This window comes from Rattus norvegicus, chromosome 6 (genome assembly GCF_036323735.1).
Source record: "Rattus norvegicus strain BN/NHsdMcwi chromosome 6, GRCr8, whole genome shotgun sequence".
Lineage (NCBI taxonomy): Eukaryota > Metazoa > Chordata > Mammalia > Rodentia > Muridae > Rattus > Rattus norvegicus.
Window position 1 is genome coordinate 70,753,719 of NC_086024.1, and position 144,179 is coordinate 70,897,897.

Sequence of the window (144,179 nt, forward strand, 5' to 3'; positions counted from 1 at the left end):
AGCTCAGCGGTAGAGCGCTTGCCTAGCGAGCGCAAGGCCCTGGGTTCGGTCCCCAGCTCCGGAAAAAAAAAATAAATAAAAAAAATAAAAAAATTCTGTTAAAAATGGGGTACAGAACCTTACAAATACAGAGGCAGATGCTCGCAGTCAACCATTGAACTGAGAAAAGGGCCTCCAGTGGAGGAATTAAAGTAAGAACTGAAGTAGTTGAAGGGGTTTGCAGCCACATTAGAAGAACACAATATCAACCAAACAGAACCCCCCAGTTCTCCCAGAGATTAAACCATCATCACAATAGAATACAGGGATGGACCTATGGCTCCATCCACAAATGTAGCAGAGGATGACCATGTAGGACATCAGTGGGAGGAGAGGCCCTTGGTGCTGTCAAGGGAAGATGCTCCAGTGTAGAAGAATGTCAGGGTGAGAGGTGTAAGGAAGTTGGTGGGAAGTGTGAAGGAGCACACTCATAAGAGCAGGGCAGGAGTGAAATAGCGGATTTCTAGAGGGCAAACCTGGAAGTGGGATAACATTTAAAATGTAAATAAAATGCAATTAAAAATAGAAAAAAAAAAAAGAAATGCTAAACAATTACATGGAGTTTGCTTGAAAAATGTAAAAACAAACAAACAAATAGTGTTATATAAGTCTGGAACATTAGAACATTTAGAACATTGTTTTTGTTTTTTGCCTCAAGAGCTATACTTCAATTGAATATGATGAGAAAGGAAAACATACCGGAAGACTCCATTGTATACGTAGGTGAAAGAAATCCAGTAAAAATAGTATGTTGCTAAAAAAGGGGGTGGGATACAGACCAAACAAGGAATTCTCAACTGAGGAATATCAAATGGATGAGAAGAACTTAAAGAAATGTTCAACATCCTTAGTCATCAAGGAATGGCAAGTCAAAACAACCTTGAGATTCCTCCTCACACCAGTCAAGTGTATAAGATTGAAAATTCAAGTGACAGCAGATGCTGGCAAGGATGTAGAGAAAGAGAAAGATTCCTCCACTGTTGGTGGGATTGCAAGCTGGTACAACCACTCTGGAAATCACTCTGGCAGTTCCGAAGAAAATTGTAAATAGTTCTACATGACGACCCAATTATATAGACTGGGTATATACCCAAAAGATGCTCCAAAATATAACAAGGACATGTGGTCCACTATGTTAATAAGTCTTATTTATAATAGTCAGAAGCTTGAAACAACCCAAATGTCCCTCAACAGAGAAATGGATACAGAAAATGTGGTGCATTTATACTATGCACTAATACTTTGCTATTAAAAACAATGACTTCATGAAATTTTCAGGCAAATGACTGGATATTGAAAATATCATTTTGAGTGATGTAATCCAGTCATAAAGGAACACACATAGCGTGTACACACTGATAAGTGGATACTAGCTAAAAAATGAGATTGTAATATTCACAATACAACTCACAGACCATATGAAATCCAAGAAGAAAGGATATCACACCAAAGTGTGGATGCTACAGTCCTGTTCCGAAGGGTGAAGGAATTAATCTCCTGGAAGAAGAATCTGGGAAGGAGAGAGGAGGCAGAAGGTAAAAAGGGAGCCAGTTCAGATATGGAAGGAGATGGGGAGAAGGAAAAAGGAACATGAATTGAGAAGTAGGTGTGTAGCAGTAAGGGAAAGGGAAACAGGGATAGCCATTAGAAAGTCCCAGATGCCAGGGACCCAAAATGTTCCCAGGACCCAACATGGAGGACATTAGCTGAAGTACCCAACAAAGGGGAGTGAGACCCTAAAGAGATCATATCCAGTAGAAAGGCATTCCCTCTGGTTGAGATATGGGGTCATCTACCCACCTTTAAAATATGAATCCATAATTCTTTCTGTCAAAACTAATGTAGCGACAAAGAATAGAGAGAATAGAGCAGAAACTGAAGGAAAGGCCATCCAGAGACTGACTCACCTAGGAATCCAGATCCATCCTGTCTGCAGGCACTAATCCCAGACACTAATGTTAAGAAATGCTTACTGACAGGAGTCCCACATAGCTGTCCCCTTAGAGGCTCTGCCAGAGCGGGACCAATACATGTGGCTGTACACAGCTCAACATTGGACCGAATACAGTGACTCCAATACAAAAGTTAGGGCAAGGACTACAGGAGCTGAAAAGACTTGCAACCCATAGGAATAACAAAAATATCAACCAATCAGACACCCACAGCTGGCAAGGACTAACCCAACAACCAAAGAGTACTCAACTCAAGGGGTTAGTGGATCCACGGCTCCACCTGGATGTGTAGCAGAGGAAGGCCTTATCTGGCATCATTGGGAGGATAGCCCCTTGTTTCTGTGGAGGCTTGTTGACATAGGGTAGGGGAATGCTAAGGCCCTGAGGCAGGAGTGGTTAGATTGGTGGGGGAACACCCTCATAGAGGCCAGGGAAAATGGTAGGGGAGAGGGTGAATGTGCAGGGGAAAATGAGAATGTAAATAATTAAAATCACCAATAAAAAGTGAAAAATTACAGAATGATAGTTGTTATATAAATTTTATAGTATGTTTGTTATAGTATGACTAAGAAGTAAAATTAGGAAAATATGCATTAATTCCATTTTCTTTGTATAATGATATATTGGATCCACCATCACTCAAAGAGTCTGAAATAAATGTCTAGATGATACATTTTAAAATGCTGATTTATTAGAGGAATTTTCAAATCAAGGCTGGGCCCTAAGAGTCCATTTCTATTCTATCATGGGGAAGATAATACATAACATACATTTGTTAAAACAATATCCTTTTATGATAAATCTGGATGAATAGCACAGCAAGCATTTGCATATAGTTGAATGGAAAAAACAGTACCAATGTAGCCTTTATAATAAAGATTTTAGGACTACACGATAATTAGGAAATAATTTAAAGTATTTAAATGTAATAATTGTAGTTTCAACTATAAATTGATTAATGAAATAATGATACAAATGAAAATACTGGAAAAATAGTAAGTATGTGGCATTTAAACACACTATTCATTTTCTTATAAAATTGGAAGCCTATTTCAAAAGAAATGTACTGGTAGCAATTATCTTTTGCTTCTTAGTGTGCATTAGGTGTGTGGATTATTTAGTAAAACTTCCTTAAAATATTTCTAGATATTTTTCTACATTCAAATTGTGGTAATGAAAAAGTAGTAAAAGGTTTTCCTCTCAAAGATTGTTATATCTGTGGGAAGATAATTAACTTTCCAGATGAAGGCATGAGACACATTTAGAGGACAATTCGTGCTAATACTTAAGAAGGAGAATGTTAAAGGACGTGGGATCCTCACAAAGAATCCATTTCTATGGGATCATTCCCTGCATGGAAGCTGCTTTCTACTAAATGAGAGATGGAGGTAGAAAAAGAGGAAGACCATCATAAACCTTCCTGTTTTCTTCAACCATCTCAATAATAAAGCGTAAATCTCCCTCAGTATAGCTCTTCTATATTGTTTACAGGCCCAGAACTGCTACATAGTATAGGAAATTATATAAAAATCTGATTGCCATCTGGTTGAGATCACTAGCAATATCTTAGGAACTACAAATAATTCAGCAATGGGATAAGAAAAATACAAAGAAAACAGCTATAGCTTTCTGATGATTTAACTTCTGAAATGTATGGCTGGGAAGATACAAAATAAATGGTATAGAAAGTATGTGATCAGATATTTTAAAAATCTACAGACCTAGTAAATACTGCAGAAAGCAATGGCAAATGCAGGCAGTAACTTAAGTATAAAACAAGAAACACAAAAACCCGTAAGAATGTCTAGAACCAAAACTACCATAGGGGAAGCTAAGAGTTAGACTTATGTATGGAAGGATAAGAATTCGGAGAATGGGGAAAACACTAAGGCATGGATATGTCTTAAAGCAAACTTTAAAGGAAGCAAGTTTTGTTCATTGTCACAGTTTTGGGTAACAACCATCAACATTAAGCTTTGAGAGTAAAGAAGATGAGGTGAAAACTCAGACATTCCAAAGAACTGAGGCAAACACTATCAAGCATCCATAGTGTCAAATAACTCCTGGAAATGGAGAGAGAGAGAGAGAGAGAGAGAGAGAGAGAGAGAGAGAGAGAGAGAGAGAGAGAGAGAGAGAGAGAGTGTTTCTATTCTTTTCTTTTGTCTTTGCCCTAGAGAGAAGTCCTGGTTTTCAAAGTTTCCATATCTTTTTGAATCTCCAAGTCTTGTCTTTATTGATAATCTTATAATTCTTTGTCTTTTTCACTCTACCACTGAGCTAAATCCCCAACCCTTGCTGTCTCAATAATATGTGTGGTTTTTTTGCTCACAATATTGTCTGGCCATTATTATGATTTGTGTTTTACTGAGTTCATTATGACTCACATTTAATAACATAGATAAGCATACTTGATGACTATATTTTAACCATATTTTATCTCTTTTCATACTTTAAGATACAAAAAAATTGATTTTTTCTAGTCATGTTGAATTCACCTATATCATTTCCCATAGTTCCTTTTTCTGTTCGTTATTTCCTACATGTACAAATTACAGAGCTCTCTGACTTTTATACTTTGATTACCTTGTGATCTGACATTGTTACTTGACAAAATTCAAGTAGAATATTATTACCTTTGATAATTTTGTTTATAAATTCAAAGCTCAGGGCTCTCAATGACATTTCTGAGAGTTAATACAAATATTTTTATGCAAATACAATCTCTAATTAGATTTAATTTCAACTGAGACTATTATATTGGATTCATGACTTACTCTCTCAAGACATTATTATAGTGAATGTGAACTTTCTTATCAAAAATTCCATGAACATTTATTACCACCAACTTGCTTTGTTCTCACCATAATTCAACTTTATAAACATTTGCATAGCTGTTTTACCAAGGCTACAAAATGCACATGTGAATAAAAATTTTCTTCCCTATTCCACTCTCATTGTTAAGGAATCATATCACCAGCTAGTACTTATTTGGAATACTCCAAGATTTTTATCTATTTATAACATCACTCCACCTGTTTTTCTCGGGTATTATTTTCTTATTGCAAACTAAGGGCTTGTATATATCGGTCAAGATTCTTTAGGAGAACAGAGACTTTAAATTTCTCCTCTCTCTCTCTCTCTCTCTCTCTCTCTCTCTCTCTCTTTCTCTCTCTCTCTTTCTGCATGTGTGTAGTATTTTGTATAGAATAGAATAAAATAATAATTATACATTCTACTAGATATTTCCAAAATTATATATTCAATATATGTATTAAAATAACTTCATTAGAGCAGCTTAACTTGGCAGTTACTTGATTCTTGAAGCTTATGATTGAGCAGTCAGAATAGTAGCAGAGTTTTTAGCTTACATTGGAGAGGCTATGTAACTTAGTATCCATGATCTAGTGTTTAAAACTTGAAGGCTTTCAAAGCAATACTGTTCTTAGCTCACAATTGAAACCTCAAAGCACTGGTTATTACATGAGCAAAGGAATCACCAGCAGCAACAGGTAAATCAAGCCCAGACTAAGGCAGAAGTTCCAATAAGCAAAAGTAGAATGATTTTCCTTTTGCTATGCTATGTTTAATAAATCTAGTGCTGTTGATATATGCCACCAACTTTTTGGGTGGGTTGTCATTCTACAATTTGGACAATCAGGAAAATTCCTTACTTGAGTCTCCACACATAAAAGATTCTATCTTTTTTTTTTTTCCGGAGCTGGGGACTGAACCCAGGGCCTTGCGCTTCCTAGGCAAGCGCTCTACCACTGAGCTAAATCCCCAACCCCGTAAAAGATTCTAATCTGTGGCTGGTTGGCATTAAAACCAATCAAATACTTTACTTGTCCTAACTCATCTCATGAGGTCTTGAAACTAATAATTCTAAACATTTCTGTCCTGTACATATAGGTCCACTCTTTATCCTGTAGGTATGAAAATGGAATCTTGAGCAGACTTATTTCTCTATCATCAGTGATTGGGGTCTGCTTTGGGTTTGGGATACAAGACAGGAGCTCACTATATAGTCACTCTGTCCTGGAATACAATGGATTGCCAGAAAAGTCTAGAACTTTCAAGCTTCCTGACTCAGCCTCCTGGGTGCTAGGGTTACTGAGTGGAATAACACAACTGGCTAGTTTTCTTTTCTGTTTTAATTCTGAATTAGAAGACAAGGTCATTTGCTCCCCTTATTCTTTCAAGTTCTCTATTCTATTACATACAGCATGTAACATATTTTACATATGTAAATTTTGCAGCAGAAAATAAGCAAGGCCTATATTTTCAATATTGTCTTTAGTTATATCTTATCTAAAGTAATATATATATATACATATATATACACATACATACATATATACATATACATATACAGATACAGATACAGATACAGATACAGATACAGATACAGATATAGATATAGATATAGATATAGATATAGATATAGATATAGATATAGATATAGATATAGATAGAGAGAAAGAGATTTCTTTCACAATGTTAGGTACATAAATACATTTCCTCCGATTACCTTAAATTTTGCCTACAATTTCCTTAGAAAACAACTTTAGGGAAATAACTACTCCTAGAATTTGCCAATTCTGTGGTTTATTATAATAAGGAAAACACATCACAAAATCTAGAAATGGACAGATGAATAAGGAAGAAATTGTTATCGTATCAAAGATGGGCAACTCACAAATTAATGAGCTATGGTTTTAAATAATCCTATATAAAGTCTATGCTAGCTCATAAAATAAGATAAAAGAAGCAAATAATATTTAGAAAGCCAAAAGTAAAATAAAATGCACAGTAATAAATAAGTTTTACTTCCAGAGAAAGAGAACCAACATTTAAATTATAAAAGTGAACTGAATTAGAGCAGTAAATATTAAAATGCAAACAACTGGAAACTGAGTTAAGGAAAAAAAGTTGCATATTGAAACTGTCTCATTTGCAACAGATGAAACTGAGGAGATAAACAGATATAAGGCAAGCAAAGCAATAACAAATAAAGGCAACTGTCTGTAGCATGTCCAGAATTGTCATGCCTGAGCATCACTAAACACTATAAAAGTGACATGATTATTATACAGAAACAGACTCCAGAACAAATGCTCTCCTTGTTTGAAAGCAGTGTTAGCTTTATCTCTTCAACATTTTTGAATATTTATTTAATGATTGAATAAATATAATCTGTTTCAGAGTATTTTCTTCTCTATCAATAGAGAAAAAAGTTTCCTGTGAATATTTCAGCAAGGACAATATTTAAACTAAGAAGAAATGTAGTTTCATCTCTATACCACAGTATTAACCTATTATAAATAAATATCTCATGTATCTTAGGGGAAATAATCATAAATAGGGTCATTTTCCTCCAGATAAGTTCTTATTTATATTAAAGCCAAAATGAAAGATAAACACATAAAGCACTTGGAGATGGCGGGAATCTTCCATTTTCCCACAATAAAAGGCTGAAATGACTATCTTACTGTTAAAATATAAATTAGAACAGAAGATAAAATCATGTGTAAAATATTTTTGTAAAATTTTTCAAATAAGCAATATGCTGAAAGAAGATATTGTATCAATGAGAAAAGAGCAAATTAAAGTTGGGCAAAGTACTACGTATTCCTTAAAATAGTAAAGTGGCTTTTTAAAGGAAAGAAACCTTTCTAGGATATGTTAAACAGATTCACACTTGTTTATCACTTAGAGTTCTATTGTCTTAGTGTGCTAAGACTGATGTGATAAAAAATAACATGACAACAGGGTAAAAGAGGTAGTTAGTTTATATTTCAAGGTACAGTCGTCCATTCTATTGCAAAATTCATATTAGCTGGATCTTGAAGCTGCTGGTTATATCCAAAGTCTGTAGACAGAAAGACAAATTTATGAATTCCACTGTTCAGTTTGTGTCTGTGTTTTCTACATTTCAGTATACTGTACCAAGGGAACAGAACTTCAATGATTAAAGTGTGCTTTCTTTAACTATTGACATAATCAGATGATCTCTGTCTTGTTTCATTTATGTGACTGTTACAGATACCATCACTAAGAACTTAGGAATGAGTTTACTTGGCTTACAATTGCAGGTGAACTTTAATTATGACAGAGAAATCATGGTAGTAAACCAAGTATCCTATCTGCAGTCAAGAACAAAAATAGAATAAATGCAGGGATCTTTCTAGCTTTCTACCAGATAGCTCTCCTTTACATAGTTCAGAGGCCACCCCATGAAATAATGACTGAGACAGGTTGGGTCTTCACAGTTCAATCAATGGTCATGACAGACTTGCTTAAACAGGCTAGTCTAGTTAATACCTTATTATACTATGTTGTGAGTTGATCCTAGATTGTGTTAGGCTGTCAGCTAAATCTAACTAGCATACTACTCCATAGCTATTCCATGGGCTCCTGCTTCTGAGGTGATTCTATTCAAGTTAACAGTTAAAGGCAAGAATCACATGATGTTCATCAATTCACAATTTGCTCTAATATAAGTCTCTTACATTTGGAGGAACACCATGTGGCCAAGGCTGCAGGTCTTTGATCATAGCTTTCCAAAACTCTATGTGTCCATTGAAGAGAAGTAGGCCTTCTTTACCTAAATACTTGGGAACCCAGACTGACTTTCTGTTTTGTCAGTAAGGTGTTTCAAAGATCAATACCCACTTTTGGTGAACTTACAAAAAAGGAAAGAGCAAAAAACATAGCAATTGGTTTTATGATCTTTGCCTATGGTACATAGCAATTCTTTACTCATTTATTTCAAAACCACATGTCCTCTACAACTTCTAACAAATTCCATCAAAGGATATAAGCTTGCTGTCTCAAGAGTTCATTTTTAGCTCATTAAAACCAACAAGACTAAATAAAAATGATTTAACTTATCCACATTTGTATTGATATTCAAATGATAAAATATAAATTATTTTGTGTTTTATCTTTTTGATAATTTCACATATGAGTACTTTATTTACTATCATTCCTCCCTTTAACTTTTGCCATGTTCTCAAACTCCCTTTCAAAATCCTGGCCTCTTTCATTTTTTATTGTTACACATGGATTAGTTGGATTGCCTGATGCTCCCTCCCTCACTGGCCACTGGTTGTATCTCTTTATCTATGGATAGGACCTTGTGAGACTACCCCCAGCTTTGTTCCCATGTCAACTGGTATATCATTGTACACTCTATTTAAGGAAACATTTTGTTATTCACTGGATGCAGCTTCCCTGTCATGTCTGTAACTCTATATAGCAGTAGCCAATCTGTTTTATGGTTCCTGAAACCTCTCTCCCCAGATCTGTTTATTCCTCGAGCCACAGGTATTGTAGTCACATCTACAGTCTCTTCAAATCAAAGGCACATATGCTCTGCATCTGGATAAGTTGTAGATCAATGAAATATTTTTTATCTGTTAAAAATGATGTTTCTTTGAGGGAAGGCAAGTACAACATCTATCTTTATATATAAAATAAGTATATAGAATATAATTAAGTTGGTTTAGAAAAATGGAAATCTGTGCGTTCTCCTCCAGAGTTTATGCCTTCCTCAGACACAGTTAGTAGGCTAGGTTTGCTGTATGAATACCCTCCCAATCAGCCCGCCTTAAGTTCATTAAGCAGCTTTTCGTTATTCCCAAGATAAAGGTGTCCCTATTGCACCATTTGGGATAACATTTAGGGATAATCACTGTTTTGTTCATAGGTTTTGCAGGTGTGTAAGAACGTTGATCACTTCTCCCTTGGCCGTTTGCATAACACCTTTGGATACATGTTATGAGAACTAGTCCCTAGAGAGGATTCTTCCAATTCAGTTCTAGTTTAATTCTTTCAAGTTTTTCCCCAAAATTTGTTTTGAGTTCAGCAACACAGTTTTATGTCTTCAAGGTATGGACAGTAAGGAGGCCAAAAGTAACAGTTTCTATTGTTTTGAAAGTCTATTAGATTCCCCTAACAACTCTGAAGTTTTCTACGCAGTACATATACCCTGTTGTTAGTATATGTATCTTGGGGGAGGGCACTAAAAATATATAATTTCACAATTGGTGAACTTATTTTTTACTTAGAGTTTTAAGATGTAGTGCTAAATACTAGGTTTCATTCCTCACTAAAATGATAACTTATTTTACAGTTTTATTGTCTTTATACTCCTCTGGGAGGTATATTTTAATTTTTGGAAGAATATTTTAATGCCTAAAACCGATTTAATTTATTCTTTTCCATTTATTTTACATACTCATGAAAGTACAGTTATTAAATAAAATAGTTTTAAGCCATATCTACTTAATGTAAGAAACATTTTCTGAAAGACATGGTTTAACATACAAGTACCACCCTGAGATTAAACAGAAGCATTTTATAGGTTTTTTTCATGTTTTATGACTGCCTAGCATCTTATTTACAATAAAAAAAATAATGAGTTGTAGAGATATCTATTAAGGGATTTCATGAGAAATGACTTTAATTCTCAGTATGAGAATAAACATAGGTGGCATTACCGTAGCCTTACTGGAGGTAAATGAATGGATGATGATCCCAGGAGGAGGAGTAAGCTTCTTCGTTGTGAATAAAAATTGTCAGGTTCCATTCCAGACAAATGCAATTCAGTACTATCCCAGAGAGACCTTTCCTGTTGTTGGATCAGGGACTCTTTTTCTTCACAACATCCTTAGGCCAGTACTAAACTTTCTCCGGTAACCAAATTCCTTTAAAGAGTCCCTTGTGGGAGAAATGACATTAAATATTTTCCAGAAATAAAAGATGAAGGATCAGAAGCACTTTAAAAAAATAAGTACATGTGGCAAATGCATGTGGAAATAGAAATGCAAGTGTGAAATCTCCAGTGTTCCTTCTCAACTAAACCTATAAAGAATTAAAAAACTATTCTAGGTGAAATTGGGCTATGGAGTTTAAAATCAAATTATATTCTCTGTGCTAAGCATCAACCCAACCCTCTCATTTGGGAAAATTTTGTGCATATGACATAGCTTTTAAGAAAGTATTGTCAACTAACATTCTGTTTTTTCTTTATCTTACTTAATGGAACATTGATGGATAGGACTGAGAGCAGAAAAAATACTCACAGACAGAAGGTTTAGGAGCTATAAACTCTTAGGGGTTGCTCATTATTTGAAAATACTGCTTTTTTATTTCATCTTTACCTTTGGGAACACAAGTTATGCAGGATTTTTTCCAGTTATGTCTAGAGTGTTTGAGGGTTGTAGAGGATCAAGTAGAATGTGGGAATGAGATTACTGAATAGAGGTGTTTTGAAAGCACATAAACCCTGGAGACAAGGATCTAGACAAGTGAAGTTGCGAGCTATGTTATGAAAGCATGAATTTTTAAGAACAAGAAAAACCTGATTTTAAATCATCACACGTGTGTTATTTGTATAAAATATTTTAATTATTATTTTAATAATTGGATGCATCCATCTCTCCGTCTTTTCTCTGTCTGTCTCTGTCTCTGTCTTTCTGTCTCTTGCTTACTGTGTGTATGTGTGTGTGTGTGTGTGTGTGTGTACTGAAGAACCTTATAATCACCTAGACTTTTCAAGTAAATACAGTTATCCATTCCATTTGACAGGAATGTAATTTTTAAACATATTTCATTAAATCTGTGCTTTTATAAATGTTAGAACTATTAGAGATTAGACATTATATATTGTATTTTTGCTTTTATCCTGAAAACTTAATGAATAACTACCACAAAATACAAGAGTGTATTTTATAATATAAATACTTTTACACATATCTATAACAGTTTATAAGTATACAGTAGACTGGTACAGGTATAAAACCTATTTTCAGACTTTTGGTGGTCTTCTCCTTTCCATCTCTTTCTTCTCCTTCTCTTGAACTAATGGTAATGTGTACAATACCTTTCACTCAGTCTTAATCCCACATATTATTTTTGTTTGAAAGCTTTCATAAAAATCAAAATTCTGAAGATTCCATTAGTCATTAAAACATATGTTAAGAATCATAAAGTCAGTTAAAAAGAAGCAGTAGAGAACAGAATCATTCTCATAAGAATGCCATTCAGAAAAACGCAAGTCTGCCTTTTAGTAATATCCTGGTATATTGTACATTTTCATCTGTCATTTACAGGATGTCATTTATCTTGTTAGAGAGCTACAAGTGATAAACCATAATAGGAGTTAGTTATAAATGTCGATTCCATCTCAGAAAAAAATTTCGTAGGATACATGTTGTCTATTACTCTGTTTTATACATTCTTTGTAGTTTCCTGTAATTGATGTGTTGAAAATTTAACACCCTATGAAACAGTTCTGCATGTCTCAAAATCATTCCAATTTGAAAGTAAAGTTTAGAACCAGGTGAACCAGTTTTGTGTGTCTTGCTAGGGCCTTCAGTGTGACATGTTGCCCATGAAATATTGTGTAGACATGCTTTTCCTTGAATATTGATTGGGCCCTACAAACTCAACTCAAAGTTTAAAAAGTTTGAAACTTCATCATAGCAGACTAGCTTAACAGATGTATTTCTCCCAGTTGAAGTGATATATAATATTTTAGTCTTATTGCTTTTTGATCAGTGAGTCAGATTGATCGCTACTAAACCATCCTGCATCCATATACTTCTTACTTTTTTAAAATCTGGACTCACCTTCAACCACAGCTTGGTCTCCTTCCACTTAAAAATTTTCTGAGTCCATGCAAGTGTTCTTCTATTTCATTCTCCATCTCAAGTCCTCGAATGCTATTGTAACACTCAATGTAGTGGGTTCAACGCAAAGAGTCACACCATTCATACCATTAGGTTGTGCTAACTCCCTTTGCACTTGAGGCCACGTTTGGTGGACACTGCTTCTGGGTAGTTTATTGATGTCTGCATATGAGAGTACTGCAAAATGTATTGAATATAATGAAAGGTAGAAGCCCTTAATTGCACCTTTAATGTCAAATGTTCTGCTCCTATTTTCTTATAACCCTGCTTTGTGATCTATAGACTGACACAGTTCATGATGCGTTATTTTAATTCTTAATCATCTTTTGGAATTTTAAGTTCTTTTTTATGTAAGTGATTATAGAAATAATACGACAGAGTAAACCAGTCAAACCCCTAGTAACTTCCACTTTTCCTGTCTGACCCTATTTTTACTCTTGTCATACATCTTGCTTTCAGTATATTCATCGTGGGCCTTACTGGTCTCTGCCATTGTCTATTCTCAAATATAATTTAGATGTATACACATTATAAAACACCATTACATTTACACTTTTTAAATCCCACAGCAACAAAATTGATTGCAACACACTTTTGTTTGCAATTTAATAAAATGCTACTTAATTGTCGTTAGAATGAGATATTTTTATTTTATCACAGAAATGGAAATCATTAGAATACAAATGATGCATGCTAAGGAGAAAAGTACAAATATAATCAAGGATGTAAGTTAAAGAAGTATATACTAAAATGGGTGCACACTACTCTTAATATACATTACCAAATTGCCTTAGCATAGAAGAATAATTTGGTTTGTAATCCAAGGTAGAACCATGCTTTATGCTCTATATTTCACTCTCTTAAGAACTGAATCAGTTGAGTTATAAAATCAAATGTACTTGACTAGACCACTAACTACCATGTGCACTCTGAACTAGACTCCATGACGGTATTACATGACTGACAGTGTTGGAACATGACACTGGAGGAATGGTACTGGAGCATATGTCTGTTGCTAGGAACAAATAGCATAAAAGGAAGGGAATAAGAGCTCTTTAAGTGTTTTCTCACAATTTTAAGACATGCAATATGTTTCTAATGGCAAATGCCTAGGGGTGTGACACCTTCTTTTTAAATTACTGCTATCTGTGTTTAAGAGATTGTATCGGCATTTTCAAAGAGCTATTTCTCTATATAGATGTTTTGTTTTAAGTGCAGCAAAAGGCCAAACTCAAATTCATTCCTAATGAGCCATGTGTGAATGTCAAAGTCTCTGCTGTCCACTCAAATGCCAAAGAACACATCTGACTTTATAATGAGCCAAACAGTTGTCTCTTCATAATCTCAGTTAGCCTTCTGTTAGGTATCTGCATCCAAAATTTATAACAGTGGTGCGTATGGTTTTTGTGATGGATTAAATCCAATCAAAGGTGGAAACATTTTTTTTAAAGATAACAATATTGCCAAGATTTGTCTACATCTCCACATAAAACTAAATGGACTGTTATCTGAGTTCCCTCTAATCTGTTCACATATGATAGAAAGATCAAAACCAGACAAAAGACTACAAAATAATGTCAATAGCTAGACGGTTTGGTGTGATCAAAGCCGAAATGGCATTGACAAAACATTTTTTCCCCAAAGAACACTGGTCAATTTAACCATTTAACGAGTTCTGGAAATTTAATAATTCAGGAACTTTAAGTTTATATTTAATGCACTTGACATGATATTTGGTAATGTTCAAATGAGTAATATTTGTTATTTTCTATCCTCTAGGCAACTTCTAACCTGGTTAACACAAAAGATTTTTATGCATTTATCAGTGATAAAATGGTGTATAGCATTAAAGCCATTTGGGACAATTCTCAATGATAACATTCATGTTCATTGTAACAGTGTTCTGAGATTAAGTAAATCAGGTAAGCCCATAAAATCAAGGAATTTTATATTCACTAGGGTTTCTAGAGAGTTGTTTCAAATCTTTATTTGAGCTGTTTAGTTTGAAGTATAATGAGAAAAAAATGAGTATTCATATGTTAAACTGGAAAAACTGTTAAGACAGTGATCAAAACACATCAAAGGCCAATCGCAACTAGCTAATTTAAAAGCAAATATTAGACAAAATAGTTTAATATTATTTTCTGTTATGAGATATAAAAATTTTTCTCTATTTTTATTTTTATCAATCTTTTTTATTGTGTCGTACATATGGCAGTCATTAAATGTGTGTGTGAATTATGCTGATTGAAAGAAAAGAGAGGCAATGATTGCAGCGACTTCTGATTACCTTTACTTACCTAAATGCTAGTTTTTTGAACAAATGATGCAGGTCAAATTGCCTAGCTATGTATGGAAGAATGAAACTAGCTTTATATCCCTTACCCTGAAAAAAACGAATTACATATTATCAAGGACGTTAGCAAATCAGATATACTGAACCTGATAAGGGCAAAATAGATAATGTGTGTAAACTTACAAGTACAGGTAAGGGCTTTCTGAACAGTACAATAGTGTATGTATTAAGGACAATAATTGATGAATTAAACTACATAAAACTAAAAAACATTCTGTACAACAAAGGAATACATTATTCAAGTAAAGAGGTAGCCTGCAACAGGGTAAAGAAAATTAAAACTGCACTAGCTGAAAACGTGAACAGAGCTTAATGATTTACAATATATAAAGGAGTGAAAAATATACACGCCAAGAACACATCCAATTAAAAATGGTGCTTAGAACCAAACAGAGAATTCTATAAAAATAAAAGACAATGGCTGGGAAAAATGTATTTCAAACCTTCGATATTCTTAAACATCAGGGAAATATAAATTATAACTATTTTGAGACTTTGTCTTCTTCAAGGGAGAATGGTCATGACACTGAAAACAAATGCCTACAGTTGCTGGCATACATTTGTGGAAAGAGTAGCACCTGTTTACTCCCATGGCATACAAACTGGTACAACCACTAAGATATCAGAGTAGTTTTCTCAAGAAGCCAGGATTAGATATGTCACACACACAAAAAAACTTGATTACATTAACAATATTCAGAAAATAGAAAAAAATAGAAATAGCCTAGATGTTATCAACAAATGAACAGATAATAAAACGTTATATCTATACCATAACATATTAAGCTTATAAAAATGGATGGAGCAAAAGAAAAACATTCTGAGTGAACTAATTCAGACTCCAAAAGACCAGCATCACATTCATTTTCTCTTTTGTTGATATTAGGATTGAGTCATTAGAAATTTGGAATTTATTTGGAGTATTTACAGAGGTCAGCAAATAAGTACTTGGTTATGTAGAGTATCTTTTCAAGGAGAAAAGAAAGAAGACAGTGATAAAATGGTAGAAAAAGTGGTAATGGAAAATAAAGAGCAAAATATATGCTGGGATTTGCTTGGGAATGGGAGGGCAGGCCAGAAGGGGGAATGTAGGAAGGGAGAATTAATAATGTATTAATTCTGAAATGTCATAGTAAAACTACTACTTCAAAATCTCCCAAAAATATACACACCATATCCTTATATAAAACAGTTTCTATGTGGTTGCTCTATAAATGGGAAATGATGTCCTTTTTGAACAACAAAGCACACAAATGAAAAGGCCCAAGTGGATAGTTGGTTACTTTCTTTGGAGGTGCTGGACAAAATTCCACAGACCTTAAAACATTGTAGGTTTCTACCATTGCTATTGATTACCTTTAAAACTGGATGATTTTACTGAAGACATGACATATTTGAGTAACAAAGTACGAAGAATTCTAGATGATATCAATCTGGAATCTTCATCTCTACTTCATCTACTGAATGAAGCCTTCATTCTTCTGGAAAATGCTAAGCGCGGAGGAGAAATGTAACTATCGATCTTTAACAACCAAGAGGAATTTCAAATACAATAATATACAGCATTTTACAACATACACAGCAATGAAACAGTAACACATATGCTATTGGGTTAATGAACCAAATTCCCATTGTACCAAAAAAATGCTCCACAAAATGATACCCTTAATTTGGCACAATTAACACTGTCAGCATCTGTAGCTCTCTGTAGTTCAGATGTTCTAGAAAACAATCTACTACTTACTGAATTTCTCAAATCTCCTCAGAGTAGTTTCTTTTGCCATAGGTAATATTAACCCAGAAATCCAGACTTGGTTAAAGTGTGCAGAATTGGATGCTGTGAAGTACTAAGCATATATATTGGATCTCTCACTTAGGTACCATATTCCTGAGCAGCTACTGGCACCAAGAAGAACTCATGATCACTCTAACTCCAAAAATCTCAGAAGAAAATAACATTATAAATGATTGTCTAAATGATAAGCAAATACATTAGTAAAATATTGAGAAATCTGTATCTTTCTTTCTAGTCTCTGAGATCAGTGCAGGAGAATATAGTAAGGGACATAAGTAGTTGATGACCTCAGGAAAAAAGAATGTAGTCACATGCACAAAATCTGTACAAGTTCAAGCTAGATGAAGTTCTACCACAGAGCAGTGTGCTGGTCACATTTTCTCGGCCTAGATCAAGAGCTATTTTCCACAAAAAAGATAGATTTTTTTGTATATTCAGGGAATGGATATTAGTATTAGTTTATTCTCTCCTATGTTATACCATATAGAAACCATAGTTTCTCCCCCCACCACCACCTATTCCCTCCCTATCCACTTCTACTCCATTTTCCTTCAGAAAGGGCAGCCTTCCTAGGCATATGAACAAAATATGGCATATCAAACTGAATTAAGATTAGTTACCTCCCTATTATTTTAAGAGTGTGGTCCTAGTAACTGAAGCACACCAGTGGATGGCCACAGAGTAAACATAAAAATAAAACTAACGACTGCATGTCATTTAAAAAAATAAATACCCAGAGCTGGTTGGGTATGGAATGTATATGTGTGGGTGTTAAGGATAAGTATGTGCATGATCAAAATATGAATATATGCAATTCTTTAAGAAATAAAATATCTCTAACTTTTTAATCATCTTTGTGTATCAGACGCAGCTACAGAAATAACAGCTTAAGCATATATAGTATGTTGAGAAAATAAAGAAATTTTAATAATGAAAAGCTTTAATGTTTCTATTATAAGATTTTAAGCTAATAATAAACATTATGGTGATAAGTTGAAACTGGTAAGTATAATAAGATCAGTAAATAATTTATTTCAATGCTAAAAGTAAAATTCTTTATAAAAGAATTTTATGTGGAGAAGAGAAACAAAGAGAAAGAGGGAAGAAGATAATGAGGAGCAAGTGAAGGAGAGGTCATGGTTAAATTTGTATAAAGTTCTTTACCCACATTTTACATTTATTTTTAACTTAAAAGATTTTATATGGCTCATTAATCTTGTGCATGTTCTATTGGAAGCATGTAATTAACCACATATATCAGGATAAAATATACATTTTAGTCAAATCCATATACTTCCCTTAAACTTTTCCCTAGAATGCTACACAAAACTATCGTCTAATATTTTCTTGAATTTCATGTTCTACAGAGAAAACTTTGTTTCTTGTAACTTTTTCCAAAATGTATTATTTTCTCAGTATTCATTAAATGTATATAAGCATACATTTTTATTTCATCTGTGATCTTAACTCCAGGACATGGGTTTCTCTCTCACTTATACCCAAAACATTACCTAGCGGGAATCAAAATGGTAGCATAGTAAATGACATCCTTATTCACTTTTGACTTGTGCTTCATAATGCAGTTCTGCAATGCACAGAGAAAGCTGAGTATGTGAGAGATTGCAATGAAAAAGGCAATATTCAAAGCTGAAGGGTCCAAGTGAGGATGCAGTCACACTTGGGAGGGAGAAGAAAGCAACCACAAGGGAGGAGGGAGGGAAAAGGGAGGTATATGGGATGGAGTGGGAGGAGAGGGAAACATGATCTGGTGTTGGGTGGGGGGAAAGAACTGAAGCCCTGAGGGCCAGCAGAAAGAATGGAAACAGGTGGACTCAGGAGGAAGGAGGTTGGGAGGACCCTGTAGAATGTACTAGAGACCTGGAAAGTGAGAGATTCTCATGACTCAAAGTGGGGGACCCTAGATGAAAATCCCAACAGTCAAGAGAGGGAATTTACTGAATACACCTCCAGCAGAAAGACAGGGCATGAAGTAAGGGATGGGGTTGCTATCCCACAGGCAAAGCTCTGACTCATAATTCTTTCTGTCTGAAAGAATTGTAGGGATGAAAATGGAGAAGAGCCTGAGGAAAAGAAGGTTCAGTGTCAGGTCAAAAGTGGATTCTAGCTAAAGGGGAAGCCCCAAGACCTGACACCATTACTGAGTCTATGGGATGTTCAGAAAAAGAGATCTATCATGACTGCCCTATAAAAGACCCAAGCACCTGGAAGAGTCAACTACAGATGTGTGCACTCAACCAATGAGTAGAAACTGCTGACCCCTCTGGTTGAATTATGGAAATGCAGGAGGAAACTGAGGAGGAGCGCAACCATATAGGAGGATCAGCAGTCTCAATTAGCCTGGACCACTGAGATCTCTCAGACACTGATTCACCAACTAGACAGCATACACCAGCTGTTATGAAGCTTCCAACACATATACAGCAGGGAACTCCTTAGTCTGTGTTCAGTCAAAGAAGATGCACCTAACCTTCAAGAGACTGGAGGCCTCAGGAAGTTTAAAGGTCTGGTGGGATGGGAGGGCCTGGAACATCCTAATGAAGACAGGGTCTGTGGGTGGGATGTGGAACTACTGGGGAATTAACTTGGAGGGGAATAAAATCTGGATGCAGTTTTCTGGTTTCTGCCTGCTCCTGGAGCTGACACTGCCCACAGCTCTCTGTGCACAAATCCCATGGGGGAGAGAACTGGACACTCAGAAGTGCAGACAATACTGAGAGCTCAGAGGAGACAACCACTTCTGCTCACATACCTGGCCCAAGAGGAACTGTCTAGATCCCTCTAACACAGGAATCTAGGGGCAGTCAGGGAGAGTGCTCATCCATTGTCTGCTTGCACCCAGAGCAGAAACCAGATGTCAGGAGTGCTCATACACATGAGAGCAGAGGTAGGACCACCACTTCTGCTTTGCGGGAACTGCCAGGTTTCTGTCTGCACGCAGAGCTGGAAAGGTCTCACAGCTATCTGACCCCAGGTCCTGCTAGGAGAAAACAGGTCTACAGGAGTGCTGACACACAGGCTTACAAGAGGGTCAAGTCACGGTCAGAGACAGCAAGACCAGCTAACACCAAAGACAACCACACGGTGAGAGGCAAGCAAAGGAACCTAAGCAACAGAAACCAGTACTACATGTCAACATCAGAGCCTAGTTCTCCCAAGAAAGCAAATACGAGATATCCCAACACACCAGAAAACCAAGATTTGGATTTAAAATCACATTGCATAATGATGATAGAGGACTTTAAGAATGACATAAATAATTCCCTTAAAGAAATACAGGACCACACAGGTAAACAAGTAGTGGTCCTTAAAGAAGAAACACAAAAATACCTTAAAGAATTACAGGGACACAACCAAACAGGTAAAGGAATTGAACAAAACCATCCAGGATTTAAAAATGGAAATAGAAATAGTAAAGAAATTACAAAGGGTGAAAACCCTGAAGATAGAAAATCTAGGAAAGGGATCAGGAGTCATAGATGCAAGAATCACCAACAGAATACATGAGATAGAAGAATCTCAGGGATAGAAGATACCATAGAAAATATTGACACAACCATCAAAGAAAATGTAAAACACAAAAAGCTCCTAAACCAAAACATCAAGAAAATCAAGAATACATTGAAAAGCTCGAATCTAAGAATAATAGAAGAGAGTGAAAATTTCCAACTTAAAGGGTCATTAATATCTTCAACAAAATTATAGAAGGAAACTTCCCTAACCTAAAGAAAGGGATGCCCATAAACATGCCAGAAGCCTACAGGACTCCAAATAAATTGGACCAGAAAAGAAGTTTCTCTTGCCACCTAATAGTCAAAACACTAAATGCACAAAACAAAGAAAGAATATTAAAAGCAGTAATGGAAATAGGTCAAGCAACAAATAAAGGCAAACCTATAAGAATTACACCAGACTTCTCACCAGAGACTATAAAATCCACATCTTGTGCAGATGTCATACAGACCCTAAGAGAACACAAATGCCAGTCCAGGCTAGTATGTCCAGCAAAACTCTCAAATAACTTAGAAAGTGAAACCAAGATTCATGGCATAACCAAATTTACACAATATCTTTCCACAAATCCAGCTCGACAAAGGATAATAGATGGAAAACTTCAACACAATGAGGGAAACTCTACCCTAGAAAAAGCAAGAAAGTAATCTTGAAAAACAAACTCAAAAGAATAGAACCATAAACAGAATTTCACCTCTAACAACAAAAATAACAGGAAGCAGCAATCACTCTTCCTTGATAGTCCTTAACATCCATGGACTCAATTCCTCAGTAGAAAGACAAAGACAAACAGACTGCATATGTAAAGAGGACCCAGCATTTTGCTGCATACAGGAACCATACCTCAGAGACAAAGACAGACATCACCATAGAATAAAAGACTGGAAAACAATTTCCAAAGCAAATGGTCCCAAGAAACAAGCTGGAGTAGCAATTCTAATACCAAATAAAATCAAACTTTCAACCAAATGTTATCAAAAAAAGATAAAGAAGGACACTTCATATTCATCAAAGGAAAAATTCACCAAGATGAACCCTCAATCCTAAATACCTATGATCCAAATGCAAGGACATCTACATTCGTAAAAGAAACCTTACTAAAGCTCAAGTCACAAATTGAAACTCATGCAATAATAGTAGGAGACTTCTACATCCCACTCTCATCAATGCACAGATCATGGAAAAAGAAATTATACAGAGACATACAGAAAATAACAGAAGTTATGAACCAAATGGATTTAACAGATATCTTTAGAACATTTCATACTAAAACAAAAGAATGTTCCTTCTCAGCACCTCATGGTATCTTCTCCAAAATTGACCATACAATCAGTCATAAAACAGACCTCAAATTATATAAAAAGACTGAAATAATCCCACACATCCTGTCAGATCACCACAGATTAAGGCTGCTCTTCAATAACAATACATACAACAGAAAGCCCACATACACATACAAGTAAAACAACACTCTACTTAATGATAACTTGATCAAGGAAGAAATAAAGAAATTAAAGATGTTTTGAATTTAATGAAACGGCAAGGCATACCCAAACTTATGGGACACAATGAAAACAGTGTTAAGAGGAAAACTCATAGCTCTGAATGCCTCCAAAAACAAAACAAAAACAAAAAACCAAAAAGAAAAACCAAAAAAAACAAACAAACAAACAAACAAAAAACAGGAAAGAGATACATTAGCAGCTTGACAACTCATCTGAAAGCTCTAGAACAAAAAGAAGCAAATACACCCAGGAGGAGTAAACAGCGGGAAATAATCAAACTCAAGGCTAAAATCAACCAAGTACTAACAAAAGAACTATCCAAAGAAAGAATAAAACCAGGAGATGGTTCTTTGAGAAAGTCAACATGATAGATAAACCTTTAGACAGACTAACCAGAAGGCACAGAGTATCCAAATTAACAAAATCAAAAATGAAAAGGGAGACATTATAACAGAATCCAAGGTAATTCAAAAAAAATCATCAGATCCTACTACAAAAGCCTATATTCAACAAAACTGGAAAATCTGGAGGAAAGGGATAATGTTCTAGACAGATACTAGGTAGCAAAGTTAACTCAGGATAAGACAAACCTAAACAGTCCCGTATAGCTGTTCCCTGAGAGGCTCTGCCAGAGCATTACAAATACAGAAACAAATGCTAGCAGCCAATCACTGAACTGAGGAGTTACAGAAAGTTTTGAAGCAGCTGAATGGACTTACATCCCCATAAGTACAACAATTTCAACCCACCAGAGCTCCCCGGGACTAAATAACCACTCAAAGGGTAGGCACGGACAGACCCATGGCTTCAGCTGCATATGCAGCCAAGGATAGATAGGTTTGTTAGGCACAAATGGGAGGAGAAGCCCAAGGTCCTGCAAAGACTAGATTCCCCTGTCTCCTACCCCACTATGTAAAGGAATGTCAGGGCAAGGAGGCTGGAAGGGGTAGGTGGTTGGGGGAGAATACCTTCATAGAATAAGAGGGAGAGGGGATGGGATAGGGGTTTATGGATGGGAAACCAGGAAAGGGGAAAACATTTGAAATTTGAATAAAAAAATCCAATTAAAAAACTCTGAGTGTAAAAATAAATAAATAAATAAATAAATAAATAAATAAATACACTTAAAAATAAAGAAAAGAAAAGGCACCATTTGATCATAGAAATGAGGAGTTTGGAACTTCAGTCTTAAAATAGCTATAAAAAAATGAAGTATCCAATACAAGACCAGACATTAGAATAAATATCTGGAAAGAAGAGTATTAACCACCACAGACAGAACAGAGATGCAAAACATCCTCCTTTCTTCTATAAAAGAAGACTGACTTTTGCTCTTCAGCACTAGTACAGAAAAGATGTAGAACATGGATAGTGTTTCACTGTGATGTGAACACTGTAGGTAAGCCTTGAAGGTAAATTTATAACAACATTTTAGGGTCTTTAATTCTAGAACATAATTGCAAATAAACTCACTATCATATTAGATGATTGGGTGAAATCTCCACCTGAGCAAATGTATTAATACTAGAATTGCAAGAACCCTTCATTTCTAATGGTAAAATTTAAAATGGACTCAGTCAGAAGGAAGCCATGATAATCCCATATGTTGAGTAGTAGATACAACTGTCTCAAATGTTAATTATGCACAAAATTGTTAAAGAACGTGCCTGTTGAGAAACCCAGTTGAATCAGCTGTTTTATACAAGCATATATGGAGCTAGGTTTCAGTAGTTTGCTCAAGTCAGTTTGGTCCTGCACAGAATTCACAGGGAGGTTTGGCTTATTTTTAAGTTTTCCTTCCCTAAGACAGATGTGGAGACAACCATTTGTATTCATTTTCTCCTAGAATATTGGGGTTATAGTGAAGTGATTATGGGTCTGTTATTCATTCCTGTGGCTACATAGGAATATGGTACCTGAAGGAGTTTTGATAACCGTAACAATTATTTCACTTGTTTGAGGACACTGAACTATCTTTTCAGGTCTTTTCACTTCTAAGTATAGTAAGTGCTTGTTGTTCATTTTAACTGAAACTCAAATAGAATTTCTTGTGTTAATTGAATCTCTTTTGCAATTCTGGTGATGAAAAATAGTATATTTAAATTAACATCACTTATCCTTTCACTGTATGAAAATCATACCCTGCTCTAGCAATACAGTCCCATTTTATAACTCTCTATTTGCCAGTATTTAATTGATTCTAAGAACTGCTGATAAACAGATATTAAGCCATTAGAAAAATAAATGTTTTAGGATAAGCATCACTTTAACTATAATTCAAAATTATTAGTCAATGTTTATGAACTAAAATTTTCTCTCTAGGAAAATCATTGTGTTGTAATATAACTATGTCATGCAAAAGATATTAAAATGTGGTTCAAATTAATGTGCTAATTAATATCATCTGATAGAATACAATTAGAGGTTTCAGAAAATACTAAGCTTCAGTTAGAAAAGTAGAAGAAAAGCATAAGACTTCTCAAGTGTATCTGAATATGTGGACTATTTTACCTAGGATTACCTCTGAGGATATGATCATATCATTACAGTGTAGAAGAGGTAGTGTCAAATATTTTCTTCAGTTCATTTCTTTACCAGAAAACTCTATTTATCTCATTTGACTGTGTTCTTTGACAAGGATAATGCAATATCAATTTCTTTTTTATCTTTGATAGAAATTGTTTTTATGCATAAAAATATCCTGATTATGGTTTCCTTTGCTTCTATTCCTCCAAATTCCACACAATCTGTGCCCTGGAATCTGGTTCCAATTCTTTTTTATTTTGTTTTGTTTTGTTTTTCCTTAGCAAACTTCTAAGGTATGATAGGAGAAAAAGGAGAAAATAAATAAAAGAAAATATAATAAAATAAAAAAGAACAAAAACTACCACATTGAAATTGGATAAGAGACGCCAACAGAAAGTCAGAGTGTAAGAGAAAGCACAAGAATGAGAAAATTACTCATTCATACACTCAATACTCCTATAAAAAGCACTAAACTAGAAGATAATAAAAAAGCAGATTAACTGGTCTAAGCATGCTGGAACTTGGTTTCATTTTGGCACATCTTAAACACTTCCTTCCACCTTCAGACATTTATCATTTATTCCCTAGCCCTGTATACCTGGCTTTCTGTACATATGATCTCCCATTGCCTCCCTATTCTTTCTCACATGCAGTTTCCTCCATCCATCAATGTCCAATGACAATTTTATTTCCTCTTCTAAATGAGATTCAAGCAACCTCCCTTGAACCCTCCTTGTCCCTTAGTTTCTTTGGGCTTATGAATTGTAGCATGGGTATCCTATACTTTATTGGTAAAATCCATTGAAAAGTGAATATACCATGTATGTCCTTTGTGTCTTTATTTCCTCACTTTGGATGTTATTTTCTAGTTCCACCCATTTGCCTGCAAAATTTCATGATATTCTTGTTTTTAATAGGCAAGTAGTTTTCGATTTTTTAAATGAACAATATTTCCTTTCTACATTCTTTGGTTGAAGGGCATCTATCTGGGTTTTTCACAGTTTCTATCTATTATGAATAAAGCTACCATGAATATAGTTGAACAAGTGTCATTGTGGCATGGTTTCATTGGGATATCTGTCTAGGAAATAGCTGGGTCTTGGGGTAGAACAATTCCCAATATCAGGAGAAACCATGGTTATACAAGCTCATATTCTCACCAACAATATAGGTGTGCTCCCCTTGCTCCATATAACTGCCAGCATGTTCTGTCACTCGAGTTTTTGATCTCAGCCATTCTGATGGGTGTGAGATGGAATCTCAAAATCATTTTTATTTGGATATTACTAATAACTAAGGACTCTGAACATTTCTTTAGTGTTTATTGGGCATTAGAGATCCCATTGTTGAGAATACTATTTAATTCTGTACCCCATATTTTTTCTTTTATATTTTATTTATGTACATTTCAAATGTTTTCCCTTTCCCAGTTTCCCCTCTACAAACCCCCTACCCTCCCCATGTATCTATGAGAGTGCTCACACACCCACCCACCCACTCATATGTCACCTCCCTGGCAATCCCTTACACTAGAGCATTAAGCCTTCACAGAACCAAGGGCCTCTCATCCCACTGATGCCAGATAAGGCCATCCTCTGCTACATATGTAGCTGCAGCCATGCATCCCTACCTGTGTACTCTTTGATTGGTGGCTTAGTCCCTGTGAGCTCTGGGGATTCTGGTTGGTTGATATTGTTGTTCATTCTATGGGGTTGCAAAACCCTTCAGCTCCTTCAGTTTTTTCCCTATATCCTCCATTGCAGTCCCAGTGCTCAATCCAACAGTTGGCTGCATGATCCACATTTATATTTGTCAGGGTTTGGCAGAGCCTCTCAGGAAATAACTATATAATGCTCCTGTCAGCAAGCACTTCTTGGCATCAGCAATAGTGTCTGGGTTCGGTGTCGGTATAAGGGAATATGCCCAGGTGGGGCAGCCTCTGGATGGGCTTTCCTTCAGATTCTGCTCTGCACTTTGTCCCCATATTACTTTTAGGTAGGAGAAATTCTGAGTTAAAAGTTGGGAAATCGGGGCTGGGGATTTAGCTCAGTGGTAGAGCGCTTACCTAGGAAGCGCAAAGCCCTGGGTTCGGTCCCCAGCTCAAAAAAAAAAAAAAAGTTGGGAAATGAATGGGTGGTCCCAACGCTTAACCACATGCTGGGTCTAAACTCTCCATATGGTTCCTACCAGTTCTACCTCCACTGTTGGACATTTCAGCTAATCTCATCTCCTTTTGGTCCTGGAAGCCTCTTGCTTTTCTGGTATCAGGGACTTTCAGGTGACTACCCCAAGCCCCCCATCACCCATTACTACATACCTCTACTTAATTTTCTGACTATTGTATATTATCCAGTCTCCTCCCATACCTGAATTTTCCCTGCCTTTTCCCCTCTCCCTCCTTTCTTCAGTCGCATGTCCCTCCTACCCACTACCTCTACTGAGTATATTATTACCCCCTTTTAAAAATGACTGAAGCTTCCGCACTTTAGTCTTCCTTCTTCTTGAGCTTCATATGGTCTATGAGTTGTGTCATGGGTATTCTGATATATTTGTCTAATATCCACTTATTCAGTGAGTATATACCATGTTTGTTCTTTTGTGACTGGGTTACCTAAGGATGATATATTCTAGTTCCATGAATTTGTCTAAGAAATTCATGAAGTCATTGTTTTTAATAGACGAGTAATACTCCATTTTGTATATTTAAAACGTTTTCTGTATCCATTCCTTTGTTGAGTGATATCTGGGTTGTTTCCAGTTTCTGGCTTTTTAAATGAGATTGTTATAAACATAATGGAGCATGTATCCTTGTTATATGTAGGTGCATCTTTTGGTTATTTGCCCAGGAGAGAAATTGCTGGGTCATTAGGTAGAACTATTTCCAATTTTCTGAGGAACTGCAAGATTGGTTTTCAGAGTGGTTGTACCAGCTTGCAATTCCAACAAAAATGGAGGAGGAGCATTGCTCTTTCTCCACATCCTCACCAGCATCTTCTGTCACCTGAGACTTTTTTATTGGATTTTTTAAATTTACATTTCATATGTTATTCCATTTCCCAGTTTCTTGGACATTAGACCCCTATCACAAAACCCACAGCTTCTTCTTTCTATAAGGGTCTTCCCCTCTCAATCACCCCCCTACCCCAGCCATTTTCCTACACTGGGGGTCCAACCTTGGCAGGACTAAGGGCTTCTCCTTCCATTGGTGCCCAGCAAGGCCATCCTCTCCTACACATGCAGTTGGAGCCATGGGTCAGTCCATGTATGGTCTTTGGGTAGTGGTTTAGTCCCTGGAAGCTGTGGTTGGTTGGCATTGTTGTTCTTATGAGGTTGCAAGCCCCTTCAACTCTTTCAATCCTTTTTCTAATTCATCCAATGGGGGGTCTCAACTCAGTTCAAAGGTTTGCTACTAGCATTTGCCTCTGTATTTGACATGCTCTGGCTATGTCTCTCAGGAGACATCTATATATGGTTCCTGTCAGCATGCACTTCTCAGCTTCATCAGTCTTATCTAGTTTTAGTGACTGTATGTGTGTGTGTGTGTGTGTGTGTGTGTGTGTGTGTGTGTATGAGAGAGAGAGAGAGAGAGAGAGGTGTGAGGCAAGCTATGAATGGCCGTTCCTTCAGTCTGTGCTCCAAACTTTGCCACCTTATCACCTCCTATGAATATTTTTGTTCGCCCTTTTAAGAAGGAGTGAAGCATCTACATTTTGGTCATTTTTCTTCTTAAGTTTCATGTGGTCTGTGGATTGTATTTTGGGCAATTTGAGCTTTGGCTTAATATCTACATATCAGTGAGTGCATATACTATGTGTGTTTTTCTGTGATTGGATTACCTCAACAGTATGATATATTCTAGTTCAATCAATTTGAATATGAATTTCATGAAGCCATTGTTTTTGATAGCTGAGGAGTACTCCATTGTGTAGATGTACTACATTTCCTATATCCATTCCTCTGTTGAAGGGTATCTGGGTTCTTTCCAACTTCTGGCTATTATAAATAAGGCTGCTATGAACACAGTGGAACATGTGTCTTTTTTTTATGTTGGAGCATCTTTTGGGTATATGCCTAGGAGAGGTATATCTGGGTCCTCAGGTAGTGGGTAAAATTTTCTGAGGAATTTTCAGACAGATTTCTAAAGTGGTTTGTTCTATCTAGGGAGGGAATTGTGATCCTCTAAGTCTCAGGAAGAAGAACAGAGGGAAGCCTGTCTCTGCCCTTAGTTCTCATCACTTGTACAACTTTCAGAATGTGAGACGGTATGGTAAAACGTTCACTAAGAGTTTGCACATAAATTAAGGCCATAAATTGAATATGAGTCTTAGAAACTGTCTACATGCATATCCACTAGGAGTGATTATCTGGCTAAATATTCATCATTTGTTTCTAGGTTATAGGTTCATGGAAAGTTAAGAATCATAACTAAGTTCTCTTTGAAGTTTTATACAGATAAACTTAGTCTATATTTTATCTCCTGTCTTTCCACCTGTGGTGTATATCTTCTTTATAATGTCTGGTTAAAGGTTTTTACAACCTCTTAGAACATGCTCTAGTATTTGAAGTCTATCTCAGAAGCAATTAAGCAGTTCTGTTATAAATGGGGCTCAAATATCTTTGTCTGTGTTGCCATTCTGAAATGATGATGACACTAGCATACTAGTTGTTTCTGCAAAATAGCTTTGTTTTTGCATGCAATCTGAGTCTGGGATCTTACTTCAAATTTTTGGGACCATTACAGTATCCTGATAGGTATTTCATTTATGTTAGAAATTTTTTTCTATAATTTTGCTGAATTCATTTTCTATACCTTTTATCTATTGTTCTTCTCCTTCCCCTACTCCAATTTTTTTTTACTTTGTATTTCTAAGATATCCTAGATTTTCTAGATGTTTTATTCCTGGAGATATTTAGATATAACTGTTTTGAGCAAGTTATTTATTTCTTCTACTATACCTTGAATGCTTCTGAGTTTCTTTTCTATCTCGGCTATTCTACCATTGAATCTTGCTTCTGAGTCCCACATAATTCATTTCCAGGTTTTATTCAATTTTGGTGTTCTTTGTGATTCCATTTCAATTTTCATGCCTTGTACTGTGTTATTAAATTCATTGAACTCATTGAGATTTTATGGATTTCTATTAAAAGATCCTTTTTATGCTTTATATATCTTATAAAAATCAGAACCTAATGTGGTAGGGTGACTGGTTTCATGTGGAGACATATTTTTCAGGCTATTAATGGTTAGGGGTCTGTTGTTGTTGTTGTTGTTGTTGTACTTACATTTCAAATATTAAACCCTTTCCCATTTTCCCTCCTCCTTCCTCCCTGTCTTTATGAGTATGCTCCACCATCTGTCCACTTAATTCTGCCTCAGCAGGTGAGAGTTCCCCTACCCTGGGCAATTGAGCCTCCACAGGACCAAGGGGCTACCCTCCCAGTGATACCAGATAAGGCAACCCTCTCATACATATACAACTGAAGCCATAGACACCCACTGTGTACCCTTGGGTTGATGGTTTTGTCCCAGGGAGAATTGGTGGTTCTGGTTGATCGATATTGTTGTTCCTATGAGGTTGCAAACACATTCAGCTTCTGCAGTCCTTGCCATAATTTTCCCATTGGGGTTCACATGCTCAGTCCATTGTTTTGCTCTATATACATCCACATCTGCGGAGCCTCTCAGAAGACAGTTATACATGTCAGTAATGGCTGTCTAAGACCTTCTTAGCATCAGCAATTGTGTCTGGATTTTGTGTAAGGAGATGGATCCTAGGAGGGTAGACTCTGGATGTCTGATTCTTCAATTTCTGCTACAGTCTTTGTCCCTGCATTTCCTTTTGTCAGGAAAATTTCTGGATTTACAGTTTTGAGATTGATCGATGATCCAATCCCTCAACTGGGGTCTGTGCCTATCAACTGAATATAGTCTCTGCATGCTCTATCTACCCTTTGTTGGGTATTTTGGCTAAAGTCCTCACTGTTGGGTCCTTGGAAACTCTTGGGTTCCTGGCATCTTGGACTTTCTATTAGCTACCCTGATTCCCCATTTTTCTATCCCTAAACCTACTTTTAAATTCCTGACCTTCGCACTTTCCCCAAACCACAACCTATATCTATTAAATTGGGTATTTCTTATTTACATTTCAAATGTTATTCCCTTTTCCAGTTTCCAGGCCAACATCCCCATAACCCCTCCCCCTCCCTTCAATATGGGTGTTCCCCTCCCTATCCTTCCTCTATAACTGCCCTCTCCCCAAGAATCTCATTCACAGGGGGTTCAGCATTGGCCGAACCAAGGGCTTCCCTCTGACTGGTGCCATTACTATACTATTCATTGCTACCTATGCAGTTGGAGCCCAGGGTCAGTCCATATATAGTTTATGGGTAGTGGCTTAGTCCCTTGATGCTCTGGTTGATTGGCATTGTTGTTCATATGGAGTCTCGAGCCCCTTCAGCTCTTTCAGTCCTTTCTCCAGTTCCTTCAATGGGGGTCCCTTTCTCAGTTCAGAGGTTTGTTGCTGGCATTTGCCTATGTATTTGTGGTATTCTGACTGTGTCTCTCAGGAGAGATAAACATCTGGTTCCTGTCAGCCTGCACCTCATTGCTTCATCCATCTTATGTAGTTTGGTGGCTGTATATGTACGGGCCACATGTGGGGCAGGCTCTGAATGGGTGTTCCTTCTGTCTCTGTTTTAATCTTTGCCTCTCTATTCTCTGCCAAGGGTATTCTTGTTCCCCTTTTAAAGAAGGGGAAGCCCTTGGTCCAGCCAGGGTTGGACTCCCAGTGCAGGGGAATATGGGTGGGGGGAATAAGGGCAATGTATAGGGGGAATACCATATGGGCGAGGGGTATGGGAGGGAATGGGGGCTTATGAACAGGAAACTGGGAAGGGGAATAACGTTTGAAATGTAAGTAAAGAAATATATCTAATAAAAAAAAAGAAGGGGTGAAGCATTCACATTTTGATCATCCATCTTGAGTTTCATGTGTTCTGTGCATCTAGGGTAATTCGAGCATTTGGGCTGATATACACTTATCAATGAGTGCATACCATGTGTATTTTTCTGTGATTGGGTTACCTCACTCAGGATGATATTTTCTATTTCCAACCATTTGCCTATGAATTTCATAAAGTCATTGTTTGTGATAACTGGGTAGTATTCCATGGTGTAGATGTACCACATTTTCTGTATCCATTCCTCTGTTGAAGGGAATCTGGGTTATTTCCAGCTTCTGACTATTATAAATAAGACTACTATGAACATAGTGGAACATGTGTCCTTGTTATATGTTGGAGCATCTTTTGGGTATATGCCCCAGAGAGGAATAGCAGCAGGGTCCTCAGGTACTGCAATGTACAATTTTCTGAGGAACCTCCAGAATGCTTTCCAGAATGGCTGTACCAGTCTGCAATCCTACCAACAATAGAGGAGTGTTCCTCTTTCTCCACATCCTCGCCAGCATCTGCTGTTACCGGAGTTGTTGATCTTAGCCATTCTGACCGGTGTGCGGTGGAATCTCAGGGTTGTTTTGATTTTCATTTCCCTGTTGAACATTTCTTTAGGTGTTTCTCACCCATTCAATAATCCTCAGTTGTGGGTTTTTGTTTAGCTCCGAACCCCAATTTTTAATACAGTTATTGGTCTCCCTGCAGTCTAACTTCATGAGTTCTTTGTATATTTTGGATGTAAGCCCTCTATCAGTTGTGTAGGATTGGTAAAGATCTTTTCCCAATCAGTTGGTTGCCATTTTGTCCTAACAACAGTGTCCTTTGCCATACAGAAGTTTTTAGTTCTATGGGATCCCATTTGTCAATTCTTGATCTTAGACCATAAGCCATTATTGTTTTGTTCAGGAAGTTTTCTCCAGTGCGCATGGGTTCTAGATTCTTTTCCACTTTTACTTCTATTAGTTTGAGTGCATCTGGTTTGGTGTGGAGGTCCTCGATCCACTTGGACTTAACTTTGTATAGGGTGATAAGAATGGATCAATCTACCTTCTTCTACATGCTGACCTCCAGTTGAACCAGCATCATTTGCTGAAAATTCTATCTTTTTTTTCCATTGAATGGTTTTGGGTCCTTTATCAAAAATCAAGTGACCATAGGTATGTGGGTTCATTTCTGCATCTTCAATTCTATCCTAATGGTCTATCTGCCTGTATCTGTACCAATACCATACAGGTTGTTGTTGTTGTTGTTGTTGTTGTTGTTGTTGTTGTTGTTGTTTTTATCAGTATTGCTTTGTAAATACTGCTTGAGTTCAGGGATAGTGAATCTCCTGGAAGTCATTTTATTGTTGAAGATAGTTTTAGCTATCCTGGGTTTTGTGTTATTCCAGGTGAATTTGCAAATCGTTCTGTCTAACTCTCTGAAGAATTGGATTGGAATTTTGATGGGGATTGCAGTGAATCTGTAGATTGCTTTTGGTAAAATGGGCATTTTTACTATATTAATCCTTCCAATCCGTGAACATGGGAGCTCTTTCCATATTCTGAGATCTTCTTTAAATTCTTTCTTCAGAGACTTTACATTTTCATCATACAGATCTTTCACTTGCTTAGTTAAAGTCACATCGAGGTATTTTTATATTATTTGGGACTATTATGAAGGGTTTCATTTCTCTAATTTCTTTTTCAGCTGGTTCTATTTTGTGTAGAGGAAGGTTACTGATTTATTTGAGCTTATTTTATACCCAGCCACTTTGCTGAAGTTGTTTATCAGGTTTAGTAGATCTCTGGTGAAACTTCTGGGGTCACTAATTATACAATCATACCATCTGCAAATGGTGATATTTTGATTTCTTCCTTTCCGATCTGTATCCCATTGACCTCCTTTCTTTGTCTGATTGCTCTGGCTAGGACTTCAAGAATTACATTGAATAAGCAGGCAACCTTGTCTAGTCCCTGATTTTAGTGGAATTTCTTCACTTTTCTCTCCATTTTGTTTAATGTTAGCTACTGGTCTGCTATATATGGACTTTTTTAAAAATTTTTTTCCTCCATCTTTATTAAATGGGGTATTTCTTATTTACATTTCAATTGTTATTCCCTTTCCCAGTCTCCAGGCCAACATCCCCATAACCCCTTCCCCTCCCCTTCTATATGTGTGTTTCTCTCCTCATCCTCTTCCCATTACCGCCCTCCCCCCAACAATCACATTCACTGGGGGTTCAGTCTTGGCAGGAACAAGGGCTTCCCCATCCACTGGTGCTCTTACTAGGCTATTCATTGCTACATATTCAGTTGGATCCCAGGGTCAGTCCACGTATAGTTTTTGGTTAGTGCCTTAATCCCTGGAAGCTCTGGTTGGTTGGCATTGTTGTCCATATGGCGTCTCAAGCCCTTTCAAGCTCTTACAGTCCTTTCTCTGAATCCTTCAACTGGGGTCTCAGTTCAGTGCTTTGCTGCTGGCATTTGCCTATGTATTTGCTATATTCTGGCTATGTCTCTTATGTTTAGGTATGGGCCTTGAATTACTGTTCTTTCCAGGACTTTTATGATGAAGGGGAGTTGAATTTTGTCAATGCTTTCTCAGCATTAAATGAAATGTTCATGTGGTTTTTATCTTTCAGTTGGTTTATATAGTAGATTATGTTGATGGTTTTCTGTATATTAAACCATCCCTGTATACCCAGCATGAAGCCTATTTCATCATGATGGATGATTGTTTTGACGTGTTCTTGGATTCAGTTTGCAAGAATTTTATTGAGTATGCTGTATGTCAATATTCTTAAGGGAAATTGGTCTGAAGTTCTCTATCTTTGTTGGGTCTTTGTGTGATTTTGGTATAAGAGTAATTGTGGCTTCATAGAAGGAATTCGGTAGTGCTCCATCTCTTTCAATTTTGTGGAATAGTTTGGATAGTATTGGTATGAGGTCTTCTATGAAGGTCTGATAGAATTCTGCACTGAACCCATCTGGATGTGGTCTCTTTTTGGTTGGGAAATTTTTAATGACTGCTTCTATTTCTTTATGAGTTATGGGGTTGTTTAAATGGTTTGTCTGCTCGTGATTTAACTTTGGTACTTGGTATTTGTCTATGAAATTGTCCATTTCCTCCAGATTTTCAAGTTTTGTTGAATATAGGCTTTTGTAGTAGTATCTGGTGATTTTTTTTGAATTTCCTCTGAATCTGTAGTTATGTCTCCCTTTTCATTTCTGATTTTGTTAATTTGGACACACTCTCTGTGTCCACTGGTTAGTCTGGCTAAGGATTTATATATCTTGTTGATTTTTCTCAAAGAACCAGCTTTTGGTTTTGTTGATTCTTTGTATAGTCCTTTTTGTTTCTACTTGGCTGATTTCAGCTCTGAGTTTGATTATTTCCTGCCTTCTACTCCTCCTGGGTGTATTTGCTTCTTAGTGTTCTATAGCTTTTAGGTGTGGTGTCATGCTCCTGATATATGCTCTCTCCTGTTTCTTTCTGCAGGCACTCAGCGCTATGAGTTTTCCTCTTAGCAAAGCTTCCATTGTGTCTCATAAGTTTGGGTATGTTGTACCTTCATTTTCATTAAATTCTAAGAAGTCTTTAATTTCTTTCTTTACTTCTTCCTTGACCAGGTTATCCTTGAGTACAGCATTGTTCAACTTCCATGTATATGTGGGCATTCTTTCCTTAGTGTTATTGAAGACCAGCTTTAGCCCCTGGTCTGATAGGACACATGGGATTATTTTTTTGTTTCTGTATCTGTTGAGGCCTGTTTTGTGCCCAACTACATGGTCAATTTTGGAGAAAGTATTATGAGGTGGTGAGAAGAAGCTATATCCTTTTATTTGAGGATAGAATGTTCTATAAAAATGTCCAATTTTCTGAGGAACCTCCAGACTGATTTCGAGAATGGTTGTACCAGTCTGCAATCCCACCAACAATGGAGGAGTGTTCCTCTTTCTCCACATCCTCTCCAGCATTTGTTGTCACCTGAGTTTTTGATCTTAGGCATTATCACTGGTGTGAGGTGAAATCTCAGGGTTGTTTTGATTTGCATTTCCCTTATGACAAAAGATGTTGAACATTTCTTTAGGTGATTCTCAGCCATTCGGCATTCCTCAGCTGTGAATTCTTTGTTTAGTTCTGAACCCCATTTTTTAATAGGGTTATTTGTCTCCCTGCGGTCTAACTTCTTGAGCTCTTTGTATATATTGTATATAAGCCCTCTATCTGTTGTAGGATTGGTAAAGATCTTTTCCCAATCTGTTCGTTGTCGTTTTGTCCTAATCACAGTGTCCTTTGCCTTACAGAAGCTTTGCAGTTTTATGAGATCCCATTTGTCGATTCTTGATCTTAAGCATAAGCCATTTGTGTTTTGTTCAGGAAATTTTTTCCAGTGCCCATGTGTTTGAGATGCTGCCCTAGTTTTTCTTCTATTAGTTTGAGTATATCTGTTTTGATGTGGAGGTCCTTGATCCACTTGAACTTAAGCTTTGTACAGGGTGATAAGCATGGATCGATTTGCATTCTTCTACATGTTGACCTCCAGTTGAACCAGCACCATTTCCTGAAAATGCTATCTTTTTTCCATTGGATAGTTTTGGCTCCTTTGTCCAAAATCAAGTGCCCATAGGTGTGTGGGTTCATTTCTGGGTCTTCAATTCTGTTCCATTGGTCTATCTGTCTGTCTCTGTACCAATACCATGGAGTTTTTATCACTATTGCTCTGTGATACTGCTTGAGTTCAGGGATAGTGATTCCCCCTGAAGTCCTTTATTGTTGAGAATAGTTTTAGCTATCCTGAGTTTTGTGTCCTGGATTTCTTGTACATTTTGGACTAGCAGCTTTTGCTGTTTTACATTATCTTTGACAGTTGTGTCGATAATTTTTATTGAATCTTCTACTCCTGGGATTCTCTCTTCTATCTCTTGTATTCTGTTGGTTATGCTTGCCTCTGTGACTCCTGATCTCTTCCCTAGGTTTTCTATCACTGAGGTTGTCTCCCTTTGTGCTTTCTTTATTGTTTCTATTTCCTTTTTTAACTCTTGTATGTTTTTGTTCATTTCCTTCTCCTGTTGCTTTTTCCAGTAGTTCTTTAAGGGGTTTCTGTGTTTCCTCTTTAAAGGCTTCTAGTTGTTTACTCATGTTGTCCTGTATTTCCTTAAGGGCATTATTTTTGACCTTCTTAAACTCCTCCATCATCATAATAAAATGTGATTTTGAATCTAGATCTTGCTTTTCTGGTGTGTTTGGCTATTAAGTGTTTGCTTTGGTGGGAGAATTGGGTTCTCATGTTGCCATGTAGTCTTGGTTCTGTTGCTTGGGTTCCTGCACTTGCCTCTTGACATCAGGTTGTCTCTGGTGTTACCTTCTTTTGCTATTTCTTAAAATGGCTAAACTGTCTTATAGGCCTGTGTGTCAGGAGTGCTGTAGACCTGTTTTCTTTCAGCCAGTTATGGGAACAGAGTGTTCTGCTCTCAGGCATGTATTTGTTCCTGTCCATGGGGTTTCAGCTGTCCCTGTGGGCAGGTACCAGAAGGGCCTGCTCCTCTTCCTAGGTCCCTGTGTGCAGGGGGTCCAGATGGCACTAGACATTTTCATCTAGAGTCAGAAATGTGGGCAGAGAGTAGTCTCCTCTGGTTTCCGAGGTATGTCTGCCCCTCTGAAGGTCTAGTTCAGCCTCCCACAGGATTTGGGTGCAGGGAGCTGTTTGACCAGGTCCGTTCAGATCCAGGTGCAGTGTGGACTTCAGGGCTCATGCAGCTTGACTGCTCCTATCTTCCTGTGCACAGATGCACTATACAACCAGTTTCCTCTTGGGCCAGGGATGTGGGCAAAGGTGGGCAGAAGTGGCGGTTTCTCCTGTAGTCTCAGGATTGCCCACACTTCAGGACGATCAGCTCTCTCTCCCATGGGGTTTGAGAGTAGGGAGCCATGGGCCACGTTCAATGAGGTTCAGGTGCCAACTAGAAGCCAGAAGTGTCCGTTCCCAGAGGAATTTTTCTTTGTGTGTCCTTAGACCACCAGGCAGGACACTTGGAACAGAAAAGTTGATCTTACCTCTGGTCTTGTCCTGAAGTCACTCCTTGGTGCTTGGTTTCAGCTCTCCATGAAGGACAGCAACCAGAAGGGTTTGCCCCTACTTTTCCTGGGTCCCTGTGCACAGGGTTCCCAGATGGTGCTAGGTGCTTTCCTCTAGAGTCAGAAATGTGGGCAGAATAGTCTCCTCTAATTTCCCAGGTGTGCTTGCCAATCGGAAGATCTAACTCTCTCTTCCACAGGATTTGAGTGCGGGGATCTGTTTGCCTGGGTCCATCTCAGGATTGACCACACCTCTGGGTGATCATCTCTCTTCCATGGGGTTTGGGAGCAGGGAGCCTTGGGCCAGGATCAGTGCGGTTTCTCTACCTATATCTTAATTGGCCCCATTTTCCCTTCTCTATCCACACTCCCTCCCAGATCTCTCTCTCCTTCTTCATCCCAGAGATGATTCTCATCCTCCTACTGAGTAGTACTGTAGGATTCACATTTTAGTGTGTTCTTATTTCTTCTTGAGTTTCACATGGTCTGTGGTAAGTTGTATCATGGGTATTCACTCCGGATGATATATTCAAGTTCCATCAATTTGCCTAATTTCATGAAGTCATTGTTTTTAACAGCTGTGTAGTACTCCATTGTGTAAATGTACCAAGTTTCTACATACATTCCTCTATTGAAGAATATCCGAGTTAGTTCCAGGTTCTGAATATTATACATAAGGGTGCTATGAACATAGTGCAGCACCTGTCTTTTTTATATATTGGTAAAATTTTTGGTATATGCCCAGGAGATGTATAGACAGGACCTCAGTTAGAACTATTTCCAGTTTTCTGAGGAACTGCCAGACAGTTTTGCAGAATGGTGGTACCAGCTTTCAATCCCACCAATAATGGAGAAATGGTCCTTTTTCTCCACATCCACCCCTGCATCTGCTGTTACCAGAGATTTTGATCTTAGACATTCTGACTGGTATAAGGTGGAACCTCAGGTTAGTTTTGATTTAGATAGCCTTAATGACTAAGGATGTTGAACATCTTTTAGGTGCTTCTGGGCCATTCAATATTCCTCAGTTGTTTAGGTTTGTACCCTGTTTTTAATAATGTTATACAGTCCTCTGGATTCTATCCTCTTGAGTTCTTGGTGCATTTTGGATATTAGCCCTCTATCAGGTGTAGGGTGCATAAAGATCATTTGTCAGTCTGTGGACTGCCATTTGTCCTCTTGACAGTCTCCTTCACCTTAAAGACACTTTTTAATTTTCTGAAGTTCCAATTGTCAATTTTTGATCTTAGAGCATAAGCCACTGGTATTCTGTTTAGTGAATTTTCCCTTCTGCCAATGTGTTCAAGGTTCTATCCCTTTTTCTCTCTTGAGCCACTTGGACTTTTGAGTTTCATAAGGAGATAGGAATGGTGTGAATTGGCATTCTTCTATATGGTGACTGCCAGTTGAACTAGACCATTTGTTGAAAATGCTTTCTTTTTCCACTGGATGGTTTTAGCTCCTTTGTCAAAGACCAAGTGACCAGTACTGTGTGGGTTCATTTCTGTGTCTTCACTTATTTTCCATTGATTTGCTCTTTTTATTGTTTCCTGGATTTATTGAATGTTCTGAATTAGGAGATTTTTTGCCTTTTGTATTTTCCAGTGCAGATATCTCTGTGATCCTACGATTCTGGGTTGCTGTAATTCTGAGTTCCCAGGTGTATCAAAGCTCCTAGGAATCAAGCTGCTTCTTGGATCCTGAAATCTTGGTTTGACCAAGTTCCTGAGATCGTATTGTATCAGAGCTTCTGGAAGTCATGCCTTCTCTGGGTTTTGCAGGAGTGGGTTGGAAGCCAGAGCCCTGCATCTGCACTGGAGACAATGCAACCCAGAAGGAACCCATGTCACTGGCTGGGCAGGGATTCATGTTTCCTTGGTTCCTGTGTGGGTCCCAGTTATACCAGGTTTTGGGAAAGATATTTTAGCCTCAACTGTGATCTCAAGTCTGTCTCAGCTCCAGTGATCTTGGGTGTGTCCAATCTCCCAGGAGTCCAGCTTCCTCTCTGATCCTGTGATCTTGTGATCCTGTGATCCTGGGCATGTCAGAGCACCTGGGAGTCAGGCTCCCTCTAGGTTGTAGGAGTGGGTGCAGAGTCAATGCCCCAGGCCTGCTCTGGGTGCAGGTTCAAACTGGAAGGAATCTATGCCGCTGGGTTTGCAGGGGTTCCTTAGTTGTTGGATTCCAGATTTCCCAGTTACTCTGGGTGTGATTCTAGGTGTTTCATTTATTTGTTGTTGGCATGTAAGTATATTGCTTTAGGAAAACATTATTACTGAGTACTGATATGTGGTCCCGTCCATTAGGTGCTTGTTTTGTTCCATTTTGTTGTTGTCATCACTGTCCTCTCTGAATTTTAGGAGTGAGTAGTGGGGTTGTGTGTTCTCATGAGGAATTTGTCTGTGATACTGGTAGTTGTGGCCACTAGGAGCTGAAGATAAAATGTCTTTTTGGGTATTGTAAATTAACTTGAAATTTGGGAATGGCATCGGGATAGGAGTGGGGAATAAAAAGGTATACATGAGGGAAGAAAGCAGTGCGTTCCTTAAAGATCTGCTTATTCTATTAGGAGTAAGGGTATGGAGTGTGGACAGGCCACAGCAGAAGATCGGCAGATTAGATTTGGAGGAATAAATCAAGATGTGAATATATATATATATATATATATATATATATATATATATATATATATATAGAGAGAGAGAGAGAGAGAGAGAGAGAGAGAGATTATTTGCTTTCCTGTCTGGAGTTGACTGTGGGTTTACAGGGAGTGCATTCTGATATTGTGGTTTAAGATAAAACAGTGAGAAGGGGGAGAGAAGTCAGAAGGGAAAAATGTGAGGAATACTTTGCAGATGGGAGGAGAAGAGAACTGAGGCCATAGCAGATGTTCTACAGTGCTGGGAATGAGACTTGGGAATTAGTTTTGGTGGATGACAGGGAGAGGTAATGATTGGTAGTCATCCTCCCTGTCTTTCTTAGATGATCACCTTCATCTTGAATTAAACAGAAATACATACTTGAAAGTAGATTATAATTTTGTAATTTCTGTTAAAATAATTATAAAGCCTGTACAATATGGACTAAATTAACCACAATATTCATGTGTTTACAAATACCTTTAAACATGTTATTTTTAAAAACAATCAACATTATTTTATGGTTACTTTCTCTTTAAATTAAGAGCACTTCAGGATGTATATTATTCTCAACACTATTACATTGCAATAATTACTTATAAGCTAAGATTATCTGATCAATATAAATGATATTTAGTGTTTTCTCTTTATGACTTCTCTTTACTTGTTATATAACACTCAGAACTTTCAATGAATAGTTTAGAGTCCTAAGTAGTTTAGATATACTTCATACATTGAAGGCATACAAGACAAAGTTCAATGTCATTAAGTATTTAAAACATAAATCATTTGTACAATTTGATACAGAGTATAACTCAAATACTCTGATTCCTTAAAATCAAAGTTAAGATTGTACAATTCACTTAAAGGCTTTTATTTATTGGATATTCTTTACCTAATTTCAAGTATTATTCCCTCTTCCAGTTTCCCTATCCCTAAGTCCCCTAACCCCTCCTCCTCCCCCTTCTTCTGTAAGGGTGTTCTCCCTCCACCACCAACCTCCCTCCCAGCCCTAAAATTCTCCTACACTGGTGGGGGCTGTCCAGTCTTGACAGACACAAGGCATTCTCTTTTCATTTCTGCCCAGCAAGGTTATCCTTTGCTACATATACAGCTGGAACCATTGGTCTGTCCATGTGTAGTCTTTGGGTAGTGGTTTAGTCCCTGGGAGCTCTGGTTGGTTGGCATTGTTGTTCTTATGGGGTTGCAAGCCTCTTCAGTTGTTTCAATTCCTTCAATGTGGACCCCATTTTCAATTCAATGGTTTGCTTATAGCATTCGCCTCTGTATTTGTTATGCTGTGGCTGAGCCTCTCAGGAGACTGCTATATCAGGCTCCTGTCAGCATGCACTTCTAGACTTCATCAATATTTTCTAGTTTTGGTGGATAATATATATGTATATATGCTGGATCTCCAGGTGGGGCAGGCTCTGAATAAAGCCTTTACTCTGAGGTAAAGGTGGCATTCAAATGTGATCCATCTCAGTAAAAAAAAAATACATCTTCAGTCTGTCTCTGCTCTAAAATTTGTCTCCATATCTCCTCCTATGAATATTTTTATTCCCCCTTTTGAGAAGGACTGAAGGATCTGCACTTTGGTCATCCTTATTGAGCTTCATGTGACCTGTGGATTGTATATTGGGTAATTCGAGCTTGGGCTAATATCCACTTATCATTGAATGCATACCATGTGTGTTTTGTGTGTGTATATGTGTGTGTGTGTGTGCATATGTGTGTGTGTGTGTTTATGAAGAAAGTGCATATGATAACAGAAGAAAGAAAAGCCCCCTGCAAAAACATGGTTTTTTTCTTCTTCTTCTTTATTTGATGCTTCAGCACAATGTTCAATACATGTCCTGGCTAAAAGCTGATACTCCAGATGAGGTTCCTTGATCCACATTTCTAGTATCCAAGGTATTTGACTTTTAATATATTTGCGTCGTTTATCTGCATCTTAGTTTCTTTTTTTGCAAAGGAAAATAGAAGTGGCATATAAATAAAAGGTTGCTTATGAAGAATATATATGTATATGTAATTAGTACTTAGCACCAAGCCCAACAAATTACTGAACATTCCTCATTCCATTGAAATGCCTTTTTTTCATTCTGTTGATAAGCCTCACCATTGATCAGTATCTTGGCATGTGTACTTACAGTTCTGTGATTATGAATCTGTGAATTTCTTTTTTTGAACACTCCTTCAGTAACTCTATATTAATCAACCTTCTCATTACATAATAAATGAAAAAAAGATTTTATTTTCATTCTCTCTTGTAACTTTTAGACTTTTTCAAAAGTAACATATAAATAATATACCTTTATTATGATTGAAATTATTGTAATTGTTAGTAGTAACCAATTTAATAGTGTAGAAGTTTATCTCCAGGCCAATATTTTTGTACTTTCTAAGAGATAGAAATGTGTAGATTGTAGGTTTTGATTTAATGTTCATGGATATATATAGCTCACCTTTTGACATGGGGAAAAGCAAAAATGGCCAGCTCAATAAGAAGCCTTTACATAGTCAGTGAATAAACCTTATTTTCAAAGCATTGTTTTTTAGTAAAATAATCTAGACATGTTAAAAATTAAAGCATCATGATATTAGGAACAGATAAATTTCTAGAATACTGTTTCTTAAGTTGGAAAGACTTTTAAAGACTAATATTTTAGAAAGAACACAGTAAGTGAATTTAAATATTGGAACATTTTGCAAACGTATTGATATTACTGAACAACCTACCACTATAAGCTGAGGGTTTAGGAGAGACAGCTCTGAGATTAATACTCCTGCTGCTCCTGAAGTGGACAATAGTTTGATTCATTGCACTCTGTTAATCACCACCTCCTGAATGCAGTGCCCTCTTCTGGTCTCCATGGTCACCTTTATACAAGGCATATGTACACATGAACAAAACTAAATATCTAAATACAATAGAATATTTATAATTTCTTCAGACTGTGTCAAACTATAAACAAATGGGTGAAAGAATATGTTTTTGTTTGGTAGAATTTTAATAAATAAATTTATGTCAAAAGAGGAAAATCAGCAAATGTGACAAATAATTATTGCAAACAAGAGCTACTGACGGGTGCTAAATTTATTATGAACATGTTGTCAATTAAGAAGAAGTATAGAATACATTAGACCCCCCACCATAAAAATAATTACTGGCTACAAAGGGAAAACAACTTTTCAGTGAAGAAAGTTGTCAGTTATTCTCTCCACCGACAGATTAAAGTCAAAACACCACAAGAATAAGAAGCATCAGCATCAAGCTTTGTAATAAGACTTCATGGCAAGGACCTGATGTCATTTCTCTTATTCTTGCAAGAAATTTATAACCTTGGTCCAATCATTAAAAATTACAAAATGAATCCATATTAATCCATATTCTATACAATGACTCAAAATCAGTGCCCAACAGAGTAAAGTTATGGTGAAAGCAAGACAGAATTATTGAAGCCTGTATGATAGTAGGGACAAATAAAAGACAAATGAAATATAAAATCATGTGTAAACATTTCTTCTTTCAGAACAGATGGCCGCTAGAACTGATTTCTTTACCTTTGTCTGTTAAAGACATTTTACCTGATTTCCTGGTGTTACCTGAGCATTATATGCGAGATTTGTATTATGTATGTGTTCACTATGGCTGGGCATGCTCTGATTGTTCATTTTTGTGAATTTTAACCATTTCTGGCTTTCAGTAATACTCTCTTATTGCACAAGAAAACTTACTTGATGTCAGATAAATGGTATACATATCTGTGGATATAAATATAAATAGTTAGAATGTAGTTGGGAATGATATTGGTTTAGTAAAGTGCTGTTTGCAGATTTGTCTCTAAGCACCATGACTTCACAATTCAAGCATAGTTGTCTAGACTTACTGTACCAGGCATGATTTCCCTCCTTTTAATCTGCCATTTTGCCCAATTAGAGAGTTGTTGCTTATTGTAAAATATGTTTGTTATGACATACTTTGGGTTACTGTACAGTATTGGCTGTTGTTTAGAGGTTTTAGTGGTGTGTTGTTTTTCTCCTTTGGAAGTATGAATATTAGCGTATCCTGTTCCATTGAAACCTAGTCCTCAAAGATGCTTTCAGATCAGATACAATTTAGATTCACTTGGTTTCTGTTCAACTTGCTTGATATTTTCCACAATACGTACTTATTCTTCAGTCTTTAGGAGACTGCCAATGGCAATAACAATAGTTTGTTTAACTGTTGATATCATCTTGCCTTACTTTTGGAAGGTAGGAGCTATCTATAAACAGATATTTCCTTTAGATTTCAAAGGTCTACAGAATTTTCAAGTATTCTCTTAAAGTTTCCCCAATTTTTTTAACGGCTTTTGCTTACTTTTCTCCTTTTTGTTCTATTAGTTATTGAGAGCAAGAATCTGTTTATATTGCTTACCTTCTCAAAGAAACATCTTTGGTTATAGAATCATATATATTTAGCATATTTTGTATACACAATAAATTAATTCAAATAAAAAGTTAATAGCAATATATTCTTGGTACTGACTTGAGCATTGTTAATTATACAATAGTTGGAGAGTTGTTAAATCCATACAATTTTTAATATTTACTATTATATTCTATAGGCAAGGTTATGTACTTCTTAAATTATGTAATGCTCCATGGCATGATGCTTCTTCACTGTAACCATACAGCTCACCAGTTTTTTCTATAAAATCTTCATAGATAATACAAACATGTATATTTGTGCTAATTCTGTTACATTGGGAAATATATATATATATATATATATATATATATATATATATATATATATATATGCAGTGTAACCTAGGAAATGTGAATTTAATTGAAATATAAATTTTGAAAGTGGATTTTTTTTTTACTATGGTGACATATATAACACATGATTGGTTACTGAGAAATTACTAATATAAAAAGGACTCATAAAATTCTACTCCTGAATCAGAAATAAAAGTTTTATGAAAGAATTTTCCTTTTATTGAAAATAGTTTATCTTTTTACACAATATATCCTGATAACAATTTCTGCTTCCTCTAGTACTCCCATCTTCCATCCAGTCTTGATCTATTCCATATATGTTTTCCGTTAGAAAAGTACAGGATTTTAAGAGATAACAATAAAATATAAGTAAATAAAATATAATAAGACAAAACAACAACCATAAATTCAAAGTTGGGCAAGCTAAACCAACAGAAGAAAAATCGCCCAAAACAGGAATAAAATGGGAGACCTATATTTAGGAATCCAAAGAAACAAAACAAAACAATAACGAAAATAAAAACAAAAAACTATACAGAAAGGCATGATAGATACACAAAGGACCTGATGTGTACTTGCGAAAGCTTTGGAATTGCTGCTTCAGTTGCAATGCTTTCATATAAGCTTTGCTAAATTGATTTAGAGAGCCTTATTCTCCTTGTGTCTTCCATCATCTCTAGATCTCACACTGTGTTGTTGGTTTTCGGTTTTGTGGGATTCCCTGAACTCTAAATGGATGTGATGGAGAAATCTCATTAAGAGGTAAGTATTCTAATATTGCTCTGCTTCTGCATTATGTCTGAATGTGGGCCTCCATATTTGGTCCCATCTGTGGTAAGAAGCCTCTTTGATGATAGCTAAATAAAGCACGAATTTATGAGTATGACAGGATATCATTTGGTGTCATTTTATCATTACATTTTTTTTCTCTTCCTTTAAGATCAGTAGCATTTTGTTTTACCCTTTACCTCTGAGTCTTCTAGTCTCTGACCCTCAGTCAACCAAATAATTTCAGGTATGGTTTCCATCTCCTGGAGTGGAACTTAAGTCTAAATAAACATTTGTTGGTAACTTGAACAAGTTTTGTGCCATCATTGTCTTTGCATAATTTAAAGGCTGCACAGCATTGCTGAACAAAGGTTTTAGGGGTTGGGAATTTAGCTCAGTGGTAGAGCGCTTGCCTAGCAACCGCAAGGCCCTAGGTTTGGTCCCCAGCTCCCAAAGAAAAAGAAAAAAAAAGTTTTTATAGCTGGGTTTGTGAATATGCTTCTCTTTTAGTAGCCTGTAGAGTACATTCCCATACTAAAGACACTAATACATAGTAGGGGTGGGAGTGTTATATAGGCACCAGCTTGACCTCTCAATTGTCATTGAACTTTATAAACTTTATTTTATTGGATATTTTGTGTATTTACACTTCAAATATCATCCCCTTATCCCCCTCTCCCATCCCTCCTTCCTTTTCCCTCTGCTTCTATGAAGATCCTCCAACTCCTACTGACCCACTCCCACCTCAACGTCCTGGCTTCCCTGTACACTGGGGAAATGAACCTTCACAGGACCAAGAGCTTCTCCTCCTATTGATGCCAACCAATGCCATCCTGTGCTACATATGTGGCTATGAGCAATAGTTCCCTCCATTTGTACTCATTTGCTTCAGTCCTTCTTAGAAGGGAGAACAAACTACTCAAGGGAGGAAATATGGAGAGATAAAAACAGAGACTGAAGGAAAGGCAATCGAGAGACTGAGCCAACAAACCCAGACAGTATTGCTAATGCCAAGAAGTATTGCTGACAGGACCCTGAAATAGATATCTCCTGAGAGGCTCTGCCAGAGCCTTACTGATACAGATGAGGATGCTTGCAGCGAACCACCAGAGTGAGCACAGGGACCCCAATGGAGGAGTTAGGAAAGAACTAAAGGTGCTGAAGGGGTTTGCAAACCTGTAAGAAGAACAAAAAACACCAACCAACCATACCCACCAGAGCTCCCAGGGTCTAAACCACAAGCAGAAATTTTTATTGAAAACTTTGGAGTTTCTGTTTGGTTTTTACTGGGGTTGCATAGTAATAATATTGTGATACTTGAGGCCAGGATGTTCATGTGACAGCATGAGAGAACAATCAGCTGAATAAAGGACTGAACCACGGAGCCACAGTCCCCACCTGATTCTCCATGTGTTTCCAAAGGAACACTGCAGGAGAAGGGTATATTGTATGTGTGCTATACAGAGGCCGAGAAGAGCACCTGCATATAGCAGGAAGGACTCTCTTTTCCTTTCTAAAAGTTTTTCAATGAAGAGTCTGGCAGAAGCATTTTTAAAATGGCAGGATTTGTGAAGTGCCTGTCAATTCTGGTTCATACTGATTTCCTGGGTAAATATCAAGCTTAAGAGTCTCACAGGTAGATCTACTACCAATAGACTCATCCCCTGAATTACTGTTCAGGAATCTCCTTTCATGACCCTGAACTCCAAATTATGTAAAGCAAGAGTTTGGAACCCTTATAATTAGCAAACCCATTTGCTGACTCCGTAATGGGATTAAAAAAAAACTGATGTAGAAGAGAAAATTGGTTTGTTCCCTTCAATGTTTTGAATAGTTCATGCAATGTCTTATTTTGGTTAGAGCTTCTTGTGATAGAATGCTACTGGATTAGCAAAGGGGAAAAGAATTAATATTTATTTAAGTCATCTCTTCTTCAAGATGTCCTTTTCTTTCAGCCATGTTCCATTCCTACACATTATATGCAGGAAGCATAAATGTTCCTCATTGGGAATCACAGCTGGAAAAATCAAGCTCTCATATATACAAATACATATTGTTTTCTTTCTGGTTTGTTTCCATGTTTACTTTTGTGACTCAGTTTTCTTGGAAGAAAACTCTGATATCAGACAGCCTAAATTCATCATCATTTACATGAATTTTGAGCCAGTAATAAACTCTCAAGTTTTCTGCAAGAATGATTGCTACTTCAGTAGATTGCTGTATTTCTTATGTGTGTATATATATATATATATATATATATATATATATATATTTCTTAAGACTTGCCTCTTTAATCAGGAAGATTAGACATGAAGATATTAAAACTGATTTAAAGGAGGCAATAAGACACTTGGAAAGCAGAACAAAATGTTGGAATAAAATTGTAACATTTGATATGAAATTATTAATGACGTACACATGTATAAACCATGATATTTGAGCTTCTCTTTCCCAAAAGACAACTTTATTTTCCCCTACCCAATATCTGATCATGTTTCCCTCTCTCCTCACTCCCATTCCATTTTCCTCCTCTGTCTCCCACCCCACCCCCGTGGTTGCTTTCTTCTCCTTCCAAATGGAACTGAGGCATCCTCACTTGGGCCTTTAGCTTGTTGAACTTTTTGAGATCTGTGGAATGTATCTTGGGTATTCTCTCCTTTTTTTGCTAATATCCATTTATTAGTGAGAACATACCTCACATGTCATTTTAGATCTGAGTTACCTCATTCAATATGACATTTTCTACTTCCATCCATTTACTTGCAAAATACAGGTATCTTTGTTCTTAAAAGGTGAGTAGTATTCCATTGAGTAAATGAACCACATTTTCTGTACCCATCTTCTGTTGTGGGACATCTGGGTTGCTCCCAACTTCTGGCTATCACCAGTAAGGCCACTATTAACATAATGGAACTTGTGCCCCTCTGGCATTCTAGAGTGTCATTTCGGTATATTCCCAAGAGTGGTAGTTCTGGGTCTTTAGATAGGTCTATTTCCAATTTTCTGAGGAATCTTCAAATTGATTTCCAAAGCAGCTGTACAAGTGTGCAATCTCTCCAGCAATGGAGGAGTGTTCCTCTTTCTCTACATCCTCACTAACATATGTGCTTTCCTGAGGTTTTGATCTTAGCCATATTGACTAGTATAAGGTGAAATCTCAGGGTCGTTTGGATTTGCATTTCTCAAATCACTAAGGACTTTGAACATTTCTTTAGGTGCTTCTCAGCCATTCAAGATTCTTCTGCTGTGAATTCTCAGTTTAATTCTATACCAAGCTCTAGAACAAAAAGAAGCAAAATCACCCAAGAGGAATAGGCAGTAGGAAATAATTGAACTCAGAGCTGAAATCAACCAAGTATAAACAAAATGAACTATACAAAGAATCAACAAAACCAGCAGTGGTTCTTTGAGACAATCAAAAAGATAGATAACCCCTGACCCAGAGTAACCAGTGGGCAGTGAGAATCAGAAATGAAAAAAGAGGCAAAACAAGAGAAAGGAAGGAAATGCAAAAAAAATTCAGATCCTAATACAAAAGCATGTACAAAAAAAAAAACCAAAAACCAAAAACCAAAAAACAAAAAACAAAACAAAACAAAACAAAAAAACAAAACAAAACCCTGGAAATATCATCCTGAGTGAGGTAACCCAGACTGAAAAGGACATGCATGTTTTGTATTCAATGATAAGTGGATATTAGACAAAAATTTCAGACTACTCATGATATAACTCATAGACCATAGCAAGCTTAACAAGAAGAAAGGCCTAAGCATTGATACCTAATCCCATTTAGAAAGGAGAACAAAATGCTAATAGGAGGCAGAGAGAAGGAACCTGGGTGAGAGTGGGTAGGGGGAGGGGAAAAGGGGGGTGAGGATCAGGTATGGAGGGAGAAAGGCAAGACTTGCAGAGGACATGGAGAATGAATCAAAATGTTCAGCAGTGTGGATGTGGGGCTGGAGATGCTCTAGAAAGACCCAGAGACCTGAAATATGAGAGGTTACCAGGACTCAATAGTGATCACATTAATCAAAATGCCCAACAGTAGGGAGATGGGACCTGATAAAACCACCTCCAGTAGATAGACATGGCCCCCAGTTGAGGCGGGGGGGGGGGTCAGCCATGCATATTCAAATATTTAAACCTAGTATTGTTCAGATGTAAACTAAATTCAGGGACAAAAATTGAGCAGAGATTGAAGGAAAGGCTACCAACTTGGCTTCCAGTCCCATCCACACCAAACCCTGACACTATTACTGATGCCATATTGTCCGTGCAGACAGGAACCTAGCATGGCTGTCCTTTGAGAGGGTTTACGAGTAGCTGACTAGACAAATGCAGATATTTACATCCAACCATTGGATTGAAATTAGGGACCCATACTGAAGTTATGGGAAGGTCTGTAAAAGTTGAGGGAACTGCAACCCCATAGGAAGAGCAACAGTGTCAAATAACCCAGACCACCTCAGAGCTCCCAGAGGCAAAGGCAAAAGCAAAGGGGCATATATGGCCGGGTCTATGTCCTCTGGCACATGTGTAGCAGAAAATTGCCTTGTCTGGCTTTAGTGGGAGAGGTGTATCTAATCTGTTAAAATGTGTTGCCCCAGAAAAGAGGGATGCTTGTGGGGTTGGTGTGTGTGTGTGTGTGTGTGTGTGTGTGTGTGTGTGTGTTTAGGCAGGTGGAATAGCATCATACATCCTCTCAGAGACAGTGGACCATGTGGGGTGAAGAACTCACGAAGGGAGGACCAGGAAGGGGTCAGGTTTTATAATGTAAATTAATGAAACAATTTTAAAAGAACCCTCATTAAAAATAAAGATTTTTTTAAATTATAAAGTAAAATATTAGGAGACAGATATAGAAAAGAATGTGGAAATGAGGCTCAGATAGCCGTAATGATTTTGTATGGTGTCTCAATTCAATTCTAAATCATCCTGCTTACCACGTGAGGTTGTGGGTTTTATGTGTTTTCTTTTTGAAAACTTCAGAGATATCTTCCTTGGCAAACACTAAAGTGAAGAAAGTTCATGTTCAAAGAACGAAACAAAGCAGCACTCACTTTCCCAGAAATATTGCACAATATGTTTATCAATAGGAACATGTTTGAAATTGCCATTTTTCTCTATTGTTTATATTCAGGATCTTTCTTCTCTGGGCAAATGGTACTGTCACATTACATTTAACTTATTTTTAATAAGATATGAGAGATGACATATGCTGCCTTTCCCATGGGCCTCTCCATTTTAACAATAAAAACTTAATGGTAACAGAATCTGTCCAACAGCTTAGCTTTTGGAATAATTGATACTATTCATTTCTTAGTGCTGAAACTTCTATAAGTTTTTATTTAATTGCCTCTCTCAAGCAAATTTTAGATGACCTCAACTAAATCATTCCAACCTGAGATACTTAAATGGTGCACAAATAAATTCCCAAGCTCTATTCTAAGCTGTAATTTATTAAGATACAATATTGTAATCTGATAGCCAGAGACAGCTTGACTCCCAGGAGATCCTTCATAAACAGGCTCACAGGTGAGATACCCCTGACCCAATGCTTGGCCTAACTGGAAACCAACCCCACAGGACCCAGAAGACACCGGACCTATGTGCCCTGCCAGACACACATCTTCTTTATAGGCTGCACCTCTTTCACCGACAGATCTGTACTCTACAACATATCTGACACCCAGTTCTTACCACAGCAAGCCCTAGATACCCTAGCATGCCTGAAAAGAAAGATTCTGACCTAAAATTCCATGTTTTGAAGATGATAGATGACTTTAAGAAGGACATAAATAACTCCCTTAAAGATATAACATGAGAACACAATCAAACTGGTGAGAGACTTGAACAAAACTGTCCAGAATCTAAAAGTGTAAATAGAAACAATAAAAGAATCTCAAAGGGAGACAACCCTCGAGATAGAAAAAATAGGAAAGAGATAAGGAGTCATAAATCCAACAGAATACAAGAGATAAAAGAATTTCAGGGCAAGAAGACACCATAGAAGTTGTTGAAACTATAGTCAAAGAAAGATAGATAAACCCTTTTCTAAACTAAATAGAGGGGACAGAGACAGTATTCAAATTAACAAAATCAAAAGAGAAACAAAACAACAAAATTTGAATTTTTTTTAAAAAAGTAAATACTATTACAAAAGCATATACTCAACGAAACTGGAAAATCTAGAAGAAATAAAAAAAATTTATAGACAGATACAAGGCATTGAAGTTAAATCAGGACCAGGTAAACATTTGAAAAAAATCTCATACCCCCTAAGAAAAGAGATATAGTCATTAAAATTCTCCAATTCGCCCAAATAAAAACAGAGCCAGATGCTTTTTTTTCTCTTTTCTTTTTTTCTTTTATTTTTTATCTTTATTAACTTGAGTATTTCTTATTTACATTTCAATTGTTATTCCCTTTCCTGGTTTCTGGGCCAACATCCCCTGATGCTTTTAATATAGAATTCTATGAGACCTTCAAAGAAGACATAAAACCAATACTTCTCAAAAATTGCACAAAATAGAAGCAGGAGGAATAATTTGTTCTATGAAGCCACAGTAACACTGATACCTCAACCACACTAAGACCCAGCAAAGAAAGTGAATTTCAGACCAATTTCACTTATGAATATTGATCCAAATATATTTAATGAAATCTTTGCAAACCAAAACCAAAACACACCAAAATAGTCTTTCAGTATGATCAAGTAGGCTGCATCCTAGAGAGGCAGAAATGGTACAATATATGGAATTCCATCAATGGACTCCACTACGTAAACAAATTCAAAGAAGAAAAACACATGATCATCTAATTAGAGGCTGAAAAAGAATTTGACAAAATACAACAACCCTTCATGTTCAAAGTCTAGGAAAGATCAGGAATTCAAGGCCTATACCTAAACATAATGGAAGCAATGTACAGCATAACAACAGCCAAATCAAATTAAATGGAAAGAAACCTGGAGCAATCCCACAAAAAGCAGGGAAAAGATAAGGATGACTACTCTCTCCCTATTTTCTCAATATAGTACTCAAATTTTGATCCAGAGCAATTAAACAACAAAAGGAGGTCAAAGGAATATATATTGGAAAGGAAGAAGTCAAGATATCACTATTTGAGGATGAAGTTATAGTATACATAAGCAACTCCAAAAACTCTACCAGAGAACTACACCTGATTAAAAAAGATCAGCAAAGTATGATGAGATTAGCTGAAATACACAACAGTGAGGGCATAGAATCTGAAGAGACCACCTTCAGTAGATAGACATGACTCCCGGTGGAGGGATGTGGCCACTCAACCATCTCAAATATTTTAACCTCAAATTGTCCCTATCTAAAGGAAATATAGGGACAAAAATTGAGCTGAGGCTGAATGAAGCACAGGCCTTACTGAGACCGCCCTGTGGTACATTTCATTCCATCTGCAGATATCAAACCCTGACAGTATTACTGATGCCAAGATATGCTTGCAGACATGAGCCTGATATTATTATCCTCTGGGTTGTTTAGCCAGCACATGACTCAGACATGTATAAATACTGACAACCAACCACTGGACTGAGCCCAGGGACTCCAGTAGAAGATTTAGGGGAAGGACTGAAGGTGATAACAAAGACCAGTGACAATAAGAACAGCAACAAAATCAACCAACTGGACCACCAAGGGTTCCCTGGGACTAGACCACCAACCATGAGCATACAAGGAGGGATCCATGGCTCCAGATACATATGTAGGAGAGGATGTCCTTGTCTGATATTAATGGGAGGCTCTTGGTCTTGTGGAGGTTTGATGCGCTGGCATAGGGAAATGCTAAAGAGGTGAGGCAAGAGTAGGTGGGTAGGTGAGGGGGTACCTCCTTAGAGGCAAAGTTGCAGCATGTGGAGACTGACAGAATGGAGAATGGGAAGGGAGGAAATATTTGGAATGTAAATAAATAAAATGATGAATAATAAAAATAAAATGAAAAATATTACAATCCAGTAACTGTGTTAATTACAGTAAATTATACCTTGTTATCTTAGAACAGTCTCTGTAGACCAGGCTGACCTCAAACTGATAGGTTTCCTTTTTACCATATGGCCAATACATGTAATGTAAGAAAATTGCCTTGCAAGGCTATCTTCAATGGTCCCTATTTTTCAGGTAGGCATATCATGAGGCTTTTAGGTCAGTTGATCCAACTGCCCTCTTACATCTCATAAAGATGCTCATGCAAAGCAAAATAGATTAGTACATTGATGAACATTTTTAACACGTTGACAGGTTGTTTAGTTTTCTAAACTATGGCATTTGGTGTGCTAACAAATGACTAATGTGAAATTTCAGAAAACATTTGGTTTAATTCCAGGAAGAGCTCTGCATCATTGTCCAGGGGAGAAAGGAGCAAAAGTCCCAGAACTGAACAACCATAGCAACTGATAATAGAGCTCATAATACTTTGAAAATAAGGTGTCTTAGATAACTTGAAATAGGCTTGCAAAAATATAGACACTAAATAAACAGTAAGAGTCCTATGAGAATTTGTGTATTTATTAACCAGACTTCTAGAACTTTGTAATATAGAGTTTAATTCAATGAGAAGATTGCTGTGAGTGAATTCTTCTTGCAGACAAAAGACTTAGAAACAAGGATCAAAAAATAAAGCAAAAATTATATAATGTCTTATCACAAGTATTTCAAGACAAATAATCTGCCTCATTGCCTATGCAGTCAAGAATTCTAGCATGAATCATAGGAAGAAAATTGGAGCATTCTCATTTTATTTTCTGACATTTCATATGTAGATATGTAAATATTGTTAAATAAAATTATTTCATAATTGTGATCCATGAAAACTTTATATGAATTAGTCGTTCTTGTTCTGACTTAAGCTATTCAGTGGGCACACATTTTTAACTATATATAAATGTTGGCTATCTCTTTCAAGGTTTCTTCAATATGGATCAATTCTTTAATTACTAGGTAAAAATAACAAACACTAGAGTTGTAGTGGTGAGTGAGGCTAAAAGTAGGTATCCTCTAAATTTTGCAGTCCAGGACAATCACTTTGAAAAACGTACTTAGAAGTCATTTTGACAAATAGAATTTTTGAAGGATGGGCAGGGGCTATGACCTGCCACATGCAAAATTTTTGTAATGTATTTCACTAGAATCAAGGAATGTATTTATAAAATCACAGTGATAAGCCTCAAAAATATTTTTAAAATAAGAAAGTAAAAGTAAAAAATCTAAGTGAGTTGTTTTTAGTAGAACTGAAACTGTGGCATAATTATTTATATGAATGAAAGCATGTCTAGATTTACTTCCATGTTTGTAGTTTATAAGACAGGAGGAATAATGGCCTTAATCAACATAAAGAGGATAAGGGCTTGCCTTTCAAAGATAATGCATTTAAGTTAATGAGCTTTTGAGACTGATTAGGAATGCTGAATGCATAATTGAATGCATAAGACTGAAAGAACTTTCATAATTGTTATTATTATGTAACAATAGTTGAAATCAAATATCTAAGTAGAATTTATAAACTGAAAGTAAACCAGATTAGAACAATACTGATGAGTCAGCAGAGAAGAGGGGGCCTTGGGGAACTGGGATGAAGCTTTGAGAAAGAAAGCCAAGTGATGGTATGATACAAGGAACAAACATTTTTTATTGGATATTTTATGTATTTACATTTCAAATGTTATCCTCTTTCAGTTTCCTCTCTGGAAACTCCCTATCCAATCATCCCTTCCCCTGCTTCTATGAGAGTGCTCCCCCTTCCACCCATCTACTCCCACCTCACCATCTTGGCATTACCTTATCCTGGGAAATTGAGCTTTCACAGGAACAACAACTTCTCCTCCTATTGATGCCAGACAGTGCCACCCTCTGCTACACATGCAGCTGGAGCCATGGGTTCTCTCCATGTGTACTCTTTGGTTGGTGTTTAAGTTCTGTGAGCTCTGGGGGTTCTAGTTAGTTGATATTGGTATTCTTCCTATCGGGTTGCAAGCCCCTTCAGTTCCTTTAGTCCATCCCCTAATTCTTCCTTTGGGGTCCCCATGGTCAGGCTGATGGTTGGCTGTGAGTATCTGCATCTATATTGGTCAGGTGTTTACAGAGCCGCTCAGGGGTCAGTTAAACCAGACTCCTGTCTGCAATTTTTTTTGTTTTTTGTTTGTTTGTTTGCATTAGCAATAGTATCTGGGTTTGGTGTCTGCAGATATATCCCTATGTGAGGCGGTCTCTGTATGGCCTTTTAGACAGTCACCTGTGCAGAACAGAATACCTGCACTACTCCTGTCTCAGCCTAATTGGTTCTGTTTTATAGCTATGTACTACGAGGCATGTCATTTCTTCTTTTAAATTATAAAATATATAGTTTCATATTTTGAGTTTGTTGTTCATTGCAAGTGCACAGTTCTATAGACAATGCTGAAATGTGGTGTACCTACCATAATTTCTACCCACCTCATATTTTGAAATTGTTCTCAACTTTAACATTAAAATGAATAAATGATTGCATCATAGTGGTGTAATTACGTTATGGTGATATATTCCAAATGTTTTCCTGTGTGTTAGGGTATGTCATTTGCCCAAAGTTAAGCCTTCTCATTGTGATATTAAGTATATTGATTAGACTCACCTACTTTACTCAATTTTCTGACACAAAATAATGACCAACATATGGTAGCTATAAATAATTATACTACATATTATAGACTATATTAATTTCTAGAATGGATAATATTATTTCAAAAGAGTAAACTAATATGCTGAAAACCAGCAATTATCTGTATTGGGATACAAAAATTTGTCATTTTATTCTAGAAACAAATATTTCTCTGAATCATGAGAAAAGAAAGTAATTAAAAAATATTACAATTATTGTAATTTAGTAGGTGTTATGAAAAAGAATGATGGTAGAAAACTATAGAGTTACTCAACTTTTTGAACTTCTGTTAAACCTGACTGACTCTAACATGAATACAATAAACAGACAGATGCAAAAACATAAGACACAGTACATATTCTCATCAAGGTCTCATTATATTTTATACTTATTTCTCAGTATGTAAAATGTTTTTTAAAATATTTTATTTGACTACTATTTTAAAGTAAAATTAGAAATTGTAGATAGTACAGCAAACTCATGGTCTCTTATTTATGTGAGAATTTCAAAGAGTTTCCACCTTCCATCATCATATCATTCCTTATAGCTATTCCGCTGCACTACTCCCATTTTGCCCTCTCAACTGTGTGCTCTTTTATACACATGCTGATTCAGCTACCAGATTGTCATGACTTTTGCTTCAGTTTTGAAGTACAGTGTCTACTGTACTACAGATTTCAAGGACAGACATAGGGGATAAAATCTATCCCTGAGTTACTTTCAGTTTTCCCCAGTGTTTCTAATGGCCTACTTTCTTTGAATAATATGAGGCTGTGTTCTATAAGTTTTTGCTGCAGAATCTTGCCTAGTTGCTGGAGGGAAACATAAATAAGCATGTAAATAATTTAGAAGCAAGACTTGAATATCATTATTCCAAAAGTAATTAATCATTGGTAGAAGAAGTGAAGTGATAAGCAACCAGGCAACTATATTTTAAATGTAAGCCTTATACGAAAAGAAGAAAATGAATTCATTCTCAAAAGTGTCTTGCCAGTTTCAAACAGCTATGAGATTGAGATCTATAAGAAAAAATAATTTTTGGTATTTAGTTGTGATCTAACAGCCATTATCGATTGTGCTAGTAAGGATTTGTCTGAGCTGGTTATCCCAGTAACATTCTATAGATAGTGTATATTTACATACACACACACACACACACACACACATACATGTACAAACAGACATGCATTTATGTGTACAAGGATGCACACAGGCATAATTTATCTATTAGACTTCGTATGGGAAAGTAAAAAATGTATTACTAATTTGTTTTTATTTTTTAACATGTTGCTGACTCTCTCTTTTTTTACTACTTTTATTTTTTACAGTCCAGTCATTGCAGCCCTCCTGGTCTGCCCTCCCACATTTCCTCATCCCATTCTTCCTCTTCCCTGTTTCCTCTTACCCAGACCTCCCCACAACTTGGAGCCTCATGTCTCTTGAGAGTTAGTCACATCTTCTCTTACTGAAGACAGAGTAGGCCATCCTCTTCTCTATATGTGTCAGAGGCCTTGGACCAGCTCATATATGCTGCCTGGTTAGTGACTCAGTGTCTGAGAGATCTCAGATATTCAGGTGAGTTGATACTGATAGTCTTTCCATGTCGTCTCCAATAATGTCAGACATTGGAGCTTCTTCTTGAGATAGATTCCAATTTAGGCTCTTCACTAGAGTGCCTTTTCCTCAGTCCCTGCAGTTCTTTTAGATGGCAACAATTCTAGGTCAGAGTTTTTGACTTTGGGATGGCAACTCCATCCCTCCACTTGATGCCCTCTTTCTACTTAAGGTAGACTATGAATTCTCTCACCTTACTGTTGTGCATTTCATCTAAAATCCTTCCTTTTGAGTCCTGAGAATAAATCACCACTAAGGTATCTGGTAATTTCTAAAGTGTTCCCCCACTTTGAACCCCCCAAGGTTGCATATTTCCATTCATTCTGCTAGCCCTCTGTGTTTCTCTGCTATTTTCTTCCCTGCCATACCTGATAATGTTCTGCTAGTCTCCCCCTTCCCTCTCCCACATAGGACCCTCCTTCCCTCTCTCTTCTGTGATTATTTTCTTCTCCCTCCCAAGTGGGACTACAACATCCTAACTTGGTCTGTTCTGCTTTTTTACCTTATTGAATTCTGTGCATTATATCCTAGATATTATACAATTTTTGGCTAATATCCACTTATCAGTGAGTATGTACCTTGCATGTCCTTTTTGGGTCTCAGTTACTTCACTCACTATGATGTTTTCTAGATCCATCCATTTGCCTGCAAAACTAGTGATGTCCTCATTCTTAATTGCTGAATAGTATTACATTGTATAAATGAACCACATTTTCTGTATCCATTCTATTGCTGTGGGTTATTTCCAGATTCTGGCTGTAAAAAATAAGGCTGATTGACCGTAGTGGAGCACATGCCCATGTAATATGGTAGGGCACCTTCTAGGTATATGACCAAGGGTGGTATAGCTGGATCTTCAGTTATATCTATGTCTACTTTTATGATAAACCTCCAGATTTAATTCCAGAGTGGTTGTACCAGTTTGCAATATCCCACTAATATAGAAGTGTTCCTCTTCCTCCAAATCCTCACCAACATGTACTGTCATCTGAATTTTTGATCTTAGCTATGCTGATTGCTACAAGGCAGAATCTCAGGGTCATTCTGATTTGCATTTCCTTAATGTCTAAGGACTTTGATTATTTCTTTAACTCCTTCTCTTCTATGCTATTCAAGATTCCTCTGCTGTGAATTCTCTGTTTACCTCTATATGCCATTTTTGATTGGGTTGTTTGGTTATTTGGAAGTTAGCTTCTTGAGTTCTTTATATACTTTGGATATTAACCTTCTATTGTATATGGGGTTAGTGAAATTATTTTCATAATCTGTAATTTCCTAGTTTGTCCTATTGACTATGTTCTTTGCCTTAGAGAAGCTTTTCAGTTTCATGAGTTCTCATTTATCAATTTTTGATCTTAGAGCCTGAGTCATCAGAGTTCTGTTTAGAAAATTTCCTACTGTGCCAATGAGTTCAAGTCTCTTTCCCAATTTCTGTTCTATTAGATTCAGTGTAACTGGTTTTATGTTGAAGTTTTTGATTCACTTGAACTTGAGCTTTGTACAAGGTAACAAATGTGGATTTATTTGAAATTTTTAAATACAGACTGCCAGGACCATTTATTGAAGATGACTTCTGTTTTTTGGGGTTTTTTGGTGTTGTTTGTTTTTTTTTTACTTTATACTTTTGATTTCTTTGTTAAATATCAATTGTCCATAAGTGTGTTGTTTTATTTTTGTGTCTTCAGTTCTGTTCCATTGGTTGACCTGTCTGTCTCTGTACCATTACCATGCAGTTAAAATTACTGCTGTATAGTACAGCTTGATGTCTGGGATGGTGATTCACCTAGATGTTCTTTTATTGTTAAGACTTGTTTTCCTTATCCTGGGATTTGTGTTTTCCATATGAAATTGAGAATTATTCTTTCCATGTCTTTGAAAATTTACGTTGGAATTTTGATGGGGATTGTGTTGAATCTGTAGATTGTTTTTGGTAGGATGACTTTTTTTTACTATGCCATTCCAACCAATTATAGAGAACTTGCAAAAAAAAATTGGAACACCACTACAAAACAACAACAACAACAACAACAACAACAACAACAACAAGCACACATAAACGTGGAAACTGAACAATGCTCTACTCAATGATAACTTGGTCAAGGAGGAAATGCAAAAAATTAAATACATTTTAGAATTTAATAATAATGAAGGCAAAACATACCCAAACGTATGTCACACAATTAAAGCAGTGCTAAGAGGAAAACTCATACCTCTGAGTGTCTCCAAAAAGAAACTGAGTAGAGCATACATTAGCAGCCTGGCAGCACACCTGAAAACTCTAGAACAAAAGGATGAGAATACATTCAAGAGGAGTAGAAGGAAGGAAATAATAAAACTCGGGGCTCAAATCAACCAAGTAGAAACAAAAAGCTATAAAACGAATCAACAGAACCCGCAAGTGGTTCTTTGAGAAAATCAAAAAGAGAGATAAAAGACTTAGCCAGACTAGCCAGAGGGTACAGACAAGTTATACAAATTAACAAAATCAGAAATGAAAAGGGAGACATAGCAATAGAAACTGAAGAATTCAAAAAAATTATTAGATCCTACTACAAAAGTCTATACTCAACAAAACTGGAAATCCTGGATTAAATGGACAGTTTTCTAGACAGATACCAGGAACCAAAGTTAAATCAGGATCAGATAAACCATTTAAACAATCCCATAAATCCTAAAGAAATAGAAGAAGCTATTAAAAGTACCCCCCCCAAAAAAGCCCAGGATCAAATGAGTTTAGGGCAGAATTGCACCAGATCTTCAAAGAAGAACTAACACTAATACTCTTCCATCTATTCCACAAAATAGAAACAAAGGAAACTCTACAAAATTTGATCAATGAAGCTACAATTACACTTATACCTAAACCACACAAAGACCCTATAAAGAAAAAGAACTTTGGACCAATATTTCTCATGAACATTAAGAATGTTAATGCAATAATACTCAATAAAATTCTTGCAAACCAGATCCAAGAATACATCAAAACAATCATCCATCATTATCAAGTAGGCTTTATCCCAGGGATACAGGGATGGTACAATATAAGGAAACCTATCATCATAATCTATTCTATTAATAAATTCAAAGAAAAAACCACACGATCATCTCATTAGATGCTGAGAAAATTTTTGACAAAATTCACTACTTTATAATAAAATTCTTGGAAAGATCAGGATAAGAACTCAAGGCATATTTCTAAACATATTAAAACCCATATACAGTAAAGAAGTAGCCAACATCAAACTTAATGGAGAGAAACTTGAAGCAATCTCATTAAAATAGGGACTTGACTAGGTTACCCATGTACTCCCTACCTATACAATATAGTACTTGATATCCTAGCCTGAGCAATCATATAACAAAAGGAGGTTACAGACATATAATTTAAAGGATAAAGTTAAAATATTACTATTTGTAGAAAAGATAGTATAATTAAACAACCCAAAAATTCCACCAGGGAACTGCGAAACCTGGTAAAAATCTTCAACAAAGTAGCTGGATAAAAAAATCAACTCAAACAAATCAGTAGCCTTCCTCTACTGAAAGGATAAACTTGTGGCTAAGAAAGAAATTAGGATACTCTTTACAATAGTCCCAAATAATCTAAAACCTTGTTGTGACTCTAAACAAGCAAGTGAAAGATCTGTATGACAAGAACTTCAAGTCTGTGCAGAGAGACGTCAAAGAAGATCTCAGAAGGTAGAAAAACTCCCACATTCATGTATTGGCAGGATTAATATAACAAAAATGGCCAACTTGCTGAAAGAAATCTAAAAATTTGATGCAATCCATCAAAATTCCAACGCAGTTCTTTATAGACATAGAAAGAGAAATATGCAAATTCATTTGGAATAACAAAAAACCCAGGATAGTGAAAACTATTCTCAACAATAAAAGAATTTCCAAGGTAATTTCCTTCCATGACATCAAGCTATATTCAGAGAAATAGTGACAAAAAACATACTGTATTGGTACAGAGACAGGCAGGTAGATCAGTGGAATAGAATTGAAGACCCAGAAATGAATCCACACACCTATGGTAACTTGATCTTTCAAAAAGGAGCTAAAACCATACAGTGGAAAAATGACAGCACTCTCAACAAATGATACTTGTTCAACTGGTGGCCAGCATGTAGAAGAATGAAAATTGGTCCATTTTTTCACCCTGTTCAAAGCTCAAGTCCAAGTGGATCAAGGACCTCCACATAAAACCAGATACACTCAAACTAATAGAAGAGAAAGTAGGAAAGTGCCTTGCACACATGGGCATAGGGGGAAATTTCCTGAACAAAACACCAATTACTTATGCTCTAAGATCTATAATCAATGAATAGAACGTCATACAATTGCAAAGCTTCTGTAAGGAAAAGGACACTGTCAATAGAACAAAACAGCAACCAACATATTTGGAAAGGTCTTTACTAGTCCCACATCCAGTAGCAGGCTAATATCCAATACATACAAAGAACTCATGAAGTAAGACTCCAGAGAAACAAGCCTATTTTTAAAAAGTGGTACAGATCTAAACAAAGAATTCTAAACTGAGGACTATCACATAGACTAGAATAATCTAAAACTGGTCAGTATCTTTAGCCATCAGGGAAATGCAAATCAAAACAACCTGAGATTCTGCCTCACACCAGTTAAAATAGCTAAATTCTAAAACTCAGGTGACAACAGATGCTGACAAGTATGTGGAGAAAGAGAAACACTCCTCCATTGTTGGGGGGGGGGGGTTGCAAGCTGGTACAACCACTCTAGAAATCATTCTGGCAGTTCCCCAGAAATTTGGACAAAGTACTACCTGTATCCCCAGCTGCTGGGCATAAAACCCAAAAGATGCTCCAACATATAACATGGACGGATGCTCCACGATGTTCAGAGCAGCCTTATTCATAGTAGTCAGAAGCTGGAAATAACCCATATGCCCTTCAACAGAGGAATGGATACAGAAAATGTGAATATGTGGTACATCTACAAAATGGAGTTGGAGTACTACTCAGTTGTTTAAAACAATAACTTCTTAAATTTCATAGGCAAATGGATGGAACTACATAATATCATCCTGAGTGAGGTAATCCAATCATACACACACACACACACACACACACACACACACACACACACACACACACACACCTCCACCACCACCACCACCACCACCACCACCACCACCACCAACAACAACAACAACAACAACAGAACACATTTTAAAAAACCCACACATGGTATGCACTCACTGATAAGTGGGTAATAGCCCAAGAGTTCGGGTTAACCAAGTTACAATCCACGGACCAAATGAAACTCATGAAAAGAAAAAGTGTGGATGTCTCACTACTTCTTAGAAGGGGTAACAAAATACTCACAGGAGGAAATATGGAGACAAAATGTGGAGGAAAGACTGAAGGAAAGGCCACACAGAGACTGCTATACATGGGGATCCACCCCACATACAGTCACCAAACCCAGTCTCTCTTGGGGATGACAAGAAGTGCATGCTGACAGCAGCCTGATATAGCTGTCTCCTGAGAGGGTCTAATAGAGCCTGACAAATACAGAGGCGGTTTTCAGCAGTCAACCATTGGACTCAAAATGGGTTCTCCAATGGAGGAGTTAGGCAAAGGACTGAGGTAACTGAGGGGATTTGCAACCCCACAGGAAAAACAACAATAGCAACCAACCAGACTCACCAGAGCTTCCAGAAACTAAGCCACCAACCAAAGAGTACACATGCTGCAACCTATAGCTCCAACTGCTTATGTTGCACAGGATGGGCCTTATTGGGCATCAGTTGGAGGACAGGAACTTGGTCCTCTGAAGGCTCAGTTCCTCATTGTAGGGGAATGACAGGGCAGGAAAGCAGGATGGAGTGGGTGTGTGGGTAGGTGGGGGAGTACCCTCATGGAGGCATGGGGTTGGGGGATGGGATAGGGTTTTCTGGAAGGGAAATCGGGAACGGGGATAACATTTAAAATGTAATTAAAGAATATATCAAATAAAAAAATAAAGAGCTTAATTGTCCATTCTGGAGGGAGTTCCTAAAACTAAAGTGCAGAGATAATTAGCAACCCTTAATGTTTGTCTCATAGGAATGTCATAGCAGATATGGGGAAACATGCTATATGTCATTGAAATTATCTTCTGGTAAAGAATTTAATATATTCTTCCTGAGAACTTTAATGAGACCATTTTCTAAGTAATAAATGAATGTGTTTGCCAGAGGAAATTTCACCATGGATAGCACTAACTGCATGGTATTGTTATTGCTTTCACCCTTCTTTATGACTACAATTAAAAGGTTGTTTATAAAATATGAAAAAATAAAACTCATTGAAATGAACTAAACCTAGAGTCTATACAACTCAGAGAGCTTTGAAACAGTTCAAATAGACACGCTGTGGAACTTCACCTTGAATTTCAAGCTTCCACTATCAAATATACTTGCATGTCTTTATCCACTAGTAAAACTACACAAAAAGGAGCCAGACTTAAATGTAGAATAACAGTTTTACATTTGCTTTCATGAATCATGTCCATTGCCTGAATGCAGTTTTTCCTCACCCCACATTATTCAATTTCTTGTTTTATTTTCTACATCATATTCTGAACATATAAGTGTATTTGTTCACATATATCCCTATGTAAATTATTTTCTAGAGTCACCAGGAAAAGAAAGAAACAAAAACCATTTTGTTGTTGCTTCTATTGTTCTTTTTTGTTTCTGAGACTGAGAATGTATGACCTCATTTAATACCACAAATAATAAGTTCACCCACTTTCATGAAAATTTTTGTGATTTTATTTTCTGTAGAGTTGAATATAATTTTATTTTAATATATACCAAAATTTCACTATTTGACTCTTGATAAATAGGTCATTTCATTTTCTGCTATTATGAATAAGTTGACAGTAAACATTGACATGCAAATATCTGTATGATGGGTGGGGTATGGGGTAGGAGTATATACCGTTTAGTGAGATAGTTGGGTAATATCATTGTTCTACCTATAACTTAGCACTTTCAAAACTGATTTTCACAATGGCTGAGTTAATTTCCATCCCCACCAAATGAGGGTTTATTCTACTCAGTCCACATCTTTCTTAACATTTGTTGTGAAATTTCCTGAATAATGGTCATTCGACCTGGCTTGTGGAGGCATCTCTGAGCAATTTTATTTCCCATTGACTAGCAACATTGAATGCTTTAAAAATCGTTATTGGCCACTTATACTATTTTTTTGGGGGGAAATGGTCTATTCAGATTATTTGCCTATTCATTTATTTGCAACTTTGTTTCTTTAGTATTTAATTCCTGCATTTTTAAAAATAAATTTTGGAAGTTAGCCCCTTATCTAATTTGTAGGGAGAAAGATTTTCTCCCATCTTTTTCTGCTTTCTCAGATGACTATTTCCTTTGTTGTTTGTAGTGTTTGGTATTATCCTGTAGTCCCATCTGTTGATACGTAGGAATTGTATCTGTGCTGTTTTGTTCTATTCAAAATGTCTTTGTCTAGTCCAATCTATTGAAGGGTATGTTTAAGTGGATTTTTGGAGAACTTTCAGTATTTTGTGTTTTAAATTAAGGGCTTTGACTTATCTTGCACTGATTTTCCTGTAAAGTCAAAAAATGAAGCTAATTTTTCTCTTTAGTTTAATGAACACCATTTGTTGACTGTTTTCTGGTGTTTGATTTTGATTCCTTTGTCAACAACCAGTAGACAAAGCTTTGTTGTTTTATTTCTGGATACACTATTTAGTTTCATTGGTTTATAGGCCAGTACCAGTCTGTCTTTATCGCTAGAGTTCTATGGTATAATTTGAGGTTGAGTATTATGTTACCCCTAATTCTGTTCTTATACCTTGTTTGGCTAGTCCTAGTCTTCTTTGGTTATATATGCATTTTATCTTGCTTTTTCTCAAATTCTGAAATGATACAATGAAATTCTGATACACAATCTACTGAAACTGTACATTAATTTGGCCATGTATCCATTGTCAAATTATTAATTTTGCCACACCAAGAGCATGAGATGTTTCACATTGTGTAATATCTTTTATGATTACATTATTCAGTATCTGAACACATTTTTATGAGTCTTTGACTTCTTTAGGAATAGATTTATTCCTAAAAATTTATTTTGGGGGATATTTTAAGTAGAGTATTTTCCAAATTTTCCTTACTTTGAGAGTTTTTTGTTTCCATCCTTATGGCTCCTCTTTTTGTTTGCTTGCTTGCTTTGGTTTGTTTATTCATTTCACATTCTATAGTTTTAGTTATTTATCAGGTTCAAGTGTTTTCTAGCAGAGTCCATAGGGTCTTTTAAATACCATCTCATCTGCAAATAGTGTTAAGTTGATTTCTTCCATTGCTTGTTTAATTGGAGGAAAATCATTGTGAAATTGGTGCCCCAATTTCAGAGTTTTGTGTTCATCTCATTTCAGTAGCATGATCATCCTCATTTCTTTTCTTACCATTAATTAAATTTTATTCATTTTAAATCCCAGTCTCAGCTTCACTCTGTCCATTGCATCTAGTCCCTGTCTTTGCACTGCCCTCCCCCATCTGCTAATCATTTTCTTTTCAGTGAATATGCTCCCTTCCATAAAAATTGCTATTGGACTAGACTCTTCTTTTCCAATTGAAGCTAAAAAAAATCAGCCTAGTAGAGTTAAAGACTCCAAAGGCAGACAACTGAGTCAAAGAGAGCCCCTGCTTCAGTTCTTAGAGGACTTATAAGAAGAACAAGCTGTATATCAGTTATATATGTGTAGGGGACCTAGGTCCTAGCTTTGTCACATGATTGTTCTTTGGTTGGTGGTTCAGTATATCTAAGAAACTATGGACCTAGTTTAGTTGATTCTGTAGGTTTTCTTGGGGTGTTCTTGACTTCTTTGTCTCCTTAAAAATTTCCCCTCTTCTAAAAAGTTACCCAAGATCTGCCTAATGTTTGGTTGTGTCTCTCTGTACCAGTTTTCCTATGCTTTTCAGTAAATCTTTTCAGAGGACAGTTATATTAGGCTCCTCTCTGCAAGTATAGCAGTGTATCATTAATTGTGCCAGGAATTGGGGCTCATGTTGGGCCGTTCATTTCTTAGCTATTTGCTCAATTTCTGTTCTATCTTTATCCATGCATAGCTTGTAGGCAGGGCATATTTTGGGTAGAGGTTTAGTCGGTGTGTTGATGTCCCCATTCCTCTATGAGAATCCTTGCTTGATTATAAAAAATGGCCATTTCAGTTTCCATACCCATATTACTAGGAGTCATATTTAGGGTCACCCTCATGAATTTCTGGGAATTTCCCTTGTACTAGGTTTCTAGCTTCCTCATATCCACACAGATTTCTGTTCTATTCCCAAGTTCCCTTCTCTCTCTCTCTCTCTCTCTCTCTCTCTCTCTCTCTCTCTCTCTCTCTCTCCCCCCCTCTCCCTCTCCCTCTCCCTCTCCTTCTCCCTCTCCCTCTCTCTCCTCTCTGTCCTCCCGACCAATGATCCCTCCTGTTCCCCTCCTCACCACTCTCACAAACTGAGTTTACTCCCTCTATCCACCTCCTATGCCTATTTTATTTCCCCTTCTAAGTGAGATTGAAGCATCTTCCCTTGAACCCTTCTTGTCACTTAACCTCTCGGAATCTGTTGATTGTAGGATAATTATCCTGTACTTTATGGCTAATATCCAATTGTAAGTGAGTACATGCCATGTGCATCTTTCTGGGTCTGGGTTAGCACACACATGATGATATTTTCAAACTCCATCCATTTGCCTGCAAATATTATGATCTTGTTTTTCACAGCTGAGTAGCATTCCATTGTGTAAATGTATTACATATTTTCTTTATCCATTCTTTGGTTGCTGGACATCTGGGGTATACTTGTATGTTGGATTATCTTTTCGTGTAAAAGTTACTTTTATCTGCCCGATGTAATTGTAGTCTCAAAGACATCTTGATGAGTAAGCTCAGTCGTACCAGTTCTTCCTGAACTCTGCAGGGCTAGTGCAACTCAGCTGTTCTGGCTCAAACTCCTCTCTGAGGTGACTGACTCATTCTAGCTTCTCTGGGATTCTCACTGAATTGCTCTGTTTGGCCTCTAACCAACTATAGCAACTTGTTCTAATCGTCTTAATTTTTCTTGTTCTCTGTCTTTGCCTGCCTCTGTTAACCTTCACTGAACTGCATAAACTCACACATGAACTCTACTACCCTGAACTACACTCGCTGCGCTAACTTCTAACCAACTCCACTGTAACACCTGAGGTTAACTGACCTGCACCTAACTGACTGAACTAACATCAGCTGAACCTCTGCTTCTCCCTGTATATAACTTCCCTTTAGGACTGCTCCTGAGAGTTGAGCATACCCTATTCTCTCAAAATTTCCCTCATTTGCCACAATGTCTGTTCCTCAATTAGAAATAATTGCTTGGAATTAAAAGCGTCCTAAGAGTTTTGACTATATTCCAAGCAGAGTAGTCGTGTTGCTGTATTAAAATTGTACTAAATTTTGGGTATATGTGCAGGACTGTTATAGGTGGTCTTGAGGGAAGTCTGTTTACAGTTTTTGGAACAACCACCAGACTAACTTTCAAAGTGACTGTACAAGTTTTCCTTCATACCAGAAGTGGAAGAGTGTTATCCTTACTGCACATCTTAGCCATTCTAATAGACATAAGCTCAAATCTCATAGTCATTTTGGTTTGCATTTCCCTGATGACTAAGAACTTTGAACATTTTCTTAAGTGTTTCTTGGCAGTTAGAGATTCCTCTGTTGAGAATTCATGATTAGATCTGTACCTAATTTTTTACCTGATCTTGATTTAACTTTGTTTAAGTGGTATCTATCCAGAAAATCATCAATTTAATTTACATTTTCCAATTTTGTGGATTACAGAACTTTGAAGTAAGATTTTCTCAGTGTCTTTTATTATGTCCCCCTTTTAATTTCTGATTTTGCTAATTTGGATATTCTTTCTCTGGCTTTTCAGTGTTTGTTTGAGGGATTTGTCTATTGTGTTGATTTTTTTCCATAGAACCAGCCATTGGTTCCATTGATTCTTATTATTTTTCTCTTAGTTTTTAATTTATTGATTTCAGTTACAATTTTGATTATTTTCTGTCATCTACTTATTTGGATGTGTTTGCTTTTTTGTTCCAGAGCTTCCATGTGTGCTGTCAAGTTATTAATATGAGTTCTTTCCAATTTCATTATGAAGGCACTTTTATTGATATGAACTTTCTAATTAGCACTGCTTTCATTGTATCCTATAGGTTTGCATATGTTATGTCTTCATTTTCACTGAATTTTAGAAAGTCTTTCCTCTCTTTATTTCTTCCCTGAGTACAGAATTGTACTTCCCTGTAGTCCTTGAGTACAGAATTGTTCAGTTTCCATGTACTCATGTGCCTCCTGTTGTTTCTATTATTGGTGAAGTCCAGCTTTAACAACTGGTGGTCTGACAAGACGTAAGAGGTTATTTTTGTATCTGTTGAGGATTGTTTTACCACAGACTACAGAATCAGTTTTGGAGAAGGTTTTCTGATGTGCTTAGAAGAAGGCATATTCTTTTGTATTTAAGTGAAATTTTGTATAGTTATCTATTAGGCCATTTGGTTTATAACATCTGTAATTTTGTTATTTCTCTATTTATTTACTGCTTCAATGACTTACTCAATGATGAGACTGGTGTGTTGAAGTCTCCCCCTATTAATGTTTCAGGTTTGATGTGCAATTTAAGGTTTGATAATGATTTTTACATGAATATGGGTGTCCTTGAATTTGGGATATTCCAAATTGGGACATCAGTTTGGTGGATTTTTTTTCTTTCTTTTTTTTTTTTAAGATTTATTTATTTAATGTATATGAGTACACTGTAGCTGTCTTCAGACACACCAGAAGAGGGCAGCAAATCTCATTATAGATGGTTGTGAGCCACCATGTGGTTGTTGGGATTTGAACTCAGGACCTCTGGAAGAGCAATCAGTGCTCTTAACCACTGAGCCATCTCTCCAGCCCGGATTTTTTTTTTTCCTTGAATGAGTCTGCAGTATATTTCCCCATTACCTTTGATAACTTTTTCTTGAAAGTCGATTTTATTAAAATTTAGAATTGTGACTCTACTTTTTCTTTTTTAGGTCCATTTGCTTGGAAAAAAAATTATCTGGCTCCTTACACTAAAATATTTTTATCTTTGTTTCTGAGGTACTTTCCTTGTATGCAGCAGAATAGTGGATCCTGTTTTCAGATCCCTTCTGTTAGCCAGTGTCTTTTGAATAGAGAATTGACTCCAATGATGTTGAGAAACATTAATGACCAATGATTTTTTGTTCCTATTATTTTGGTGGTGGTGGTGTGTATACATGTGTGTGTATGTACACACACACACACACACACACACACACACATACACACACACTTTATTTAGGTTAGAAAAGATTTTTTTCTATCATTTTGTTGGAAATTATTTCTGAAGTTTGAGCATGGAATATTCTCTTTCTTCTACTCCTATTATTCTTAGGTTTGTAATTTTTATAGTGTTCCAGAAATCTGAATCTTTTATTTCATTAGATTCGTTTCAAGTTTTATTTTCAGATATATTTATATTCAAACATAATGTGCTTGTTATTCGTTTTCACTGTTTCACTACTGCAGTAAATTCATGTTTCACTAAGACTGAATATTTGCTAAAGACTTATACAACTCATATGTAATCTTCACTGTGACATTTTAAACTACTTATTTATGCTTACCAGATTGGAATTCATGGAACATCAGTGTGCTGTGCCATATTCATTGCTGTTACCCTGGATGGAAAATATTTTACCAGATATGATGTCCACAGTGGGGCTGAATGCATCCCTGATATATATAACTAATTGACTACTTTTCCAGAAGCAAAATGGATAACATGAACATGACAGATAGTCTTTACAATGTCTATCTCTTCTCTACTTATGTTACTCTGATTTTGTTGTTGTTGTTGTTTAACAGTGCATTTGGGGAGATTTTCCCTATCGTCATGATGTAATTTTAAATATTCTATTCCTGATAATGTAGCAATCACATGAAATAAAATTCTGGCATTAATTAGTAAAGAGAAATATATTATTTATTTGAACACATAGAGGAAAATATGGTCTTCTTTTGCCTTTGAACTTTAACACACACACTCACACACACACACACACACACACACACACAGAGAGAGAGAGAGAGAGAGAGAGAGAGAGAGAGAGAGAGAGAGAGAGAGAGACATTGCTTTCACAGATCTAACTTTTTCAAAGAAGTTTACATATTTGATATATGAATGTAGGTTACTTTTCCCATGACAAAGAAGTATAGTGAAAGCTTTCAATTAAAAGAAAATTTATGTGAGAGAAACTAGAGTTGTTAAAGAGAATAATTCAGGAGAAATGAAATATTTCTGCACAGAATAATTGGAGAATCTTAGTGGAATAATAGCTGAGGAGTGAACAGTGGCTGAGAGCTAGGAATATGGAGAGGTGGTTCTACAGGAAACCAGGCAAGACTGGAGAGGGTCAGGAAGAGAGAGGGATGAATGGGTACAGATGAATGCAGATAAGAGGACTCTCTGATGGGATATGACAAGCTTTTCTCTGATTATTTAAATTATTGAAAAATTATCATTTAGGTATATGATAGAGGTCATACCACTAATAAATGAAAGGAAGAAATGAATTATGAACTCTAGTCATGTATTTTCTATATATTTGAGAATCAGAACTAAAGAGGCATTACACACACCATTGCTCAAGCAAAATTCTAACTACATATTCTTATTCATTTCCACTGTGTATATTCATTGTATATGACACTGAATTATATAAGGACAACATTCATTGAAGTATATAATGGACATTAAACAGATTCCCCCACTTTTCACACTCTCTTTTCTTACCTCCCTTCTCACTAGTTTCATTTGTTCCCTAGATAATTTTACATCTAATGTCATGTCATATATACAGACATGGAAAATGTCTTCTGTTCTTCACAGAAACTCCTTCATTTTGAGGTCTAAGTGTGAACAATTAGGAACATTAAACCACAATTATAAGAGAACTATAAACAATTCTGATCCTGATTTTCTTGCCATCATTTAAAGATATAGAAGATTCAGTTTCGTGAAAATAAGTATGTTTGTACCTATGTTTCTAAAAAAAAGTTTCCTTTTTCAATTAAAAAAAAGTCTCCCTAGTTAGTTTCTGTGTTAAATTTTCCTGTGTTATATTTTTGAACTACAATGGTTCCTGGTTTCTGGAGATACAAGAGTTGACTTTTCAGTTTTGTTCTTTTTTTTTAACTTTTTTATTGTATATTTTTATCTACATTTCAAATATTTTCTTCCCTCCAGAAACACCCTATCCTATCCCCTCCACCCCCTTCCTCCATGAAGGTGATTCCCAACCCACCCACCCACTCCATCTTGCCTCCTCACCTTGGCATTCCCATATACTTTGGCATCGAGCCTTCACAGGACCAAGGGCCTCTCCTCCCATTGATGCCCAACAAGGCCCATCTTCTTCTACATATGCAGCTGGAGCCATGGGTTGCTCCCTGTCTACTTCTTGGTTGGTGGTTTAGTCCCTGGGAACTCTTTGGTATCTGGGTGGTTGCTATTGTTGTACTTCCTATGGGCTTACCAACCATCTCAGCTACCTCAGTCCTTTTTCTACCTCCTTTTCTGGGGATGCCATTTTCAGTGCAATGGTTGACCACAAGCCTCTGTCTCAGTATTTGACAGGTTCTGGCATAGAGTTTCAAGTGACAGCTGTATCAGGCTCCTGTCAGTATACACCTCTTGGCAACCCCAAGAGTGACTGATTCTGGTAACTGCAAGTGGGATGGATTTCCATGTGTGGTAGTCTCTGGATAGTCCTTTCTTCCATCTCTGCTCCCCACTTTTCCTCCTTATTTTCTCCTGTGAGTATTTTGTTTCCTTTTCTAAAGAAAAAAGCATCCACATTTTGGTCTATCTTCTTTTGGGGCTTCATGTGGTCTGTAAATTGTATCTTGGCTATTTCAAGCTTTTGGGCTATTATACACTTATTTCTGAGTACATATTATGTGTGTACTTTGTGATTGGGTTACCTTATTCAGGATGTTTTCTAGTTCCATTCATTTTCCTGCAAATTCCATGAAGATATTGATTTTAATAACTGAGTAGTACTCCATTGTGTAAATGTACATTTTCTGTATCCATTCCTCTGTTGAGGGACATCTGGGCAGTACCAAAGTTTTTGACAACATACTGCCTGGATTCTCCATGTTGTCAATACAGTTGTTGAATCAACTGTGAGTATAGTTAATTGCGGTGAAAGTGTTAGTGTTATTTACATATCTGCTGCCTGGTGCAATTTAAAGTGATGTGGTAGAAGTCTCACTAAAGTTTTTATTTCAACTTTTCCAGAGGATCTTGTGTTAAATCTTTGGTTTGGTCTGCATAGTAATGACATGAGAAAATTCCAGAACCCCTAGGCCACAGTCTTTAGATAATAAAGGCTCTTTTTCCAAAGATTACATAATCAATCATCTCCCATTTCTTTCTTTTACTTCCTGGATATGAACACATTTGCTTCAACATACAGTTGTAGCATGAAATGCTGTCCTATTCTTTCTCAAAGCAGTGTAGCTAATTTATCACACATTGTAACCTCAAAGTCTGTGAACCAAATCTAATCTTAAAACTTCATATAATTATGACTGGTGTTTTGTGATAGTAACAGAAAGCTGATAAATAAATTCATTATTCTTTATAAGTAAAGAATCCACAATTATCAGTTCAGTTGTAGTGGAAGTTTCAAAGTTGAGATACTAATTATGTAACTCTTCATCTCATGATTTAGCTGTGGTCTCAGAAATGCAAAATTATAATTAATTTTTAATCAAGATGGAAAATAAATTATATGATTAAATGTTTAAACAATTCTATCCCCTGGTCATTTAGAAATGCTGTTCCTTTGATATGGTGCTAACAGAGTATTCATTCAATACCTTAAATTTAAATGCTTTATGAATAAGATTTATACTCTATACCAAATAAACATTTAAATTTGGAAATTAGAATGTAACTACATGATAACACTTTGATTTAAATAGGACATTTACAATAATAATAATAATAATAATAATAATAATAATAATAGACTATAGAATACAGGTAAATGTATGTGTGAGCCAATTTTTCTGATATTTAAATATGATTTATAATTAAATTATTTTTTAATTATTTTCAAACTCCTTAAAGTATGGTTGAATAATAGAGCATTTATATATGTAGTGTTTAATTCTCAAACACACACATATACATATATATATATATATAATTTTTTCATTGTAATAAGTATAATCACTCATAGTGCAAAATGATACTCTAAGTCAAATTAATTGCTATACTCATCATTTTCTCTTGCTATCATATCTTGAGATATATTGGAAACATGCATTCCATTCTTTGATTCCTAGCATAGAAACAGGCATTAGCAACCATTATGGCCATTCTCTAATTTGTTCCACAGAATTAACATGTTTTACGTAATTACAACATTTATCCTTCAACAAAATTCCCCATTGTTTCCCCCTCTATTCTGTAATTTATTGTTTTGATTCTATACAAATCCCTGTGTTCATTGTATTTTTGCTTATATTAAGAAGCACTATGTCTTCTAGATTCAATTTTATGTCACATGTGACAAGAGTGTCTTTTTTTTGTTTTTGTTGTTGTTCTTAAGGCTAAATCATACTTCATTATGCTTTCTTTAACCACTCAACTGTTGAATCTAAATATTTATTATTGTAAATCATGTTGTGATAGAAGTACTAGTGTGAGTAAATAAATAAAAATAAATTACTCTTTCTGGATAAATGTAAAGCATAAATTGTGCCACCATATTAACTCTGGGCCTGTTGTTAAGGTATTTGATAAATTCTTGCAGTGTCTTTGTCTTCTACCACCACAGTAATTTTTCTGCTACGAAACATGTTTTGATAGACTTTATTCTTTTAAACTGAAACAGTAACAACAAATTGGAAATAAAAATAGGTGCTGGAAACTATAAAGAAGAAATGTTCTTGGGCACTTATTAATTAGAATATTTCATTACACTACTTATTCCAAGCCACTCTACCTAAATGTCTTTGTTATAAGTTATAAAAATTGCCCAACTATTTGAGTTACCTGAATTTGAGTCTTTTTTTTTTCTAGTGAGAGAACTCCTGACAGTATAATCAAACAATCTTAGAAGTATGAGACTTAATAATATTGAAAAATCTTGGTTATATTCAGAATTACTTTTAGTTTGGCTTTTATATTTGTTTACCACAGAAAGTATTAAACCTTTAATAACCTAATATAAACACTAAAATCCATAACAAAAATGCAGAAGGCAAAATTTTGATAGTTCACCTGAATATGGATGGTACTACCTGAGAAGCTATTTTCTGAACATCTAATGTCTCTTTGAAATATATCCTTATTGGAGAATCAGTATTCCATCCCTTAGTATAAGGAGAAGTAAAAATAAGATATGAGAATCCATATGCAAATTTAAAACTATTGTTTCATTTGCTATTTGCTTAGTTTCAACAAGATGACCTGGCTTCTATGGGGTTATTTCTTTGTTTATAACTGAAAAACAGAAGAAAATTAAAATTTATTAAGCTATAATTTTAGGAGTCAAACTTAGAAGACATTGAGTGCCAAGTATGGTGTGTTTAATCAGTGTGAGTATTAATACTGATTTTCATCACTACATCAGGAATTTTCAATTATTAAAGCTTTGCTTTGCATTATTGTGAGTGTTCACATGTCACATACATATATATGTATATATATACATGATATATATATATATATATATATATAAAATATATTATATATAATACACACACACACATACACACACACACGGCTAGCCTGGGTGAGTTCTCTAGGGCTGCTGTAACATATGTCGCAAATTGAGTGCCTTAAAACCAGGACGGTATTGTTTCACAGTTTTAGAAGCCAGATGTCAATAAGCATGACTAGCAGAATTAGTCATCAGAGCACTGAATGAGTAGTATTATACAGATTTCTTTCCTGGCAATCTTTTCTCTGTATCTTTTTATATTCAAGTCTAACTCAGTCTTTAAATTTCCCCTTTCCAGAGCACTACATATATAATAATAGAATAAAGTAACAACAATGAGTTACTAGATACTGATTTATTGATTTATTTAGTGATTTGCTTAAAGCATGACTTTACTTGTCCCCTGAAATAGAATGACAAAGAGAAATGGCCAAATCAATGGGTCGTTTGCCTTAAGAATCTGCTGGATGCTATGTATACTTCCATAAACTACTGTTTACTTGTCCACCCACTATGTGGGCTTAGAGTATGGGAATATAAACTGGATCTAATAGCCTTTAAGAGCTATCCTGACTTCCATCCACCATTGACATCCTTCCTCTTTCACTCCCTTTGTTGTCAGACTGCTTATTCCAGAATGATATTGAACTAAAGTTTATTTTTAAAGCTTTATCTGTGCTTAATTGCCTCCCAAGTCCATATTTTCAATGACGACCATATTCTGAAATGGTAGGGATTAAGTTTCCATTTCATCATTTTGGGAGTGGATATAATACAATCTCTAACACATGCCTACATGCCTACTCTAGAAAGTTTTCTCCTCTTTGGTTATGATTGCATCTTTTCCAGGAGAAATAAATAGTTGAGAAATGAGAAAATTTGAGGTATACATAGTAGCATATGTTTTGGAGGAGGAAGATAAAACAACTTCATAAAGTTTTTGGCAAATTTCAGGTCAATAAATGGGGTTAAATAAGAACAAACTTACTTTATCATTATTATAATATATCATTTTTTTTCTTTTCATTTTTTCGGAGCTGGGGACAGAACCCAGGGCCTTGCGCTTATTAGGCAAGCACTCTACCACTGAACTAAATCCCCATAATATATAATTTTTATGGCTATATCTTATTCTGAGAGTCAAATGGTTTTTTGTACATTTGAGAATGACTTTGTTCAGTAATTCATTATAAATCATAGCTTTATTGAACATATTTCAAGATAATATTGAACAGTGAAGAAACTGAAGTAATTAATTTTGCTGAATTATCCATTACTGAATGTTAGGACCATGACCTTCAGGAGGTCACATTTGTTATTAGATTATTGTTATTTGTTTAATACCCATTGCCATAGGGACTTTTTGTATGAAAAATTGAAATAAATTATTTACTGTTTTATCTACAGGACTGTTACAATTTAAAGGAGCCTCCTTATCTTATGCCTAGTATATTGAGTAACATCACAAATAAATAAGTCAGGTTGGATCACCTGCCAGATTGTTTGTCCTCCAGTTGAGAAGGATGAGTATTATGATAGTCTGATCACTTCAAATAAGCACTTATGATGTCCTTTCTCCAAAATTCATTTAACACTTATCCTACTGAGTTACTCCTATTTCCTTTCCATTTTCTGTTATTTCCTTCTTGCTTCTTATTTCCTTAGTGTTTCTCAAAATGACAGGAGACACTCCTGTTCTTAACAGTTAACTGAGTAGTCACAAATATTTCTACAGAGGACGGGCAGACTCACAAAAAAATATACTTGACAAATTCCCTGTTCTGTCACTTTGTTTCACATCAACATTGTGGCTTCTATTGGAATTTTTAAGGCATGGTGATATTTTTTTTCTCTTACTCTCACTGAACTTTCTGTAGTTCCATTCTTCCTGTTATGGTTTAGATGGAATTTGAATGTATTCTATCAAGAGTTCCATCCTGGAATGTTGTCTTTCATCTTCATGATACTGAGACTCGGTGAAACCTTTAGAAGGTGCAACCACATTGGTGGCAACATCCCCTTTGGATAAAATCAAGAACGATTCCTTAGTAGCATGGAGTCAAACTTCACCCTTGAATCTTTCTTCCTGTTTGAAATCGTGGTTACTTCTGATGAGTCTCTGCCTTTAGATGCACTCTACATGAGGCCCTCATTGGAATCCCAACAGAAGGGGACACTTTGTCTTGAACTTTTAGATTTCAAAACTATGAAGCAAACATAATGTATTTTTAAGTACTTTATCCTAGACATGTAGCTGTAGAAACCAAAAGTGAACTAGTGTACTGATAAACATCAATTGATTGTGGATGTTGAAAAGGAAAGACCCTCATATGTTTCCCATTATTATGTGCATATCTCCGTGATATTTCCTGTCTGTTGTGGCCTTTGTATTTCTGATTGTTCTTGGCATCTCAACCTTTAGTCTCCAACTACTCCAACATTAGATCAGCACTGTGCTTGACTAAGAGGCATTGCTCACAGTAGCATGGTCACGACAAATATGTCCCTTACCAATCACACTTGTCTTCTGATCTCACTATAGAGTTCTCATATCATTAAGGAAAAGGGAGAGAATGTCTGATATAGTATGAAGAGATAATTTTTCATGACACATTTCTAGATCAATTTGGCCAAGGTGGTTCTTTGTCAGATGTTAAGTACTCTTCGTACTTAAGAAGTTTGGGCCATCATAAATTATACCAAATCAATGAAATTTTAAATATCCCCTTACGTTTTACGTTCTCTTTATTGAAACATACACAGATTTGCCGACCAATCTTATATTGCTGTCAAGTTTTCCTCTATCATTTTAAATTTTCATAATGAAATTTTATTTCTGGCTCTTAAGATACAACATATTCCAAATTGTTTCACATTCATATTTAGCTTCCTCAGAGGATGGTAGCTTGAAGAACATTTGAAAAGAATAATGAGAGTGGAGGAAATGAGGTATTTATGCTGCTATTTTGTTACCTAGTAGTAGATCCAAATAATTTGAGTGGATACCCTAAACCAGTTTGGAACAAAAATATTTGGAAATACTAATCCATGTTTCTCCAAACTGCTAACCAAAATAAAAGAAGCAACCTTCATTGGAAGTTCTGGATGAGCATTTCAATCTTTGTAATCACTACTCCATACTCTTAAACACTTTCCAATGCACTCTCTATTCTTTCTCTATAAAAGACAAAGACTTCTTAAGCTACTAAATGTACTTGGCTCTTAGACTTATTTGTTCCATGTTAAATCCCATTAAAAAAAAACTATCCTGGAAATCCAGTCTTAATCAAACCAAATATCTGTCTAAAACTACTCATATGATAGTTCTGATTCTTCAATGGAATGTAAGAATGTAACTTTTTTCCCCAGCATTAAAGTTTATTGGGGAAGAAGGCATCAGTGTTTTTGAACTGTAGCCTTCCTCATGGCTCCCAGCATGTTTCTCACCTCCTCCTTCTTCTCTTCCATGGTGCATTTGGGTTCTCCTCTTCATGTTCTTAGACACCATGGCATACCACTCACAGGAAACCGTGCATCTCCTGGATCATTTCCCATAACATCTTGGTGTGCTTGGTGGGATGACCATGGCACTGCCTGTGCCTTTGTTTGATGATATTCGTAGTTGCCTTGTGGTCCTTGTTGAGGCCCAAGACCAAGATAGAGCTTTAATTGATGATCTCCGATAATGGCTGCAATAGCACAAATATAACTTTAAAATGCACCCTCTTATTTCAAATAAATAGACTTTTCAGATACTTCCTTAGAAAGAAATTATCATGTTTCCTTTGCCTTATTACTCGTTTTTTGTTTTGAAAAATAGTTTTAAAATTGCATTTTTTAAAAAATTTATTTCTTTGCAGATTTCTTTTTTTTATTTTTTTTTATTTTTTTTAACCACCAAATATTTATTTATTTATTTATTTATTTATTTATTTATTAACTTGAGTATTTCTTATATACATTTCGAGTGTTATTCCCTTTCCCGGTTTCCGGGCAAACATCCCCCTCCCCCCTCCCCTTCCTTATGGGTGTTCCCCTCCCAACCCTCCCCCCATTGCCGCCCTCCCCCCATAGACTAGTTCACTGGGGGTTCAGTCTTAGCAGGACCCAGGGCTTCCCCTTCCACTGGTGCTCTTACTAGGATATTCATTGCTACCTATGGGGTCAGAGTCCAGGGTCAGTCCATGTATAGTCTTTAGGTAGTGGCTTAGTCCCTGGAAGCTCTGGTTGCTTGGCATTGTTGTACTTTTGGGGTCTCGAGCCCCTTCAAGCTCTTCCAGTTCTTTCTCTGATTCCTTCAATAGGGGACCTATTCTCAGTTCAGTGGTTTGCTGCTGGCATTCGCCTCTATATTTGCTGTATTCTGGCTGTGTCTCTCAGGAACGATCTACATCCGGCTCCTGTCGGTCTGCACTTCTTTGCTTCATCCATCTTGTCTAATTGGGTGGCTGTATATGTATGGGCCACATGTGGGGCAGGCTCTGAATGGGTGTTCCTTCTGTGTCTGTTTTAATCTTTGCCTCTCCCTTCCCTGCCAAGGGTATTCTTTTTCCTCATTTAAAGAAGGAGTGAAGCATTCACATTTTGAACATTCGTCTTGAGTTTCGTTTGTTCTAGGGATCTAGGGTAATTCAAGCATTTGGGCTAATAGCCACTTATCAATGAGTGCATACCATGTATGTCTTTCTGTGATTGGGTTAGCTCACTCAGGATGATATTTTCCAGTTCCAACCATTTGCCTACGAATTTCATAAACTCGTTGTTTTTGATAGCTGAGTAATATTCCATTGTGTAGATGTACCACATTTTCTGTATCCATTCCTCTGTTGAAGGGCATCTGGGTTCTTTCCAGCTTCTGGCTATTATAAATAAGGCTGCGATGAACATAGTGGAGCACGTGTCACTTTTATATGTTGAGGCATCTTTTGGGTATATTCGGTTTGCCAGAATTTTATTGAGTATTTTTGCGTCGATATTCATAAGGGAAATTGGTCTGAAGTTCTCTTTCTTTGTTGTGTCTTTGTGTGGTTTAGGTATAAGAGTAATTTTGGCTTCGTAGAAGGAATTCGGTAGGGCTCCATCTGTTTCAATTTTGTGGAATAGTTTGGATAATATTGGTATGAGGTCTTCTATGAAGGTTTGATAGAATTCTGCACTAAACCCGTCTGGACCTGGGCTCTTTTTGGTTGGGAGACCTTTAATGACTGCTTCTATTTCCTTAGGAGTTATGGGGTTGTTTAACTGGTTTATCTGTTCCTGATTTAACTTCGATACCTGGTATCTGTCTAGGAAATTGTCCATTTCCTGAAGATTTTCAAATTTTGTTGAATATAGGTTTTTATAGTAAGATGTGATGATTTTTTGAATTTCCTCTGAATCTGTAGTTATGTCTCCCTTTTCATTTCTGATTTTGTTAATTTGGACACACTCTCTGTGTCTTCTCGTTAGTCTGGCTAAGGGTTTATCTATCTTGTTGATTTTCTCAAAGAACCCACTTTTGGTTCTGTTGATTCTTTCTATGGTCCTTTTTGTTTCTACTTGGTTGATTTCAGCTCTGAGTTGGATTATTTCCTGCCTTCTACTCCTCCTGGGTGTATTTGCTTCTTTTTGTTCTAGAGCTTTTAGGTGTGCTGTCAAGCTGCTGACATATGCTCTTTCCTGTTTCTTTCTGCAGGCACTCAGCGCTATGAGTTTTCCTCTTAGCACAGCTTTCATTGTGTCCCATAAGTTTGAGTATGTTGTATCTTCATTTTCATTAAATTCTAAAAAGTTTTTAATTTCTTTCTTTATTTCTTCCTTGACCAGGTTATCATTGAGTAGAGCATTGTTCAATTTCCACGTATATGTGGGCATTCTTCCCTTCTTGTTATTGAAGACCAGTTTTAGGCCGTGGTGGTCCGATAGCACGCATGGGATTATTTCTATCTTTCTGTACCTGTTGAGGCCCGTTTTTTGACCAATTATATGGTCAATTTTGGAGAAAGTACCATGAAGAACTGAGAAGAAGGTATATCCTTTTGCTTTAGGATAGAATGTTCTATAAATATCCGTTAAGACCATTTGGCTCATGACTTCTCTTAGTCTGTCTACATCACTGTTTAATTTCTGTTTCCATGATCTGTCCATTGATGAGAGTGGGGTGTTAAAATCTCCCACTATTATTGTGTGAGGTGCAATGTGTGTTTTGAGCTTAATAAGGTTTCTTTTACGTATGTAGGTGCCCTTGTATTTGGGGCATAGATATTTAGGATTGAGAGTTCATCTTGGTGGATTTTTCCTTTGATGAATATGAAGTGTCCTTCCTTATCTTTTTTGATGACTTTTAGTTGGAAATTGATTTTATTTGATATTAGAATGGCTACTCCAGCTTGCTTCTTCTGACCCTTTGCTTGGAAAGTTGTTTTCCAGCCTTTCACTCTGAGGTAGTGTCTGTCTTTGTCTCTGAGGTGTGTTTCCTGTAGGCAGCAGAATGCAGGGTCCTCGTTGCGTATCCAGTTTGTTAATCTATGTCTTTTTATTGGGGAGTTGAGGCCATTGATATTGAGAGATATTAAGGAATAGTGATTATTGCTTCCCGTTATATTCATATTTGGATGTGAGGTTATGTTTGTGTGCTTTCATTCTCTTTGTTTTGTTGCCAAGACGATTAGTTTCTTGCTTCTTCTAGGGTATAGCTTGCCTCCTTATGTTGGGCTTTACCATTTATTATCCTTTGTAGTGCTGGATTTGTAGAAAGATATTGTGTAAATTTGGTTTTGTCATGGAATATCTTGGTTTCTCCATCAATGTTAAATGAGAGTTTTGCTGGATACAGTAACCTGGGCTGGCATTTGTGTTCTCTTAGGGTCTGTATGACATCAGTCCAGGATCTTCTGGCCTTCATAGTTTCTGGCGAGAAGTCTGGTGTGATTCTGATAGGTCTCCCTTTATATGTTACTTGACCTTTTTCCCTTACTGCTTTTAATATTCTTTCTTTATTTTGTGCGTTTGGTGTTTTGACAATTATGTGACGGGAGGTGTTTCTTTTCTGGTCCAATCTATTTGGAGTTCTGTAGGCTTCTTGTATGTCTATGGGTATCTCTTTTTTTAGGTTAGGGAAGTTTTCTTCTATGATTTTGTTGAAGATATTTACTGGTCCTTTGAGCTGGGAGTCTTCACTCTCTTCTATACCTATTATCCTTAGGTTTGATCTTCTCATTGAGTCCTGGATTTCCTGTATGTTTTGGACCAGTAGCTTTTTCCGCTTTACATTATCTTTGACAGTTGAGTCAATGATTTCTATGGAATCTTCTGCTCCTGAGATTCTCTCTTCCATCTCTTGTATTCTGTTGGTGAAGCTTGTATCTACAGCTCCTTGTCTCTTCTTTTGGTTTTCAATATCCAGGGTTGTTTCCATGTGTTCTTTCTTGATTGCTTCTATTTCCATTTTTAATTCCTTCAACTGTTTGATTGTGTTTTCCTGGAATTCTTTCAGGGATTTTTGCGATTCTTCTCTGTAGGCTTTTACTTGTTTATTAATGTTTTCCTGTGCTTCCCTAAGTGTGTTCATGTCTTTCTTGAAGTCCTCCAGCATCATGATCAAATATGATTTTGAAACTAGATCTTGCTTTTCTGGTGTGTTTGGATATTCCATGTTTATTTTGGTGGGAGAATTGGGCTCCGATGATGGCATGTAGTCTTGGTTTCTGTTGCTTGGGTTCCTGCGCTTGCCTCTCGCCATCAGATTATCTCTAGTGTTACTTTGTTCTGCTATTTCTGACAGTGGCTAGACTGTCCTATAAGCCTGTGTGTCAGGAGTGCTGTAGACCTGTTTTCCTCTCTTTCAGTCAGTTATGGGGACAGAGTGTTCTGCTTTCGGGCGTGTAGTTTTTCCTCTCTACAGGTCTTCAGCTGTTCCTGTGGGCCTGTGTCTTGAGTTCACCAGGCAGCTTTCTTGCAGCAGAAAATTTGGTCTTACCTGTGGTCCCGAGGCTCAGGTTTGCTCGTGGGGTGCTGCCCAGGGGCTCTCTGCAGCGGCAGCAACCAGGAAGACCTGTGTCGCCCCTTCCGGGAGCTTCAGTGCACCAGGGTTCCAGATGGTCTTTGGCTTTTTCCTCTGGCGTCCGAGATGTGTGTGCAGGGAGCAGTCTCTTCTGGTTTCCCAGGCTTGTCTGCCTCTCTGAAGGTTTAGCTCTCCCTCCCACGGGATTTGGGTGCAGAGAACTGTTTTTCCGGTCTGTTTCCTTCAGGGTCCGGCGGTGTCTCTGGCAGGGGTCCTGCCGCTCCCCCACGGGAGCCCAGAGGCCTTATACAGTTTCCTCTTGGGCCAGGGATGTGGGCAGGGGTGAGCAGTGTTGGTGGTCTCTTCCGCTCTGCAGCCTCAGGAGTGCCCACCTGACCAGGTGGTTGGGTCTCTCTCTCACGGGTCTGGGAGCAGAGAGCTGCTGCGGGCCGGGATCCGCGGGTGTGGGACTTCCGGTAAACACAGAACGTGCCTGGTCCTAGAGAAATTCTGCTTCCGTGTGTCCCAAGCTCACCAGGCAGCTTTCTTGCAGCAGAAAATTTGGTCTTACCTGTGGTCCCAAGGCTCAGGTTCGCTCGTGGGGTGCTGCCCAGGGGCTCTCTGCAGCGGCAGCAACCAGGAAGACCTGTGCCGCCCCTTCCGGGAGCTTCAGTGCACCAGGGTTCCAGATGGTCTTTGGCTTTTTCCTCTGGCGTCCGAGATGTGTGTGCAGGGAGCAGTCTCTTCTGGTTTCCCAGGCTTGTCCGCCTCTCTGAAGGTTTAGCTCTCTCTCCCACGGGATTTGGGTGCAGAGAACTGTTTATCCGGTCTGTTTCCTTCAGGGTCCGGAGGTGTCTCTGGCAGGGGTCCTGCCGCTCCTGGGCCCTCCCCCACGGGAGCCCAGAGGCCTTATACAGTTTCCTCTTGGGCCAGGGACGTGGGCAGGGGTGAGCAGTGTTGGTGGTCTCTTCCGCTCTGCAGCCTCAGGAGTGCCCACCTGACCAGGCGGTTGGGTCTCTCTCTCACCGGGTCTGGGAGCAGAGAGCTGCTGCGGGCCGGGATCCGCGGGTGTGGGACTTCCGGTAAACACAGAACGTGCCTGGTCCTAGAGAAATTCTGCTTCTGTGTGTCCCAAGCTCACCAGGCAGCTTTCTTGCAGCAGAAAATTTGGTCTTACCTGTGGTCCCGAGGCTCAGGTTCGCTCGTGGGGTGCTGCCCAGGGGCTCTCTGCCTGCAGATTTCTTTCTCCCATTCTTCTCTTACGTTTGTTTATTTTTTAAATTGGATACTTACTTTATTTGTACTTCAAATGTTATCATCTTTCCCAGTTTGCCCTCTGGAAACCCCCTATCCAATCCCACATGCTTGTATAAGGGTACTCCCCAACCCTCCCACCGACTCCATCCTGCCTGTCCGCCTTGGCATTCTGCCCACACTGAGGCATCGAACTTTCACAGGACCAAGGGCCTCTCCAGACAATGTCTTCCTCTGCTACATATGCAGCTGGAGCCCTGGATGCCTCCATGTGTACTCTTTGGTTGGTGGTTTAGTCCCTGGGAACTCTGAGGGGTCTTGTTGGTTAATATTGTTGTTCTTCCTGTGGGGTTGCAAACCCCTTCTGCTTTTTCTAAATCACTTTTTTAATTCCTCCATTGCGGACCTCATTCTCAGTCTAATATTTGGATGCGAGCATTTGCCTCTATCTATGACAAAGCTATTGGTGGACTTAACTCTCATTGTAATCTGCCCCACTGTTGTGTCCATTTTTTAACCAACTGAGTACTGTTACTGCTGTCAGCATGTAGATGGATACATGATTGTAAGCTGAAGTTCAGAAAAATGATTAAAGGATACCCTTGGGGGAGAGGACTGATACTCTTTCTCTGCAGCTTTCAGTACCAATAGTTTATCAGTTAGATATATATGGACTTGTGAACCTCATACGATCTATGCAGGATTGTGAACTAGCTTGCTCTTCCACAAAGTTTGTGCAGACAATCACACCTACTGTCAGTTTCTGGGAACCATGAATTTGTCATGTACTGAGGACACGTTGTTTTTCAGAATTCCTCCCAAGTCTGTGACTATCATTGTCTTTTGTTCCCTCATCTATGATGGTACCTAACACTTAGCATAGGGAGGTATGACATAAATTTCACATGTAAAACTGAATGCTCCAACATCACCTTGCATGTACTCAGAAGACTTTAAATCTTACTCATCCATGTTTATTGATTCTATTCACTATTAGAACAATTAAAATTGTATATATATATATATATATGTACACATACACAGACATATGTATATATCCAAATATATTATATATGGACTATATGTATATAGTTCATATATTTCTATATAGCATATATTCTATTACAAATATAAGTGTGTGTGTGTGTGTGTGTGTGTGTGTTTGCTCATGTGTGTTTATAGAAGGAGGCAGAGGCAGAGAGAATACATGATCTTACTTATATATTATCTTTGTTATTTTTCTGTAGTTGTGATAAAAACCCTATGGTCAAAAACAACTCAGGGGAGAAAAAAAGTTAGTTTTAGCTTTCTGTTCCACAGGAGTTAGAGTCCATCATGGCAGGAAATATGGACAGCAAACAGCTGGCCTCATAGAAGGAACAGAACTCACATTCTAAGCCACAATCATGAAGTAAAAGTACTGATAGTTGGATGAAGATTTGTACTCTTTTTTTTTTGTCTTGCCCACAACTTTATTTTATTTTTAAAATTTTTTCTTTTGTTTTTTCTTTTTTTTTATTAACTTGAGTATTTCTTATTTACATTTCGAGTGTTATTCCCTTTCCCGGTTTCCGGGCAAACATCCCCCTAATCCCTCCCCCTCCCCTTCTTTATGGGTGTTCCCCTCCCCACCTCCCCCCATTGCCGCCCTCCCCCCAACAATCACATTCAGTCTTAGCAGGACCCAGGGCTTCCCCTTACACTGATGATCTTACTAGGATATTCAATTCTACTTATGAGGTCAGAGTCCAGGGTCAGTTCATGTATAGTCTTTAGGTAGTGGCTTTGTCCCTGGAAGCTCTGGTTGCTTGGCATTGTTGTTCATATGGGGTCTTGAGCCCCTTCAAGCTCTTCCAGTTCTTTCTCTGATTCCTTCAACGGGGGTCCTTTTCTCAGTTCAGTGGTTTGCTGCTGGCATTCTCCTCTGTATTTGTTGTATTCTTGCTGTGTCTTTCAGGAGAGATCTGCATGCGGTTCCTATCTGCCTGCACTTCTTTGCTTCATCCATCTTGTCTAATTGGGTGGCTGTATATGTATGGGCCACATGTGGGGCAGGCTCTGAATGGGTGTTCCTTCTGTCTCTGTGTAACCCAATCACAGAGAAACACACACAGTATGCACTCATTGATAAGTGGCTATTAGCCCAAATGCTTGAATTACCCTAGATGCCTAGAACACATGAAACTCAGGACGGATGATCAAAATGTGAATGCTTCACTCCTTCTTTAAAAGGGGAACAAGAATACCCTTGGCAGGGAATAGAGAGGCGAAGATTTGTACTCTTAAAGCGAACTTCAATTGACACATTTCTTACTGTAAGGGTACATCACCTAATGCTCCCCAAACAGGAGCACTACCTGACAAGAGACCAGGACTTCAAATGCCTGAGTCCATAAAATAGTTCAGAAACTACCATATTCCACTCTCAGCTCTCCATAGACTCATGGTCATTTTATAATGCAAAATGAAAATTGTTCAAATGCCAATATCCCCATATTATTTAACATTTTTAAACATTGTTTAAAACTCAAAAGTCCAAATTACCTCCTGAGATTCAAGACAATTTCCTGAATATAATCATTGTTAATCTTTTTTAAGAAGCTAATTACATACTTCCAATACTCAGTGATACAGAATATCATAATCGAGCAATACGAAAAACAAAGTTCTTTAAGTTCAGGTCTGGGACTAAAGGACTTACGTGGCTCTTCCATTAGATCTTTGCTAAATGTAATATTCATCCTTAACAATTATTTCCCAAATTCATTTACATTATTATACTTTTAAATGTTTTATATTGACTTGAATCTCTTTAAATATTATTGACTTACTATATCATAGATATACTGGAATTTTGTATTTTATCTAGTATTAAAAGACCTACTGATATTATTGACAGTCTAATTACATATCTGGAACTCTTTCTACAGCTAAATAACTTGACAGCATTAAAAGAATTAGATCATTATTATTGAAATATTAACTCAAGCAACTTTATGTAATTTATGGTATTTACAAAATTTTATGGTATAATTTTGTTATGATTATATTGCTTTAAATCACAAGTTATTTCTGTCAAATTCATTTGTATTCATTCTAAATAAATATCAATCAAATATTAAAAGAAAATCTAACCTCAAACTCTTTGTTTAAGGATTTTCTGAGGCTAATTTAAAATGAAGAAGTCACTATGTAACTCAAAGAAAATCATCCAAACTCTTTATTAAAGTGTGCAATAATATTCAATATAATCTCATCGATACTTACTAGAAATTAAGACAATCATATGGCATCAAAGGCATAGTTGTAATAAGAATGTATTGTAAAATTAAGTCTTTTTAAAATATATAGATTTCTTTAGACTGAAATAATATTTTACCAATATTATTTTATCTTATACATAAATATAATTTTACATAAAGATAATTTTTCAATCATTTAATGTATTTTTTCACACTTTTCTTTGGTGTTTTATAGATTTGATGCATTGCTGTCTTGATGAGGTTTAATAGTAGAGTTTTTTCCTGGCCTTTATTACAGAGTTATTTTCTTGTTACTGAGTGTTAAAAAGAGAATGGCTTAATATTGACCTTTTAACTTGCTAACTCTTCTTACAACACAAGAAGGGTTTGGGAGTATCACATTTTGGAAGTATTCATATCATTTGTATACAAGAATATTTTGACTTATTCCATTCTTCATGTTTTCTTTTATACGTCTCTCATCCTTTATTGCTTTAAATGCCATATTAAATCAGAGAAAATGAATAGTGTCATTAAGAATTATGCCCCTCCTCCTTTTTCACTTTAGAGAAAAATTTCTTTGTGTTTTTTTCATCGAGTAACTAGGACCCAGACCTATCATAGAACACATTTTATTAGATTTCAGCATGCTGGATTATTGAAAGAATATGAGCTACAGTCCTAAGGTATTTTTATTTTTTCCCAAACATTAGGATCATCATTAAGCTTTTATCCTTGGATAATTTCATGTGCTTTATTTTTTTAATTTACATATGGTTAAACAAGATTTCACTTCACTTTTTAAATTTTATTTGAAAAAAATTCTTATTTAAGGTCTTTATGTTAAGCAATTTTTATCATCATGTAATTATATTATGGATTCTGTTTTAGGGTTACTCTTCTGTGATGAAACAGTAACTAGGAGAGGAAACCACTTATTTCATTCATAATTCCATGTAACTATCATCAAAATTAATTAGTCCAGGAACACACAAACAGGAACTTGGAGGCTAAGGAGTACCTATTAAGGGGTGATGTTTACTGACTTTCTAATGATTCCTTGTTCAGTCTTCTTCTTATAGAACCTAGGACTACCAGCCAGCAATGGCCTCACCCAGAATGAGTAGGGCCATGCAATGTCAATTATTATTTAGGAAGTTTTCTTTTCATTTTTTAATTAGATATTTTGTATATTTACATTTCCAATATTATACCCTTTCCCAGTTTCTCCTGTGCAAACCCCTAACTCAACTGGGGGCCTTACCAAAGAAAGTGAAGTGAGAACCTGAAGAGACCATATCCATAGGTTAGGCAAGGCCCCCAGTTGAGTTAGGGGCCACCCTCTCATCTCCAAAATTTTAACCCAGAATTTCTCTTGTCTAAGGGAAATAAAAAGGCAAAGTTTGGAGCAGAGACTAAACCAAAGGCTATCCAGAGACTGCCCTACCTGGGTATCCATCCCTTATACAAACACCAAACCAAGACACTATTGCAGATGCCAAGAAATGCTTGCTTTCAGGAGCCTGATATAACTGTCCCTAGAGATGCTTTGCCAGGTCTGGACAAATAGAGGTTGATGCTCATAGCCAACCATTAGACTGAGCATAAGAACCCCAATGGAGGAGTTAGAAAAAGGAATGAAGGAGTTGAAGGGGTTTGCAACCCCATTAGGAAGAATAACAGTATCAACTAACTGGAAACCTCAGAGCTGCCAGGGACTAAACCATCAACCAAGGAATTCAAATGGAGGGATCCACGGCTCCATGATATGCAGCAGAGGATGGCCTTGCCAGGCATCAGTGGTAGGAGAGTCCTTTGGTCCCCTGAAGACTTGATTCCCCTGTGTAGGTGGATGGCAGGTCGGTGAGTTTGGAGTGGATGAGTAGGTGGAAGAGCACTCTTATAGAAGCAGGGAAAGGGGGAATGGGATAAGGGGTTTGCACAGGAGAAACTGGGAAAGAGTATAATATTGGAAATGTAAATACACAGCCCCATTGGGTCCTGCGAAACTTTTGCTTCCCTGGCATCTGAAACTTGCTGGTTGCTATCATCAGTACCCCCCATCCCCCATTGCTACAAACCTCGTTCAAATTCCTGACCCTATGTGTATCATTCTTGTCTCCTCCCATACCTAATCTTGTACCACTTTCCCCCCTCCCCTTCTTCTCTGCCTCTCAAGTCCCTCCAAACCCTCTACCTGAGTGTTTTGTTCTCCCTTCTAAGAAGGACTGAAGCAGCTACACTTTGGTCTTCCTTCTTCTTGAGCTTCACATGATCTGTGAATTATCTCTTGGGTATTCTGAGTTTTGGGGATAATATACACTTATCAGTCATTGCATACTATGAGTGTCCTTTTGTGACTGGTTCACATTACTAAGGATGGATATTTTATATTTCTATCCATATGCCTGAGAATTTCATGAAGTCATGGTTTTTAATAGCTTAGTAGTATTCCATTGTGTAAATGTACCACATTTTCTGTATCCATTCCTCTGTTGAAGAGCACCTGTGTTCTTTTCAGCTTCTGGCTTTTATAAATAAGGCTGCTATAAGCATAGTGGAGCATGTGTCCTGTTTACATGTTGCAGTATCTTTGGGCTATTTGCCCAGCAGTGGTATAGCTCGAACCTCAGATAGTAATTTGTTCACTTTTTCTCAGGAATTGCCAGACTGATTTCCTGAGTACTTTTGCAGGCTTGTAAGCAATTAGACAACAACAACAAAAAGGAAATGTCAAGGAAAATGAATTGGAAAGGAAGAAGTCAAAATATCACCATTTGCAGATAATATGATAGTGTACTTAACTGAACCCAAAATTCCACCAAAGAACTCCTAATCCTGATAAACACATTCAGCAAAGTGGATGTATATAAAATTAACTGAAACCAATTAATAGCTTTCCTCTACTCAAAGGTCAAGCAGGTTGAGAAAGAAATAGGAAAATGAAACCTTTCAAAATAATCAAGAAAAATATAAAATATATTGTTGTGACTCAAATCAAGCAAGTAAAGATCTGTATGACAAGAACTTCAAGTCTCTGAAGAAAGAAATCAAAGAAGATTTCAGAAGATGGAAAGGTTTTATGTGCATAAGGGCCAGAGGAGGAAATCAGTTTTCCTAGAACTGGAATTACAGGTGGTTGTGAAATGCGATTTGTGAAGGCTGGGAACTGAACTTGAGTACTCTGAAAGATCAGCAAGTATTCTTTACTGATGAGTCATCTTCCTAGATGCTTCTTCCAGTTTTTCTTTTGAAAAAATATATTGCAACTAAATTATTCTCTTAAACAATTCAGACTAGAATGAAGGGATGGAAGATCCATGCAGGCACAAGCCTAACCTTTCTACTTTAAATGATCTACGTGGATGATGTTCTCAACAGTGATGATCCAATGTAGCTGGATCTTATGGAAGTATTTTCTCAATTGACATTTTCTCCTTTCTGTTAACTCTAGCTTATGACAAGTTGATATAAATTTATCCAGCACAGCTGCTGGAATTTCAACCCCAATAAATCCATATAAAAACATACAATCCAGTTATTATAATTATAAGCTATAAGCCTAGATTAGGCAAATTTAACACTATTATAGCTTATTCCCCAGTTGTAAGACCCCATGCCACTGGTGATTTCTCTTGACCATGTGGTTCTGGTCAATCCTGGCTTCCTACTCCTCTTCTTTCCTCCCTAATTCCTCTCTTGTCCTCTTCTGCCTCTCTCCCTGCCCCTAATTTCTAACCTCCTGTCCCATATTCCCTCTCTACTTCCTAACCACAGGCTCTAGCCTTTATTGACCAATTAAAATGGGGAGAAGTTTCAAACAAGATCTGAGTATATGGTGGACTATTCCTGGAGCAACCTCTTTCGAGGAAGCAGAATAAAATTAATATCAGAATTCTGATGTAATGATCATCAGGACAATGCACAACACAGAGTATATATGTCCTTAGGATATTTTGTCATCACTTAACTCTGGCTTTAGAAACATTTACAAGTGTTTTCTGCTCCATCATGAAATAGGTACAGGAACATTGCTATCAATTCTTCTTTAAAATAAATGAACTCTTATGTCATAAGGCTCTGTCATTTTCTTGGTTAGGAAACTTAAAATTAAGATTCAGTTTCATTTATTTCCGTGGATCAATTTAGGTTTTTAACATTTAAAAAAAGTTGGATCATACTTTTCTAGAAATTGTTCCATGTTCTCAAGAGTTGCCAATTTATAAGCACATGTCTTAAAATAATTCTCAGTGATTTTCTGCACATCTATGTTATAATATGTTCTTCTTTCTCTTCTATTATATTAGTCTGAGGAAGATTCTTCAGTTTTATATTATCAAAGCATCATCTACTTGACTAAGCTTTGATCTAATTAGTCTTCTTTGTTGCATTTTTGTCTTCTGTCTTTATACCATTATTGTTTCTCTGGTCATTTTCATTTGTTTTGAATTTTAAAATTTGCATTATTCTTGTTTTTTAAGGCTTTGAGATTCATAACAACATATTTAGAAAAACTATTTGCATTGATATTTTTCTTTTATGGATGCTTATAGTTATGCATGTCTCTCTTATGATTTTAAGAGTTTCATTCTTCATTTAGATTTGATTCCAGGAAATTTGAGTGTCCTGATTTCTTCAACAACTCCTTAATACTCCAAAATATATTCAATAACTATGAGGTGCTTGCAAACTTTTTATATTTTTTCTGATTATTGATCCTTGTTTTCATTCTTTCATACTTACGAAAGATATAAAAATAAATTCTTTTTGATTTTTGTTTTAAATATGATCTATTTTAGAAAATGTTTCATGTTTTTGAGAAATTAATGTCTATTCTGTCACCATTGGGAAAGATATTTTTAAATGACTAGTTAAGTCCAATTGATCTAGATTACTTATTTATCAATAATAATCTGAGGCAGAAATCATTCACTGTGATTATAATGAAGAAATTTATCTATTTGAATCCTGTAGTCTTTGTTTAATAAAGTTGAGTATTGATAAATTTGGTACACATATTTCAATCATTGCATCTTCTTGGTAGAATTTTTCTTAGTCTTCATGAGGACACCTAATTTATTTCTCTATATTCATTTTTGGTGAGAATTTACTTATATGTATCTTGGAACAACTGCACCAACTTCTGCTTCTTCTTGGATTTCATTCACTATTAATGACATTTCCTCTCTTTTTATTTTCAGTACGTGCATTGTTTTGTTCACAAAACTAGAGTCCTACAAGCAGCAATCTGCATGTGTTCATGGGTGTGTGTGTGTGTGTGTGTGTGTGTGTGTATGTGTGTGTGTGTGTACGCTGCAAATATTACAACTGATCCAGCTCTTAGTTTATGTTTAGAGAATACATAACACCATACATAACACCTACACTCAGTATTATTAATTTAATGTTTAACATCTAATTTAGATCTCTATATTTTGTTCTTTTCTCTACTGGTAATTTGAATAATTTGTTTTTCCCCTGTTCATCTCAGAGTTCCTTAGCTTATATAATTCATTATATTTGGTTCTTTTCCTGATCTCATGTGTTTGTCAGTCTTCTGAAGAGTTTAATTTAATGTAGTTTCATTATTGTGTTTGTGTTGCTTATACTCTGTCTTAAATTTGTTTATGTATTTTTGATAGTATTTATTTTTCTGTTAGCTTCACTGTGAAATGGATATGTTCTGTTTTTCTTGTTTTGTCACCCCACCTTGCATTGATATGGGAATTTTGTCCAGTTTTTGTTTCCTGTAATGGTCTCCTGGTCTCTTTATGCTGTAAAGAAAAAACTACATTGGTGAGGCTACTATCTACTCTTATATTATAAGATTTTGAATATAGTAACGTTATTAGCAAAGTGGCAGTAGTAAAGTTTATTTTGTTCTACCTAATATCTAATACATAAATAACTTCAGGGAGTTGAATAGGTTTCTAGTACTAGACATGGTTTCCCTCTTGTTGAATTCTGCTTTTAAGTTTTATTAGACAAGTATCGGTTATCCCCAACATTTGAATATAAGTGTCATGCCCAATCATGGTTATAGTTCAAAGATAGTGCAGTTGTGTAGGATTGTTAACTTTCCCCAATCCTTGGGTCATTTATAGCATTTTCTGATTTCCTGGAAACTAGACTACAGAAGGAGGTTGTCCTAGCTAAGAGTTTCTATTGTTACAATATGATAGCATGACCATGTTCAACTTGTGTATAGAATGGTTTATTTCAGCTTGAACATAGTCCATAATAAGATAAGTTAAGGCACTAATCTGGAAGCAAAAACTGAAAGAGAAGCTATGGAGGAATATTGCTCACTGACTTGATTCTTATGGATGACTTGGCTTGCTTTTTGGTAGCATCCAAGCCCACTACCAAGAATGGCACTCTCCACAATAAGCTGTGATCTCCAACATCAATCCTCTACTAAGAAAATGCCAATGGTATACAGGGTTTTCTTTACTTTCTAAGTTTTATTTTAAAATTTAAATTTTATTTTTTAATAATTATTTTTATTTTGTTCAATTTTTTGACCTTGGTCAAGTTACCAAATAAAGTAGACAGCACAGAAGTTTTCAGGTTACATCCAGATTGAATTACATAAGTTCTCTATCCCAAGTAGTCAGTGTTTTCAGCTATAGGAGATTCAACTTCAACTATCCTAGCTAACCTTTAGAAAGAAGTTTTTTGCTTTCATATTACTGAGATTTTTTGTTAGCTTATATTCTTTTCTATAAAGTGGAATAACTTTCTTTAATATATTTACAAGCACACACAAACACACACACACACACACACACACACACACACACACGATATGCACTGTGCTTTTAAAAAAAATAGTAACCTTGCTGGGTTTTGGTTCTCATCTTCCTTCTGTATTGACCTGCCTTCCTTCTACCTAGTTCCCCATCCCCCACTGTTTATTTCTCATTTATATGTATACTGTACTTTTCTACATTTTTAAAATGTTTTATTAAATAACACACAGAGAACACACCATATATTGGTACCCTATACTTTCAACTCGTTCCAGATCCTTCCTCTGGACTTACTTCATATGGTTTTGTGTTAGTTTTTCTGTTCTTTATTAAGAAAAACAAAACAAAACCAAAGACAGACACATGAACAAACAGTGGAGTCCCTCAGTTTGTAGCAAAAGCTTTCTGAGCAGTTGACCTGCCCTAGATTGTTGCTAATATGCCCAGGGCCACTCAACTGAAGAAAATTGATTGTCTCTCATACAAATGTTGTTTGATTGTTTCATACATTTGTATATTATTAGTCTTTTCCTCCAATTTTCTTCCTTCAGACACCTCCCTGTTCTATTTAGACTCTTCTTACAAAGTACACTTTTATTACATGCTTTCCTTTTACATGTGACCCACAGAATTCAGTAGTTTCTTTCATGAGAATATCTGAGGGGCTCTTTACTGGTGTAATAGTGTTCCATCAGCAGTTATAACACTGGGAAATAAATTCCTGTCATCAATTAGGCAAGTATAAGACATGTGATCGTCTCCCTGACCCATTACTGACAGTCTAATCTTGTGGATGGCTTATGCAGATAGCCAGAGCTGCAGTAACTATATGAGTACATCTGTGTAGTATTCAGAGTAAATGTTTTTGCTTCACATCTCTCAATCACTCGCACAAACTTTTCTGCAATCTTCCATGATATTATGTGTACAAACACACATAATATTAAGCTTGTTATTTTAGACTTTAAAATATTTTTGCTTAAAGAATGTAATAAAATTTCATGAAATAGCACAAATATTATATGGTAGGTATCATCAAGTCCCAGAGATCTTGTGAGATTTGATCATACCCCGCCCCGCTGTTAAATTCTGAATGTAGTAAGTTAGGAAACTTGTGTCCAGATCATAAGACTTACTTAACTTGTTCCTCTACATAAGGAATATTTTTCATAATTAAGAGAAAGATTATGGGTTGGGGATTTAGCTCAGTGGTAGAGTGCTTGCCTAGCAAGCGCAAGGCCCTGGGTTCGGTCCCCAGCTCTGGGGAAAAAAAAGAGAAAAAGAAAAAGAGAAAGATTATATCAAGTTAGAGAAAGAAGAAATGAAATCAGTTGGTTTTAGCCATAAAATTCTTTGTCACATGTGATTACGCAAGTTAATGTGATTCTTGGCTACTATCATTAATATGATTTTAAGTCTCCATTTGTTATAAACACTAACTTTTAATATTTCCAACCGATCAGTATTTTACTAAGAACTGTTTAAGGAATGTTTGTCTTTAAAGTTCTACCATTTAATTTATGTTCGTAGTTTCAATGAGAATGGACCTGATGGGTTCATATGTTTGATCCTGATTAGTGGGAAGGTTTAGGCAGGATTAAGAGTTCTGGCTCTGTAATACAGCCTGAGGTCAGGGATGGTGATTTCCCCAAAAGTTCTTTTATTGTTGAGGATGGTTTTTGCTATCCTGAGTTTTTTTGTTATTCCAAATGAATTTGCAAATTGCTCTTTCTACCACTATGAAAAATTGAATTGGATTTTTTATTTGGATCTTATTGAATTTTTAGATTGCATTTAGCAAGATGGCCATTTTTACAATATTAATCCTGCGAATTCATAAGCCTGAAAGATCTTTCCATCTTCTGAGACCTTCATTTTTTTCTTCCGAGACTTGAAGTTCTTCTTTTTCTTTTTTACTAGATTTTAAATGTACATTTCAAATGTTACACCCTTTCCTGTTTCTCTGTCCATAAACCCCAAATCCCATCCCTCCTTCCCCTTCTTCTATGAGGGTGTTCCCTACCTATCTGCACCCTAACATTCCCATACACTGGGAGGTCCAACCTTTGCAAGACCAAGGGCTTCTCCTCACATCGGTTCCCAACAAGGCCATTCTGTTACATATGCAGCTGGAGACATGGGTCTATCCATGTGTAGTCTTGTATAGTGTTTTAGTTCCTGGGAGGTATGGTTAGTTGGTATTGTTGTTCTGATAGGGTTGAAAACTGCTTTCAACTCTTTTAATACTTTCTCTAACTCCTCCAACCAGGACTCCATTCTCAATTCAATTGTTGTATGCAAGCATCTGCCTTTGTATTTGTAATGCTCTGGCAGAGCCTCTCAGGAGACAGCTATATCAGGCTTCTGTCAGCATGCACTTCATGATATCAGCACTATTTTCTGGGTTTTGTGGCTGTATGTATATGCGATGGATCCCCAGGTGGGGCAGGCTCTGAATGGCCATTCTTTCAGTCTCTGCTCCAAACTTTGTCTCCATATCTCCTCCTATGAATATTTTTGTTCCCCTTTCTAAGAAGGACTGAAATATCGACTCTTCAGTCATCCTTCTACTTGAACTTTAAGTTGTCTGTGGATTGTATCTTGGGTAATCCAAGCTTTTGGGCTAATACCCACTTATCAGTAAGTATATACTACGTGTATTTTTTGGTGATTCACTTATCTCACTCAGGATATTTTCTAGGTCTAGCCATTTGTCTAAGAATTTCATTAAGTCTTTGTTTTTAATAGCTGAGTAGTACTCCATTTTGTAAATGCATCACATTTTCTGTATCCATTCCTTTGTTGAAGGACATCTGGGTTCTTTCCAGCTTCAGGCTATTATGAATAAGGCTTCTATGAAAATAATGAAGCTTGTGACTTTGTTATATGTTGGAACACCTTTTAGGTATATGCTAAGGAGTGGTATAGCTGGGTCCTCAAGTAGTACTATGTCTAATTTTCTGAGGAACCTCCAAACTTATTTCCTGAGGGATAGTACTAGCTGCAATCCCACTAACAGTGGAGGAGTGTTCCTCTTTCTTCACATCCTCATCAGCATCTGCTGTTACTTGAGTGTTTGATCTTAGTCATTCTGACTGGTGTGAGGTAAAATCTCAGGGTTGTTCTGATTTGCATTTTTCTGATGACTAAGGATGTTGAATGCTTCTTTAAGTACTTCTCAGGCATTCGATATTCCTCAGCTGAGAATTCTTGGTTTATCTCTGTATTTTTAATAGGATTATTTGATTTTCTGCAGTCTATATACTTGAGTTCTTTTTATATATTGGGTATTAGCCCTCTATTGGATGTAGGATTGAAAAAGTTTTCTCAGTCTGTTGGTTGCTGTTTTGTCCTAATGACAGTGTCCCTTGCCTTACAAAAGCTTGGCAATTTTTTGAAGTCACATTGTTGCTTCTTGATGTTAGAGCATAAGTCATTAATGTTCATTTCAGGAAATGTTCCCCAGTGTCCATGTGTTCCAGGTTCTTCCGCAACTTTCCTTTTATTAGTTTGAGTATATTTGGTTTAATGTGGAGGTACTTGATCCACGTCGATTTGAGTTTTGTACAGGGCGATAGAATGGATCAATTTGCATTCTTCTAAAGCCTGACCATGAGTTGGAGCAGCATTAATGGTTAAAAATCATATCTTTTTTTCAATTGGATAGTATTACACCTTTGTAAAAGATTAAGTGACCATAGATATGTGGCTTTAATTCTGGGTCTTCAATTTTTTTTGTTCTTTTTTTTCAGAGCTGGGGACCAACCCAGGGCCTTGCGCTTCCTAGGCAAGCGCTCTACCACTGAGCTAAATCCCCAACCCCGTGGGTCTTCAATATTATTCCATTGACCTTCCTGCCTTTCTGTGTACCAATATCATATATTTTTTCTTATCACTATTATTATGTAATAAAGCTTGAAGTCAGGGATGGTGATTCCTGAGAAGTTCTTTTGTTGTTGAGGATAGTTTTCATCATCCTGTGTTTTTAGCTTTTCCAATGGAATTTGGAAATTACCCTTTCTAACACTTTGAAGAATTGAATTGAATTTGGATGGAGATTGCATTGAATCTCCAGATTGTTTTTGGTAATATGTACATTTTTACTATATTAATCCTGCCAATCCATGAACATGGGAGATCTTTCCATCATCTGCGATATTCTTCAATTTCTTTCATCAGGGACTAGGAGTTCTTGTCATATAGATCTTTCTTGTTTTTGTCATATAGATCTGGCTTGTTTGGAGTCGCACCAAGATGTTTTATATTATTTGTGACTATTATGAAGGGTGCAGTTTCCCTAATTTCCTTTTAAGCCTGTTTATCCTTTGATTAGAGGAAGGCGACTGATTTGTTTGGGTTAACCTTATACCCAGCCGCCTTGCTGAAATTGTTTATCAGGATTAGGAGTTCTCTAGTGGAACTTTTGGGTCCACTTAAGTATACTATCATATCATCTACAAATAGTGATATTTTGACTTCTTCCCTTTCAATTTGTATCCCTTAAACCTCCATTTGTTTTCTGATTTCTCTGGATAGGCTTTAATGAATAAGTAGCGAGAAAGTGGAAAGCCTTTTCTAGTCCCTGATTTTAGTGGGATTGTTTCAAGTTTCTCTCTATTTATTTTGATGTTGGCTACTGGTTTGCTATATATTGCTTTTACCAAAGTTTAAGTATGGGTCTGGAATTCCAGATCTTTCTGAGACTTTTATCATGATGGGATGTTAAATTTTGTTAAATGCTTTCTCAGCATCTAATGAGATGGTCATGTGTATTTTTTCTTTGAGTTTGTTTTTATAGTGAGTCATATTGATGGATTTCTTTGTATTAAACCATACCTGCATCAGTGGAATGAAGCCTACTGGATTATGATGGATGATTGTTTTGATTTATTATTAGATTCATTTGCAAGAATTTTATTGTGTAATTTTGCATTGATATTTATAAGCAAAATTTGTGTGAAGCTCTCTTTCTTTGTTGAGTTTTTTGTGGTTTAGGTATAAGCATAAAAGTGACTTTATTGAAGGAATTGTGTAGTGTTCCTTCTGTTTCTATTTTGTGAAATAGGTTGTACAGAATTGCTATTAGGTCTTCCATAAAGGTTTGATAGGATTGTGCACTAAACCCAACTGTTCCTGGGATTTTTTTTTTTTTTTTTGTGACTTTCCTAAACAATTGCTTCTATTTCTTTAGGAGTTATGGGACTGTTAAGGTGGTTTTTCTGATCCTGATTTAACTTTGGTAGCTAATATTTGTCGAAAACATTGTCCATTTAATTCGGATTTTCCTGTTTTGTTGAGTATAGGCTTTTGTAATAGGATCTGTGATTTTTTTTTAATTTCTTTAGTTTCTGTTGTGATATCTCCATTTTCATTTCTGATTCTGTTAATTGGAATACTGTCTCTGTACAGTTAGTCTGCCTAAGTGTATATTTATCTTGTTGATTTTCTCATAGAAACAACTCCTGGTTTTGTTGATTTCTTTGCATCATTTTCTTAGGTTGATTTCAGCCCTGAGTTTGATTATTCCTGACTTCTTCTCCTGGGTGTGCTTGATTCTTTTTGTTCTAGAGCTTTGAAGTGTGCTGTCAAGCTGCTAGTGTATACTCTCTCCATTTTCTTTTTGGAGGCACTTAGAGCTATAAGTTTTCCTCTTAGTACTGTGTTCATTGTGACCCCTAAGTTTGGATATGTTGAGCATTATTTTTCATTAAAATCTATAGTCTTTAATTTCTTTCTTCATTTCTTCCTTGACCAAGTTATCATTGAATATAGCATTGCTCAGCTTCCACTTGTTTTTATGTTTTTTGTTGTTTTTGTTATTGAAGAAAAAATCTTCATCCATGGTGATCTGATAGCATACATGGGATTATTTGAGTCTTCTTCTATCTGTTGAAGCCTGTTTTGTTACTAATTATATGGTCAGTTTTGGAAAGGGTAACATGAAGTGCTGAAAAGCATGTCTATTCTCTTGATTGAGGATTAAATGTTCTATGGTTCATAACTTCTGTTTGTTTTCCTGTGTCTATGTTAAGTTTCTGTTTCCAGGATCTATCCATTGATAAGATTGGGGCATTGAAGTCTCCCCCTCTTATTGTGTGTTGTACAACATATGCTTTGAGATTTAGTAAAGTTTCTTTTATGAATGTGGGTGCCCTTGTATTTGGAGCATAGATAATCAGAATTATTAGTTCATCTTTGTAGATTTTCCATTGATTAGAGCAATGTCCTCCCTTATCTTATTTGATAACTTTTGGTTGAAAGTCAATTTTATTTGGTATTAGAAAGGATATTTCAACTTGTTGTTTGGGACCATTTGCTCCAGCCTTTTAGTCTGACGTAGTATATGTTTGTCACTGAGGTGCTTTCCCTTTATGCAGCAACATTCTATGCCCTGTTTATGTATCCAATCTGTTAGTCTATGTCCTTATTTGGGAATTGAATCCATTGATATTAACAGATATTAAGACAAGTAATGGTTTCTTTCTGTTATTTTTGTTGTTAGAGGTAGAATTATGTTTGTGAGCTTATCTTCTTTTGGGTTTGTCAAAAGATTATTTTCTTGCTCTTTCTTCAGTGTAGTTTCCTTCCTTGTATTGGAGTTTACCTATTCAGTGTCCTTTCTGGGCTTGAATTTGTGGAAAGATATTGTATAATGTTGGTTTTATCAAGGAATGTCTTTGTTTCTCCATCTATGTTAATTGAGAATTTTGCTGGGTATATTTGCCTTGGCTGGCCTTTGTGTTCTCTTAGGGTCTGCATGACGTCTGCTCACAAACTTCTAGCTTTCATAGGCTGTGTTGTGAATTCTGGTGTAATTCTGATAGGTCTGCCTTTATATGTTACTTGTCCTTTTTTTCTTACTGCTTTTAATATTCTTTCTTTGTTTAGCACATTTTGTGTTTTGATTATTATGTGACAGAAGGATTTTCTCTCCTGTTCCAATCTATGTGGGGTTCTATAGGCTTCTTGAATGGTCATGGGTATCTCTTTCTTTAGGTTAGGGAAGTTTTCTTTTATTAATTTTGTTGAAGAAATTTATTGTCTCTTTAAGTTGGGAATCTTTTAACTCTCTTCTATGCTTATTATCCTTAGGTTTTGTCTTCTCATTACGTTATGGACTTCCTGGAAGTTTTGTGTAGGAGCTTTGTGAATTTTGCACTGTTGTGTCAATGTTTTCTACTGGCCCTGAGATTCTCTCTTTTATCTCTTGTATTCTGTTGACGATGCTTGCATCTGTGACTCCTGATCTCATTCATGGGTTTTCTTTCTTCAGGGTTGTCTCTCTTCTAATTTCTTTATTGTTTTTTTTTATTTCCACTTTTAGATCCTGCATTGTTTTGTCCAATTTCTTCACCTGTTTGGTTGTGCTTTCTTGTAATTCTTTAAGGCATTTTTCTGTTTTCTCTTTAAGGGCTTCTACTTTTTAACCTGTATTGTCCTGTATTTCTTTAAGGTAGTTATTTATGTCCTTCTTAAAGTTCTCTATCATCATCATGAGGTGTGATTTAAATCCAAATCTTGCTTTTCTCGTGTCTTGGGATATCCAATACTTGCTATCTCTGGAGAACTGGGATCTGATGATGCAAGAACCCTTTGTTTCTTTTGCTTAATTTTTGCACTTGCCTTTTGCTATCTATTTATCACTAATGTTAGTTGGTCTTGCTATGTCTTACTGGAGTATGCCTTTCCTATGTGCCTGTAAGCCTGTGATCTTAGGAGTGAGAATACTCCTGGGAGACCACTTTTCTCAGGATAGGATTTGTTTAAGGAGGGCTGTGGGACAGTCTTAGCTCTGAGCATAGATGGAGACTGGAAGGATCTTGTCCCAGGGTGGTCTGTGGTTCCTGTGCCCTGTGTGTTCCTGGTGGCTCCCGCCTTGAGCAGTTATTGGAAGGAAAGTGGTGGTTTCACCTGTGGGCTTAGGAGTGAGAGCACTCTTGGGAGACCAGTTCTCTCCAGGAAGGATTTGGGTTCAGAGGGCTATAGCACAGCCTTGGCACCAAGGCACAGATGGAGACAGCTAAATTTTCTTTTATAAGAATTGGTTTCTTCATTATGTCTCCTCAAAACAATAGCAATAAAGTCAAGTTAATTACTCATATCTCAATTGTAATTAAGGTAAAATGTACATACCCAGTAGTAGGTTATATTGTCGAGTTAATTTTAGGTAATACTAACTTCCACACACATTTATGCCTCGATAATAATTTATTGATTTTTTCTTCACAAAATTTATATTGAAAGAACCAGAGGGATTGTTCAGTACACAAACCTGATGACCTAAGTTCTATACCTGGAATCAACAGTGGAAGGAGAAAACTGAATACACCAAATTATCTTCCGATCTATACATGTTTGCTAGAGTATGCAACCAGCCCGTCCATAAACATTCATCATACACTTATAGTTATATGAACACATACACACACAGAGAGAGAGAGAGAGAGAGAGAGAGAGAGAGAGAGGGATGGAGTAATAAAACATAAAATGAAGCTTAAATGAATATATAATAATGGTTTTCACCAGTGTTAAAAGAATGTAAATTTCCCTAAATCCTTGTTTAACTTAAAAAGTATTAAATATCCAACAATATACATACAAAAATGTTATTTTTTTTAAATACTCCATAACTCAATTTCTAAATTTGGGTTATCTCAATTGTTAGCTTTTCATATCAACTTGTGGAATTATAATATTTTCACAATTTCATGGTTAATAATTACCAGGATTCCTGGTTCAATCATTTATATAGAAAGTAGGACTTAGATACTTGATTTCATAGATGTTTTTATGAATTCTTTCCATAATTACTTTCCATATCGTTAACATATACCTTAATTCTTCCTTCTCCACCCATTCATCTTTTAAAAAATTCTCTGCACTTTTAAAGTCTCTGATAAGATTGATGAAGCTAAAAAATGCATGCGGAAACAGACTGAATATAGATCTCTCCTGAGAGACACATCCAGAGCATGTCCACAACAGAGGTCAATGCTAGCAGCAAACCACTGAACTGAGAATAGGATCCCCTTGGGGGAAATTAGAGGAAGGATTGAAAGAGTTGAAGGGGCTTGCAACCCCATATGAACAACAATGCCAAGCAACCAGAGCTTCCAGGGAATAAACCACTACCGAAAGACTATACATGGACTGCATCAGGGCTCCAACTGCATATGTAGCAGAAAATAGACTTGTTGGGGCACCAGGGGAAGGAAAAACCCTTGGTCTTGCCAAGGATGGACCCTCAGTGCAGGGTAATATGGGAGAGGACAATAAGGGGAATGTATAGGCAGGATACCTGTATGGGGGAGGGGAGGGGAGGGTATGGGGGCTTATGGACAGGAAACCGGGAAGAGGAATGATCTTTGAAATATTGAGTAAAGAAATATATAATAAAAAAATTTTGAAAAGAGAATATGTGCTTTCAGTGAATAATCTCTGTTAGTCTACAGATTATATATTATATAGAAGTTTAACTACCAGATTTTTATTTCATATACCTCAGGACTCGTGTAAGAATATGTTTGAGATATCAAGAAGTTCAGGTACAGTTAAAAGTACTGTTTTGCTTTTGTACATTCTATTATCTAGACATTCTCACGAGAGTACACTGGGTTCTGGTCATATTCCTCTTTATCAGTCAAAGGGAGCTCACAATCATAACCCCATCTAAATCTCCTTATTCCTCAACATTCCATATTCAAATGGTATCACTTGGAGGCTTGTACCTCTAATATATAAATGGAGAAGAGACATTCTAAACCCACAAATGAGGTTATAATTTTCATCTTTATTTATCACACACTGAGTTTAATTACTGTTTATACATGCCTAAACATAGTGTGAAGCTCTTCAGAAAAAATGCTGTGGACATTTATTGTAAATCTAATTTTTAAAATCAAAATATGTACGTTTTCATAGCCCTAAGACATTCAACTTTGGAAAAGGAAAAATAAACCACTAAAAAGTAAGACAATTAGTTTTTTATAGTTCACATGATCAAAGATTTAGATTATTAGCCTTTCTGTAAAATTTTCATTTTAATTTCTTTATTTATAAATATATTTTTGCTGAATGCATTTCATTATTTTAAAAGGTAGAGCAATAAAAACTAAATTCTCACACAATAGCTTAACTAAGCACATTAGATGCACTTTGCTGAATAATATCTGGAGTTTATTAGGTTCAGGAAATCTACAATTTCAAATGTGATGTATAATTATGAAGAATGTAAGAAAAGGAAGGAATTTTGTTATTGGGAGTGAGTGACTATCTCCTTTTGAATAATCAATATAACACAATATAACATGATTTGTATAATTTGTTTTAGTGAAGTACATTACAATACTTTTTTAAAAGTAAGGTTTGTTAAGTGTGTTAAAAGTAGTTATTGAGGGGCTGGGGATTTAGCTCAGTGGTAGAGCGCTTACCTAGGAAGCGCAAGGTCCTGGGTTCGGTCCCCAGCTCTGAAAAAAAAAAAGTAGTTATTGAATTGTTTGAAGGTGTTGAGTAATTAAAGGTAACTAAGATCAGTAATGAAAAGTAATTTAGTCAAATGTGTGGGTTATTTGTCAATATTACTGTCTGGTTTCATTGAAAGTGTATAGCATACAGATTAATTTGTATGCTCATGATCTGCTCATTTATTATGTATGGATTAATAGGATATATCTTACATACAATTTAATTAAAATGAAAACAACTCTACTTTCTTTGTAAATACATATTGCTTCATGGAAATATAAAAGCTGAAAAAATGAAATATAATACTTCTATTCTAAAAATAATACAATTTACAGTGAAGTGAAAATAGATTATAGAAGTTTGCAAAATTATTTTGTGTTTATGAATTGGGAATATTTACCTCCTGACAATACTAATTAAGTTGTGGTATCAATTATATCCACAACAATGACAAATTCAATACAATTCCTTACAAAATCACAATGCCGTTTTATTTTATATTTTTTATTTTATTTCATCGCTTTGTAAGGAAGACATTGCCCTTATATTAGGCCAGTTATCACGTATATAGTTGGTAACTGAAAGAAAATTTATCTCAGAATCGCATATGCGCATTCCAAACTACTTACATAATGACAGGCTTTCTAAAACGCTTTGGTGAATAACTACTACTATCAATTTAATAATTTAAGGGGACAAAATAACAGTGTTTCAAAAGTATATTTCTTTAGTAACATTATTTTTCACTCAATTTATAAAGTCTTTTTTTATTTACAATATTTATTCCAAATATCTTAACTGAAGAAGTACTTATTTTATTAGACTTGTTTATAAAACATTTATTAGCAAGTTTTTTGCTGCAGGAATTGACCTCAAACTTATTTTGAAAATATGGGCCTCAGCTACTGATACATTTTCTTTTCTTATGAGACTTTTAAAGTATATATATATATATATATATATATATATATATATATATATATATAGCTTTTATATATATATAAAAAATAGTATATATAGTATATATATATATATAGCTTTTAATTATTCATCATTTTCATTTTGAGTAATTGTCATACTCAATATTTTAGTCATCTAAATAAATGTACAAATTATATTGTACAATGTCATGTCAATGATGTTAATCTGTATACAAGTGAAGAGAAAAGACTGATTTTGTGAAATACTAAATATGAAAGAGAAAAAAGATTGTCTGATGAAAATCAATTCTACTATCTATAGTTTAGCTGTAGTTAAAATACAGGACAAAAGAAGTAAGGTACATTGTAATCATAAATTGGGAGGAAACCTCTATGTAATATGATATTTCATTAGGTATGTCACTAACACATGACAGTTGATCAAAAATATCATGATCACTGACAAGGTCTCTAAGAAATAACATGAATCTTTATAAGTGTGTCAAAAAAGTAAACTCATCGGTTAAGGTTTAAGTTAAAGATTCAGTGTAATCTCTCTTTAGTTATATTTCTGCTCCAATCTTGAACTGTAATTTTAATTGTTTTTGTTTTATTAATTCTTTAATTTTTTTTACAGGCCAACCTTATCTCCCTTCTGGTCTGCTCTCTGACAGTTTCTTACCTGATACATCCTCCCCCTGTATCCAAGAGGATGTCTCTGCCCTCCAAACCCCCAAGCCACCAGATCGTCCCACTATCCGGGGTCTCAAATCTCTCTAGGGTTAGGTTCCTCTTCTCTCACTGAGGCCAGATCAGGCAGCCCTCTGCTGTACCTGTGTCAGAGGCCTCATGTCAGCTGTGTATGCTGTCTGGTTGGTGACTTAGTGTATAGATTTCAGAAGTCCATGTTAGTTAAGACTGCTGGTCTTCCCATGGGGTCATTCCTCTCCACAGCTACTTTCAGCTTTTCCCTAGTTCAACCACAGGGATCCTCAGCTTCTGTCCATTGGTTGGATGTAAGTATCAGCATCTGTCTCAGTCAGCTGTTTGGGCTTCTTTGAGAACAGGCATGCTAGGCTCCTGTCGGTGAGTACGTCATAATATCAGTAAGTGTCAGCCCTTGAAGCCTCCCCTTGAACTGGATTCCAATTTGGTCCTGTCACTGGACTTCCTTTCCCTCAGGCTCTTCTCCATTTTTTCCCCTGTATTTCTTTCAGACAGAAACAATTCTGAGTCAGAGTTTTTGACTGTGAGATGGCAAGTCCTTCTCTCGACTTGATACCCTGTCTATGTACTGAGTGTGAACTCTACAAGTTCCCACTTCTCACTCTAGGGGATTTCATCTACAGTCCCTACCTTTGGTTCCTGAGATTCACTCACTTCTCAGATCGCTGGTACTTTTTATTAGGGTCCCCTTAACTCCTACCTCCTGAGATTGCTGGTTTACATTCTTTCTTCTGAACTATAGTGTTTCAGTACTCTTTACCCCTGCCCCCGATACCTGATTATGTTCCCTTTTTCTCCTCCCTGTCCCCTCTCCCACTTAAGCTCCTCCTTTCCTCTGCCCCCATGATTGCTTTCTTCTCATTCCCAAGCAGAATTGAAGCATCTTCATTGGGTCCTTCAGCTTGTTAAGCTTCTTAAATTCTGAGGATTATATTCTGAGACTATGTTCTTTTTGACTAATATCCACTTATTTGTGAGTACATGCAATGCATGTATTTTTGGGTCTGAATTACCTCACTCAGGATATTTTCTAGTTCCATCCATTTGCCTGCAAAACTTATTATGTCCTTGCTTTTAATAACTGTGTAGTGGGGGCTGGGGATTTAGCTCAGTGGTAGAGCACTTACCTAGGAAGCGCAAGGCCCTGGGTTCGGTCCCCAGCTCCGGAAAAAAAAAAATAACTGTGTAGTATTCCATTGTATAAACGAACTACATTTTCTGTATTCATTCTATTGATGTAGGACATTTGGCTTGTTTCCAGCATCTGGCTATCACAAATAAGGCCACTATAAACATAGTGGAACACATGCCCCTGTTTCATGGTGAGATATCTTTTGGATATATGCCCAAGAGCATATAGTCTGGTCGAGAGATGGATCTATTTCCAATTTTCTAAGGAACTCCAGACTGATCTCTACAAAATTTATAGCAGTTTGTAATCCCACCAGCAATGAAGGACTGTTTCTCTTCTCCATATTCTCCTTAGCATCTTCTGTTGCCTGAGTATTTGATCTTAGCCATTATGATTGATATAAGGTGGAATCTCGGGGTCATTCCCTGATCACAAAGGACTTTGACCATTTCTTTTAATGCTTCTCAGCCATTTGAGATTCCTCTGTTGTGAATTCTCTGTTTAGTTCTATACCTCCTCTTTTGTTTTTACGTTTTTTTGTTTTATGTTTGTTTGTTTGCTTTTTTATTTTTTGCTGGTTATCTTCTTTAGTTCTTTATATACTTTTTATATTAGTCCTTTTTCAGATGTGGGATTAGTAAAGATTTAAGGGTTTTTTTCCCAATGTGTAGGTTGCTGATTTGTCCTATTGAATATATCCTTTGCTGTACACAAACTTTTCAGTTTCACAAGGTCCTATTTTTCAAGTCTTGATCTTAGAGGCTGAGCCATTGGAGTTCTGTTCAGGAAATTTTCCCCTGTGCCAATCAGTTTGAGGCTCTTTTGAACTTTCTCTTATATTAGATTAGTGTGTCTGGTTTTATGTTGAGGTTCTTGATTCACTTGGACTTGAGCTTTGTGCAAGTTGACAAATATGGATCTATTTTCATTATTCTACATACAGACTGTCACGATCAGAACCATTTGTTGAATTTTTTTTCTTTTTATCATTGTATATTTTTGGCTTCTTTGTCAAAGTCCAAGTCTATGTGATTTTATGGTTTTATTTCTGGGTCTTCAATTCTATTCCATTGATCAATGTGCCTGTACCAATATAATGCAGTTTTTATCATTATTGCTCTCTATTATAGCTTGAGGTCTGGGATGGTGCTTTCCCTCAGAATTTCTTTTATTGTTGAGAACTGCTTTTGCTCTTCTGGGTTTGTTTGTCTTTCCAGACGAATTTGAGAATTGCTCTTTCTATGTCTTTGAAGAATTTTGTTGGAATTTTGATGGGGATTGCATTGAATCTATGGATTGCTTTTGGTAGGATGGCCATTTTTATGATGTTAATTCTTGAAGATATTTGCATGGGAAATCTCTCCATTTTCTGAGGTCATTTTTGATTTCTTTTTCGGGAGAATTGAAGATCTTTTTATACAGATCTTTGACTTGTTGAGTTAGAATTACCCCAAGATATTTTATATTGAACTGCAATTTTAGTTGATGTTTTTGTAGAGTGACACATTGAAAATATTTTAATTGCATCAATGAAAAACTTTCCATTACTAAACTTGTTTGGGAAAATAAAAATTTTTTCAACTCTTCTTTAAAAAAAGATCCAGTATTTAATACTTCAAATTTAATATTTTGAGAAATTGTATTTTCAATAATATATATACAGTGTACAAAGACATTCTCAAAAGATTATCAAATTTCAGACATTTATTACAGATAAGACTGCTACTTTCATAAGTAAATTAATTTTTCTTGAAATTATTATATTATGATGGTAAAGGATTGCATGTGGCTATATTGTAATTTTATTATTTATATAATACTACCTCAAGAGAACTATCTTTCTAATTATCCGTTTAGCTTCCCTGTCTATAAAACCCTTCTTCCCTACCATCTCCCTTATTTAAAAATAAGGATAAAATTCATCAACTGTCTTTAATCTTTAATGCTAGCATGTTTAATGCTAACATTAAAGGGACCTACCATGACTGTTCTCCAAAATACCCAACAATCAGCTGAAAGTGTCAGAGGTAAAAATTTGTACCCAACCAATGAACAGAAGCTGCTAACCCCTCTGTTGAATTAGGGAAGAGCTAGAGGAAGCTGAAGAGGAGTGCAACCCTGTAGAAGTACCAACAGTCTCAATTAACCTCGATCCCTGAGATCCAGAAACTAGATCACCAAGCAGACAGCATACACCAGCTGAGATGAGGCCTCCAACACATATGCAGCAGCAGACTCCTGGGTCTGGGTTCAGTCAGAGAAGATGCACCTAATCCTCAAGAGACTAGAGGCCCAGGAAGTTTAGAAGTCTGGTGGGGTAGGGACATCCTTGTGGAGAACTGGGTTGGGGAAGTGTGGGGTGGCAGGGAAGAGTTATGGGATGTGGAAGCCTCAGGGGGAAGACCAAGAGGGGATTAAAATCTGGAGTATAAAATTAAATTAATTGGGGCTGGGGATTTAGCTCAGTGGTAGAGCGCTTACCTAGGAAGCGCAAGGCCCTGGGTTCGGTCCCCAGCTCCGGAAAAAAAGAACCAAAAAAAAAAAAAAAACAAAACAAAACAAAATTAAATTAATTAATTTTAAAAAAGAAAGAAGTTTTATATAAGTTTGCATCTTACCTGCCCCACACGATAATATTACCTTAAAATGTGAATATTTCTGGAAGGATATCATTGCTCTATCTTGAAGAAATATCAAGGAATAAAATCTTTGGGATATTATATACACTTAATATGCACATATATTTTCAATGAGGTTACATTTATACTAAAACAGCAGTAAAGTTCAAGATGTTCCATTTTTAGACAGCTTTTTTGAAATTATGTATCTTTTAAAAACAGGTTAGTCCTTCAGGCACTATAGTAGAAGTTTAATTTCTTAATATCTCCTAGAGAAAGTGGTGTTCCTTTTATGTTGAATCCAAAATTTGATGATTTTGTGAGGCCTCTCTAAATTTTTTCTTTGATATTTACATAATTCCCCCACTTTATTAATTCAGAAGTTTCATAAGTACTTTGGATGAATTATTTTTTTATGTATGTGTTGAAATTTTGCACTCTATGCCAATGACTTACCTTGGGATGATGTTAACATTGTTCTCTGATAAAAACATTCTTAATTAAATGTACTCCAATTTACTAATTTTTAAATATTGTGGTTTTTCATTTTAAAATATTTATTCTCCCCTAAGTTATACAAATACCATCTTTGTTACCTTTTTTTATGTTACATCTACAAAATGTTCTTTTAATTTTACGCATTGTTTGAGGTTAACACCAAATATATTTATCCACCGAAATTATCAGTTGAAGCATCTATTTCCACTTTTGGAAATTCAATCTTTGTCATACACCCACAATGTCATTTTTATTATAATTTTTTGTTTTTGATTTTAATTTGGTTCATTCAATATTGGGTCTTATTTTATAGCTCGTATTTTTCTGCAACTCAGTATGTAGCCCACTCTGGCCACTATCTCATAGAATACCATTTGCCTCTCCCTATAAAGCATTGAGCTAAAAGCATGTGCCACTAAACCTGGAAATTTTTATAACCTTACTGTTTCTATATGTGGATGTTTCTGGACACTGTCCTGTACACAGGTCAGTTTCTTTTTCTGTATGCTGATGAAACATAACTAGGGTAGCATTCCATACTGAGCTTCCTGTAGATAGCATGCATCAACATCACATTTGTGATGTTTAAGTATTGAAAATCATTTATCATTTTCTGACCATCTTATTATAGTTTTTATTTAAAATGTAACCATTATATGTAACCATTGAGGGAGAAGTGATACCTAAATCAATTTACTCTAAGTTTCCAAAATGTCATATTACTCAAATTGTTACAAGTTTATGAAGTTTTCGTCATTAGTAGCTTCTGGTTTTTCATGCAAAGGTTCCAATAACATTGTTTTTTTTAAAAATTGTAGCAATTCTTTTATTTAAATGACAAATAAAATGCTCAATATTAGACCTGTAGAGTGTATTTCTTGTAAGTAGTTATTGTATACATTCATTACAAGTTTTCAGTTTTACTTTTTCCAAATTTTTTAAATTATCTTTAATCTATTTTTACAGTAAAGTCATTATCCCCCTTCTGTTCTGCCTTCTGACACTTTTATTATTATTATTATTATTATTATTATTATTATTATTATTATTATTAACTTGAGTACTTCTTATTTACATTTCGAGTGTTATTCCCTTTCCCGGTTTACAAGCCAACATTCCCCAAACCCTTCCGCCTCCCCTTCTTTTTTTTTTTTTTTTTTTTTTTTGAGTCACTGTAATTTTTTTTTTATTAACTTGAGTATTTCTTATATACATTTCAAGTGTTATTCCCTTTCCCGGTTTCCGGGCAAACATCCCCCTCCCCCCTCCCCTTCCTTATGGGTGTTCCCCTCCAACCCTCCCCCCATTGCCGCCCTCCCCCCATAGTCTAGTTCACTGGGGGTTCAGTCTTAGCAGGACCCAGGGCTTCCCCTTCCACTGGTGCTCTTACTAGGATATTCATTGCTACCTATGGGGTCAGAGTCCAGGGTCAGTCCATGTATAGTCTTTAGGTAGTGGCTTAGTCCCTGGAAACTCTGGTTGCTTGGCATTGTTGTACATATGGGGTCTCGAGCCCCTTCAAGCTCTTCCAGTTCTTTCTCTGATTCCTTCAACGGGGGTCCTATTCTCAGTTCAGTGGTTTGCTGCTGGCATTCGCCTCTGTATTTGCTGTATTCTGGCTGTGTCTCTCAGGAGCAATCTACATCCAGCTCCTGTCGGTCTGCACTTCTTTGCTTCATCCATCTTGTCTAATTGGGTGGCTCTATATGTATGGGCCACATGTGGGGCAGGCTCTGAATGGGTGTTCCTTCAGTCTCTGTTTTAATCTTTGCCTCTCTCTTCCCTGCCAAGTGTATTCTTGTTCCTCTTTCAAAGAAGGAGTGAAGCATTCACATTTTGATCATCTGTCTTGAGTTTCATTTGTTCTAGGCATCTAGGGAAATTCAAGCATTTGGGCTAATAGCCACTTATCAGTGAGTGCATACCATGTGTGTTTTTCTGTGATTGGGTTACCTCACTCAGGATGATATTTTCCAGTTCCAACCATTTGCCTATGAATTTCATAAAGGCGTTGTTTTTGATAGTTGAGTAATATTCCATTGTGTAGATGTACCACATTTTCTGTATCCATTCCTCTGTTGAAGGGCATCTGGGTTCTTTCCAGCTTCTGGCTATTATAAATAAGGCTGCTATGAACATAGTGGAGCACGTGTCTTTTTTATATGTTGGGGAATCTTTTGGGTATATGCCCAAGAGAGGTATAGCTGGATCCTCAGGCAGTTCAATGTCCAATTTTCTGAGGAACTTCCAGGCTGATTTCGAGAATGGTTGTACCAGTCTGCAATCCCACCAACAATGGAGGAGTGTTCCTCTTTCTCCACATCCTCGCCAGCATCTGCTGTCACCTGAGTTTTTGATCTTAGCCAATCGCACTGGTGTGAGGTGAAATCTCAGGGTTGTTTTGATTTGCATTTCCCTTATGACTAAAGATGTTGAACATTTCTTTAGGTGTTTCTCAGCCATTCGGCATTCCTCAGCTGTGAATTCTTTGTTTAGCTCTGAACCCCATTTTTTAATAGGGTTATTTGTTTCCCTGCGGTCTAACTTCTTGAGTTCTTTGTATATTTTGGATATAAGGCTTCTATCTGTTGTAGGGTTGGTAAAGATCTTTTCCCAATATATTGGTTGCTGTTCTGTCCTAACCACAGTGTCACTTGCCTTACAGAAGCTTTGCAGTTTTATGAGATCCCATTTTTCGATTCTTGATCTTAGAGCATAAGCCATTGGTGTTTTGTTCAGGAAATTTTTTTCCAGTGCCCATGTGTCTGACAGTTCTTCATCCCATTCCCCTTCCCCTGTTGCCAAAAGAATATCCTCCCTCCCACAACTCCCCCATGGCCACAGCCCCACATCCGGCCAGTCCTCCCCATACCCTTCCAGGCCTCCACACTCCCTGGGGCCTCAAGTCTCTCAAGGGTTAGGCACATCTTTCATTGAGGCCAGACCAGGTAGCTATATTTGTGTCGGGGGCTTCATACCAACTAGCATAAGCTGCCTGTTTGGTACCTCATTTTCCGAGAGACCTCGGGGATCCAGGTTATTTGATACTTCTGGTCTTCCCATGGGGTGACCTTCCTCCTCAACATCTTACAGCCTTTCCACAATTCAATCACAGACGTCCCACACTTCAGTCCATTGATTGTCTGTACATAACTTCATCTGACTCTTTTTTTCTCGCCTGTTAATCCCCTTGGAGGGCAGCCATGCCAGGCTTCTGTCTGCAAGCACACCAATTTTACTTTTCCCCAACTTAAAAAAATTTTTAATCTATTTTTTTTACTCCAGATTAATTCGACTCCAGATGGAATAATCCTCTGACTGTCGAACATCTCATACCTTCTTCCCGACCCCGGCTACATGAGGATGCTCCCAATCTACTACACTCTACCCTACCAGACCTCCCCAATCCCTGAAGCACCCAGTCTCTTGAGGGTGGGGTGCATCTTCTGTGACTGAACCCAGACACAAAAGTCCTCTGCTGTATATGTGTTGGGGGCCTCATATCAGCTAGTGTATGCTGCCTGGTTGGTGGACCAGTGTTTGAGGAATCTCAGGGTTCCAGGTTAATTCAGACTGCTGGTCCTCCTACAGGTTCACCCGCCTCCTCAGCTTCTTCAAGCTTTTCCCTAATGCAACCACAGGTTTTAGCAGCTTCTGGCCATTGGTTGGGTGACTCTTTCAGCTGCTTGTTGGGTCTTTCAGAGGGCAGTCCTGTTAGGCCCCGTTTTCTGAGTATTTCCTAGACTCAGTAATATTGTCTCCTTGGGCTGGATCCCACTTTGGGCCTGTTGCTGGACCTCGGCTCGTCTTCATTTTTGTCCTACTCTTTCAAACAGAAGCAATTATGGGTCAGAGTTTTTTATTGTGGGATTGCAACCTCTTTGCTCAGTTGATATCCCATCTTTCTGCTGGAAGTGGGCTCTACTAGTTCCCTATTCCCACTGTAGGGCTGTTGTTTTATCTTATTATATTTATTGGGGTTTAATTACTAATTTCTTGAAGCCTAAATGCTCATACAAATCATTTGAGGTATTAGAATAATGATAAACTACCACTGAATACAAATAATCATATAACCAAAGAGCAGTTAAGAAAATAAATGATTGAATCCATCTGTCATCAGATGCAACTAAAATTTCAGCTAATAATTGTTTACATCTTTAAAATGTAATAATTATTGTAGCATAGTGTAGTTCTTGTACTGTATTATTAAGACCTATAATAATAGTCCTTGCAGGTAAGATAATTTGAATGTAAAGCAAAAACACTAACACTTTAGTCATTTCAAAATGATGAAGTTGTTTTCATTTTGTCAAATATGTATTTCTTGATTGATATTCCAGCGATAATATAGACACATACAGTATCAACAAATACTTTCCTGAACATGAATGTATAAAGCAGCCAGCAAGGAGCAATGTCCACAATTTTTAGAATTGGTTAGTGTTTCAACTTAGACCTTTTAAATGTACTGGCATAGACAAAGTTCCAAGAGCTTAAATGTTGGGTGAGGTGATTTGAAAAGGAAGTAGAGAGACTACAAAATGTAAGGAGTGTATGTATGTACTCTCTAGGTGGTGATTTTCCAATACAGATGATAAAATTAGTTGGAATCTTGGAGAACACAAACCATGGTACTTTCCTAAATGACTAAGGGTCAATCTATTTAGAAAAAGCCTGCAATTAACTACCTATTATATTTTTGAGATATGTTTAAGAAGTTTTCCAACTAAATGTTTTGAGAAAAAAATTCTGTGTGATCACTTATTATTAATTAATATTCTACATTATGCATATGTATATAAAATATGAATTCCATAGTAATTTCAATAACAGAATGCATTGTGGAACTTCCAAATTTCTATATCAATAGATCATATGTTATCTTTATGCTATATAAATTCACAATTTTTATATTAAGAAGAGAAAATGCCATTCACTACATTTTATACAATATTTCTTTTCTTTTTTCCTTTGTTTTTTGTCCATCTTTATTAAATTGCGTATTTCTTACTTACATTTCAAATGTTATTCCCTTTTCCGGTTTCCAGGTCAACATCCACCTAACCCTTCCCTCTCCCCTTCTATATGGGTGTTCCCCATCCCATCCTCCCCCCATTACTGCCCTCCCACCAACAATCCCATTCACTGGGACTGCAGCCTTGGCAGGGACAAGGGCTTTCCCTTCTACTGGTGACCCTACTAGGCTAATCATTGCTACTTATGAATTTGGAGCCAAGGTCAGTCCATGTATAGTCTTTGGGTAGTGGCTTAGTCCCTGGAAACTCTGGTGGGTTGGCATTGTTGTTCATATGGGGTCTCGAGCCCCTTCAGCTCTTTCAGTCCTTTCTGTGACCCCTTCAGCAGGGGTCCCGTTCTCAGTTCAGTGATTGGTTGCTGGCATTCGCCTATGTATTTGTCATATTCTGGCTGTGTCTCTCAGGAGAGATAAACATCTGGTTCCTGTCAGTCTGCAACTCTTTGCTTCATCCATCTTATGTAGTTTGGTGGCTGTATATGTATGGGCCACATGTGGGGCAGGCTCTGAATGGGCATTCCTTCAGTCTCTATTCTAAACATTGTCTCTCTATCCCCTCCTAATGGTATTCTTGTTCCCCTTTTAAAGAAGGACCGAAGCATCTGCATTTTTGTTACCCTTCTTGAGTTTCATCTGTTCTGTGCTTCTTGGGTAATTCGAGTTAATGGGCTAGTATCCAAGTATCAGTGAGTGCATACCATGTGTGTTTCTCTGTGATTGGGTTAGCTCACTCAGGATGATATTTTCCAGTTCCATTCATTTGCATATGAATTTCATAAAGTCATTGTTTTTGATACCTGAGTAGTATTCCATTGTGTAGATGTACCACATTTTCTGTATTCATTGTTCTGTTGAAGGGAATCTGTGTTCTTTCCAGCTTCTGGCTATGATAAACAAGACTGCTATGAACATCGTGGAGTATGTGTCTTTGTTGTATGTTGGGGAATCTTTTGGGTATATGCCCAAGAGAGGTATAGCAGGGTCCTCAAGTAGTGCAATGTCCAATTTTCTGAGGAACCTCCAGAACGGTTGTACCTGTCTGCAATCCCACCGAAAATGGAGGAGTGTTCCTCTTTCTCCACATCTTTACCAGCATCTGCTCTCGCCAGAGTTTTTGATCTTACCCATTCTGACTGGTGGGCGGTAGAATCTCAGGGTTGTTTTGATTTGCACTTCCCTTATGATTAAAGATGTTGAACATTTCTTTAGTTGCTTCTCAGCCATTCGATATTCCTCAGCTGTGAATTCTTTGTTTAGCTCTGAACTGAAGGTTATTTGTCTCCCTGCAGTCTACCTTCATGAGTTCTTTGTATATTTTGGATATAAGCCTGCTATCAGTTTCCTTAATTTCTTTCTCAGCTTGTTTCTCTTCTGTGTAGAGGAAGGCTACTGATTTATTTGAAATAATTTTATACCCACCCACTTTGCTGAAGGTGTTCATCAGGTTTAGTAGTTCTCTGGTGGAACTTTTGGGGTCACTTAAATATACTATCATATCATCTACAAATAGTGATATTTTGACTTATTCCTTTCTAATCTGTATCCCTGCTATCTCCTTTCGCTGTCTGATTGCTCTGGCTAAGACTTCAGAACTATATTGAAGAAGTAGGGAGAGAGTGGGCAGCCTTGTCTAGTCCTTGATTTTAGTGGGATTGCTTAGTTTCTCTCAATTTAGTTTATTAGTATTACCTACTGGTTTGCTATATATGGCTTTTACTATGTTCAGGTATGGGCGTTGGATTCCTCTTCTTTCTAGGACTTTTATCATGAAGGGGTGTTGAATTTTGTCAAATTCTTTCTCAGTATCTAATGAAATGATCATGCGGATTTTATCTTTCAGTTTGTTTTTATAGTGAATTACACTGATGGTTTTCTATATATTAAACCATCCCTGTATATCTGGGATGAAGCCTACTTGATCATGATGGATTATCGTTTTGATGCATTCTTGGATTCGGTTTGCAAGAATTTTATTGAGTATTTTTGCATCGATATTCATGAGGGAAATTGGTCTGAAGTTCTCTTTCATTGTGTGTCCTTGTGTGGTTTAGGTAAAAGGGTAATCGTGGCTTCATAGAAGGAATTTGGTAGTGCTCTGTTTCAATTTTTTTTAGAATAGTTTGGATTGTACTAGTATGAGGTCTTCTATGAAGGCCTGATAGAATTCTCCACTGAACCCATATGGACCTGGGGTCTTTTTGGTTGGGAAACTTTTAATGACAGCTCTATTTCTTTAGGAGTTATGGGATTGTTTAAACGGTTTATCTCTTCCTGATTTAATTTTGGTACACTGTATTTGTCTAGGAAATTATCCATTTCCTCCAGATTTTCAAGTTTTGTTGAATATAGACTTCTGTAGTAGGATCTGATGATTTTTTGAATTTCCTCTGATTCTGTTGTTATGTCTCCCTTTTCATTTCTGATTTTGTTAATTTGGACAGACTCTCTGTGTCCACTGGTTAGTCTGGCTAAGGGTTTATCTTGGTTCTGTTGACTCCTTGTATAGTCCTTTTTGTTTCTACTTGGTTGATTTCAGCTCTGAATTTGATTATTTCCTGCCTTCTACTCCTCCTGGGTGTATTTGCTTCTTTTTGTTCTAGAGCTTTTAGGTGTGCTGTCAAGATGCTGATATGTGTTCTCTCCTGTTTCTTTCTGCAGGCATTAAGAGCTATCAGTTTTCCTCTAACAGCTTTCATTGTGTCCCATAAGTTTGGGTAAGTTGTACTTTCATTTTCATTAATTTCCAAGAAATCTTTAATTTCTCTCTTTATTTCTTCCTTGGTCAGGTTATCATTGAATAGAGCATTGTTCAACTTCCATGGATATGTGGGTATTCTTTCCTTATTTCTATTGAAGACCATCTTTAGCCTATGGTGGTCTGATAGGATGCATGGGATTATTTTTATCTTTCTGTATCTGTTCAGGCCTGTTTTCTGCCGGACTATATGGTCAATTTTGGGGAAAGTAACATAAAGTGGTGAGAAGAGGTATATCCTTTGTTTTAGGATAAAATGTTCTATAAATATCTGTTAAGTCCATTTGGTTCATAACTTCTATTAGTCTGTATTTGTCTCTGTTTAAGTTTTGTTTTCATGATCTGTCCATTGATGAGAGTAGGGTGTTGAAATACCCTACTAATATTGTGTGAGATGCAATGTGTGCTTTGAGATTGAGTAAGGTATACTTTATGTATGTAGGTGCCCTTTTATTTGGAGCATACATATTTAAGATTGAGAGTTCATCTTGGTGGATTTTTCCTTTGATGAATATGACGTGTCCTTTATCTTTTTTGATGACTTTTGGTTGAAAGTTGATTTTATTCGATATTAGAATGGCTACTCCAACTTAACTTCTTCAGACCATTTGCTTGGAAAGTTGTTTTCTAGCCTTTTAATCTGAGGTAGTGTCTGTCTTTGTCTCTGAGGTGTATTTCCTGTAGGCAGCAAAATGGTATGTCCTCATTATATATTCCTTTTGTTAATCTGTGTCTTTTTATTGGGGAATTGAGTGCATTGGAGTTGAGAGATATTAAAGAATAGTGATTGTTGCTTCCTGTTATCTTCGAATTTAGAGGAGAGATTATGTTTGTGTGCTTCTCTTCTCTTTGTTTTGTTGCAAAAAGACTAGTTTCTTGCTTTTCCTAAGGTGTAGCTTGCATCTTTTTAGGTTTTGATTTGTAGAAAGGTATTGTGTAAATTTGGTTTTATCATAGAATATCTTGATTTCTCCATCTACATTAATGGAGAGTTTTGCTGGATACAGTAACCTGGGCTTGCATTTGTTTTCTCTTAGGGTCTGTATGATATCTGTCCAGGATCTTCTGGATTTCATAGTCTCTGTTGAGAAATCTGGTGTAATTCTGTTAGGTCTGCCTTTATATGTTACTTGACATTTTTCCCTTTCTGCTTTTAATATTCTTTCATTTTTTGGTGTATTTTGTGTTTTGACTATTATGTGACGGGAGGAATTTCTTTTCTGGTCCAATCTATTTGGAGTTCTGTAAGCTTCTTATAGGTTTATGGGCATCTCTTTCTTTAGGTTAGGGAAGTTTTCTTCTATGATTTTGTTGAAGATATTTACTGGTCCTTTGAGTGGGGAATCTTCACTCTCTTCTATACCTATTATCCTTAGGTTTGATCTTCTCATTGTGTCCTGGACTTCCTGTATGTTTTGGACCAGTAGCTTTTTCCGTTTTACATTATCTTTGACAGTTGTGTCGATGATTTCTCTGGAATCTTCCTCTCCTATCATTCTCTCTTCTATCTCTTGTATTCTGTTGGTAATGCTTGTATCTATGGCTCTTTGTCTCTTCCTTTGCTTTTCTAATCCAGGGTTGTCTTCCTTTGTGCTTTCTTTATTGCTTCTATTTCCATTTTCAATTCCTTCACCTGTTCGATTGTGTTTTCCCGTAATTCTTTCAGGGATTTTTGTGTTTCCTGTCTAAGGGTTTCTACTTGTTTACTTGTGTTTTCCTGCATTTCTCTAAGGGAGTTGTTTATGTCTTTCTTAAAGTCCTCCAGCATCATGATCAAATGTGATTTTAAACCTAGATCTTGCTTTTCTTCTGTGTTTGGATATTCAGCATTTGCTTTTGTGGGAGAATTGGGCTCTGATGATGCCATGTAGTCTTGGTTTCTGTTTCTTGGGTTCCTTTGCTTGCCTGTCGCCACCAGGACATTGTGTCTGGTATTACCTTTGGTTTGCTATTTCTGACAGTGACTTCACCTTCCTATAGGCCTGTGACAGGAGTGCTGTAGACTGGATTTCCTGTTTTCTTTCAGCCAGTTATGGGAACAGAGTGTTCTGCTTTCAGGTTTGTAGTCCTTCCTAACCACTGGCTTCCAGCTCTCCATGAGGTCAGCAACCAGAAGAACCTGGCCCTCCTCCTGGGTCCTTTTGTGCTGGTGGTCCAGATGGCAGTAGGTGTTTTCCTCTAGAGTCAGAAATGTGGGAAGAGAGTAGTCTCCTCTGGTTTCCCAGACACGTCTGCCCCTCTAAAGGTCCAGCTCTCCCTCCCACAGTATTTGGGTCCAGGGAACTTTTGATTGGGTCTGTTCAGATCTGGGCGCTGTCTGGACTGCAGGGCTTGACTGCTCCTAACTTTCCGTGTCCAGTGGCACTATCCAGCTTCATTTTGGGCCAAGGATGTGGGCAAAGGTGGGCAGAGGTGTCGGTCTCTCCTGCCCTGCAGTCTCAGGATTGGCCACACTTCTCCCACGGGGTTTGGGAAAAGGGAGCTGTGGGCCAGGATCAGTGAGGTTAGGGCGCCAGCTAAATATTTATTTTCTATAACTGATTTTCAGATTGTTCTCTTCTTAAAGACTAGTTTGGTGATTTAATTCATTGAATAGAAAGCTGAGGCAACTGGTCAGTAGGTAAAGTGGCACACAAAAAGATGAGTTTTGCTTAGCACCACCCAAGTAAACAAATTGAGCATGGCATAGAGTACCTCTAATCCTTGCATATACAGTTAGAAACAAGTAGATACTAGGGGTTTGTTGACTGACCAGTTAAACCAATTGTTGACATTCGGATTTAGTAAGATCCCTAGCCTCAAACACCAAGGTAAATAGCAATATAGAAAGATGCCTTACATTGACCTCTGACTTCCATACATACATATATATGTATACATACATGAATGAAACTCACATATCCATGCATGTTCACATGCAGACAGGTTTGAAAAAAAATCTTCTCATCAATAGTGTGGCTTGTAGTTTATTTCTTGCATCTATGCTGGAAATTTTACTATTTGACATTGTGCATATCTTAAGCAGGTCATTATACAGTCTATGAGATGATGATTCTCACAGCCATGTCATGTCCATAAGGAGGTGTAATGGAAACACTCAGAAAATTTTCCTATTTAGGGATGAACATTGAACTTCTTATTCTCATAACATTGAGAAATTATATATATTTGCATTATTGATTGCTTCTCACTTCAACAATCAATTCTGATGACCATAGATGAACCAATGTCTATGGCTACATTCGCAAATATTTATAAGACAAATAAAATATGATGTTTTTAGAAAAATAACCATTATAGTCTCTATCTAAAGCATATGATCTTCCAGTCCATGGTATTTTGACCAGGATTACAGTATCAAATGTGGAATTTCTTCCTGTTAAGAATGCTTTAAATCTACTCAGAAAACAGTAGTGCCACTAGTACAACAGTGAGCCGATTATCTTATGGCATAGAATGTTTACTACTGGAAAGGTTTACCGAAATCTTCACTGTTTTAGTAAGGAGTTATTACTAGTTAATAGTTGTCAAGAAAGGGAGGGCCATTGTTTTGTTTCTCAGAGTATTTCCATGGACAGATTTATCTTGCATCACTGTATGGCCCCACACCCATGCATAGATAAGATAGTTCACACTAAAAAGACTTAGTGGGTTCTCAAATAAAAATACAAAATTGAACAAGAAACATATTTGTGGAGTATGGGAGGAGTTAGATATTCCCACATTTCAGTGTGTGTGTGTGTGTGTGTGTGTGTGTGTGTGTGTGTGTGTGTGTATGCAATTCTCAAAGGTAAAGGCACTTGAAACGATGGCTAAGAGATTAAGAAGACATGCTGTTCTTCCAGGAAAATGCACATGGGGGCTCATGACTCTCTGTAACTTTAATCTCTGCTTGAAATATGTGTAAACATGCATAATTATTTTTGGGTAAGGATTTTAGATTTGGATTCAAATATGGATGTGTATTTAGAACATATGGATTAATTAATTTGCTACATGCAAAGACATTTTATTCTATTTCAAGGATATGTAATCAAAATGGTCAATATTTTATTGCTTCTGAATACTAGGTTGCCTTTAAAAAAGATTTCCCCCTCTCCGTAAGTACTAAGAAAATCTAGAAATTCATTCATGTTTCAATTTTGTTAAAACCATTAGTAATTTAAGGGTCTTAAATGAATAATTTTGATTGAGTTTTTTAAAGTGTCATGGTGACTGACAGCACCCTTTATCACCTTACTTCATTGGGTGTACTCACCTGCCACAATACTATTAATCTCAAAACAATTTGAAGCTTTGTTATCATTTTGTAATTATTTTCAATTTATTACTTTTAATGCATTGTTTGGATTATTTCTTTTTCAGCACTTTTCATTATGATCAGTAGGCATGGTTTTTGTTGTTGTTGTTTTGTTTTGTTTTGTCTTATTTTTCGAGACAGCATTTTACTGTGTAGCATCAGTTCTCCTTGGACTTACTCTATTGATGAGTGTGTCTTAAATTCATAGAGTTCTTCTTCTTCCAGAATACTGGGATTAAAAAAGCATATGCCACCATTGCTTGACTCTAAAAAGCATTATTAATTACAGATATTTCATAGGAACATTTGAAATCTGACCTCCTACTTACAAGTCATGACTTCATTTCCAAGAATTCCCTGGTAATTGATTGACTTATTGACTGTGTTGAGAATCAATCATAAAATGTTACACTTTTAAGTCAAAAACCTTCTCATATACTTGAATATCGTGTAATTGATGTCAAAATGTCTAACCCCATCCAAAGGGGACATAAAAATCACTTGTACAATATATTTTTTTAAAAACTTGTAGAGTACCCTTTCTATATTAAGCCATTTGAAATTTTATACCTAAACATAGAACTTTAATATTCCTGACAAAATTTTATTCTCTGAAACAGTTTCAAATGAGCGTTGTGTTAGTCCCTACCACCTTGTTGCACAGAAAGAAGTGAAAAAAGAGTTATTCATCCTAAATGGGGGGAAAGTTACACACTAAACATGTAACAACATTATTAAGTTTAATTTCCTAAACTCTTAATGTAGGGTGATATAAGGCTATGAGTGGTCACTTACTACAATAAGGGTGGTTCAGTGAGCTTCTATTCAAAACTAAAATTAACAAATAATAATGATGTCATATAATACCTGCATCTCTGGAATTTCCTGTGACATTTTCAGATATGATTTTCTCTCCTCCAGCAAACTACCTTATGCTTATACCACCTATTACTATAGCTATGAAAGCTGTGTGATTCTTCAAGATTCTTAAATTTTGTTAGTTTCTGGAGTTCATTTTTCTACTTGCTGCCATCCACAAAGGTATGATGGATTCAGCAGCCTAGCAGTTAACTTCTTCTCCTGACCCTTAGCATTTTTCTTCTTCCTTAGACAAGGATTTCAAATCTGTGAAGAGGAATGTAGAGATGTCTGGCTTGCTTTCTTGCTTGCTTGCTTGCTTGCTTGCTTGCTTGCTTGCTTACTTGCTTGCTTCCATTATTGCTGATTATAAGGATTACCTAGCCCAACAACATTCACTCAAATTTTCAGCAGTTTGACCATTTAAAAGAATGCATTATTGTCACCTCCTGCTTTAGTTAGGTTTTCAATGTTGTGAAGAAACTCCATAACTAAGGCAATGATTATAAAGCACAACATTTAATTAGGGCTAACTTAGAGGTTTTGAGGATCATTCCAATATCACTATGGTGAGAAACATGGCAGCATTCAATCATGCGTGGTGCTAAGGATCTGAGAGTTCTACATCTTGTTCTAAAGACACACAGCAGAAGACTGGCTTCCAGTCAGCTAGGACAAGGGTCTCAAAGCCCACATCCACAGTGGCCTTCAACATAGCCACATGTACTCACTCCAACAAGGTCATACCTCCTAATAGTACCACTCCTTGAGCCAAAGATATTCAAATCAACACACCTGATGAAACAAGCCTTTCTGAAAAGGAAAAGCAGGAGAAACCTTTAAGTATTATCAAAAATGTCTAGGAGATGAATTGATTAGCATATCATATTCATCTAACCAAACAAGAGAAGTAGCATTCCTAATTAATTCTCTGACCTACCCAGACATAGATATTTGCCTTATATTAAAAGACCAAGTGTCTATTACTTACCACCTATAGATTGGCCCTTACATTCAATTCTAAAGTAGTTGGTTTTATCCTTAGGACTCAAGTCACTCTTGTAAGAGTAGGCACATCTTCTCAATCATTTGCAGAGTAAATAATTAAACAGGATTGGCAATGATCAATCTAAACCACAAGTTATCACAGTGGCTTCCACACCATGAAAGTTATCCCAAAAATAAAGAAGCCTGTAACAGAATGTTAAAAATGAGACATGGACTGTCTACTGAGAGATTTGTAGAGATTCAACTAGGAAAATATGAGAATTAATTAATAGAATTAACTTAGATTATCTAAAATACAACTTTTAGTTTACACATGCAGTAGAAAAATAAACAATATTCTACTCATAATATCTCCAACATTTTAACTATATGACAAAAAGAACAAGACCCCTATTCTTAAATCTTTAATATTTTACTGTATTAGAAATGTATTTTTCTTTCATGTCACAATATGAAAATATTGAATGAAATATGTACAGTAATGATCAAAACAAAAACATAATTTTAGCTTTGTATTTATTAGAACAACATTAAATTGTGTTGTTAATGCAATTGTTTTTGATTTAGTCCCTTGCTAGGACCTCAGCATTTATTCTTTTGTGCTAACATTCAGTTATGCTAATAAAAATTATCTTCTGTTAAAAAAAATGAGACATAGCAACATCATAAGTAATGGGGATTTACCTTCTAGTTCTACAGTGCAACCCTAGCAATGTTCAAAAGCATGTGATCTGTGTGACAAATGTACAACTTCTGAGTACAACACCTTAGACTATCAATGCATTTTGGTAGCAACCTTGGAACATCTTAAAGTCCCTACTTGTATCCACACAGGGTTATTTCATTAGAACATTTTGCTGTTTTGATTATTCTTCTAGATGTTTTTCCAAATCTATAAAGCACTACATAGAAAAATTATTGTAAGGATGATGGGTGGGATCTCTGAAACCATACTGTAGTTACCCTCCATTCCCCATCCAAACAAGAGCAAGATGGTTTGAGATTTGGGAGCTTAAAAAAAGTGTGTTGTGAAATAAGCACAACACACTGCTTATAGTGGTATCAAAACTGTCTGAATTTTAGGAATTGTAATATATTCTAGAGTTCCTCGGCCGTCTTGATGATGTTCCTTTAGGTTCATGTAAGACCCCAGTCATCAAGGAAGTATGTATCTCAAAAACATGTAGAGAAATATGGCCATTCTGGGGTTTCCAGCAAAGAGATATATCAGCCTATTTGAGTCAGGGAAATAGAGCCATATCTAATTGCCTCTGTAGATGACCCACCATCTAAGGAAAAGTTCAGTTATATGTCTTTTTATTCATATCATAGGCTATAATACTGATTGTTCACAGTACAATGCTGTTTTTGTTGTTTTCATTGTTTGAAAGTTTAGGAGATGTGGCAGGTTCTCTCTCTCTCTCTCTCTCTCTGTGTGTGTGTGTGTGTGTGTGTGTGTGTGTGTGTGTGTGTGTGTGCGTGTGTGTGTACATGTTACTGAAGGTAGGCTTTAAAATTCAAAACACCCATCCTTCCCACTACTGAATTAGAGCTCTCTCTCTCTCCTACCTCTCCCTCCCTCTCTCTCTGTCTCCCTTCCTCCTTTGCTCCTTCCCTCCCTCTCTCCCTCTGTCCTTGTGCTATGCCTGTGAATAAGGATATAATCTCTCAGCTACTTCTCTCAGCTACTGATCCAGTGTCATAACTGTGACATAACCTGTATTTTTTAAAATAAATTGCATTGCTTGGATATTTCTTCACAGCAATAGAAAAATATGTAGGACTCTGTCTTCTTTAGAAATAAGAACATTAATAAGTATCAGGAAATCTTCTGTAGTTGGTCAACTATTCGAACTCCACATATGATGGAAGTAGAAATTTATTCTCTCTGAAAACTCCAATCCTGACTATCTGAATTGCCTTTAAATTAGAACAGAAGGCTTAGTTTATTATATGCTCTAGATATACTAGTCAGCCATAATCTTAAATCCTTTAAGCATGGTAAGCAAGAATTAAGAAGGCAATATAAAAGTAATCATTTCCTAGGTAGAAAATCCTCTAACATCCATCCTATGAGGAACAAAACCAGAAAGCAACTAAATATATGGGAAGCATTTCATTTTTATATTGATCTGACAAGTCTAGCATCACAGTAACACACTCACAAAAGTATACCTAAACATCAGTGTCTCCAGAAGGATTAGCAAGGAATTAGGATAAAGACAAATGGAAACACTGTGTGGTGATGCAAAAATCAATTTTCTATATGCTAAATGTAGATATATTAACCCATGTTGCTTCACTGACTGGAGAATAAACATAGGTATGTATTGTGACTCTCTGACTTGTCATGTATGGAAAAATGTTCATTTTGGGATTAGTTTATTAAAATGTACTCATAATTAAAATTAGCTGAAATATTTTTTAAAGTGCCAGATATGATGGGATATGCTCATAATCTTGATTGTGCAAGGAAGAGTTGGGATTGCTGTAAGACTGAGATCAATGTGAGCTACACAATGAAATTTTCTTAAAAGTTAAAATTAAAAAACAAAATATCTAAACAATTTTCATGAGGTCCAGCTTGTTTGACATCTTAGAGTCATTTAGATTAAAAGCTATAAAATCTGACAGGGTACTAACGTTTACCTGAAGCATCTTAATGTAATATTATTCAATGGTTATGAAGTATGTAAAATATGGTGTGTACAGTTCCTTAAGTAAATAAATTTAAAAGAAAATACTATAAAAAGTTATGAAAGTCAAAAATAATTGGAGAAAAGATGCATATGTTTTAAATAAAAATTCAGAGTTCTCAATTCCATGACTATTGGGTCAATAATGTTAAAACAGACTAACTTTTGCTTCATAATAGTGGTCTTTTCTACCATTCTCTGACATATTATCTCATTCACTTAAATGACAGTCCAGACTCTAGAGGCATACAAACCTTCTAACTACTATAAAGACACAGCATATTAAAATGCAAAAAATCATTAGCAGTAAGTTATGTAAAGTTTCCCCTTATCTTCTTTCCTCATCTGTTTCTGTGCCTCAGCTTCCCTTCCTGATGGTCCATTACTTCTCCCTCTTTTTTCCGTTCATTAGTCCTTCTTATCTCTGTTTGACACGCTTACTTTTTTAACTTGTCTCCCTAAATAACCGCTTCACTGCCCATTTCTCTTCCTTAATCATAGGTCAAAATTCAGTTATGTTGTATATCCCATTAAACAATACCAATGGATTCTTACTTGGCTTATGTTGACTACTACTCCTTACTTTAAGATTTCTCTTCATTCCTAGAATCATGATGAATCATTGGTTTTAATAGAGACACATGGAAAGGTTAGAAGTCTTTGATACATGTTTTCAAGAACATCAAATTTTACCTCTACAAATAAAGTCTTGCAATGATATTCTAAGACATCTGTTACTGTTGTGCTTAATACTAGTTAGGTTTTTGTGGTTGTTGTTTGTTTGTTTCCATTTGATATAAACTAGAATGAGCTTAGAAGAAGAAATTGAAATTACCTTGCTCAGATTTCCTATGATCATGACTATGGGGACATGTTTTTTGATTGATAAGTAATATAGGAGGGCACATCCCATGGTGGGTAGTTTCATTCCCTGATATGAATGTCTATACTTTATACATACAAACCAATTGGAATGCTCTTCTCTGGGCAATGTCACCTCTCCCATTTTCAGCTTCCTCGGTTGTCTAGAGTTCTTTATCTAGGATGGAGGCCTCCTAGGCTTGTTTGGCAAGTTCATTAGTATCAGGTATATTATTCTACTTTTTAGAAGTCATGTTTGTCAAACTTTAGAGGTATATCTCCTGATATTACTAAGAGACACAATCACGGGGCTGGGGATTTAGCTCAGTGGTAGAGCGCTTACCTAGGAAGCACAAGGCCCTGGGTTCAGGCCCCAGCTCTGAAAAAAAAAAAGAACCAAAAAAAAAAAAAAAAGAGACACAATCACATATCAATTTCCCTGTTCCTCTGGCTCTCTTGATCCCATCTTCTTCAATGTTCTCTATTCCCTATGTGCGGAAGAATTTTGTAGATAAATACATTACAAGTGGGCTCTAAAACTTTATACATTATGCTTGTTTAGAAAATTACCAATTTTAGATTCTCTAATAACCATGTCTTTATTAGCACAGAGACTTTAGCTAAGATTCCAGTGCCTGGAATAGTTTATCTTTTGGCTGAGCACAGTTTAATTACAACTCATTGTCCAGTTTCAAAGAGTTATCCCTGAAATCATGCATGCATGTAAGTAACATAATACAGACTCAAATATATATATATATGTATATATATATATATATATATATATATATATGGTAGTGGAATGCTTTAAGTTTAACATAAGCTATACTAGTAGGAATTGGAGGATCTTTTTGCTGAGATTTGAACTGTGCAGACCTGGCCCACGAAATTTCAGTGGAGAAGAATTTCAATATGTGGCCCAGACTGTTTCTCTTATATTTTGGTGAAAATGTGGCTTCTTTTGACCTGGTCTGAAGAGTTTGCCTGAGGTGAAGAGACTCAGATTAATTAAATTGACAAATGAAGTCTCAGAAATGCCCATCATAATCTTTTGTTTTGTTAAGCCTCATGAAGAACATTTTGAATAAGCATAGCAAAGTTAGAAATGAAAAATATATTAAAAATATGGTTTAAGTATTAAAGGGGCATCAGGAAGTTAAATGGAACAGAATGCTGTGTTCTAGGAGATAACAGATTAAGGGATCTGGGGGCAAGATCCTACCCAGATAAATTTAGATCCAAGCATGGTGATACACTATTTAACCCAGGAAACAGCAAAACAGATAGCTGAGTTTAAGTTCAACCAGGGAAAAAGCAGGTTCTTGGTGAGGAAAAGCTTAAACCCATGCATGGTGATGCACACCTTTATTTCCAGCATTGCCTGAGACAGAGCCATGCAGAACCCTTTAGTCCAGGTCAATCTGCAGAGCATGTTCCAAGAAAGCCAAGCTTAGAAAGAGAGAGAGAGAGAGAGAGAGAGAGAGAGAGAGAGAGAGAGAGAGAGAGTTGTAAAGCAGAAAGCTAGTAATAGCACATGTTCCAGTCCCAGAAAGCAGCAGAACAAAGCAACTATGGCCATGTGGCTCTGGCTTTAGAGTGATAAAATAGAAGGGAATACTAGACCAATTGATGCTGGTTAGCTGGAGCTAAGATACTAACAGTAATTAAGAAGAAACCAGCATCATGGAGGTAAAATCTTCTGGGAAGTGTTTTCTACAAACACAAATAAACTGTGTTCTAGAGATAGGCAAGGTTTTACCTAGTGCTGCAGCGGTACTTGGTAATGTGTAAGAGTCACCCAGGTGTTAATGATATTGAGGACATAAAGGGGTTATAAGAGCAGTTGAGTTGGCACTGTGAGAAGCCATCAAAGGACATTTTTGAATGTGCAGCCTCAGTTGCAGAAGATTAAACAGGACTGAAGGGGTCACACAAAGTAGCAGAGACTTGACACTAAGAAGACAGCCTATGGGAGCCTATTGGTGAAACCTAATTGCAAAATAAGACCCCATTCGATTGAAAATGCCAGAACCATTGGATGATCACCATGAACAGCAACAGCAGTGAAGTGGATCAACCTCAGCTTAGAGTGCTACAGAGCTCAGAACTGGAGAAGTGGCCCCAGCCCATTGGAGGAGCCCAGAAGATGATGTGTGTATCCCACACATTGAAACAAATGCTGTAACATTGAAGTTACCTTGGAGATCCCAAGATGTTCAAGATGCCAGAGGGATGGCTATCTACTGAGGAAAGCTACTAACAGGAATTAGAACTAGGCCAGGAGAAAGAAGTTTGTTGTAGTCAACAAAGATGAAAAAGGTGTTGGAGATCTAAACACAACTTTGACATCACACATGGAGATAAAATGTTTGGAGTTTTCCCAGCTTGTTTCCTTGCTTGCTTTGGTGATCACAGTTAAGTAATTGGATGAATCTCAGAAGAGACTTTGAACTTCGGACTTTTAACATTATTGAAACAGGTAAACACTAGGAGGACTTTTAAAGTTTGACTAAATGTGTTGTGCATTATGCTATGTTAAGGCACAACAATCCCCATAGATTCATATGTTTGAACAAACCCATGGGGAACAGGAAGTAGAATGTGATAGTTTGTGTATGCTCTATCCAGGGAGTGAAACTATTATAAGGTGTGGCCTTGTTGGAGTAGTTGTGTCACTGTGGGTACAGAATATTAGTCTCTCATCCTGGCTGCCTGGTAGCTAATCTTCCACTAGCCGACTTCAAATGAAGATGTAGAACAAAAGAATAAAAAGTTAATTTACACAATCTCTCTCTTGACATTTTACACACACACACACACACACACACACACACACACACAAACACACATCTCCTATGTCACTCATCATTGGTGATTCATCCTAATTCATTTTTCTTATGAAAAAACTATATATTGGCATCACAGGTTAATTTATAGTGACTGAAAATTTTTTAAACAAATTATTCAAAAAAGAAAGATAAAAGAAATACAAGGAAAAGCAGAAAAGAAAAGAAGAACCATTTCAAATAAGATTATGTGAACTAGATAGAATACCTCAAGGAAATACAGCAAGATATGTTATGCCCTACATTGTTGGGCATACAGATATTGTTGACCTACAGGTGCTATGTGATAAAACATAATAATAATAAAATAAAATTCCAAATTAATTTACCATGCCAGAATGGAAAATAAACACAATTCAAATAACTACAATGAATTTGGGGAGAAGATACTGAGAATGACAATGCAATAAATTACACTGGGTTGGATATTTGCTAGGATATATGAGATAATGCTTCTGATATCCTATTTAGATGTCCACCTCTCAGGGCAGAGGACACAATCTGGAAAAATACAAACTATTTTTGACCATTTTTTACTGAAGTAAGAAGGCAGAAAATTTTATATCTTGACTCATATTAAACATGTAGATTTGGAACTATACAGACATACATTTAAATTCTACTGAATATATACCAAGAAACAGGATTAGGTTTTGTTTTAACTCTATATTTGTCCTTCTGAAAAAAATCGACATGAAATTTTCCATTGCTATTGCCATATCTTAGAATTTCACTAACAAATCACAGTCGCTTAGATGTCTCTCTATCCATGGTGGCATTTATTCATTCATTGTACTTTTCCTTCTAATAGCATCCTGACAGATTTGCAGTGATTTTTCTAATATCGCAGTGATTTTATTACACCATCATTGAGTAATTTTAATCCAGCAACACAGCCTTTCTAGAAAGAATCAGATCCAAAGATTTGATCAATTTGAAATGCAGGCCCTTCTTGTATTACAGTATGATATGTCTGAATTACAGACCTACCCTTGATATACACCTTTAATCCCTACCAATGAAGGTAATGTTAGTTTGTAGAAGGAAATACCCATGTTTGAAAGTGATGTCTAATTGGGGGAAGGCAAAGAAATATATCTAAGAAAGATTTAACACAATGATTCAGATGTAGCATATATCCAACTCCCATAAAAACAAGACAGAATAGAAAGTTGACTTAAAAAGATCAGCACAGAGAGAGACAAAGAGGAGGGGGGGAGAGAGAGAGAGAGAGAGAGAGAGAGAGAGAGAGAGAGAGAGAGAGAGAGATGGGAGGGAGAGGGATATGGAGAGGAAGAAGGAGAGAGAGAAGGAGAAGAGGAAGAGGAAGAAGGAGATAGAGAAGGAGAAGAGGTAGAGGAAGAAGAGGAAGAAGAAAAGGAAAAAGAAATTATTTTATAAGGACATTTTTACAGAGTAGGATTGCAAGTGAAGAGAGAAGGAGAAGGAGGCAGATTAACACAGATTGCCATAATTAATTTGAGACCAATCAATTCAGTCAGAAGCCAAGAAAAGTCATTGTGAATCAGCCAGCTTGGAAAGGACATGTTTGTGCCAGAAGAGCTGAATTGAATCAGTCAGCCAGAGTTCAGAAAAAACTAGAGCTGGTAAGTATTTTCAGCAGTAACCCTCTGTAATGACAATTATATCTGGCAAATAAAAGATAGATTTACTGTTTCCAGTGTTCCACATACCTAGTCATCATCACACTCAGAGAAACTGTCTCTCCCTGCCCAATTTTTATATCTTTCTCAAGAAATAGGTGGCTGCATTTCTTTATTATCTTATTTTAATATAAATGTGTATTTACATAAATAATGTGCTCTTTTTTTTGGTTCTTTTTTTTCGGAGCTGGGGACCGAACCCAAGGCCTTGAGCTTCCTAGGCAAGCGCTCTACCACTGAGCTAAATCCCCAACCCCAACTAATGTGCTCTTATCACCACTCCACAGTATAGTTTATATCAAACTATTAAACCTCCTTTTACAAGGAATATTTTGTCTCTTCTTTGGTCATATATGGTCATATATATTTTAGGATGAATGAAAGGATTGTTTTTATTACACTTTCTTGAAAAACGTTATTTGTAATTTAGTGGATATTATATTGCATTTTTATATTCCTTTTAGGAATATGATAATTTTAATAACATGTATCTCTAATCCACAAACATAAGAAGTATTTCTGTTTTTTTAATATGTATCATAGTTTCTTTACTTGGCATTTTATACATTATGTTGTACATATCTTTAGCACAAAAAGCTGAGTTTATTTCTGAATATTATTAATGAATTTTTATTTTACTAATTTCAAAATATTTATTGTTGCACTTTATAACTACTTGAACATTAAGTTAATATACCACAATCTTTGGATTGGTCTTATTTTATTCTTCCTTGGTTATACTGATTTCTTTTATTTTACTCTATATTTCTTTAATAACCTAGTCATTATTCAAATGCCTATTGTTCAATCCTCATTTATTTGCACATTTTCTGTAGATTCGTTTATTTATTGTTTCATTCTCACACTGTGAAATGAAAATACCTGAAAAAAATTTCAGTCTTATTTGCAAACACATTTTTTTCCTAAAATATGGTCTTTAAAATTATTTCTGAACTGAGTCTGTACTTAGTAGCTATTCTGTTGATTAGTCTTTTATTCTCTTTTTAGAACATTTTTACATTGTTCTTTATCTCTATGATTCCTTGTTTCTTTCTTTACATTTTTTTTGGATGGTCATGTTTTGGTTACCTTCCCCCTATGTTCTAACTTATTTAATAACATACCTAATAACCTTTAAGTATCTTTACCAATGTTAATAGCTGAGATGATTAGTTCTAACTGCAAATTTTTACAATATAGATTAACCTCAATTGGGGATTTGTCTTAATCAGATTGGTCCGCAAAAGATTATGTAGATGGTTCCTTGATGTAGGAATATCCCAAACATTCCCTAGGTGGGGGTTTCTAAACTATATGTGACAGAAAAGGTAGATGAGAGAAAGAAGGCAAGCAAGGATCTATGTGTTTCTTTTCTCTGATACTGACTGGGAACTGTGGATTTAATATTAATAACTCCTAGATATATAAGAAGAATAATTTATAACTCTTGAAGCATGAAAAAATTACTATAATGCCAGGAGCCTGCCCAGCTTGGAATGGGATTGAAGTGAGACACAGAGTGCGATGTTGATTGAAAGACTAATGGTCTCTTGCCTTCTAGCTCTCTGACTATACTGAATGCTTGCTGATAACTTCTAAAAGGTTCTAAAGGTTATCTTGTTTATTCTATGGGTTAAAAAATGCTGGCTTCTTTTCTCTTTAACTCTATGCTTTATTAAACATTGTAACCCTCTCTGCTGAATATAATTATATATGCTTAAATAAGTGCTAGGGAAACTTAACTCTTATTGTTCTGTGCTTCATTAAGTGCCAAAAACTTAACTCTTTATTATTTGTGCTTTCATAAGCACTAATATCTGGCAATTAACATATACTTTTTAAGAGCAGGGAATTAAATGTAAGGATTTACTGCTACTAATCCTATCCTTGGTGAGTCTGCCAGAAGCCTTGCTGGCTAAACTAATTGACACTTTCTAATCCAGAAGGAAGGAAAGGAAAATAATTAACATGATTTTTACAGACAAGTATGCACAGACACATATACATTCAAATATTCATACACCTACCTGACCATCTGTCACAATAAACTCCACAATTATTCATCCATGCTTACATAAATACATATATATATTTACATACAAACATAGACAAATAGATATACATTTGGATGGATGAATAAGTGGATATGACAAATCTCCCCCAATCCAAACCATTCAACCATTCTTTTCTCTGATCTTTTGTATACATTTTTAGACAATTATCTCAGAGATAAAATGTTACATGAAATGGGAGTTATAAAAGAATGTTGATTCAAAGTTCCAAGCAGTGTTGCATTATAATATACTCATTAAAAGCTCAAAACAACCATTTTTACATGGCTTTACTTTACCATAGTGCACTCCTGTGACTTTATTATGGGACCTAAATGCTTTTCTTTCAACACAAAATTTTCCCAAGTCTATTTCTGTTTTTCAATGTGATTTTAAAGAACACATTGTATTTCTTATTATACAGCCTTTACTTAGTATTTTAAGGAATGGGTACGTTCTATTCCTGATTCTGTCTTTACTACACCTTTCTAGCAACAAAGACTATTTCTAAAACTTTCTTCCTAAAATTGCTTAAATAAAATTAGGAATTCTATAGAATTATTACATATTTGTCTACAAAGCACCACTATAAGGTAAATACATCTTTGTAGTTCTTCAGAGATCTGTTCAATAAGGTGGGCTAATTCCTAGTGATTGTTTTATATTTTTAATAATAACTGGAAAAGCATATTAGTAGAAGGAATCTTTCCTAAAATAGATTTCTCCTCAGCCTTGCCTAATGGGAACAAATTCATTGTAGATTTTAATTTAAGGCAGACCTATATCAAGAAGATCACCTGCTAGATTTTAGCTTCTCCTATGATGGCTCCTGACACTATAACATATTTATTTGTTATGTAGTAGTCTAAAGCACTTGAAATTTTGTGGAATTCCAATATTTATTTTTATGAACACTTGTTAAAAATATCAATATGGTTGTTTTTTCTCATTTGATATAATATTTAGCTCTATTTATTTACTTACAGATGTTATAATTATATTTATGTTTTTCTTTATGGCTGAATGAAGTTCCACTGTATATGGAGTTAAATTTTCATAATCCATTCACCAGTTAATTGATATCTACCAATGCTATAACTATTTTGAATGTAATAGCTAAAACATAAATGAACATATGTCTCTATGTTATGATATGAATTTCTTAGGGTATATACCTAGGAGTGGTATAGTTTGGTTAAATGGTATATGTGTTTCTAGGTTTCTGAGAAATGACCATACCAATTTCCAGAATGACTGAAATATTGCTTTCTCACCCACAGAACTCTGTTCTCCCTATCTTCACCATCGTTTGTTGTCTTTTCAACAAAACTATGACTTTTATAGTCACCTTGAATGATAGTTCATTTGAATCTTATGTAAAAATTTAACACTTATTCATATATTATAATTTGTATAGATTTTCCAAAGAAGTAGTTAAATGAAATACTGTAAGTTTAATCAACAAGAGAAGTAGAAAACTTTCTGAAGTTATACAATCATTAAGAGAATTTTATATATAAATGTATGACTGTGAATGTTATATATAACTATACACACATATATATGTGTGTGTGAGTTTGTACATAATTTATATTTCTCCCTGTATATAGATATACATATAATTATGTGTATTGTACATAATATATGTATATAATATATAGTATATACATTTATCTGTATAAATGTATATACACATACATAATATATAAACTTAATAATATAATTTATATAACACGTGTATAATATATTTGTATATATAATATGTATTTATATACTTATATAATATATCTGTATGTAATGTGTGATTTGCTGAAAATGGACCCAACACAAACATGTTATAAATTGCCAGACAAAAGTGAGACTTAGTTAAAATTATTAGTACTGTTATCGGTGTAAATAATGCAAACAGACCTGTCATGTTTGTAGTTGATTATGTAGGATATTGATATCAATCATTTAAGTGACTAATTTAGCAGGATCCTCCTTTTCTTATGGTCACCTATTAACAAATGAATAGGAGATAGGAACTCTCCAAAGTACTAACTGTTTAAGAATAGAAAAGACATATAGCGGATGTTCTAATATATCTTCTTTTGAAGATATATTATTTTGAGACGTCATCAATAAAGGATCTACCTCAATGTGTTCTTTAACCATTTGGATCTATTTTAGACTTTGGAAAAAAATGCCTGATTTGAGTATTAACTAGTGGGTAGTGGGGGAAAAGTGTTCTCTGTTTAAAAATTATAATCAGGGTATTATATTGACCTACAAGTTGTTCTCTTTATAGAAAAGAAGGAACTTTATACATTTTTCAGGTTGTGCACTTCCATTTTTAAATGAGGCCAAACTGATGGTGTATGCTGGTAACCAAAATTTACTCAGGACTTGTTCTAGTCCTGAGTGCTAAGTGTCATTTATCTGTGATAAAGATATCAGAAGGTTACCCCTACAAAACTAGTTGTCTGTCTCTTGTTCATCCCCAATCTTAATGCATAACACAAGAGGTAAGATACAACTTGACAAATCTATACAGAATATGAGAAAACAGGTGCTTGGATTCAACTAGTTGTGACTGCGGTCAACTCTAACTTTTTTCTCTATGTAAACCAATTGTTCAGTTTTATAAAGAAACACTACTGCTTGAGTATACTATTATTTTGCCATCGGTTAAAGATGTATGTCTCATATACAGATAAAATGATGCTCATATATGGGGACAATAGAAAGACACTCTCTCACACAACCACTACTGGACAAAACAGGCTATGCAGAGTCTATTCACAGTAGACAGATACATATTAGAGTTCCTTCATTTATGGCTCAGGAAGCATGATGGGAGATGTGGTGGAAAGATAGAAAGAGCTAAATGTACAGTAATTTGTCTAAAAGAAAAGGGACTTGACCTATAAATGGCTGCATAAAAAGGACCAGAACAGTGACACTATTGATAGGAATGTTAATTTAGAAGGTGAGAAATTCTGTTTCTGGCCCTAGACAATGAACTACAGGTGACTAATGAGTGCTGGGAGGATTAGTCTCTCCTAGGAATGAACCCTCTTATTGGTTGTCCAAGGCAGAGTGGTCAGCCTTGAAATCATATGCACACAAACAGCAAAAACGAACTCAGCAACTTGCATTTCCATATGTATTTGTGGATACACATGAATTTTCATACATACATATGCAATAATAATCAAAAATAAGAAGCTATTCATTTAAAAATGGGGAAGAGGTTAGAGCGAGCCTATCTGAAAGAATACTAGAGTAAACTAAGGGGAAAGAAAATGATGATATTATATTGTAATTAAAAGTAATTTAAAATACAAAATTAATCCTATTAATTCTGTGTGATGATTGAGCAATAAAACTTAAAAATTGTCAGAAAAGAAACAAAAATGAAAAGCAATATTAGCAAAATAAAAAATAGAGTATAAAATAATAAAATAAAAATATCCCAATAATAAACATGTCATAACAAATTTTATTGAGATTCTTTGATTGATTCTTGTTCAAAATTGAATCTTTAATTTTACAATGTTTTGCTGTGCATTTGTTTCTTCATCATATCTCCTAGATACACTCATTCAAAATGAAAAATATTCTTATGGTATTTACTTTACACACAACATAAGGATCATCTTGTGTTTCCTACCAAGTTTACTTCGGGACATTCAAAGTCTGATAGTTCAATCATATGCACACAAGTAATAATAATTAATTGCATTATCCCATTTATGTAGTTTCTACTCATATTTATTTTATTGCACATTTATTGCACAATATCTTTTGAGCCACACAATTGCAATCTTCTTGACTTCAGCTGTGCTTCCTTACAAAATATATGTTGCTGGGCATGTTGCCTGCTGATGATTTTTGGTAGGAGGGACTGCAAGTCACTGGGTCTTCATCTGATTTTACAGTATATTCTTCCAGCCATTGTGTAAAGTTCTATCCTCATCCCATACAGCTCCGTAGTTTTAGAAACAAGCTAGAATACATAGGCTGGGAAAGTCTAGAGAAAAAAGGCTACATTTAAGGAAGATCTAGGAAAACCTTTACACTGTGGAGGCATTTCATTGTGGCTGCTTCAGGGTACTCAAACTCCTTTCAGTAATCTCTCACCAGTGATCAATAAGTTTGGCTAATAAACTCTTTGAAATTGAAATTTTTTTGTCATTGGGCACTTCTGGTGAGGGAATTGATATTGCTTGGTACCAACCTCCTCCAGGAAGAAAATTCCCACAACAGATAGTGAATTTATTTGTTAATTTTACTATATCATATAGAATTAAAAAAACAGTAAATCAAAGATGTCTGAAGGAAATGAATTTATTATGCATAGAGATTAATATAGATGCGTGTTTCCAGAATGGGGTATAAAAAAGGCTTATGCAAGTTTCGCAGGGCTGGGTAAATTATTTAAGATAGAAAAGGAAGGAGACTTAGAGAGGATGGATAGGGTAGTAAAGTTTCTAAGACTAAAAAGCAATAATTTTATAACCTAGCTGAAATATTTGCACAGTTGACACTTATTTAAAAGTGTCTTTATTATTGAAATAATATACAGCAGTTAAAAGTGCTAAAATGGTGTAATTGATTCTCTGGTGAATAGTGAGTGTACATGGAGACTGTGCTAATATTGTCAGAGGGATTAAAATAGAAAACATTTTTCTCCTTGCGCTCCTATATCAACTAGTTCCAAAGAGACTGAAGAATAACTTGAAGTGTTCAGTAACTGTGGAATGTCACTGGCTTCTTGCTCAGAGAATCCATAAAGACTCTTTTCTGTAAACACTAACCAGTGTCTACTTTATAAAAATAGTGTCAATGAAAAGGAAGTATTTCTCAGTACTTCTGAGAGAAGCAACAGTCAGGTGAAAGAAGGCCTTTAATTTGTTCCCACACAGACGGGCATCTGGTAAAAGAGGGGGTAGAGGAACCCCAGAGGTTATTCTCACCTCAATGGAACCATAAGGACTAGAGGTGAAACTTGTTTTGACAGCACAAAAGTACAAGTAAAAATTCAGAGTGATAAGAGTCCATGAGATCATACTTTCCATACATTAGGAACAAGTTTGTTGGAGCTATTCTTTACACTACATCTAATTATTTTCTTCTTGGAAAAAATTCATGCCAGATATAAGACTCGAGACCCTGTTTCCATTTAAAACCTATCATAAAACTAGACATTATTATTTTAACTTAACAATTAAATGGTGCTTAAATATCTCCTCCTTCTAGAAGCCATTTTGGAAAGCATCACACTGTCATTAAGTGAAGCTAATAGCTATCAAATATCATGAAAGCAGATTGTTTGTTTATCACCAAGCACAATGAAAACTAAGGAAGAAATCAATGGATGGAAATTATTGTGAACCCATAAAAAAGAGTTTGATATTTTCTCTTTCTTGATTATCTGGGATATCTGTCTATCATTTAATATGCTGATAAATGTAGTCTTAACCTTACTCTGACATTTATTTCCAGACATCACTCAAGAACTTTCTTTCCCCCATCATTATAATAGATAGAATCTTTCAGGTAGGACTTCTGACAGAATATCTCAAAACTACATACCAAAACCATAGATTGAACTATATAAGCCAGATTAATCATTGTCTCATCTCATAATGGCATACGATTTGGGCTATCACCCTAGACAAACGTAGAAGGGTAATAGGAGGTAGAAATTGGCTTGTAGTTTAAGATAAAAGGATCACAAAAAATGTAACCACCTTTAATGGGGTGTTATTGTCATATTTCTTAATTTTCTTCACTTTCTTTTTTGTCTTAATCTTAGTTATATTAATTAAAGTTATAAATGTGCATGGAATTCTTGGCTGCTTCATGATTGTATATGAAAGATGCCAAATGGGTTTGGGAAGATCTGATCTTTGATAGAGTTCCTACATGATTTTAAGGTTTTCTCTATAGAAAAGTGGAATTTTATAATGTAACAGTGAAAAATTGTATAAGTGAATGTATAGTGTATAAATGAAAAAACTCTTCCTGGTCAAGAGAATAAAATCTCTAGCCTAGTTGGAGAACTAACACCTCAACGGTGACTTGTCAAACTCCTAGCCAAAGAAACACTTCTAAGAAGGGTAGGAACACCTTTAACAATGTTATTGAAAGACATAGAATTATTACTTCTTTGTATTAGGAAAATAACTCAGGATTGTTGAGTCAAGTGTGGCTAAACAAGACATCCTTCCCTCCTGCAGTTAATCACTCCAAAGAATGACAGAAAATGAAAATCAAAATTGTAATGAGTTAAAAAAAAATACTTTGGGAAATTGGTCTGAAGTTCTATTTCTTTGTTGTGCCTTTGTGTGGTTTAGATGTAAGCATAATTGTGGCTTCGTAGAATGAATTTGGTAATATTCCTTCTGTTATTTTGTGGAATAGTTTGAAGAATATTGTTATTAGGTCTTTGTTGAAGATTTCATAGAATTCTGAACTAAAATCATTTGGATCGGTGACTTTTTTTGGTTGGGAGAATTTTAATGACTGCTTCAATTTCTTTAGGGGTTATGAGACTGTTTAGATGGTTTATCTGATCTTAATTTAACTTTGATGCCTGGTATCTGTCTACAAACCTATTCATTCCTTCTAGATTATACCACTATTGGCAGATGATATGAGAGTATACTTAAGTGACCCCAGAAAATACAAAAGAGAATTTCTACAACTTATAAACAATTTCAACAAAGTGGCTGGATATAAAATTAACTGAAATAAATCAGTAGCCTTCCTCTGCTCCACAGGAAAACAGGCTGAGAAAGAAATTAGAGAAATGACACCCTTCACAATAGTCACAAATAATATAAAATATCTTGCTGTGACTCTGACCAAGCAAGTGACAGATCTATATGACAAAAACTTGAAGTCTCTGAAGAAAAAAAAATCAAATAAAATCTCAAAAGATGAGAAGACCTCCCATGCTCATGGACTGACAGGATTAATATAATAGAAATGCTCATCTTGCCAAAAGCAATTCCTATCAAAATTCCAACTCAATTCTTCATAGACTTAGAAAGAACAATTTGCAAACTCATTTGGAGTAACAAAAAACCCAGGATATCGAAAAATATTCTCAACAATAACAACAACAACAACAACAACAACAACAATAATAATAATAATAATAAACATTCTGGTGGAATAACCATCCCTGATCAAGCTGTATGACAGAGAAATCGTCGTAAATACTGTTTGATATTGGTGCACAGAGAGACATTACAATGGAATAGAATTGAATACCAAGAAATTAACACACACAAATATGGTCACTAGATTTTTGAAAAATGATCTACAACCATCCAGTGTAAAAAAGACAGAATTTTATTTTTATTAGATTTTTTATGTATTTACATTTCAAATTTTATCCCTTTTCCCTCCCTCTCCCATTGCTCCTCCTACCTTCCCCTACTTCCATGAAGATATTCCCACACCCACCTACCCACTCTCACCTCAACACCATGGCATTCACCTACACTGGGCAAAGGAACCTTCAGAGGACCATGTCTTTTCCTCCTCTTGATACCAGACAATGCCATCTTTTACTACATATACAGCTGGAACCATAGGTTCCTCCATGTGCACTATTTGATTAGTGGATTATTCACTGGGAGCTACAGTGGGAGGAATCTGGTTAGAAGATATTCTTGTTCTTCCTGTGAGATTTCCAACCCCTTCAGCTCCTGCAGTACTTTCTCTAACTCCTCCATTGGAGTCTTCAGGATGGCCTTTAAATAAGAATAAGAAAGACCAAAATGTGGATGCATTAGTCCTTCTTAAAAGGAGGAACAAAATACTCATGGGATGAAATACAGGGACAAAGGATGATATTTTTAATTTCATCTAGTTGCTTAAGAATCTCATGAAGTCATTGTTTTTACTAGCTGTGTACTACATCATTGTTTAAATGCACCACATTTTCAATATCCATTCCAGTGTTTAAGGTCATCTGTGTTATTTCCACTTCTCCCTTTTATAAATAAAGTTGCTATGAGCATAGTGGATCATGTGTCCTTGCAATATGTTGGAGAATCTTTTGGGTATATGCCCAGGAGTAGTATAGCAAGGTCCTTGGGAAGAACTATTTCCAATATTCTGAGGAACCGCCAGACTGATTCCCACAGTAGTTGTACCAACTTGCAATCCCACCAACAATGGAGGAGTGTTTCTCTTTCTCCACATCCTTGTCATCTGTCAGAAGGAAGACCAAATTTGGATGCTTCAGATTTTCTTAGAAGGGGGAACAAAATACTTATAGGAGGAAATACAAGGACAAAGAGTGGAGCAGGGACTGAAGAAAAGGTCACCCAGAGACTGCCCCACCTGGGTATCCATCCCATATGCAGCCACCAAACCCAGCCACTATTACTGATACAAAAAAGTGCTTGTAGACAGAAACTTGATATGGATGTCTCCTGAAGGCTCTGCCAGAACCTTATGAATATAGATTAAGATGCTCTCAGCTAGCCATGAGACTAAACACAGGAATCCCAATGTAGGAGTTAGAGAAAGGACTGAAGGAACTGAAGGGATTTGCAACCCCGTAGGAAGGAAAACAATATCAATCAGCCAGACCCCCAAAGCTCCCAGGAACTAAACCATCAAGCAAAGAGTATATATGGGGGGATTCATGGCACCAGCCACATACGTAGGAGAGGACAGCATTGTCTGGCATCAATAAGAGGAGAAGACCTTTATGAGATATATATAAAAGAAAACATCATCCTGAGTGAGGTAAACTAATCACAAAAGAACACACATGGTAT

At 36.2% G+C, this 144,179-nt stretch overlaps 1 long non-coding RNA gene across 4 annotated transcripts; it reads right to left on the reverse strand.

Moving 5' to 3' along the window:
• Window positions 1-7,764: 7,764 nt before the first annotated feature.
• Window positions 7,765-107,433, reverse strand: LOC102556158 (uncharacterized). 4 transcript variants are annotated; one of them, XR_005505919.2, is made up of 6 exons: window positions 107,173-107,433; window positions 105,386-105,421; window positions 79,174-79,415; window positions 16,398-16,532; window positions 10,493-10,712; window positions 7,765-7,860 (listed from the first exon to the last, which is right to left on the reverse strand). It is a non-coding gene; the product is annotated as an uncharacterized LOC102556158 (long non-coding RNA). The 4 variants fall into 4 exon arrangements; XR_005505921.2 differs by having other exon boundaries at window positions 107,022-107,413; XR_005505920.2 differs by lacking the exon at window positions 79,174-79,415.
• Window positions 107,434-144,179: the final 36,746 nt, after the last annotated feature.